General features: G+C 45.7%; 1 protein-coding gene across 1 annotated transcript; it reads right to left on the reverse strand.

Moving 5' to 3' along the window:
- Window positions 1–12,571: 12,571 nt before the first annotated feature.
- SREBF2 (sterol regulatory element binding transcription factor 2) lies at window positions 12,572–84,301 on the reverse strand. Its single transcript, XM_088468062.1, has 19 exons — window positions 84,026–84,301; window positions 70,805–71,167; window positions 70,348–70,556; window positions 69,287–69,433; window positions 60,599–60,820; window positions 60,247–60,361; window positions 59,325–59,506; window positions 55,008–55,200; window positions 49,443–49,627; window positions 47,443–47,704; window positions 47,191–47,360; window positions 40,267–40,438; window positions 39,894–40,005; window positions 35,037–35,149; window positions 20,482–20,611; window positions 20,001–20,166; window positions 17,179–17,364; window positions 16,980–17,091; window positions 12,572–13,473 (listed from the first exon to the last, which is right to left on the reverse strand). The coding sequence occupies exons 1-19, from the start codon at window positions 84,084–84,086 to the stop codon at window positions 13,253–13,255; spliced, it is 3,321 nt and encodes a 1,106-aa protein (XP_088324188.1). The 5' UTR covers window positions 84,087–84,301; the 3' UTR covers window positions 12,572–13,252.
- Between the last annotated feature and the right edge of the window lie 59,878 nt (window positions 84,302–144,179).

Genomic DNA, 144,179 nt, shown 5'->3' on the forward strand with positions numbered 1-144,179 from the left:
TACACTAAGCTTCAGTGAGCAGGGGGTTAGACAGGCTCCCAGATCAATCTCCATGTGTGCCTCACCAGCCATTGACCCTACCGCACGACACTGGTACGTATTGGGCAAGTTGTCGTCTAGCCAGTAGCATCATTCATGGTACGTATATAGTAAGATGTGACGACAGTAAACACACATTCAAGCAAATATTAAACATCTGCGCCCACTGTGGACTCTAAGCAGGAGAGTGAATTGTGTAAGTATGGTATTATAACAAACATTTGTTACCTGCATTCTTTGTTATGCGACTCAAAGCAGAGATTGATACATGTTTTTTTTTTTTAAATTCACATCTACTGCCATCAAACAATAGTATTTGTATAATAGGAGCAGACATTATTACTTACACATTAGTGCTAGCTAATAACTCAATGGAAATTTCATTAAAGCAGTAAAGTTAAAGGATTTGCTTTTTTAATTTGGGTACAAACACAGATCGAAATCAATGGTGGTTTATTCACATCTCTGGGGGTGATTCAAATGTTTCTTACGTCGCAGTAGGTTCATTCCACACCAGGTCACCCAAAATAAAAAATTAGAATGTCCACTAGCCATCTCAGATATTCACATTTTTTCTTTAGAAGATGTAAAAAAAACCAAACAAACAAAAAAAAAACCTTTCTGCCGAATATCTCGACTGTCTGACAGTTTCTGAAATTATACACCAAGCCAAATTTGGCTTTATAATAAGTGCCAGTCTAAACAAAGAAATAATTGAATGTATGTAAGAAGAATTATAATAATGAAGACAGATCAGCTGCACTCTCAAGGGCTCCTGTGATACCCTTAAATGTTCAATTTGCAAGAAAAGAAAGATTGGGGGGTTGCGCTGTCTTGTCATAATTATAGACAGAGTGAGCCATATTATGTTTATTAGACTTAACAATTTTTAAATTAATTCACTAAAAAGAAACCATATAAAATGAAACGCAACTACTGTATGATTACCAAGTGAGAAAGGTATGATTAGACACAAAGTTACTCTGAACACATCTAGTAACAATGTACTGTAAGTAGATATGTATCACATTACTCACAGCATTCACTCATTAAATATTCCACACCTCTAAACTAATTGTTCCAAAAAAAAAATAAAAAAAAAAGCGCATAAATAGATGAATCTTAATGTGTTTATTCAATGTCCAGTCCATATTATGGTAAGTGATGAATCCCAAAAAAGTGGTTATCCGGTTATAGTCATTATTCAGACTGAAACATTAAAAGGGACGAAATTGCTCACTTTTAGTTAGAGTCATATATATTGATGTTAATCCCGGGCATTAATTGGCCCCTTTTATAAGAGTTTACCGGTCTGCAGACCACCCCAACAGTCACTTTTTGCCACAATAATTATGTGGCTCAATAATCCATAATGGCAATATACTTTACTGATCACCCAAATGCTGATTTTTTTTTTTGTGATAGTTATGTATACCTTTGTTAAGCACCTAAAAAAAATTTGGGATATCTAATGTTGATTTAATCTAGCGTTTAATTCAGTTCCAAAAGCTTGCATATTTGCTGTATCTCAAAACTTAAGGCAGATAGTCATTTGGTTTGGGAGGAAGTGTTACCTTAGGGGTCCAAATTTCGTGGCGATTCATTAATAAACACCAGTGATACTTCAAATAAACCGCGATTAGTAGAGAGTTTAATAAATTGAAAAATCAGTATTTCAGAAACTAAAAATGGTCAGACAGTTGAGATATTTGGCAGAAAGTATTTTTACATCCTCTCTTATCTCAGATTTGTACAAAATGAATGGAAAGGAATGATCCAGTAATTAATGGGCACCCAATTTTGCAATTCAATTGTTTTGGTGCCCATTAATTATCGTGCTCTTCGTAAAGCAACTAAACCAGTCTAAAGTCCAGGTTAAGATGCAGGTTTTAGGCACCCAAAACAAGGACTTCACACATTTCTGCTCGCCTCCTCAGGAGGGAGCGAGCAGAAATGCCGACGGCTGTTCGCACCCTAACAAAGCAACAATTGAATTGATCCATTGCGCGTCCGGCACTACCAGCCGCAGGTGAAAACAATTGAATCGCCCCCTCTGATCCAGTCATCCACTGCAGTTCTATTCATACCCACACGATGTTAATGTAGCCTGCAGCTGTTCAGCTGCTGAAGTACAAGGATGTTCTGCTGCAAGATACTACTTGCTGGGACAACTAGTTCAACAGAAAAACATTTTCCACTGTCCTAATATCAGCTTCTGTAAAACACAAATATGCTCTACTCCACATCTTGAATGATCTCTATGCACGGATCTGGCCCTCCCTTATTCTATTGTCAAACTAGTTGGATTCATGAACCACGTTAATTGGATGACATCATAATCTACCTGCATCTGTTTTACAGACCCCTCACATCGCTATCCCGTGCTACTGGGAGGTGGGGGATCATGTTCTTCCACGATACAACCAAGTCTGCTTCGCTCCAATTCCCCTTCCATGAACCTGCTCAATAAATCACACGAGTAAACAACAGATTGCCTCTCACAAGATCAACACACATCTCTAGAAATTCTGTGCAGGCTTGAACATAATTGTTCTATTCCCCATCTACTTCAAAACTGGAAGCATTCAACAATAGAAGAGCATTGGATCAAAACAATGTGTACAGACTAATCAAGCAAACACTTAAGAACAACAAAAATAAAAAAAGATGAGAAAAATAAAGATACCATTGTACACAAGGCCTAATTCTGTTCCAAACTAAGCATAAAGAAGTAGTGTACTTCAAAATCAAGGAGCAGCTTGATACCGTGAGCGACAACTTAATGAATTAAGGGCCCCACACACGGAGCAATATAGCAGCCGATCAGACAGATTGGATCGATATCGCTGCTATATCACTGGCCAGTGCGCGGTCCCGTGGGATAGTCATCGCTCCTCCAGATCTTTCATGCTGCAACAGAGATCTGGCGAAGCGATGTACAATCCCATGCAGCGCTATGCGAGGGGGGGGGGGGGCGCCTGCATATCAGCAGCGGATCGCTCAGTGTATGGGGACCACCCGACATGTCGGCTTGGCCGTCGCCTCGCCGACTGCACATCGTACCGTGTGTAGCCAGCATTACACGTACTTGTGGTAAAAATTTATTTGTATAAAAACATTCGTTAAGAAGTTTAATATTTAAAATTATTATGATATAAGTGCTCAATAAATTTGACATTTCACTCAGCTTAATTTAGCAGGAGAAAAATTTGAAAGAAAAAATAATAAGTTATTCCACATATGCCAGATCATGAGAAATAAATAGTTCAAGATATACACATGCCTTACAAAAAAGGAACCTAGATGCATCATATATTGCAAAGAATTAAAAACCAAAAACACGCATTTACAGGTATGAGGCCTACTGGTATATAGTTAAACAAGTCCTTTTAAATTAAGCAATTTGAGTTTATTTTACAGTGTTCTATTTCATAACACTATACATATATAAAAAATAATTATTCTAAACACTCGGTCCTTTAGTTTATGGGAATAAGCAATAAACAAGCACATTAAATTGTGGCATATTTTAAGCATAATATTATAGGGGCACTGCTCATTAAAAATGTTAAATTGTTGCAACAGCAGTAAAAAAATAAAAAAAAAGTCTGCAAAATTATTTATTTAGTGAAACAATGGTGATGACTAAGTGAATTTAAACTCACTGTGGGTGTAAATAGAGAAACCTGGGCAAAATCTACATTAGCTGTAGGCCCTGTTTACGGCAACTTCTGATTTGAACGTGTGTTCCTAAACAGACTATTTTTGTTACTATAACAGATTCATATTTCAGGCGTTCCTTACATATACTGACTAAGTACTATATTTTATTACTGGAATTTTCAGCTAAATGTGTTTTGGAAGAAGGAATATTTTTCTGTATATTGCTTCCTAGAAGATTATGAGTATTTGAAAGATTTAAATTTATGAGATTTTCTTAAATATTTGGTAACCAATGTGTATCTTGTATCAATGTTAGCTTGATGACTACATAAAACTGTAGCAGCGTTGGTGGCTTTAATAAAAAAAAAAAAAAAGTTCTTGGTTTCAAATTTAAATTATAAAACTTGTCTTTAGATCACATTAAATATTTGATTATTTTCTTTTTCTTTTATAATTTAAATTCAGTAAAATATAAAAACTCACAATTAGTTTGGTCTCCCCTTAATAGGAACTTGTGCAAAGGTGCATAACCATGAAATCTTTCTGAATTTAACATTCATAACTCAGTGTCCATATTTATATATAGCCTGAATACTGATGGTGCTCCCTGCTTCACTCCTGAAAATGTACTAAAATATCCACACAGATAACATTAGGCACATATGTAAAGTAGATCAGGAAAACTCATGACCAAATGTAGAAGACAAAAAAAAAACCACCACCTTTGTATACTGCATATTACAGCCCCCATACAATAATCTATTTAAAAACCTTGAAGCTCCAGGCCTCACCTCAGAAACAGAATTGCAAGTAAATTACATCTGAATTATAAGTAATTGATAACTCAGCCTGTCAAGTCATATGACTATTTTAGAATCCTGTGTAATTTGTACATATTGCACAAATTTCCAAAACTTGAATCCAATAACCAGCGCCAAGATCTTGACTTCAAAACAAAGCAGAATGTAATGGAATGTGGAATGGACTATACCAGTGGCTCCCAAACTGTGCGTCGCTGCACCCTGGGGTGCCTCGGGACACTTGCAGGAATGCCTCAGGTTGGTGGTCCTGCACCAAATCAAATTATTTATGGTCAATGTAATGTAAATATGTGGACAAACAGAAGCGCAAACCTGTCCACCACCGCATCACTGGACCCAAGGATGACAGGCAAGTACAATTTACTTCAATTTACTACTTTTGTACATTTTTTTTTCTGAATTTCCCAACAAACAACTTTTGGCTTAGGGGTGCCGTGAAAACAATACTGATACTCCAGGGCGCCGTGGTTTGAAAAAGTTTGGGAACCACTGGACTATACAATCTCTAGGATGGTTAAAAAAAAAAAAAAAAGGGAAACACCATAATATTGACATATATAGTACATGAGGTTGAACTATACTGTTCTGCTTTGATGAATGTTCTAATTGATATACTGAGTGAAGACGACTTTTCGAAGTTGTTCATCAATGTCGCCCTGATGGTCTGTCCCACAATATTTGTGGATAGATATATAAACTGCTTCATATATATTCAAAAATGGTCTCTCTTGTGGAGTTTTAAGAAAAGAGTTTCCCCTTTCTGGGACAGTTACAGTTTGAACATGGCTAGAAAATGGATAGTGATCACTGAAGGGGAGGATAAATACATTTTGCAAACATATCTGCTTATATTAAATAAAATGATGAGAGGAAGACCCATACAGTCTGACATCACAGTAAGTCTCTTGCAATGCCAAAGAGGTCTGCTACAAAATAGACTGGAAGGATAACAGGTGCCTCGAGTTCATACTTGCAAAAAAACACCTAAGTTGGCAAAACATTGGAGCTGCTGGAGTTTTTCTGAAGGCACGTATCCACTAGCCGAGAAAAATGAGCGACTGAACGATAACTATTTCGTAGTTGTTCAATCACTCATTAATTGTGCAGAAAAAACAAGAGATATGGTAAGAACTTACCTTTGTTATCTCTGTTTCTACGAAGTCCATAGGGTCCACAGGGTTGACCTTGGGGTTATAGCTGGAACAGGATCCATGGGCACCACACAGTTAAGCTTTTAGCTCACAGGATGCACTTGGGTCCTCCTCTATACCCCGCCCCCGAGCCACAGGCACCTCAGTTGGTAAGCAGCCTAGGCCGGAGGAGAATATGGAACAGAGAGAAGGAAGAGTGGAACACACAAGAAACCATACTCACAGCAATAGGAGACGGAAAACCGGTGACCAGCCACACAGCCCATTTGAAGCCAGGTGCGTCAGGGCGGGCGCCCTGTGGACCCTATGGACTTCGTAGAAACAGAGATAACAAAGGTAAGTTCTTACCATATCTCTTGTTTTCTACTTCAGAGTCCATAGGGGGTCCACAGGGTTGACCTTGGGGATGTCCCAAAGCAGTTCAACTAAGGGCGGGGACGCTCCTGTGCTGAAAGGAGCACCCGGCGCCCAAAGGAAGCATCCTGAGAGGCGAAGGTGTCAAACGCATAGAACCTCAAAAACGTTTGAATAGAAGACCAAGTGGCCGCCTTACACAGCTGAACAGCAGAAGCGCCACGTCTAGCAGCCCAAGAGGGACCCACAGAACGAGTGGAATGAGCCTTAACAGAGGCTGGCACAGGTAAACCCTCTTGTGCATAAGCCTCACAAATAACGGAACGAAGCCAACGGGCTAACGTTTGTTTGTTGGCAGGCCAACCCCTCTTGTGAAAACCAAAGAGGATAAACAAGGAATCAGACTTCCTAACCGAAGCCGTCCGGTCTACATAAATTCTAAGCGCCCGGACCACATCTAAGGAAGTCTCACCAGCTGAAAGATCAGGGGACTGAAAAGCTGGCACAACAAGTTCCTGATTAATGTGGAACTTCGAGACCACTTTTGGCAAAAACTCAGGACGAGTGCAGAGCACCGCTCTGTCCTGGTGAAAAATCAGGAAAGGAGGACGACAGGAAAGCGCCCCCAATTCAGACACCTTCCTGGCCGAAGCAATTGCCAGGAGAAAAACCATCTTAAATGTCAGCCACTTGAGCTCCACCGCCTCAAGAGGCTCAAACGGAGGACCCTGCAGGACCCGTAGCACCACCGCCAAGTCCCAAGGAGCCACAGGAGGCACAAAGGGAGGCTGGATCCTGAGAACACCCTGGAAAAAGGTGTGAACGTCTGGTAGTATTGCAATCCGCCGTTGAAACCACACGGACAAGGCGGACACATGAACCTTCAGAGATGCAAGGCGTAAACCGAGATCCAATCCTGACTGAAGAAATTCCAAGATCCTAGAAACTCGGAACACCTGAGGATCATAATGTCTGGACTCACACCACTGAAAGTAAGTGTGCCACACTCTGATAAATCCGTGCTGAAGCAGGCTTGCGTGCCCTGAGCATGGTACCAATAACCGAACTGGAGAAGCCCCGAGACCTCAAGACGGCTGTCTCAAAAGCCACGCCGTCAAAGACAGCCGACCCAGATCCGGGTAAAGGCAGGGCCCCTGAGATAACAGGTCCCGACGCTGAGGAAGAAGGTACGGAGCGTCGATGGAGAGGCTCCTGAGTTCGGAGTACCAAGGACGTCTGGGCCACGCCGGAGCTACCAGCACGAGCATGCCGCCGTCCTGCTTGAATTTCCGCAGAACCCGAGGAAGCAGGGATAGCGGAGGAAACAGATACGCCAGGTGAAACGTCCATTTCACCGACAGCGCGTCCACCAGACTTGCGCCTGCGTCTCTTGTCCTTGACCCGTAAACGGGCAACTTGTGATTGTGACGGGAGGCCATCAAGTCCAGCTCCGGCAGTCCCCACCTGTCCACGAGTAGCTGAAACACCTCTGGGTGAAGCGACCATTCCCCGGGATGCACGTCGTGACGGCTGAGGAAGTCCGCCTCCCAATTGAGGACTCCGGGGATGAAGACCGCCGAGATCGCCGGAATGTGACCCTCCGCCCAAGTCAGGATACGAGACACCTCCGACATCGCTGCCTGACTGCGAGTTCCGCCTTGGTGGTTGATATACGCCACCGTGGTGGCGTTGTCGGACTGCACCTGTACCGCCCTTCCGTGAAGAGCGGGGCCGGACGACTGCAGGGCCCTGTATACTGCCCGCAGTTCCAGGATGTTGATGGGGAGAAGTGCTTCTTCCGCTGACCAACGACCCTGAAGCGACAAAGAGCCGGTCACTGCCCCCCAACCCCGGAGACTGGCATCCGTCGTGAGCAGGACCCAGTCCGGGATCCAAAATGGGCGCCCCTCGACCAGATGAGCTGTCTGAAGCCACCAAGCCAAAGATTGCCGAACGTCCGGAGACAACACCAGCACCTGAGAGCGGATCCGGTGAGGTAACCCGTTCCATTCTGATAGAATCAGCCCCTGCAGGGGCCGGGAATGGAACTGGGCAAATTCCACCATGTCGAATGTCGACACCATGGACCCCAGAACTCTCAGCCGAATGGACCGACAGGCGGCAACGGCTCAGGCAACTGTGTATCCGCAGCTGTAGGGAGGCGACCTTCTCCGAAGTCAGGAAGATCCTTTGCTGACGCGAATCCAGCAGGGCTCCCAAATGAACCATCCGCTGTGATGGAATCAGGGAGGACTTTTTCCAATTTATCAACCACCCGTGTGCTTGCAGGCAAGCGATCGTCAGGTGGAGATGTTGAAGCAGTACCTCCGGGGAGCTCGCCAGCAACAGGAGGTCGTCCAGATACGGCAGCAGCCGTACATTCTGGTTCCGAAGATGTGCGGCCATGACCGCCATAATCTTCGTGAACACCCTCGGTGCCGTGGAGAGACCAAAGGGTAGCGCCCGGAACTGATAGTGGTGTTGAAGGATAGCGAACCTCAGATACCGCTGGTGTGAAGATGCTATCGGAACATGGAGATAGGCGTCCTGGATGTCCAGGGACACCATGTAATCCCCCGGTTCCATCGCCAGAATGATGGAACGTAACGTTTCCATCCTGAACTTGGGAACTCTGAGGAATTTGTTCAGAGACTTCAAGTTGAGGATAGGGCGATGAGAACCATTGGGTTTCTGCACCAGAAACAGAGACGAATAATACCCCGTCCCTCGTTGTGATAGAGGAACGGGAACAATGACCCCTGCTTTCAGCAAGGACTCTATAGCCTCCTGAACCTGTAACGCCTTGGTCTTGTCCTGAGAAGGACTTGTGCAGAAAAACTGGTGGGGTGGTCTGTGCCGAAAAGAGAGGGCGTACCCCTGGGAGACCACTTCTCGAACCCAGGCATCCGTGGTGGTATTGTGCCAGCACTGGGCAAATAGAAGAAGTCGGCCTCCCACTCTGAGGTCCCCCAGAGGGAGGCCCGTCCCATCAGGCCGCAGGTTTATCTTCCTGCTTGGAAGAAGGGCGCCGAGCACTCCAGGCTTGCTTCTTGGGTTTAGAGGCAGTCTTACTCGCAGACTGTCTCGGGAAGGACTGACCTTTCGCCTTACCCTGAACCCGAAAGGAACGAAAAGCCGAACTCCGAACCTTAGCAGGCAGTGCTGCCGAAGGAAGGCCGACTTGGACAAAATAGTGGACACCCTGGCTAAATCCAAGTCCGGACCAAATAGTAATTCCCCATTGAAAGGTAAGGCCTCCAGACCCTTCTTTGAATCAGAGTCCGCTCTCCAGGACCGCAACCACAAGGATCGGCGGCCAGACACCGCTGCAGCCGATACCCGCGAGGTCAGCAGACTAGCATCTAAAGAAGCTTCACCAATGTAAGAAGCAGCGTCCCTCATTTGTCCCAACAACGCCCGCTGGACATCCGGAGCGTCGTCTGGGAAGGTATCTTCCAATGCATTGGCCCACCCCTCAATGGCCTTGGCCACCCAGGAGATGGCCATGGACGGTCGGGCCACCGCCCCGGAGAGGGAGTAAATAGACTTTAAGCAAGTCTCAACTTTCCTGTCCGTGGGATCCTTCAGCGAGGATATCGACGGTAATGGTAAGGTGGCGCCCCGAGTTAAACGGGTGACATGGGAATCCACCGCCGGTGGAGTTTCCCATTTTTTTACAATGTGCCTCAGGGAAGGGGTAATTAGAAGCCAACCGCTTCTGAGGAAGGAATCTCTTACTGGGCGCCTGCCAAGCTACCGCCATATGATCCGTCAACTGATCCGACAGGGGAAACACCGCAGAAGCCACCTTAGTTTTTTTTTAAACTAGGAAACTTCGACTTAGGAACCGGTGCCTCATCCTCTATAAGAATAATAGCTTGCACCGCGCTAACTAGTGCTCGCACATTAATGGACGACTTGGTATCCATTTCCTGGACCGAGGCGTCCGAGTCAGTGTCATCAGGGACCTCCCCATCATCTGAGGAACCCTCTGAGTCCGATACCTGAGCAGCCCGTGTCATGAGTGGGCGTTTTGAAATCCTAGAAGGCATGTCAGTCTGCAACATTGACTGAAAAGCCGAGGAAGCGGCCGCCAAATTTTGCACGGAGTTGGAGAGCACATCCACCCATGGTGGAGGAGTCGCCATAGGGGCCTGAAAAGGTACCACAGGCTGCTGCGGCACAGGGGAAGCCAGTATATACATAGGCAACCCCGCATAGGGACCTACTGATTGAGACCCAGGAGGACTCCGCAATAACTGCGGGACACCCGGGGAATGGGGGATGGTCGGCTGGGGCACCGCCCTAGTAGGGAGAGCAGTCGGGACCGACAGACGGTCCGCAATAGACACCAGCACTTGAGAAAACATCGCCCACGGTGGTTCCTGCGCCAGAGGTCTGGATGGGCCAGGAGCCACCTGGCATCGACTACACAGGCCATCCTGTGACAAATCCTCCCTATCTACTCCTGCAGAACAGCGTCCGCAGGAGGCCAACACCGGAGCCACTGAGCGCTCAACCTCCTCGTCTGACATGACAGAATATATTATATATCTGGCACCAGGGTAGAAGTAAAAAGCACTCACCGGTGTGCTGAACAACAGCCCACAATATGGCACTGAGTAGCACACAACTGTATGTGACGGACCTCACAAATACGTGATCTATATAAGTGAGGTCAGTAAAAACGCCCCTCCCCCACACACCTGTAGGGCTTGTAGGAGAAGTAAAGGGATAGGTATAAGCTGACAGTAAGTAGAAAATAAGCACAGACAGGCAGCACTAGCAAAAGTCACATACCATGCAGGAAGATATACTCACTGCACCTTTACACTACAATCAACCTGCCCAGATTCAGTGTCTGGGAGGGCTATAGTGCTGTGTACGCTGTCCTTAATCAGGGGAGAGGTACACAGGGGGACCGGTCCGCGTGCTCCCTGAGATCTGCGCTGCCACTGGGAAAATGGCCGCTGGAGACCTCAGAGGAGGAGTGGCCGTGTAACTGCAGCTCAGCGACGCCAGACTGCGTGCTGAAAGGCGCGCTGAGCTGAGGGGAGGAGCCGCTGACAGGGAAGGCTTCCTCCCCTGGCTGGCCATAACCCCAGGGATGCTGGCTTCCCGCTTGCCCCTTTATCCCTGGTGGTCTAGTGGTCCCACGGGTTATGGGGGGGGCCCGCCGCCACTGCCAGCAGCCTCCGGTCTGTCCCCAGGACCGGAGGCTAAAGGACTGCATTTAAAGCATTCCGCGCGCCGCCGCTAGCCAGCGACGCGCGGCTTACCTGAATCCCCAGCGACTCCGGCAGCAGTCCTGGGAGGAAGACAGAGTCCGGCTAGTACGGACTCTGCCCTCCCGCCGCGATCCCCAGATCAGTACTGGCGTCGCGGCGCCAGTCGGGGATCAGAGCGGCAGCGTGGGCATCTGTACAGACAGCCCTTCGCTGCCGTCTGTAGTAAAAAGAGATTAAAATAAATAAAATCTAACTTAAAATGAAAAGCTTCTGGGGGCTGCTCCTGCAGCCCCCCTGCGCGGTGACCGGCTCCGGCCGGGCACCAGCTTACACTGAGGTGCCTGTGGCTCGGGGGCGGGGTATAGAGGAGGACCCAAGTGCATCCTGGGAGCTAAAAGCTTAACTGTGTGGTGCCCATGGATCCTGTTCCAGCTATAACCCCAAGGTCAACCCTGTGGACCCCCTATGGACCCTGAAGTAGAAATGTCGGCAATGACCAGCGATGCATGTTCCCCCTGGTCGTTGTCAGCATCGCTCATCGGCTGAACAGGACTGTCAACCTGACAATATAGTCAGGTTGAACATGTTTGGGGATGAGGGAGGGTGCCTGCACTGAACGACATCCAGTGTGGTCACTGCACAGAATAATGAACGACTGAACGATAACTATATAGTTATCGTTCAGTCCTTAAATGTCGGCAAGTGGATATGAGTCTTTAGGCTGCATACACACAGTATGATCTGTACCACCAATGACTTGACAGAGATCTCTCAGTGCAGTCATCCTGCCACATCTCTGAACAGACAAAGTTGACAATATCGTGCAAGTTGGCCTGCATGTACGGATGATCATAGAGATAGTTATCGTTCATGTGGGAACACGCATCGTTGGTCGTTCACTGCATAAAGATGAACGATATGAATGATATATCATTGAACGATATCATTAATAGATATCGTACCATGTGTACTCATCTTAAGTGACTGAATTCCTAGAAAAGGAAATTAGGACCCTTGCTGTGTGTATCCCCTGGCTGCTGAAGGAGAAATTGATTACACCACATATCAATGTCCTGAGTAAAACTGCATTACACATCCTGAACATTTAGTTGCCGTAGGACTACTAACTTACAATCATTGACTTATAGAGAGTAATGTAATGACACACTGAGTACTATTGTAACCCAAAAAGGAAACACTGGTCCATACATAGTTTCTAGGAGAGACTCCTATGAGATATAGAGATGCTGTATCATTAAATAAATGCAAATATAGGAAAAACAAACATTGAGATTCCACCAAGGAGGAAACGTACTACTTAAAAAGTTTTTATTTTGCACCAAGTATTTTATATAGAAAGGGTGTTTTATTTTCTTTAAACAGTAAAGATTGTTTTCATTTCTGAACTTTCATCTCAGCTGCTGTATCTCTATTCTGCTTAATTGGACCTTAATAGTTTTCCTTTGAACAGTAAAATAATAATATGCCAACACTGGTGCAACATTCCCAGGTAGGGTGATACATTCACACTAGCTGGGGTGCAATACCCTGGTGCCTTTGTGGTTTCTCTTACATCAAAGCCAGAAAACAGAGGATGTGTGACTCTGTAGATAAAGGTGCGGCTTCTAATTGGTCCTCCAATGTATATGCCATCTCCACAGCCATTTTAAAGTTTACTTAATAAAGATTTTGCTGGATTAGGAGGTAATACAGCCAACAGATGTATCTAGATTATAAAAGCTGGGCACTATTCTGTTGTCAGAATACTGGAGCACACAAAAACTGCATGTACATGACGTACTATCCTTTAGGCTTATCTTCCCTTCTGATGACTGTCCCTTAACAGTAATATATTGAAATCATTGAAAGCTCTCAGCTCTATAGGATTTGATAATTAAAACTGATGACCGGGTTGACCTATGTTACCAAAACAGCCTGTGTTTATGTCTGGAAGAAGTTCACGATGTGAGGCCATACTGAAAAATAATAATGGGCCTCATGAAGCTGCCATAGCCGTGCCCCCACTAAGTTTAACCATCATCTGCTGGCAGTCAAGGTATGAGCGCCTGTCGCCCACCTTCTCCAAAGTTCGCGCTGCTTCAGCTAACATTACTGCTCTCTGCCCTGGGGAAGACAAAAATGACAAGGGCAAATGACGGCACGCCAAAAGGATTGCTGTGGCTCTCTCCCTCTGTCCAAGTAACGAGTCCAATTCACCTGGAAGAGATGAGGATACCAAATCAACCACAATTCTGGATTCTTTGGAAAATGAAATCACATTCTTATTTTAATTTTATCTCTTAACATTACAAATGTAATTAATATGTACAATTTGTAGTTTTTTTCTTTTGATAGGCTTGTTCTGTCCAGAACGTCTGCAGCAAACTGATCTCATTCTACCAGAGACTAGTTCATTTCTTTCTTTTTTTATCCCCTAGTACCAGAGATAACTATATGCCAACCCCAATCTATGATGTCCCGTACCCCGACATGGAACTGAACCACTGATCCCATAAAAGAAGTAGAGAGGCTGCCCACACAAATATTCCCAGTTTGACAGACTGCCTGTCATGTAGATTGTTTGCTCCTCTGCTGTCCTCCACACAGAGAATAGGACTGCCCTCATCAATTGACATTGTTGTTCCTGCAGTACAAAGGGATTGAAACAAGGCACCCCTAGCTTTTGGTACATTAACTGGCAAAAATCTTTACTCCCATGGCATGCTCCAGGCTATACAGATTACATGCCATGCTGTTTTTCTTGGGGCATGGAAGTAGGTTGCTTAGTTGACCAATGCCATTTTGATACTAGCACCAAAGACATCTGCGTCCAAAGCACTGACCCACAAATATATCAAACGCGTCATGGATGTGTTCATCCATTAGCAGCAATTCAGACCAGGGTCTTGCTAACTTTAAACCCTTCAAATCTGTTCTGACCACTTTTGAATATGTCCCGTAGTCTTGACTTGGGATAACAACAATCAGATGCGAAAGTCCCGTACTTTTCACATGCTGGACTTTGCCTACATCGCAGGTTTTCAATGCGAAAAAGTATCGTGCGCGTGTCCGCTATTTGACGTATTCAATTAGAAATCAGCGAAAATGGGAGCCGGCGAAACTAACATGTGAAAAATCCTGTCAGACTTGGGGAAATCAGCCCGACACCCCCAAAAGATGGACTGACATTGGGGATCACTCTAGATACCCCCCAATAGCCCTGCTGAAGGTATTTGGGGTACTTAAATGCTCTCAATAACTGAAATTTCGCTTCTTTGCAGAAGTGAAGATTAGCATTTACCAGGTTTTCTGGCTCAAAATAAGTAGTCCCAGCAAATTTGGGGTACCTGGTGCTAGCATATTTTTAAGTTGCTAAAGTGCACTTTTAAAAATCTTTAAAAATCCACCTGCCGCAAGCACCTGCAAACTTAAAAACACCTGCACAATACTTGGGGACCCCCCTGCAGTCTATTTAGCTAGTTTTTAAGCTTGTCCCCCAACTTTGATTTTTTTTAGCCCCCAAAATTAAAGTACTTTTTTGGGGTGATCTAAAGACTTTAAACTTTTTTTGACGCAGATTACCTTTGGGGAACTGTCCCAAGGGTGCAGGGTGGTGCCCGCAGCTTTGCACCCCAAAACCCCAATTCAGCATTTTTATTGCGACACCTATTCATAGGCGAATCTTTTTCGCAGGTCCCATTGCATTGAGTTTCCGCACCGGCGAGAAGTCTTTGGAATTGAACAGAGGAGATTTTTCGAATGGCAAAATGACGTCATTCGCGATACTTTTCCGCAGAAGCTGACTTATCGCGGCTAATTGAATACGGCCCTAAAATGGATCTGGTAGAAGTTCCCTCTACAGCATACAAATATAATTAAGGATGGTGTTGAGTTTTCTATTTTTGCTAACCCTATGGACAGCAGCATTTCTGATCGGAATAGTGCTTATCCTCAACAAGCATGCTATGGTGAGCCTGCACGTGACTAGGAACTTCTGCCATGATTAAGCCACACTTTACATACATAACCTATTATCTGTGGGGAAAAAGGGAAATTGCTGGGTTTTTTTTCTTCATTTTTAACACAAGTATTGTCAGACACCTTCCACTCATTACTCACTGTCTTTAATGTTTATCTCTTGCTGCACAGCCTGCACTAAATCATCTACACCTTGCCGCACTAGTGGAATCCTCAGAGTGAAGAATCTTCAGCGACTTCATCTTCCTTCTGGGAGGAGCACTTTACCCTCTAGGATTCAACGAGAGGGACTTTTGCCTTTCCATCTAGATCTCGGAAGTGTCAACTCTAGAAATCTCTCTAAAGAGGGGAAAACCTTAAGGCTTTGCTTCGTGCTCAAAACTACTCTTCTGGTGGAACTGCTACATAACCCATTAGGTAAAATAAATTAAAGATGTAATGTTGTTCACTAAGGTTTAAGTTGGGGCAGTGAAAGAGGTTACCATCAGTCAACCAGCATACAGTGAGCTGTTTGGGCTCAGCAATACATGAACTAGATCAAAGATTTAGCCCATGCTAGTTCTGCCAGATCAGTGGCTCCCCCTGCAGGTGTGCAAGGCAGTCAGCCTTCAGGCTTGCATGCTGCACATAAGGCAATTTGGAGTGACCTCTTCATCAAAGTACAAAACACTGACTCATACAGGCTTAGCTCTGGAATAATCTAAATATCAGGCATGAAAGATAAAGATGAGGCAAAGGACATCTGCAGTGCACAGAAGTGTAAATTAACCTGCAATAATGGACAACTAGCTCCAAAAGTGCAGGCGTACTAACTGACTGAAAAAAAAAAATACACCACTCACTTATATTTTTCTGCAGAAGACAATAAGCAAGAGGAGCAAGTCTGAGTGTCTGTCTAGTCTGGTGCCGAAGTAGTAGTGCTAGGCTGTCACTTCCACTGTTCTCAGCACATCCAAGGCCACTACCCTAGAAGACTGTCACAGAAGGTCAGACTGAGCTGAAAGTTGGGCTGTCATTACTGGAGGTGCCCACCTGACACTTCTTGCAAACATCGAAGTCTCTGCACTTTTGCACAGGGCCCGGTCAGTGGGAACTCGCTGTGACAGCAGGCTTCAGTCTCCATGCCGAAAGAGGAAGTCGCTCACGTGAGCCAGCACAGCAGAACTCAGTAACATGGTAGCAGTGGGAGGCCTCAAATGTACTACCTGCTGCAGCAATTACCTCTCCTCTGCTACAGAACAGGAGTCTGCAGGGGGAGGTACCAAAACAGCACCTCCTGGCATCCTGCAGCTATGATGATGACAGACAGATCAGGGGACTCAGAGGCAGCACAGTACCAAAGCATCCTACTCTTGTGAGCACTGAGCGATCTCTGTCACCTACAGGGTGGACATCTATACATTTGGCTTATATTTGTGTGCAGCAATTGAGCTACATATTTTTCTGCATACATTAAGTTAAGGCCGAATGTTAAGTAGATGTGAGACTTACAATAGATCATTTGCATATGTCAGAAAACAATTGAAGATGGAGAAATACGCAATTTTAAGAAAATTTTATGCCGCTTTTCTAGATCTGCCATCGGCTATGCAAATATGATCATTTAGGATAGATAAGATTAGATCACAAATCAAGCTCCTTTGGAGAAAGTTCGTAAAATCACGAGACGCTAACATGGTATCAACATCTAAATTACTTCTGTCAGGTCATGTTTGAAGAACGATTAGCAAATCTGCAGTACTTACCAGTCTTACTGGCATTTGGGGGCCGCTTCTGTAGACTGTGCTGCAGCAACTGATGTGTGCGGGTGGGACTTGCCCCAGCCATAAGTCGGACTGTAGCTTCATGCAGGAACAGCTAGGATGAAACATTTATTTCAGTTAATGCCTCTTCAAGGCAAAGTGCAACTGAATTTGTACTTCATTTTGCTGTACGCAGACATACCTTGCACTGTGCAGGTTTAAAGGTGAGCGCCAGCCTGCGTAGACTGCTGAGATCCCTATGAAATCCTGTCAGCACAGATGTGGAAGCATGAGCTGCCTCTCCGGATGCTGGGCTAGAACACGCCTGCTTCTGCCATAAGGACGTTCGCATAGATAACAGGAGGTCACAGATAAATAGCTGTACTACCTAGGAAAACAGGAGTAGAAGTTATGGTTTGCACCCTCTGAGGTAGTAAGTAAAGGCGATTGTGGCAAAATAGCTTGGTCTTTTCTTTACTTAAGATTTTTTAAGTACAAAAATGACTACCAATACTGGTTTAAAAAGGTAAAAAAATACAAACACCAGGCATAAGGTAGAACCGCAACAAGATTTAGTCATGGAGGTGTACAGTACATACAAAACTTCATGTCATTAGACATTCATAGATTCAAGTTTTACAGTGGCTGTAAAAACGTGAATGGATTAATTCTGTTAAAAAAAAAAATTCTGAATACACCTTGGGGATATAGAGGCAGCCAAATGCTAGACACTTGATTCAAAATCTGCACTGTTTGAAACTCCTCTCCATATGTAACCACTCTGCAGGAAACTTCTTTATTAACCAAGCCCCAATGAACAGAACTGAGAAGAATACAAGCAGAAGAAAAATTACTTAAAACATTGAAATTAAAACGTGAAAAACAAAAGTGCAAAGGGTGGATGCACTGCGTTTCCCAACGGGTTTAATGCAAGTATAATACTACCCTTTTCTCGATAATCCTATGTGAGGACGTACCACATCTGTCTCAATGAGTGGGTGAGCTGAGTAGATGCAGTGCAAAGGACCTTCAGCCCGAAACTAGAATCTTTGGATGTAAAAATAATGAAACCTATAAAACTGTTATGTTCTGTGCTGCGATCCCAGGAGGTGCTCACTGATGTACAGGAGTAGAATGTGCCACCACACTGTCAGGCAAGGTGCATCCACCCTAATAGAGGTGTCCACATACATCTAGCCTCCTTGTGCATTAAACAGCCTTTCTAGTTTCGCCAGGCCGTGACTTTGTATCGCCGAGCGTCTTTTCGTGTGACTTACCTTCAAATGAGTCTTACAGTGGTGCGAATAGGATGCAGAAGCAGCATCTACTGATTAACATATGTGGCATGCCTATATTCTGTGTGCAATTGCAGGTGTATCTGCATGTGAAACGTTACATTAGTGCCACAGCCGCTGACACTAACGTAGCATTTCGCATGCAGATACACCCGCAGTGTGCATAATAAAATCAAAATCAATAGCATTACTATCTGGCAAACTTGTAAATCTGATCGGAAGATGAGCTGTAATGGCCTGTGGTGTGGTCACTGTCTGATTGGTCTAATAGGTCCCAGAAAAGGAAGAAGATATTTGGTCGCTTGGCCCATTTGCCAAATGGTTAAATTGCATTCAATTCTGTCCCCACCATAGGTCGCCAAATTAGACAACTGTCTATGAGTTTTTAGACCAAGTAGTCGCCCAGATAAGGCCTGCGTAATATGTGTTGTGCAGAAGTGAAGCCCTTTTTCCTGATTTAGGGATTTGAGAAAGGGTGCTCTCATTTCTGTTAAAGTAACGTGTGGATGTGAAAACGACTAAATGGATTGTAATGCAAACCAAATGACATTATAAAATGCCAATATCTTTCAGGCACTGTACAAACGAACAATCCATAAAACTAATGCTGCGCACACACTAGACGATGTCTGTATGCGGCGATATAGTCAGCGGCAGGGGGGCAGACATTGGTAAGTGTGTATACACACCTACCAATGACAGCCACAACGAACGAATAGGCTTTGTGGACTATGGCTTACGACTGGCTTTATCCCCTGCACAAAAAACTGTTACTAAAACTACCTGGGAGCTGGTTGCACCCTATGGCTCAGAGGTGCACGTAACTGTACGCAATGCTGATGTGCACACAGTTGGAGGTTCTGTGCATACATCAGTCTCACAGCGCATGTACCACAATGGTTACCGCACTGAGACGCATAACAAATTTGGAGACAAAAGCTGTGAATTTCGCTGGGCATTCCTAGGGGGATAGCTAGCCAGACATGGGCGCTTCACTGAAGGCAGTTGCGTCTAAGGATGCAGCAGCGCTGGTAAAGGACGCCATGTTCAGATGGAGAAATTACACCTGGCGCCAGCTTCGATGCTATGACTGATGGTGTCTACAGGTGCAGTGAGATGGATTAGCTCAGCTGCCTGTCGGCATCACAGAAGGAACAGAAGTGGTTGCGGCATTAGCATGAAGATACAGAGCCGTCTGTGTGCCCCTGTGAATCAGACCTAATGTGCGCTACTGTTTGCAACCATTTGCCCCAGGAGATAGCAATCCGCCATTTCACACATAATAAGAAAGGAGAAGCATATATTTATTCCTTCCCATAAAAAATATGCATTGATTAGCAATAACTAAAAGACAACGCATAGAACAAATGCAATATTGTTAACATTTACGAGGGGTCTAAAAAGGTAATAGCCAACAGAATGACAACTGTGTGAACTTTCAGGTATAGGATGCAGCTGATGCCTCCATACTGCACTGAAGAAACATTGCACAGAGACCAAGGTGACATGCAATGCAACAACAATGCACCACAGTGACACCAATTCTACCTGAAGGACAAGAATACCAGATCCTACTCATGGCACCGCGATTCTGTAACATAAAACATTTTACCAAGTACAGTATTTTTAGAACTAGTTTTGCAAATTTGAGAACTTCAAAGAAAATGACAGTGCAATTAATATACAAATGGAAAGTTTTACAATGGCTGCAGCACCAGCTGGTAATCACCTTGTTGAGATCACTGTTGCAGGTGCTGCTCATATTCAGGCTATTCCACAAGAAGGAGCTAGCTTTCTCACACTGATAGAATGAGGTTTGTGTACCATCAGTCTTCCCCAACACAGACACTTGCACAGCTCTGCACAAGTGGATCACAGACTTCACTAAAGGGTTCCTGAATAACATGAACATCAGGCGTATTACAAGTTAGCAAAACACACTGAAAACAGACATTTAATAATTGCAATCATAATAAGAGTATATTTAAATATGTTACAACCAACTTTGCACACTTCAGTCTTTACGGATCAATCAATGCTAAATACAATATGTATAAAATTATATGCAAGTACCTTGTTGACTAAATGATTAAAGTGATAAAAAGGTACCTATATTTATGTATACTTTATTATATAATCTAGGTTTCTTCGAGCAAGGTATACGTGTATGGACATTTCAGTTGAGGTTTACTTAAAAAGAAAAGACTTACTCAGCATCTAGGAGCTTGGGTATCCTTTCTACATCCAAATAATGAAATTTGACAACACAATCATCCCCTTGCAGCCAGCCAATTGCCATTGAGGATACAGAATACCACCAGCGACAGATGGGATCCGCGCCTATAGGAGTTAGAATCATGAGTTAAAAAGTTCATTTGAATTTTCCTTTTAAAATGCAGGTCGAGTCTCCCATATCCAAATATTCCGAAATACGGAATATTTTTAGATTGACTGAGAAAACAGGATTTTGGTACTTACCGATAAATCCCTTTATCCGATTCCACAGGGGAACTGGAGTTCAAGACAGTGGGGTATAGACGGTGGTAGAATAGAGCCTGGCACTTTAAATAATTTAGAAGAAGAAGTGTGACTGGCTCCTCCCCCTCTATGCCCCATCAGCCCCAGTTTAAGAACTGAGCCCGAGAAGAGATGGAGGACAACAGGAAAACGAGAAGGAGAAGACCACAGAACGGAACAAGACCGACTGAAGGAGAACAGAGGAAACCACTGCAGGGAATCATGCAGTCACACAACCATAGAAGGAACCAAACAACTGGCAGGTATGCAGCGCTGGGCAGGTGTCCAGTGTCCCCTGTGGAATCGGAGAAAGGGATTTATCGGTAAGTACCAAAATCCTGTTTTCTCCTTCATCCACGAGGGGACACTGGAGTTCAAGACAATGGGGACGTCCCAAAGCCAAGCTCCCGGGTAGGAAGCGCGGAGAACACGCCAACCCTTTGGCCAAGAGAACAGGGAGAGCCAAGAACCAGAGGTTCAACGGAAAGGCAAGAGCTGAGGATCAAGTGTCGTGAGCCAGGAGACAATCAGAACTCCCTGCGGAACAGACTCAGAAATTCCACAACTTACAACGTAAATAGAATGGAATAAGCGGTTAGCGAGAAAACACCCTCAGGTGAGAAGCAACATAACGCCATAAACTCAGCTAAAAACAGACCAAGCCGGGCTGTTGGGAGCAGAGAACTCAAACCCGAATCCATATGAGAAGGGCAGTAACCAGAGAACAAAACTCGAGAAAATCGTACCAGATTCGGAAACGGAAAGCTGCAACAGTCGCAGATAGCAGAATACCAGCACTGTTGGATATAGTCATAAAGATACAAATATAACGATACCAATCTACAGACACAGAGCCGATCCTGTCCACAGACTCCTAACAAAGAGTATGCAGGGAAGTAAAAGTCAAGGCCGAACAGTCACCATGAACCATTCTGGAGGTCCAACTACTACAAAGTTGTAAACCAGCAGAAGGGAGAGACCATAGAAGTCTCCAACGAGTGGAGATCACACTGGGAATGAGGCCGAGGCAGCTTCAGGAGGATTGAGATTACAATACCTTTCAGAGGGTCAGACAGCAGAACAACCCATTCTGAAAACAGAGCAGAAAACCGTGACTGAACACCTGCAGCCGAAAAGAAAATCACAGCTACAAACTCCAAAACAACAGACAACTTCCAACACGATGGAAGTGCGTAGGCAGTACCAACAGCTGGCCTGAACATAGTATGAAACAACCAGGATACCCTAGTAGTTAAAGAGCACGGATGCAACAGCCACCCAGGGAGCTACCAATATAGGGAAGCACTCCATACCGCAAGGCTAGAGCACTAGGACAACCCTGAAGGTACCAGTCAGGTACCCGTCAATGTGATGAAAACATCCACAGAGACTGAACAGGAAATCCACCAGGCCCCCTGCGTAGGACATAGTGACTGTCACACTTTAATGTAAAGATGAGCACTAGACCATCGAAGCGCTTCAGTCCATAATCCCAACAGATCTAGTAGAATAGTGTCACTAATCTTAATGTTGAATCTATGCACCAGGGAAGCTCTAAAGTGTAGAGCCAACTGATTAAAAGAGCGGATGGCTGCTAGGACCGCAGTTAGGGTGCATAAGGGAGAATAACGGCTAATGCCCATCCTGTCATTGCATAGTGGGGTAAGCCCGCTTACCTGTGAGCGTCCAAAAGCCCTCTGGACGCTATGTAGAATGTCAGACCTTTTTCATCTCACAGCAACCTGCCCCGTAAGGTATAGGCGAGTATCTTCAGTGGGCTAAGACCAATGCTCTACAGAACGGACTTCAGTCTGGAGATGTTGCAGTAGAAAACACTGTATAAACTAGCAAAATGTTAGTGGAGACAGGAAGGTCGTACAACAGGACTCTATACCTGAGCTTGTTATATTAGGGATGTGTATCCATATAGAAATTATACCTATACCACAAAACGGTCTACTAGTGTTAGTATCAGTACATTAACACTTATAATGGAGAACTGTGTATTACGCCCATCAATCTAATACAATCCAGGCCTGACCCTGGCTATATCGGCGGGCGGCCCTAGGCCTTAATGTAATTTATCAAATTAATCTCTGAGTACGGAATAGAACCTGGATTCTCTATGTACAGATAGAATGTACCTAGGGGCCCTTTAGAGACTCATGTTATTGAGATATGTGACAAGACAATAATATGGAGTACCGGAATCCATACTGAGAAGGGTACCAGTACATAGACAGAGTGCATTAGTTATCCCAAGAAAGGAAGGGATATATCTGTAGTGATAACCCCAATAGGGTTAAAAAACAGGTTTTGCCAATTATTAGAAAATATGCATACAAGGAATGGGAATATATCAGTATATATACACCCGTACATACAGACAAACATAGTTGCATAAAAAGGCTCTCTCTTTGAAAGGAAGAGCAGTGCCAACACAGCAAGTTAACTTGTCAGACTCCTGAACCTGACAGCTTTGGTAATCCCAGGCGGCTTCCCATCCGTGGAAATATAGGTGTGTTCACACACCCACATACAAATCCTTAGGGAGAGATGGTGTAAAGCGGAGTTATTGTACCAACTACTGCATGAGGAGAGTCCAGCCTCCAATCGTAGAATCCTTCTTTTAAATATGCTAGGTACCAGACATAAAACTGGTAACAGATCCTACCTCTGCCTTATGGTAAGGAGAAGAAGCGATAGAGATTTTATTTATATAATTATATATATATATATATATATTAATATTAGGGGTGTGCATCGGCCACTTTTCGTGTTTTGTGTTTTGGTTTTGGATCTGGATCTTTCTTCGTGTTTTGGATCTGGATTGGTTTTGCCAAAACCACCCTTCCGTGTTTTGGGTTCTGGGTTTTGTGTTTTGGATCTGTATTTTTTTGAAAAAAAGCATAAAAACAGCTAAAATCACAGAATTTGTAGGTTTTTCTGCTCCTATGCTATTATTAACCTCAATAACCTTAATTTCCACTCATTTCGTCTATTCTGAACACCTCACAATAGTGTTTTTATGTCCAAAAGGTTGCACCGAGGTAGCTGGATGACTATGCTAAGCGACACGAGTGGGCGGCACAAACACGTGACCCATCTAGGCGTGAAACTGCAGTGGCAGACAGGATGGCAGTTTGAAAAACTAGGCCCCAAACAGTACATAATGCAAAGAAAAAAAAGAGGTGCAAGATGGAATTGTCCTTGGGCCCTCCCACCCACCCTTATGTTGTATAAACAGGACATGCACACTTTAACAAACCAATCATTTCAGCGCCAGGGTCTGCCACACAACTGTGGCTGAAATGATTGGTTCGTTTGGGCCCCCACAAAACAAGCTGGCAATTAATCTGTCCCTGCACAAACTGGCTCTACGGAGGCAAGATGTCGTCCTCATCCTCCTCATCCACCGATTCCTCACCCTCTTCAGTGTGTACATCCTCATCCTCACAGAGTATTAATTCATCCCCGCTGGAACCACAGGTCCCTCTGTACGTTCTGGAGGCTGGTCTCCCTGAAAGAGTTGATAATTCATTTTATGAACATCATCTTCTCCACATTTTGTGGAAGCAACCTCCTACGCCTTTCGCTGACAAGGTTCCCGGCTGCACTAAACACTCTTTCGGAGTACACACTGGAGGGGGGGCAACTCAGGTAAAATAGAGCCAGTTTGTACAGGGACCTCCAAATTGCTTCTTTTTCCTGCCAGTACAGGTACGGACTGTCTGACATGCCTACTTGGATGCTGTCACCGATGTAATCCTTTAACAGACAGACGCACGCTTGTCGCTGCTGCTTTGAGGATGCAAGTGCGGCTACAGCCCACACAATTTACAAAGACAGAAAAAAGAAGAATATTTTTATTGTTTGTGGAGCGTACTTTTAGGGTTACACCACCCTTTAACAGACAGACGCACGCTTGTCGCTGCTGCTTTAAGGATGCAGGTGCGGCTACAGCCCACACAATTCACAAAGACAGAAAAAAGAAGAATATTTTTATTGTTTGTGTAGCACACTTTGAGGGTGTCACCACCCTTTAACAGACAGACGCACGCTTGTCGCTGCTGCTTTGAGGATGCAGGTGGAATCTAGACGGGATTTGGAACCGGGGACATACTACCTCCATCAATTGTCTAAATCCCACTGCACTAATGGCGGATACCAGACGCACGTCTAACTCCAACATAGCAGTCAAGGCCTCAGTTATACGTTTTGCTTCAGGATGACTGCTGTCGTACTTCATCCTCATCGCTAGGGACTGTTGGAGGGTCAATTGTTTAGTAAAAGTAGTGATGTTCCTACTTCCTCTCTGGGATGATGAACAACTCCCAGCAGCAGCAATAGCACTAGGAGGAAGTGGTTCTTGATGTTTCCCCATTTTATTTTTAATCGGAGAAAGTTTGGTCCTCCATTTATGTTATATTGATATATACGTGCGGCTAAAGCGCACACAAACACAGAAAATATTTTTTTATTTTTGCTGGAGAGTAGTGCACTTTGTGGGTTACACCACCCTTTAAGAAATGAGCCAGCCGGCTCTTTACTTATGGGACATAGGCGCACGCTTGGCGCTGCTCCTTTGTTGATGCACGTGCAGCCACAGTGCACACAAGTCACAATCACAGAAAATATATATTTTTTTGGTTTGGAGTGTACTTTGGGGGTTACAGCACCCTTTAACGGTCAAGCCAGCCGGCCCTTTACTTATGACACAGGCGCACGCTTGGCACTACTTTGTTGATGCACATGCGGCTACTGCGCACACAATTCACAAACACAGAAAATATATTATTTTTTTTAGCACTTGGGGGGAGCACCCCTGATGGACAGAGCACCCCCTGGACAACACTACAGCACCCCTTTAGGACTGGGACACTGCACAGGACTTTGGAGTGGACACAGCCCCTATGGAGAACTGACTGCACAACACAGTCCAGCCAGCCCCTATGGACTTTGAAGTAGTGGACAACAGCAGCACTACACTACACAGCCCTAACTCCCACCCTCCCTCTTCACTGTCCACAGCCGAGTGAGAAAATGGCGCCGACGCGGGTACCTTATATAGGATCCAAAACCCGCGAGACTCGGAAGGCGGGATGATGACGTTTTGCCTCGATTTCAGATCCGAGTCAGGCGGGAAAAGTCGAGCCTGATTCGGATCGGACTCGGATCGGGGGGGTTCGGATTTCAGAAATCCGAACCCGCTCACCCCTAATTATATATATATATATATATTTATTTATTAATTAGAGAGATCTCCACATATGCGTACCTACATACAAGATTAGTAGGTGACGATAATATTTAAAATTAGAACATGAGCAATAGTTAGAGCCATGGAAGGAACTGAGGGCCTGATTCAGAGCCGCTCGTAAGGGGCCGCTCGTTCGCTATGAGCGATGTCCGCACAACTGCGCATGCGTATGGGTCGTAATGCGCAAACCAGTCATTGCGGTCGGAAATCGAGCGCTCGCAAAATAGCGAGGGGCTGCTAATTTGATTGACAGAAAGTACCGTTTGTGGGTGGTAACAGGGGAAGGTGCTTGAAAACGGGGGAGTGGAGATCCGAACGCAGGCGTGCCTAACGGTAAAAAGGGCGTTTAATGGGAGTGCATAATTAGTAAAGGAGCGTCATCGACCACGTCACTTGGTTGTCTTTTAGCCTGAACTGCTCGCAGTGAATGCGGTAGGAAAAACCTACCACAAGCACTGCGAGCAGTTCAGATGCCTTTCGGTGTACCCGATTAATCAAATAGATACCGGAGATGACGTGTGATGCGAACGGCAAAGGGGCGTCTTTACAAAATAGTGAGCGCATTTTTCGTTCGCTCAGACATAGAGGCGTCAACAAACCGCAATGAGCGAGCGCTCAATTTAAATAGCCGGCCCCTTTTTAGGAACGACCGTCCGCAAATAGCGTGCGGCTCTGAATCAGGCCCTGAGCCACAGGATTAACTCCAGCATGTATATGTTCTATAGCAGGGCTTTGTATAAACACATGTGGCTTACCTCAACGCAGGGAGACTGCTCAAGTGTCGTGTGTAGCAGTCAGCCTGCTACGGTGTAAGGGGCAGGATATTTTATCAGCGTGCTGTCCCAGACTGGTATTGATCCTGGGACCCTTCTGTTACTGGTGTGCTCGCCTTAAATCAGTTGAGCTATATATGTGTGCAGAAGAGTAACAATCCACATACTTAAGTGTTTACTGCCCCCAAAAAGTGAGCTGTGTACTAACAGAGTCTTCCCAACATATTAAAAGGGAGACCTGTCCCTTGGGGAAAACCACACCGCAATCCCCCCATCTATACAGGGCATAAAGGCCTGCTGTTGCGATTAACACAGCTAACGAAGTGGGCGTCCCAGCCTCTAATGCTGGGCCACAGGGATGGTAAGCCCAATATGGGTCTCGTTCCTGAGAATGGATGATTCGGGAGGACCTGACCCAAGGCCTGCTCCCTCAGCCAACGTTGGGTTGAGACCCAACTCAACGGAGAGTTCTCCTCACCCACAGATATCGTTCCAATATTTTTGTATATGTGCTGCCAAAGCGTGCACTGGAACGCTTGTCATCCTTGCGCAGTGTGCTAATTAACCTCTCTGGAATAAGGCTTGTCCATAGACTACCCGATTAGCAGAGTAGAAAAAAGGTATATTATATTATATATTGGGACATTGACAGAATTTTCATATTTTGGCCTCTATTCACCACCACAATGGCTTTGAAAGTCTGCAGTTAAATCACATCTGGTTTGTTTCATATCAGATTTAATTTGAGGGTAATTACATCCAAATCAGGTGAACGGTGTAGGAATTACAACAGTTTCTATATGTGCCTCCCACTTTTTAATCAACTCAAAAGCTATTTCATGGACAGGTGTGGGCTATTCCCTCGTTATTTCATTATGAATTAAGCAGGTAAAAGGTCTGGAGTTGATTCTAGGTGTGACATTTGCATTTGGAATCAGTTGCTGTTGACTCTCAATATGAGATCCAAAGAGCTGTCACTATCAGTGAAGCAAGCCATCATTAGGCTGAAAAATCAAAAGAAACCCATCAGAGAGAGAGCAAAAACATTAGGTGTGGCCAAATCAACTGTTTGGAACATTCTTAAAAAGAAAGAACGCACCGGAGAGCTCAGCAACACCAAAAGACCCGGAAGACCACGGAAAAAAAACTGTGGTGGATGACGGAAGAATTATTTCCCTGGTGAAGAAAAACCCCTTCACAACAGTTTGCCAAATCAAGAACACTCTCCAGGAGTTAGGTGTATATGTGTCAAAGTCAACAATCAAGAGAAGACTTCACAAGAGTGAATATAGAGGGTTCACCACAAGATGTAAACCATTGGTGAGCCACAAAAACAGGAAGACCAGATTAGAGTTTGCCAAACAACATCTAAAAAAGCCATTACAGTTCTGGAATAACATCCTATAGACAGATGAGACAAAGATCAACTTGTACCAGAGTGATGGGAAGAGAAGAGTATGGAGAAGGAAAGGAACTGCTCATGATCCAAAACATACCACCTCATCAGTGAAGCATGGTGGTGGTAGTGTCATGGCGTGGGCATGTATGGCTGCCAATGGAACTGGTTCCCTTGTATTTATTGATGATGTGACTGCTGACAAAAGCAGCAAAATGAATTGTGAAGTGTTTCGGGCAATATTATATGCTCATATTCAGTCAAATGCTTCAGAACTCATTGGACGGCACTTCACAGTGCAGATGGATAATGACCTGAAGCATACTGCAAAAGCAACCAAAGAGTTTTTTAAGTCTAAAAAGTGGAATGTTATGCAATGGCCAAGTCAATCCCCTGACCTGAATCCGATTGAGCATGCATTTCACTTGATGAAGACAAAACTGAAGGGAAAATGCCCCAAGAACAAGCAGGAACTGAAGACATTTGCAGTAGAGGCCTGGCAGAGCATCACCAGGGATGAAACCCAGCGTCTGGTGATGTCTATGCGTTCCAGACTTCAGGCTGCAATTGCCTGCAAAGGATTTGCAACAAAGTATTAAAAAGTGAAAGTTAGATTTAGGATTGTTTAGTTTGTCCCATTACTTTTGGTTCCTTAAAAAGTGGGAGGCACATACAGAAACCGTTGTAATTCCTACACCGTTCACCTGATTTGGATGTAATTACCCTCAAATTAAATCTGAAAAAGTCTGCAGTTAAATCACATCTTGTTTGTTTCATTTCAAAGTCATTGTGGTGGTGAATAGAGGCCAAAATATGAAAATTCTGTCAATGTCCCAATATTTATGCACCAGACTGTATATACATACATATATACATACACACACACTATATGGGATTACATATACATCTACATACACACACACAAACACGTACATATACATGTGTTGCAGAAGTGACAGATAAGACTTACACTGCGCTAGGGTAAAGTTATACCGCGCTGTGTGTGCAAAATGTCCATGCTAGCCTGGAAGAGTCCTGGCTAACATAAGCTGTCCCCTCAACAGAACCGCATAAAGCGGAGTCATAGTGCACGTGCCAAGCACGAGGTTGAGGGAGGGGCAGCAAAAAGCTAGACATATCAATCAGTGCAGCAGGTGTTAGGGCAATGAGCCATACTGCTGTGGAGGGCGCCAAAGCACACAAGTGCCCCGAAGTAGCTAGCGCCGGAGCTTATACATTAAAGCACCGCCTCAGCAGACTAACAGCTATGCTGTTATAAAACACACGCAAGCACAGGGAGAATATACAAACTCCACACAGGGTCATAGTGGGAAACGAACCCATGACCTCAGTGCTGTGAGGCAGTAATGCTAACCATTACACCATCTGTGCTGCCCTGTTAAATATATGCAGGCTGCCTCAGTGCTACTGGCGCTGTACCTACTGACAGCTCCAGCGCTTTTTTGTAAGTGACAGCACAGTCAGCCGTCTGTCACTTACCTGACATACAGTGAACGGAGCTTCAATACACATCTCCCCATTGTCGGGGGAGGGGCAGGAGACCCGGACTCAGCTGGCTACACCTAGCGGCGGGCCCCATACTTTCATTTTCTACCCCGAGCAGAAGTGAGTCAGCGCTGTCCTGCATGACGGAACCCTCTTAATAAAACAGGGAGTTGTTTATACTGTCCTTAAGAGGGAAGTAGGGCTCTCTTGCAGGCGCTGGTCCGCGCTGCATACATCACTGTGTAGGCGTTGGGACATGGGGAGCGATCACGAGTGCAAACTCAGCTCCTCACATCTTAAAAGAACACCTCTCCTGCTAAGCAGGAGAGGAGAGCATCAGCTGATGCCCACTGCTCCCATGAAATGACTGCCGGCTATGCTCCAAGTGCTGCTGCGGAGCAATAAGGGGGAGAACCCTTACAAATGGCGCCGCTGTTGCAGGACGCGCCATAAGTGCATGTTTAGGGCGGGTCTTGACGCCGGGTCCATGCGCTGATTAAGACAGCGGGACTTATTAGCCACGGCAGCCCACCTTTGTGAGAAGGGCAAACTCCATCACCGGAAACAGGCTGCAGTAGCCGTGGCGGTGCCCTTCCCGGCGGCTCCCACGTAGCAGGCAGGCAGACTGCCACAGCAAGCAGCCTGCCTGTCCTCAGTGTTAAATAAAAATTACAAAATATGAAAAAGGCTGGAGACAGCCTGATGTGCGACCAGCTCTCTCGGGCAATATTCTAAAAACTGGGGCTGATGGCGCATAGAGGGGGAGGAGCCAGTCACACTGTGCCAGGCTCTACTCTACCACCGTCTATACCCCACTGTCTTGAACTCCAGTGTCCACTAGTGGATGAAGGAGAAAGTGAAACCTTTGCTTTCTGATGGTTCACTGTACACAAACTTTGTTTAAAGCACACAATTATTAAAATACAGTTTAAAATAACCTTCAGGCTGTGTGTATAAGGTGTATATAGAACATAAATGAATTTCATGTATGTACACAAGTTTTTTTTGATGCACAAAATTATTAAAAATAGTATAAAATGGCCTGCAGGCTGTGTGTATAAGGTGTATTTAAAACAAATGCATTCTGTGTTTAGATTTGGGTCCCATTCCCAAGACATTTCATTATGGTATGCAAATATTACAAAATACGGAATATTCCGATATCCAAAATACCCCTGGTCCCAAGCATTTTGGATATGGGAGACTCAACCTGTAGTTTAAGAAAATCATAATAATCATGTGGAAGCTTCTATAAAATGTGTTACCAACTCTGCATTACATTTGCCTTGGTACTATTGCCCCATTTTTGCTTACTTTCTATGGGGGACGTAGAATGTTCTATAGAGGGACCATCTAGAAAGTCACTCCAATTAGGTGCTTGTGGAAGCTGTTTCCACAGAAAACTTGCACAGCAAAGTGCAGTTGCAATCTAATTCCAAGCTAATATTGTTTTGGTGTTTCAGAGGAAAAAAAAAAGTGTTTTTTGTGCGCACCCCATAAGAGAGTGAGAAATCTTTGGACAGTCCCCTTAACGACTAAATTAGGCATTTAAAAGTTTTCAATTAGCTTAATTGGCCCAATAGTTACATTAGCTCTAAATTGTTAGTTTAGCCTCTCCAATTGTAATTTTTTTTTTTTTTTGAAATGTAAAATAAAACAAGTGTTAAAAGTGGCCTCAAATTAACACAACATCACCTGTTTTTCTACTGTTAATGCATTTTTCAGTTAATTTGTTAAACAAAGAAAAAAAAAAAAAAAAAAAAAAAAACAACTGTGGATCCTGTTGCTCCTCCTGTGGTTGACTGGATTGTCTGCACCTCTTTGCCGTTGAGCTGGCGATTCTCAGCACTGCATGTCAGACAAAGCAGTTACCTGCTGCCTTCCTGACGCCCGCTTGTCAAAATTCCACTGCCAAGGACATCTTCCCTGGCTCCTTTTGTGGCAGACTGGTTCAAAGCTCACCTCGCTGACCTGCCGTCTCCTACCCTGTATTCTGCGTGGCGTCCGAGCTGCAGTCTCCTGTTGGCTCTTTTTACTCTGCTGGATGGACGGGTGGTTCCAGTGCCCTCCTTGGAAATACCTCCCACCCCCCTGCACATTAAAACCTGTCCATTGTCTATCAACTTTTTTCCCCCTCCCTTTCTTTGTTATGTCCTACCTGCAGGATGATCTGGGTATTTTTAGGATTTAACAAGCTCATCACTTAGGCCCAGAACATGAGGGTAGTACCACTCAGCCCCACCCAAGCATAGCCCGCTTCCTTAACGGAGTCTGTAAATGGACCATGGCATGGAAAAAAAAAAAAAGCCACAGCTGCTGCATTGTAGTATTTTGTATCCTGATCCAGAGACTCATATTGTTTGTCTGATGTAATTTTCCTCTTCCACAATATTCAGGAAAAATACTGTATTTGCAAAAGAATGAATAAGGGACCATAGTATACAATATAACAAATCACTCTTCAGGTAGATTTTTTATATTATACACTACACGTGAAGGGAGTGGTTTGTGATATTATATACTACACTATGGTCCCTTACTCTCTTTATTTTGCATATATTAAGCCTGAAAGTGTTGTACAGTTGCTGAATTAAGCACATATATTAATTAGAACAGATAATCTGCCTACCCAGAAGTGACTGGCGGGAGCAACATTAGATACTGGTCAGACAGGTATATATCAGATCTCATGTACTGTAGTTACTTTTTAGGTAATTTTTCACCACTGGCTTCCTAGTGACCTTCACTTGCGTTATTAATATCACTGATCTTTTCTTTGTCCAGCAACCAGATTGGTCCTTTTTATTATCTTTAAATCCTAAAACACCCGGCATCATGTGGACAGGTTTAAGATCAAATCTCTGAGGTCTATCATCAAAAGTATGGAGTAGAACAAGTTCATGGCTAAAAACACATAATTAAACATGGCCTTGCTTCGGGAAAATCATTAGCGCCTTCCCAAATTTGGGGTGTAGTCATTATCGCAGCTGTCTGGATGCCGGCGCTCAGAATGCCGACACCAGCATCACAACAGTGAGTGCTAGGGTTAGGCACTAGGGAGGGAGAGTTAGTTTTAGGTTGCTGGGGGAAGGGGGTTAGGTTTAAGCTGTGGGGAGGGAGGGTTAGGGTAATATACTTGCCTTCATCTGTTGGCATTGTGACCCAGTCGGGATGCCGGTGTCGGGATTCTGACCGCCGGGATCTCGAAGCCAACCCCTCAAATTTATGTTCATCACTTCTAACTTGAGGCACTATCGTTTGACAAGCCTTGTTGAGGACAAAAAAGGTAACTTGGAGAATTTGTTCAACAAGTCGAGGTCCTGACCTTGCTTCAGGCCCATGTACAAGACATAGGCCAGAGTCCCATGGACGCACCATCAACTATCTAAAATCCAACCCACTACCTGTCCAGACAGCCCACCAAATGGTCACCAAGAACACATTAGTCGCTCCTCTGATGGCAGAGGATCAAAAGCATCAACAAATGTCACCCCTTCTCCATTTGGGTCTGAACATTTGTGATAACACATGTCAGGCTCCATGGCTGGTGGGGCTGGTTGTTCTCAGTGCCTTTTGACTCAGGAGTTAAATCTTCAGATAAATGTGCTAGAACGAAGAGTGTTAAACGCTCTAATTAGAGGACATGTACAGTCCTGGGCAACAGCCATAAAAATTCACACAATGTTACAGCAGTGGAACATATCAACTGTTGGGGAGACACCAAGAACTCTATCGCAATGAGGGAGATCAGCAGAATAATGTGCTGTGCAGAACAAAATGTTCCTGTAATCTCAGTGGTGGTTCACACCAGGAGTGGAGAACTGGGAAACAGATTTTCTCAGCATGCATGCCCTACACCCATAAGAATGAACTCTACAGCTGTGTCCACATACATCTTACCTCCATTTGCTACAAGTCGTGTTAAACATAACGCGTGAGAACCGTGCGATAGCACAGAGAGTCTTTTCATTCGACTTTTTACCTTCAAATGAGTCTAAAGGACCATACACACTACACGATTTGCTCCAGTCCCCAGCAGGTGTGTGCTCAATGTAATTAATCGGGCACCCTCCCTCATCCCCGAGCATACAACAGACAGACAATATAATCAGGTTGGCCTGCATATTCGGGGAATGAACGACAAAGACCAACGACCTGCGGGAGCGCGCATCGTTGGTCATTCATCGTTTTTACATACAATTTGGCCGATTTAGTGATAACTATATCGTTCAGAATATCGGTAAGTGTGTACGCACCTTTATTCACAAAGTGATGTGAATAGGGCGCACAAGCAGCTACTGCCGATTAAAATGTGTGCGCAACTGCAGGTGTATCTGCATGCAAAATGCTACGTTACTTTGTCAGTGGCTGACGCTTTAACATAGCAGTTCGCGTGCAGATACACCCGCAGTCACACACAGAATATAAGCATGACGCATAACATTTTAATCAGCAGTGGCTGCTTGTGTATTCTATTCTCATCACTTTGCAAATAAGACGCACTGAAGGTAAAAAGTCGCACAAAAAAGCACTCCAGAAGCACAGCAAGGCATGGTGCAACTAGAAGGGTTGTTTAGTGTGCAAGGAAGTAAGATGAATAGGGACACACCTGTACATCAGGTGGTGTTTAAACAGGTTGTGGAAAAACAGATCCAGGCAGATGTCTAATACCCCTTTTACACCGCAGCTAAAACCCGGGTTTTTGAAGGGTTAACCCGGGCAGCTCCCTGGTGTAAAAGGGGAGAGGGGTGGATCTCCGGGTCGAGTGACCTGGCAATCCAACCCAGGTAATCAGCAGGGTTTAACACGGGCGTAGCCGGCACATTGGTCTGGTTTCAGTGGCGTTTGGACATGACATCATCTCCAAGCGTCCACTTTCACGCCGGGTCTATGCAGACCCGACTCCGGTGTGAGCGGCACTGACTCGGGAGTAACCCGAGTCAGCACCGGCAAAATTCCAGGTCTGATCTGGATAGGAACTTTGTTCCAACTCTGGGTCAGACCTGGAATTTAGGTGGAAAAAGGGGTATAAATGATCTGCATGCTTTTTTGTCAATCCATGAAATTGTCATCTAAATTTATTGGTTCCCTATGAAAAAGAGGTAAAAGTTGTTTGCAATAATTAGTGGACTATTGTGTCTACCTCTCTCTCCATTTCTTTCCTCCTGTGAAACTTGATTAGAAAAGAACAGCCTTTGCTACAAAGAAGGGAGGAGGAGTTCTAAAGTGACATGCCATGAAAGAAAGGAAAACTGCAGAGTATGCACTTGGGGACCTAGAGTCATCTAGCTGTATGCAATCACTGTTACTTACTGGCAGGGGACAAGATGCTGCAAGACCCTCCAATAGGAAGAGAGGTGACACCTCCTACTGAATCTGCAAATACATTCAAAAGCTTCAGGTACTCTTGAGCTTTGGTAAACTCGCTGCAAAACAAGATTAAACACATTAGATTTAAAAACGCACGCTCCCAGTAATAAAAATAAAAGAGGACTTATGTCTAACCTGGTTAAGTCCTCTTCGTCGAACTCCATAGGGGACACAGACTTAGACCATGGATATAGGTGGAGCAGGAGTCCAGGCACCAAATAGTTAAGCTTCTCCCAGCAACCCCTGCTCCTGCTATTCGCTATACCCTGCCCCCATGCAGGCCAGTTAAGTTAGCAAGTCCAAGGCAGCAGCGAGGAGGTGGAGAAGGTAGACTGACCTACACAATAGAAACACTAAAGGGTAGCCTGGAAGTAGCGTAAAACAAATAAAAATTAACTGCCAGCCCGGTGCGTCAGGCTGGGCTGCCTGTGTCGCCTATGGCGTTTGAAGAAAAGTAAAGTACTTAACCAGGTAAGACACAGGTCCTTTTCTCTTCTACACAATCTATAGGGGACACAGGCTTAGACCATGGGACATCCCAAAGCTATCCCATTACGGGAGGGAACACGCCGTAGGGGAGCTAAGAACCCCCTTCGGAAAAAAAAAAAGCGTCAGCGAAGGTGCCCAATGAACAGAATCAGAATAAAAGCATGAAGGGGAGGACCATAGCTGCTCAACCGAGGCACCACTGGCAAGCCACCCACAAAGTACAATCCGGTAAAAAAAAAAAAAAAAAAGAAAAATCGGACTGCAAAGACTGAATAGAAAGGACTGCCATCATGGAAGTGTGACAGAGAATAAAACGGCACAATCCAAAGAGGCCTCCTTTGGTTTCTGTGCTCAGGCATCTATTTTTCTACAAACAGTCCAGGTGACGAGAGACCGAAGGAAAGTAGCCTAAGCAAACTCAAAAGGACGTCCCGGTTCCAGCAAAAAAAACAAAACAAAAAAAAAACAAACAATGGGGCAGGATAGGACAACGCTCCCCAGAGAACACTCACCGGGAGCAGGAAAGCGGTCATCCATGTAAGCGAACGAATGTCAGCAGAGACCAAGGGCTCAAAGGGCGACGACAGAAGAGCTCGAAGCACCAAAGACAAAGTCCAAGAAGCTGAGGAACACCACCCAAGCAGTGACAAAGTCTTGTAGACGAGAACCCAGCAGTACTCAAGACTGAGTCAAAAGCAACGAGACGGGCCAGATTTGGATAGAAGCACGGGCCCTGAGACAGAAGATCCAGTCACAAGGCAGATACAGCAGAGCGTTGATATATCTGCATTCCAAGCTCACCAATGACCATAGGAGGCAGACAGGATTACCTTGCCTCCCTCCCCACTGTAGCCCGCGGAGGACCCACGGATGACCGAAATCAGAGGTAAGAAATACGAGAAAAGGATCCTGCCAGACCGGCGAGATGTCCACCTGAAGGGCTCCCAGAACCCTGGTACGTGGAGCAGTATCTCGATAGTCTGTGTTCGTGCCGAAATGCCACCAAGGCGATGTCCGGTCACTACCAGTGAAGGACTAGAAGCCAAAAAGGCATCCGGACAAAGCCCCCATTCGCCTGGGTAGATGCCCAGGTGGCTGAGGAAGCTCTCTTCCCCAAACCAGACTCTGGAGAGGAAGACTACCGATAGAGCCGAAAGTTGACACACTGCCCAGATGAGAACACTATTCACTTTCTTCAATGCGCCGTAACTGCGAGTGCCTCTGGTTCATGTAGGCGACGGATGTCACGTTCTCTGATTGAACCTGGACCTGGACCATGCTGTAGGAGCAGCCGAGCCAGGCAAAAAGCTCTGAAGATTGTTCAAAGATCCACAAAGTTGATCGCACCCGGCTCACGGAAGTTGTTCACTGACCCTGTAAGGTTGTCGACATCGATGGTGAGGAAAATAATTTGTGGAATCCTGAAGGGGGTGGCCCCTGTCTAATCAGGACGCCTGCATCACAAGAGGCAGACCCTAACATCCCAGGAAAGTGAGCCATTGGTGGGACCTGTTCCACAAGGACTATCCTTCCATTGTGAATTCTGGCCTATAAATCTCAAGCTTTCCTGGTAAGAGGAAAACCCACCGAACCTTGTAATCCAGCAAAGCTCCCAGAAGCTACATCTCCTGTGATCGAGTCCAGGTGGAATACATCCCATTTATGAGCTTTCCGTGGGACTGAAGAGACCGATGTGTTCCTTGAGAACAGCCGGAGACCGGGCAAGGATCAGAAGGTTGTTTAGAGAAGGCAGAAACCTGACGTCCCTGCAGCGTAAATGATTTACCATGACTTTCGTTAAAAGTTGATGGGCTCTGGAGAGACCAAATAGCAATGTCTGAAAAGGAAATGCTCCTCTCAGACCGCAAGCCAGAGGAAACACTGGTGAATGGGCTGGACAGGAAACTGCAAATAGGCCTACTGGAAATCCAAAGAGGCCCTGAGATCCCCCACAGACAGTGCCAGAATGATGGTTAGAGACTCCATGGCTCACCAAAAAGAATGTTGAGGAATTACAGGTGAACAAAGCAGAGAGACTGGCAAAAAGTCCCACTCAGGAGGCCAGCAGGGCGTGAACAGCATAGTTGGAAAAAATAGGAACTAAGGACATTCCTGAAAGGCTACAGCATAGCCCCAGGAGAGAAAACCTCACCATCACATGTCCTACGCAGTCGTCATCCAGGTGATGGAAACTGCAAAAGTCGTCCTCATACGCTGGGACCCGCCCTAGGTGGAGATCTGCCTAGTGAAACGCAAGCCTGTCAGCAGGCCTGGAGGTAGGATAACTAGTAGACCTGGGTAATCCGGAGCCCTGAGAAAGGTTGGCCCTTAGTATTTCCCTCCAAGGTAAGGAGCGAAAATTAGAAGATTGCGACCTAAGTCACAGAAGGGAGGAAGGTCGTCCTGGACGCAGTCATTGTGGCTAGCATCCTGTCAAAAACAGATCCCAGCGATTGACTTGAGTCAGCGCGCCAGAAATTAAGCCAGAAAGCTCGCCTAATAGCCACCAAGTATGCAGACAGCTGAAGTCAGGACACCAGTAGCTATTGTTGCCTCTTGTATATAAGAGGCCACCCTTAGATGTTCTCACATGATGCAGCTCGTTCCAGGAAACTGAGCGGAGGTCTAAAAGAGGATCCATCCAACCTCAAAAGGCTATAGCTACACAAGCAAAAGTCAGGACTGGATGCACAATAGAGTCTGCAGAATATAAGTCGCTTTTAAAGGAAAGTTCCATTGTCCTGTCCGACGGATCCCAAGGGATGCCATATTTGGACTCGGAAGGGCAGCGTTCTTGACTAGGCAGGCCATGTGAGCATCCACTGAGGAGGAGGCTCATTATGCCCTTTCCACAGTAGGTAGAGAATTGAATGATGCAAGGACTTAAAAACCTGGAGCTGCCTATTAGGGTGAATCCTTCGTAGAAGATCCACATGCTACGCAAAAAAGACAGGAATGCCGAACCAGATACCGATCGAAGCGGGTTTGTAGTCTACTACCCCTGGTATTCCCAGGTGGTCCAAGTACTATCCAAGGCCTGACCCTGTTTAGTTTCTGAGATCAGACGACATAGGGAATATTCAGGATGCAGTGGCCGTAGGCCTCAGCAACCTTGAAGCCTAGAACAGCTCTTATGCCATAAAAATCAGGTGACTATATTTAGCTGCGGTATGGGATAGACAAAGGTCTGAAATATTAGACAGTGTCCCAGTGAGCTGAGGAATTTCCGTACCAGACAGGAACGCAACACTATCTAGACTGGTGCTTGCTTGGGTTTCCTCCGGGTACTCACATTACTATGTGCCTGAAGTGCAATTCATGTCCTGCATCAGCTGGATAGACGCAGACACCAGCTCTTAAAGCGAGAAGGGCTGCATTCATAGCTCCTATGACAGAAGGCTATAAGGTACCCAGCTAGGCCCCAGTAGGGATATTAGAAGAGGAAGCGACCCCTGGGTTTGCCAGTCTGTGTAACGGACAAACTGACAGTGCAGAGGACGTGCACTAGACCTTAGCCAACTGCAACCTTACCTATAAGAGGTAGCCCAGGACGGTTCCAGGTGGAAGTCATGGCTAACCGACACTCTGGCTGAGAACCTGTGAAACACCGGAGTAGAGCCCAGAGTGGTACGGAGGATAAAAGGAACAATACCTGCAGTTACACAACACTGGGTGCTTTGCCCTTGGAAAACCTGGTAAGCAATCCAGGGCAGTCCCCACACACCAGTTAGGTAAGCTACTGTGTGCAATAAAAGGGTGAGTGCAAGGAATGTGAACTCACCCCACAATAAGCGGGGCTTTACAGACTAGGAATTTACTAAACTCCTCCTGTTCCACCTACACACATGGTATAGTCTAATGCCGCACATCCACTACCAGACCCCGGGTAGCCAGTATGATTATGACATCGTAATCGTACAGTCATTCCCCATCCCCTGCAGTGCCTACACTGAACGGTCAGTCGTTCAGTGTAGGCCCCCTCCATCATCCCCAAACATGGTCAATCTGTCGTTATCGGCAGATTGACCAGCATGTTCGGGCGATTATTGATGTCGGAAATGACCAGCGGGAGTGCGCATCGCTGGTCGTTTCAGATATTTGCATGCCCAATTTGTGCCAGATTAAAAAAGCAATTGAACGATAACGTTATCGTTCAGTCACTCTGTTTAATCAGGTAGTGGATACCCACCTTAAGTGTGTGCCCCCTATAGATTGTGCAGAAGGAAAAAAAAAAAAAAAAAAATTATATTTTTTTAATGCTTAGATTACATTACTACACATTTATAAAAGATATCAGCAAAATGTTCATACCAGCTTTCTTCTTCCGGTGTTACTTTACTAATTTCTGGCTTTGCAAGAGAGTATAATGCTTTCTCCAGCAAGAATTCACAAAAGGCTTGATGGATCTGGGCAATGGGATCAACTGTATTTGAAATAAGATATTACATCTGGTGAATATGGGTAAGTGAATAGAACTTATAAGGGTTTGTCTTAAAATAAAACAAACATGCAAGGATTGGACTTGATTTGCTGTACTAGAAGAATAAAAAAACCCATAACACTAACACTACACAATGCTACGCAGTTATTATTATAAACTCCAAACAGCAATCAGCATTGTTTAGCACTGGAACTTTAACCTGCAAGGTCATGGTATAGAGTCTGTTGTATGCTCTTCTCTTACCTGGATTTCTTGAAGAGCTGTATAGACACTCTTTAGCCGCACTCTTCACTGTCCAATTGGAAGTGATGAAGAAGTGTTTTCCTAGTGGATGTGAGAGCCACCGTAAGGACTCTGGGAGAGAATCAGTGTCAGTGGTAGAGCCGGTGCTCTGTGCACATCCAAGGAAATATGCCTGAATAAAGGAAACCATGCAAAAAGGGAGCATTTAGCTTTATGACAAAAGGCTGATTCAGTTCAGTAGCTGTGAATACTAATTCTTTGTATTTGACAATTAGAACCATATGCAATGTAAAACGCAGAATTTATTTTGTTTTCTATAACTGTTCCAAAGACCCACACAAGATAGGACATGTATCTACAAATCACTAGTAGAAGCTACTTCCTGAGTAGTACTAGAAATATCAGTAATGAAATTAAGTTATTACACACACTGCACGTGGCCATTTTGTGAATTGAAAAAATATGAGATATGGTAAGAACTTACCCTTGTTATCTCTATTTCTACGAAGTCCATAGGGTTCCACAGGATACCTTGGGTATAGGTGTGACGTCAGTCGCAGGGCACCAAAGAGTTAAGCTTTCAGCCTCCCAGGATGCACTAGGTCCCCCTCCTATACCCCGCCCCCGGGCCAAGGCACCTCAGTTAGTTACCAAGCCATAGGCCGGAGGAGGAGAAGGAAGAGAGAGAACAAAGATCTGGACACATACAAGAATCACATTCTCACCAGAGGGAGACGGAAAACCGGTGACCAGAGCAAAGCCCATCTGCAGCACAGGTGCGACAGGGCGGGAGTCCTGTGGAACCCTATGGACTTCGTAGAAATAGAGATAACAAGGGTAAGTTCTTACCATATCTCATATTTTCTACTTCAGGGTCCATAGGGTATCCACAGGATACCTTGGGGATGTCCCAAAGCAGTATCCTTTAAGGGTGGGGACGCTCCTGTGCAGAAAGGAGAATCCGCCGCCCGAAGGAAGCATCCTGAGAGGCGAAGGTGTCAAACCTGTAATACCTCACGAAGGTATGGACAGAAGACCACGTAGCAGCCTTGCAGATCTGAACTGCCGAGGCACCACGTCGAGCTGCCCACGAAGGACCCACAGACCTAGTGGAATGAGCCTTCAGAGAAGGAGGGACCGGTAGGCCTTCATGAAGATAAGCTTCAGAAATAGCCATACGGATCCAGGCTGCCAAAGTTTGCTTTGAAGCAGGCCAACCCTTTTTACAGAAGCCATAGAGGACAACAAAGCGTCCGACTTCCTAAACGAAGAAGTGCGGTCCACATAAGTCCTTAAGGCCCGCACAACATCCAAAGAGGCCTCACCCACGGAAAGACCCGGTGAGTTAAAGGCCGGAACAACTATTTACTCGTTAACATGAAACTGGGAAACAACTTTCGGAAGAAACTCGGGCCGAGTGCGGAGCACTGCCCTGTTCCCATGAAAAACCAAGAAAGGGGGTCTACAAGAAAGAGCCCCTAACTCAGAAACACGTCTGGCTGAAGCAACGGCCAGAAGGAAAACAGTCTTAGCTGTTAGCCATTTAATATCCACTGAGCCCAGTGGTTCAAACGGCGGTCCTTGGAGAGCCCTCAGGACCACAGCCAAATCCCAAGGCGCCACAGGTGGAACAAAGGGCGGCTGAATACGGAGAACACCTTGCATAAAGGTGCGCACATCCGGGATTGTAGCAATCCTACGGTGAAACCAGACAGATAGGGCCGAAACCTGTACCTTCAAAGAAGCAAGGCGAAGCCCATGATCTAGTCCCGCTTGCAGGAAGGCGAGAATCCGAGACAGACGAAACTCCCGCGGTGCATAACCTCTCGGTCGACACCACTGGAAGAACGTATGCCACACGCGATGGTATATCCTCGCGGAAGACGGTTTCCGAGCTCGTAACATGGTACGCACCACAGAGCTGGCAAACCCCCAGGACCTCAGCATGGCCGTCTCAACAGCCACGCCGCCAAAGACAGCCGAGTCAGGTCCGGGTGAAGACAAGGACCCTGAGACAGAAGGTCCGGTCGTAGCGGCAACCGCAGAGGACTGTCCACGGACAGACCCTGAAGGTCTGAGAACCAGTGCCGTCTGGGCCACGCGGGAGCTATCAACAGGAGCGTCCCTCCTTCCTGTTTGAATTTCCGGATTACCCGTGGAAGAAGGGAGACCGGAGGGAACAGGTATGCGAACCTGAACGTCCACCGGACGGACAGAGCATCCACCAGAGACGCCCCTTCGTCTCTTGTGCGAGACCCGTACACCGGCAACTTGTTGTTGTGCCGGGACGCCATGAGGTCGATTTCTGGAAGACCCCACCTGTCCACCAGTAGTTGAAAAACGTCCGGGTGCAGGGACCATTCCCCTGATGAACGTCCTGGCGACTTAGAAAGTCCGCCTCCCAATTTAGCACTCCCGGGATGAAGACCGCTGATATGGCCGGAAGATTGCGCTCCGCCCAAACCAGGATCCGAGAGACCTCTACGAGAGCCGCCCGACTGCGAGTTCCTCCTTGCCTGTTTATGTAGGCCACGGTGGTAGCATTGTCCGACTGGACCTGCACCGGGTGACCCTGGAGAAACCGCTGTGCCTGCAGGAGAGCATTGAAGACCGCACGGAGTTCCAAGATATTTATTGGAAGCTCCGCTTCTGTCGGTGTCCACCTGCCCTGGAACAAGTGTGGACCCGAAACTGCTCCCCAGCCCCGAAGACTGGCGTCCGTTGTCAACAGGACCCAATTTGGAACCCAGAACGGACGTCCCTTGTTGAGGTGGGTCGTCTTTAACCACCACGCAAGGGACAGGCGAACCTCCGGGGTGAGCACAATCGTCTGGAACTTCAGAGACTGAGGCAGCCCGTTCCACTTGGACAGGATCAGGTGCTGCAGAGGTCTAGAGTGAAACTGGGCGTATTCCACCATGTCGAACACCGACACCATGGAGCCCAGTAACCTCATCGCCGAGTGTAAGGACACCCGGCGGCTGTGCAGACAACTGCGCACCCTTGACTGTAAAGCAGAGATCTTGTCCTCCGTCACGAAGATCCTTTGCTGTCCCGAGTCCAATAAGGCTCCAAGATGCAGAATCCTCCGAGACGGGATTAGAGTGGACTTCTGCCAGTTGATTAGCCAGCCGTGCCGTTGCAGCAGTGCAATGGTCAGGTCCAAGTGGTGTAACAGGAGCTCTGGAGATCCTGCCACCAATAACAGGTCGTCCAAGTACGGCAACATGCGGACTCCTTGCAGCCGCAGAGAAGCCGCCATGACCGCCATAGCGTCCTGTATGTCCAATGACACCATGTAGTCCCCAGGTTCCAGCGCCAGAATGATGGACCGTAGGGTCTCCATCCGAAACTTCGGGACCCGCAAAGACTTGTTGAGTGCTTTGAGGTTGAGAATCGGACGATATGACCCATTGGGTTTCTGTACCAAAAATAGATTTGAATAGAAACCCTGGCCCCTCTGGGAGAATGGAACAGGCACTATAACTCCAGCCTGGAGCATAGTGTGCAATACCTTCCGCAGCTCCGTAGCCTTGTTCCGGTCTGATGGTAGACCCGTGGTGAAGAATCGAGCCGGGGGTCTGTGCCGGAAGGAGAGGGCGTACCCGTGAGAGACCACCTCCAGAACCCAAGTGTCTGTCGTAATGAACGACCAACACCGGGAGAACTGCAGCATGCGGCCTCCCACCCTGGGATCCCCCAAGGGGAGACCCGGACCGTCAGGCCGCAGGCTTGTCATCTGGCTTGGGGGCCGGACGTCTGGTACTCCATGCCTGTTTCCGGGGCTTGACCGATTTCTTAGGGCCAGCCTGTCGAGGAAACGACTGTGGTTTGGGCCTGCCCTGGGCCCTAGATGACCGAAAGGACGATGGTCCAGAACCAGAAGGAGCAGCGGCCGACGGGAGACAAGCAGATTTGGCTGCCGCCAGCGTGGCCACAATCTTATCCAGATCCGGACCCTCTGGCAACCCAGCAAATGGCCATAGCCGGCCGTGCTGCCCCCCCTGCAAGGGAATAAGCGGACTTCAGGCAGATTTCTACCTTGCGGTCCGTAGCATCCTTAAGGGAGGACATGGATGGCATCGGCAATGTGGCACTACGGACAAGACGGGTCACGTGAGAATCCACCTGTGGAGGGGATTCACACTTAGCAAAATAATTATCCGCGAACGGATAAGCCACCGCCAGGCGTCTCTGCGGCTGGTATCTTTTGCCAGGTTGTTTCCACGCCTCCTCTAAATGGTCCACCAACTGACCCGAAAGAGGAAAGACTGGCATCGCCCTTCACATCTTTGAAAAAGGCATACTTAGATTTAGCCGCTGGGGGAACTTCGTCCTCAATCACCAAGGCTGTGCGGACCGCCCGAATAAGTCCAGGAATATATACTTTGGACTTAGCATCAGCGTCCTTAGTATGGAAAGGTTCCTGATCGTAAGGATCCAGAATCTCCCCATCATCAGACGTCCCTTCGTCATCCTCATAAGGAGCGGACAGAGACGCCACCGGCCTTTTATGAGGCCGCATCACAGACTCCCCTTGCAACACATCCGACAAGTGCTGTAAAGAACTCGTCAGGGAGTTAACCCACGCTGGCTCCTGAGAACCCGGGAGCGGGGAAATAGGGAGACTGTGGGGTACCACCAATTGTCGTGGGAACCCCTGCATGGGTGACGACACCACAGACTGCTGGGACAAACCCATCGGAGTAAACGCGGGCTGCGGAGCTAACTGGCCCACTAAAGCTGTTAACGCCTGAGCGAAACAAGTCCAGGGCGGCTCCTGTACCGGTGCTGTAACCGTAATAGGCCGCGCCATGGACAAACACTGCCGGCAAAGGCCCTCCGCGCTACCCTCCCCCTCCGCTAACGGTACTTTGCACGTGGTACACTGTAGCCGGAGGGGAAAATCACTTTCAGACATGATGGCACCACGTATGTGACCTCTCTCACCAATTAAGTATTAAATAGGCGAGAGACCACCCTGCAGCACCGCACCGCAAGGGCTTTAGCAGAAAGAACAGGGACAGTAATAAAGCTGACAGTTTAGAGAAGAATAGTTACAGGCAGCGCTAGCACAGTCACATACAATGCAGAGAAATAACAATTCCTGCACTAACAGCGCTGATCACTCAACTACACAGACACAGGGCCTGGTAGGACACAGCGCTGCATACACAGACCTGAGCCACAGCGGAGGAGAGGTATGCGGGGGGACCCAGACCACGATGCTTCCTTCCAGACTTCCAGCAGCGTTCACCATGCGTTGCAGAGAAGATGGCCGCCGAGGAGCAGAGAGAAGCTGGCCTGGGGGAGGAGCGCTGACACAGGACCAGTCAGCACAGTGCAGAGAGGGCTGTGTGCAGCGGGGGAGGCGCCGGCTGTGAGACAGGGAAGGCGCGCTCCCCTGGCATGCATTTAACCCCTGGGACGCCGCAGCGCTACCGCTCTGCTGCGGTCCGCTGTCCCAGGGGGTAGTGGAAGCGCAGGTTGGTCGCCTGGCTCCACGCTGCAGCCAGTCCCCAGGGAGCCCCCTGCCTGGGGACTTAGGACCATGTGATCAGCGGGGACCCACCGCGGGACCCCGCTGCTTACCTCTGTCCCCCTTGAATCCGGCCATGGTCCGGAGCATCTGGGGTCACCGCTAGCTGTGACCCCAGACGCCCACCAGCATCCCCGGATCAGTACCGGCGTTCTGGTACCGGCGGGGTGTAGGGAAGACAGCATGGACGTCAGGACTGACTGTCCATGCTGTTCATCCAGATGTGCAGCCACAGCTGCATGAGAAAAGCTTCAGGGGCTCTTCTAGCCCCCACTCCAACAGGTGCACCCGACTCCGGCCGGGCACCAAACTAAACTGAGGTGCCTTGGCCCGGGGGCGGGGTATAGGAGGGGGACCTAGTGCATCCTGGGAGGCTGAAAGCTTAACTCTTTGGTGCCCTGCGACTGACGTCACACCTATACCCCCAAGGTATCCTGTGGATACCCTATGGACCCTGAAGTAGAAATATACATTTATGTGCACCTAAAAGATGTCAATTGTTCTAGTGAAGTGCAAAGCACCATTCTCGTAATTGTTCAGTTAATTGTTAACAAACTGGCTGCCTTCATTAATTACTAATTTACATACAATTTAATTCCATATAACCTGTTCACCAAGAAAGTGCATGTAATCAGCTGCTTAAATTAACACTATTTGCTGAGGGGGCATTAACAGATATATGACAAAACAGTCAGTGCTGATCGACATTTTCTTGATGTGGATTTAATGGAATAAAACTAAAATGGAGAATAATAGACTAACACTGATCTTTCTTCACCAGTGTCAAGATTAGTCACCTTCTCTTACGCTGGGCATACACGTCCAGATAAAATGCCTGTCAGACAGACATTTTTATCTGGCAGCCTGCCAGCCGCAGATGTCCACAGCATACACTGCGATGTCTCACAGTGTATTAGCCCGACATCTGCGCTACGCCCCCGGGGGAGGAGACATTTCCCTGAAGGAACACAGGAAATGTCTGTCTGTCGGCCGCGGCTGGGCATACACTGCCCGATGCGGCAGACAGTTTACCTGTTAAATATCACATCGGACGGGCATGCTGGACAATCCAGCACGCCCAACCGAGCAATATTTAACCCTCGGTCGCCAGCAAACACGCTACAATTATCGGGGCGATCCAGCCCAATAATTGTAGCGTGTATGTCCAGTTTTAGTTATACCATTTATGTTCCCTGTCTGCTTCCAAGCACTGAAATGTGCTATTTGACATGTGAATGAACACTTCTGCAATAGCATAAAACCAAAACATATAATTATAAAAATCGACAAAACAAAAAAATTTACAAGGTTTTAAAATATTGCTATAACAAAATACAGAGGTGGTGAAACTAAGGGGAATTTCTAGCAAAACATTATACACTTACAGACAAGAAGGAGAGTCTCCTTGAGAAGGTGGTCTTCATCTGTACAGCTGTGGTAAGGTGGATTTCTGACAATAAACTCTGTGGTATCTTGTCACCAGCGCACTCAGCTAGGTTTACCGCACACAGTGATAGGTTAAGACCGGAGCAGTGCCAATTTGATGGCAACTTCCCTAAAAATTAGAAAAGGGTGAAATGTATAAAAGCAAGCCTATTTAAGTATGCGACAGAGCTATCCAGCCAGTGAGCTCTTACCTGTCAGATGCAGCTGGTGCATTTTGTGATAGACAAGAGCAGCATCTCGAGCGCTGGTTGTGGCCTCATCCTGAAACTCTGCCTTCTTACAGTGGCCAGGGGTACGTTTCAGCAGCCAACGTACCAGGCTGATTTTCTGCAGGCTACACCGTATTATGTTCCATGATAGGCTGCATGCAAGATCGAAACGGGAAGCAGGAAGTGAGCGACCCAGTACACATAGGCAGGTCTGTAGGTTTATTGCTGCTGCTCCAAAATCTCCCTATGCATAAAACAAATACAAATTAGAAAAGATCCTTTTCTGTGTTACAGTTTTCAAAACGGTCCTAATTTTATTAAGATTTCCCGAACCTGACATCCACTGACAAAGATGCACGTGACGAAGGATCTAGTGTTGCCAAACATTACAAAATTGTTCTCTATTCATTTGTCTCTACAAATGATGCCACTGTGAGCCCCCCAAAAAAGTTAAGATTGAGAACCCTTGCTCAGATTTAGTTTAAACACTGCTTCAGATTACAATCTGAACATTTACATTTATCCTGAAGCCTTTTTACAAGAATATGTTTCTGTCATGGCTGGGATTGTAACTAAAAATAAATAAAATGGGATTTTTTTTTTATATTTCTGTTAAATAAATTGGTTTGGAGTCCATTAAAGAACATTGGATTGTGGTTGATAGAGACTATTACACTTTTGGCACTTGGGGAAAAAAAAAAAGGCGCAAGAAAAAAAACAAACCAATAATCCTGTTTTCTCATTCATTTACTTGGAGTGAACAATGAAAAATGGAGACAACTTAAAACTGGGAGCTTGGACACAGATTAAAAATGCACAGCACTTTCAGGCCAAAACAGTCGTCCTTAGATAAAAAAAAAAAAAAACCACAACAACAGTAGTGAACAGGTTTGTAGAAGTATACACTGATGATCATGTGGCAGCCAGACACAGCAGAAAGAATACACCTTTATATTGAAAGGAGTAGCTTTCCCCACCATTGTAGTTACATAACCCATCTAGCCATTTTCCCATACCTACCAGCCATCCCAATTTCAGCTGGACAGTCCTGCTTTTCAGGCACGGTCCCGCTGTCCCACATTGAACAAAGTTTGCCTTCTATTGAGGACCACAAACCCCGAAACCAGCATTGAAGAAAAAAAAAACACGTGCCATATGGCCTCAAAAGAGCAGCAATGATCACTGTAATCTTAATGAATACCAAGAAGCCGTTCAGAAAATAAAAGGCAGAGTGCAGAACTAGCGATGATGGGACCAAATGGCAAATCTAGGAAGACATTGGTGATCCTAGGTTGTAAGATGCAAGTATGCATTCTTTAAACGACTGGATACTGTAATCTTGTCCATTCCATGCAGTCCATGACAGATGTTAATGTCTCCCATCTTGAGTCTGTCCACCCAAACAAAGCATTTGAGGTCCAAAAACCTGAACCAAAAAGACGTTTGTATAAAATCCTATCCCGCCATGATTTGGTTATTACAACTGGGGGGAATAATGTCCCCATGGCCTCCTGCAGTGTTTTGTCCTTTACCCAGCCCTCAGGAAAGCTGGCTGTGAAGAAACATATGGATGGCACTCTCAGAAGACAGAATATGTACACCAGGGGTTCCCAACCACGGTCCTCAAGGCACACTAACAGTCCAGGTTTTAAGGATAACCCGTACTTAAGCACAGCTGACGTAATTAGTACCTCAGTTATTTTGATTTAACCATCTGTGCTCAACCATGGATATCACTAAAACCAGGACTGTTAGTGTGCCTTGAGGACCGAGGTTGGGAATCACTGATTTACACACACACACATATTATATATATATATATATATATATATATATATATATATATATATATATATAAAGGAAAAAACTACTAACAATTTCTTGTAAAAAATAGGAGAGACTTTGGTGTTTCAAAGACAGAGAGGACATGTTCAAGGTATATATTTTTACATGTGTCCTCCAAGCTGAAACAAACCATTTACCCGGGCAAGATCCAAGTCCGCTTGTTTGCGGTGTCTCCAGAACTTCACAGATGAACGAGAGTGCAACCGCGTTACTGGTTCTCCATGGATCAACAGTTTCATGAAGACACTGAGAACAATCACTCCATTTACCACCCAGAGTATTAACGTGGGGATAAGCCAGTCGAGCCAGCTCCCAGAAAGACCTGAAACAATAAAAAACACACTTTACAAATGCATTAGCCTATACTGGTGTCTGCATTAAAGATGGGGAGACAGAAAGAATAAGAAAAAAAAAAAAAAAGGCAAGGGAGCATGTAGACAATAACACACTTCACTTTACAAACAACCATACTACTGTGTTTCTTGCTTTCCAAAACAAAGAGGGATATGTACAGTAGAAAGCCTTTTAAACAGTGGACAATTGGATACATTTCTAGTGGCAACTAATCAGCTTCTACACATTTTATAGAATGTACTAGTTAGAAGAGGATTGGTTACTATTGCCAACTCTTTAGAAAGCTTGATACGTGTCCCCCATAATGTCTTTAAACTTCTGAGTCACTCATGGCCCCCTTACCCTTTTATTTATATACAAGAAAAAAAAAAAAAGGACACACAGAAAGAGAATCTTAAGGGAAGTAGAATTGGATACATTAAGTCCAATACAGAGATGAACACAAGCCCGTTTCGCAGATGGATCTTGCGTGGCAATGCAAGACAGGTACATGTGGCAAACTGTGTGAGCAGCAGACTGGACCAAAGTTTAACGTGTGTGTGTGTGTGTGTGTGTGTGTGTGTGTGTGTGTGTGTTGGGATAGCAGTATGTAAAAGGTAATGGTTGGTGACATCACCAAACTGATGTCTTGGAAATGCCCAAACCTGCATCAGTTGTAACCAAACATATGAGGCAGTTTGAACACCGGCTAGGCTGCTCATGGAAAGGCAACATAACTTATCAGAGTTCGAACAGGACATAATATAGTGGGTGCTCGACGGATGTGACATTCCATTTACAAATTTGTTTGGCCATTCAACATTCCTCCATCTACGTTGTAATATGTGTACCGGGAATACCTCATGGAAGGCATTAACCACCCACTGCGGACAGTACAATGGCCAACCAGGATCGTAACCACCGGCATCTGGCCAGCAAGTATCCGTGGCAGCAAACAAGCAACACTGGCTCATATCACATCTACATTCAATGCAGACGCATATCCAGCAGGTCAGTGCAGTGCTCTTTAGCTTCCATGGGATATGGGAGCAAAACACCCATCAGAGTGCCCCTATTAACACTACGACACTGAACACAACACCTCACTTGGGCTCGTAACGTCACTAATTGGATCCTGGACTGGCAAACTGGTGTGGCCCAAACGTAACGGTTCCAGTTTCAGGCTGATGGTAGGGTTGGGGTGTGACACAGACCCCAAGGACCCTAGTTGTCAACAAGGCAACATGCAGGTTGGTGGTGGTTACATAACGGCGTGTTCACGTGCTATGGGTTGGGTCCACCTGAACAAGTCATTGACTGGTAACAGCTACATTACATGGCTCGATTACTATTTGTAGCCCTTCATGGACTTCATGTACCCCCACAACAATGAAATATTCCAGCAGGATAATGCACCATGTCATCAGTCCCAAGTTGTCCAGAAATGATTTGAGGAGCATTCTGGAGAGTTCCAACAAATGGTGTGGCCACCCTGTTCGCCAGTCATTAACCCATTCGAGCATTTATGGAATGTGGTGGAGAGGTCCATTTGTACCCAAGATCCTGCACCTACAAATATCAGGGAGCTGTGGAAAGCTATCCAGTCAGCATTGGTCAACATCTCTCCAGTGGTCTGTTCACTTGTGGAATCGATGCTACATCAAGTTGCTGCACTTTGCTGAGCTAGAGGGGGTCCTACACAATACTAAGTATCTAACCCATGACTTCTGGCGCGAGCGAAAGAGAACAATTTAAAAGCATCACCATCTGCCAGTTTATTAATTCTATTTATAATTAGTATAATCAACTCTACTACAGAAGTACTGTTAGTTTATTTATATGTCAAAGCAATATCATGGTGGTAGTAGAGAGGATGTTGACCACCTATAGTCTAATCATTTTGAATAAAGATACAATGCATAACACACACATATGGTGTAACTTAACTGGTGACTAACAAGCTAATGATATTAAAAGCACAAACCAATATTACAAATATTGTCTAGATTAAATGTAGCGTATCACCTCACCGTGTCCAGCAATATTTCGAATGCAGATGGTGCAGCATATATTTAATTTGTTAGTTGTATGAAGAAACAGTGCCCAAATAGATGTCATTTAGTGAAAGAGTCTGACACTCTAAGACCCGTTCTCTGATTTGTGCAGTGAGGAATGTTACTATAATGAGGATAAGCCAACAACAGGATCCAACACCCTGCAACCTCAACTCAGATGGACCAATGCTACACCAGTGTATCTGATCTATTTCATGACTAACTAAACCCTCGCAGGCTAAGCCCACCACATTCTTCTTACGATCTAAGCTATATGCACTACATAGATAAAAGTGAATGGACACTGACAGCACATAGATCAATGACATTTTATGGACGTCAGTACTTTGCAGTAATCACTGCACATGGAGGGACCTGCAGACACCCTTCTTGGCAAACTGTCCACAAGTTCCTGGACAACAGCAGGCAGTATGTTTTGCCATTCCGCCTTAAGTACAGTGACCCACTGTGACACTGAAGGTCGAGTCAACCTAGAACGCACCCATCACTCCAACACGTTGCAGAGGTTCTCAAAAGGTTTAAGATATGAACTCTGACCTAGCGAGTCCATCAGGGTTACCGAATTTTCAGTATACCAGTCCAGCATCGACCTGGAACATGACAGGTGGCATTGTCTTCCTGATAAAAACATTTGTTGTTTCCGTAGAACTGCAAGTGTATGGTTCTCCCTACGAAGTGTTCTTGTCGAAACACCCACATTAGTGGCCATTTGGAACTGATATGCAATGGTATGCATTTTGCTTGCGCAAGGGGGTCCAATCACTTATCTACATAGTGTAGTAGTCTTTCGCATGCAAGGAAAACATGTCGCTGTGTACAACTTGTGCGTTGGCATTCACTGCTGTGCACAGTACAATGTTCTTCTTAGCCTGCAAGGGTTCAATCGGTGTCAATTTGTCCGCTTTTGAGACTGGTAGTCATCTGGTGTTGATCCACTTTTGTATCAATTTCACGGCGACCTAGACTGGAACTTCTGGTTCTTCGCGCCTTGATTCCTGCTGTGGGTGAATTCCAGTTTGTATTTGAGGTTGCCAGTAGTAGCGGGACATATTTACCCTACCGGCAGCTTTGGATCATCCCAAAGTCATGGCAGTGTCCTTCAGATAGGATGTCTTAAATTTGATTTAATGGTAAATACCAAAAATCCTCTTCTCTCTGAATCCATCTGGGTGACATTGTACTCCCTCCTTTTCAACTGTTTCTTCTTCCTCTACTAGGGGGCACAGGGATGACTCTGGGGTATAGCCTAGAGAGGAGAGTCTTGGCACCAAACTGTTAATAAAATTTACCCACAAGCCCAGGCTCTGTTCTTCTATAACCTGCCCCCAACCACGGGATCTCGGTTTTGAATATGGTGCCAAGGCAAGAGCAGGGCACCATTTTCAGAGCGGAAGAATGTTAGATGCCCCCCCATATTTTATATTAATTTTATTTTAATAGTTTTTCTACTACAGTGGGCAGGATAAGGAGTCATGTAAGACCACCACACCGGTGGCTGCAGCACTGCCAACTGGGTCAGTGACTTCGGCCATTGTCTCCTTCACACCTCGAGCCGCAGCTCCCCAAGGAGAGGAGTAAGGCGGCTCCCTGAATGCAGGGAGCTACGGAATCACAGATTTCACCACCCGAACAGGAGACCTTCGGTGGTGCTGACAGTGGGGGCTCCCGGTCTGAACACGCTGCCCATTAGACCAAGGGAATATTAAATGGGCAGGGGCTGCTTAATAGCAGCGGCAGCCATTTTCCTTGGGTTATATCAGTTGGGGGAGACGGTCGCTTCCCTGTGGCCTCTTCCCCCAACCCTGGGACATGCTCTTCCTCCGCGGCCAGCAAGCCGCAGACAGATCCTCTCTCCTCAACGACACTGAGCGGTCATTTTACCACAATGCTTGCCTAGGCGCTGGAAAGAAGTGCGCTCCAGTCTCCTAGCCTGCTCCCAGTAGCTAGCTAGTTAAATTGCTTCTTCCTGCTACTTGGGTTAGTGAAGATCAACAAACCAGCCACATATTCTGCATTCAGTGGTCTGTGTGTTTGTAAGTAAGTGTACCTTGTCTGTGACCCTGTACCTGCTGTGGTTACTGGTCACTGAGGGAACATCCCTGGCAGGGGTGAGTACAGAAAAAAAAAAAAAAATTATAATGCAAGCCATAGATTCAAGAATTTTAACTTCTAAAATTTTGCCTTCTGCAATTGCAGCCAGAAGAGCACTTTGGCTGTGCACTGGGACGGCAGACACGGAATCCAAATAGGCCCTGAAAGTCCTTCCCTATTTGGGCGACGTCCTGTTCGCTGCAGAATTGGATCAGTTGAAACACCGTCCTAGGACTTCTGTCTCGTTTTTCTTTCATCCACAAGGCAAAGCCAGAGGTCAGTCTTTTCACAGAAGCCAGGGTTCGACCACTGAAAGTTCCAAGCCAAGTAGTAAGCAACACTGGTCCACTAAACGTCCGTCTGCTAAGCCAGTGTACAAGCCTGCCGCATGATAGGCCGGGCCTCCTCCCGAGGGTCTTCACAGTGAGAGGCAGGCTTCTTCGGTTTTTGGCAGTATGGATGCAAACCACAACAGACAGTTGGGTCAGAGGTGTCCTGTCCCAGCGCTCTCACCTTTGGACAGAGTCTGCCTTCCAGGTTTTTTCCCAACAACCTTCCTCCACAGCCAGAAAAGGCGGAAAGCTCTTGAGGAGTCTCTTTGCTCTCTCTTGGCCTCAGAAGTCACTATTACCGTTCCCCCGTTAGGCTTTTACACCAGTCTATTTCTGGTTCAATTGCCAGACGGCTCCTTTCAACCCATTCTTAATTTGAAACACCCAAACAAAATTTCTTCCCGCATGGAGTCCCTTCATTCTAGCATTGGTACCTGGGCACTTTATGACATTGTTGGATATACAGGATGATTATTTGCAGGGGATGGAGAAAGCAATACAATCCAATTTTTTGGATAATTTGTCTGCTGCTATTGGTCATCCTCTACATCACAAGGCATGTCAGATGGATTCAGAGAAATGGATTTAAAATGTCAAGTACCTAAGAGACTATTTTGAAAAAGCACTCTACTATTCATGGCACTCAGAAGAAAAATTAGAGTGCTTAACCACTGCCTGGATTTTCTACACCCCATCATTTGTGTTCCCCCACAGCATATAAGAGAAAGGTCCATTGCTGATGCATCCACTTTTAAACAGGTTTAAAGTAGTACAAAACTTAAAAATATTTTAATAAAAGATAAGCTCATCTATGGTGAATTTATTTGCAGATAAAAATGCTTATAACAAACAAATGAAATGCTAACTTTACCTGACACTTCGATACCCAGCATAGTTCTACTTGTCCCATGTTGCATGGCTCTGTCTGAATGCTGGCTACTTTCCGAGTGAAGTAAGGATGTCAGAGGATTAAAGGTCAAGCAAAGAAATGTCATAGCACAGAGGAGCATTCGTGAACGATCCATCATGCCCAGTCCAGTGGGAGAGTCTGGTTCATCCTTAACCTTCAACACAAAAAGTAGACTTGAGAAATGGCATTAAGATTTTTCAAATACGGGCATGCTATGGCACTTTGTTTTAGAATATTCTAAATCATTCTTGCACTTATAATTAGCACTGTGTGTGTCAATGGTAACAATGCATGCAAAACACACTTTAAATTCAATTATCTATTAAAACAATTTAACATGCATTTAACCTCTTTACAATAAATTTTTTTCCCCCAATTCGATTGAGCAACACTTCAATCTAGGAGTGAGGAAGATACAGGAGTTCGGTACTTCGGCCCTGATTCAGCTGTGCACGTAGGTGCACTGCTAAATGCAGGCGCCGGTACCTCAGGACCCGTACTGCGCATGTGCAGTACGGGTCCTGAGGGATTGGACACAGATCAGCAGCAGACCAACAGTCCACTGCCATTAGTAGGCAGGGAGGGGGCGGCGACTGCTTCAGTTTCTATGGGGGACCAGTGCATCCTGGGAGGAAAGAAATTAACTGCATGGTGCCCGATGCCTACGTTATACACCTATTCCTATACCCCCAAGGTTACCTGTGGACCCTAAGGAACCTGAAGTAGAAATGGAGGCATGTTGCCGCCATTGGGGGGGGGGGGGGGGGAAGCGTATAGATTTCCTGGTCTCTTTGTTGTATCTGATCTGTGGCGGCCGGCTTGCATGACCCCATGGGGTCACTCAGCAGGCTGATGTTCCCGCAGACTATCCAATGCTGCATTACATGTCAGCAGCTGCGTTAGCTCCTGTGCCCTCTGCTGAACACCACCTTAATTTGAGCCTTCAAAAACTTTGAAGATTCTTCCCTTTCTATATCACCTCCCATCAGGGAGCAGAGTTATTAACTAACCAAGCTCCAGGAGGACAGGACGGAAAACTAATTAGAATTTACATTTCCCAAAACCTATAAAAATCTAAATATTAAAAAACAATTATAAAGAGGAGGAATGCGGAGTTGCCTCAAAGGAATAAAAGGAAAGGATATATTGCAAATATAAAGTTAGGGTCTCTCTTTTTTCCAATAAGCACACTGCAACCTTGAGAAAAGCTGACCGCAGTAGTGGGTATGCACTGAAGTTGTTGTGCGCAAAACCAGCTCTTCAAATCTAGCCTCTGGATGGAAACAAACTGGTAGAAAAAGGACTCCTTGAATGAGGCACAACCCAGATTAAAATGGAAAAAAAAAGGGAGAAGATAGAGAAGAAATACAATAATTGATGTATTAAAACATACCTTTAATAAATTATATTAAAAAGATTTTGCCTAACATAGACCAAAAAACTTAAATCAATAGCTCAAAAATGTAAAACAAATATTGTCAAGACAGCATTAAACAAATTATATATAATGGAGGGCACAAAGAACTACTGACAAATCCCAAGGAACCACTGGAGGACCAAAGGAAGGTTGAATCCGGTGGACACCCTAGAGGAAGGTGTGGATATCCATTAGTGGAACAAGTCCGTGCTGGAACCAAATGGACAGAGCAAAGACATGCACTTTCAGCGAGGCCAGGAGGAGCCCTAGGTCCAACCCAGCTTGAAGGAAGGCCAGGACTCTGGAAATCCTAAATACCTGGTGGCCTCTGGTACTACACCATTGGAAAAATGTATGCCACACACTGTGGTAGATACGAGCAGAGGCTGCCTTAAGCACAAGTCCGCAATAGTGGCCAGAACCTGAGAAAATGAAGACCAGGGGGCTCTTTTGTACAGGCGCTGGGTTGCCTGATGTATATTACTAAATAACCCATCTGAAATCCTCCTCACTTAAGTCTGCAGCTCAAAATTTGTCTGCAGTCTGGGTGCAGATGCCTGTTTGTTACGCTTGCCTTTGCTAGACATAGCTGCAGAGTAATATGGCACACAATATGGTACTGGGTATAAAGCAACCACCGTGTATGTAGGATAGGGTTCGGTATGATTTACCGCATTGTCGGCGGTTCAATTCTTGACAGCGGCTGCCCGGCAGGGCTGAAAATCCTGATCATCCAAGGTAAGTGTTTCCTAACCCTATTCTACCCCCTAACCCTCACTTAGAGGGGGGGGGGCTAGGGTTAGGCACTTGAGGGGGGAGGTTAGGCACCCCTAAGTGACTAAACGTAACCCCGCCTTCCCCGCAGCCTAACCCTAACCCCCCCCCCCCTTCCCCGCAGCCTAACCCCCCCTTTCTCGGGTGCCTAACCCCAAGTCCCTCCCGGGAGCCCTAAACCTATCCCCTTCCCCGCGGCTGTCCGCACCCAGCTTACCTTCGATCAGTAAGACGGGTGTCGGGCTCGGCGTAGGTAAAATGACAGGCGTCAGGATTTCGCCGCCTGTCATTTAACCTACGCCGGGATTAGACAGTCAAGAAGCCGGCGGTCGGGATTCCGTCCGTCGGCTTTCCGCCCACTTCCTGTGGATACTAGTAGGAAAGCAATATACTGGTCCAGTCTTATGCTTGGGTAAGCTGCAGGAACAAGTAGCTCAAATATGGCACACTTCAATGACCAACTGTATGCGACAAACCTCACAAATACTTAGTTCTATATATATATGAGGAAAACCCCTGAATACACCTGTATGTTAGGGCAAAGCCAGAAAAAAAAAAAAAAAAAAAAAAAAGGGAAAGATATATGCTGACAGTAGAATAGAAAACAGACAGGCAGCATTAGTCACATACAATCACATACTACAAATCAACCACACGGACTCAGTGTCTTGGTAGGCAATAGTGCTACATACGCGGACCCTGAGGAGAGGTATGAAGGGGACCACAAGTTGTCCTGGGAGAGCTGATACTGCACCATGAAGAAAATGGCCGCCATGATCTGAGGGGGCGTGGCCGGAGAAGGCGAAGCCAGACCGCAGTGGAAAGGTGCACTGAGCTGAGGGGAGGAGCCGCTTATTAACCCCTGGGACACTGGTTTCCCGCACCAAATTGTCCCTGGTGGTCCAGTCAGTGGAGCGCGATGGCCAGAGCCTGCATCCACACTCAGCCACCTCCGGTCTCAGGGGAAAGACATAACGGACGGCCCATCGTGAGCGGCGACCCGCCTTACCCGGCCCCTGATTTCCGGGTGCTAGCGCTGACCCCCGGAACGCCCGCCGAGATCCCCAGACCAGTACTGGCGTCGCAGCACTGGAGGGGTGACTCAGCGGCAGCGCAGACGCCCCACGGACAATCTGCTGCTGCACGCTCTTGTAAAAATAATTGAGAAATTCATAAAAAGAAATAAGCTTTAGGGGCTGCCTAAACAGCACCCTCTGTGAAATAGTGACCCGACTCCGGCTGGGCACTAACAAAACAGAGTTTCCATCATCTACACCCCAAGGTCTCCCTTTGGAGCCTATGGACCCTGAATAAGAAATTAAGTTAACAAGGGGTGCAGCCCTAAGAGACTATGCCCTCTTCCTGAAGGTACCAAGAAAAACTGGCTTCAGGCGGGGTATAGGGGAGGAGGAGCCTGTGCTGCTGCAAAAGTTAACTCTTTGGTGCCCAGGTTCCGGCATCTTACCCTACACCCACAGTCCCAGTGTCCCCCATTGAAATTAATTTGACATGTACGTTATTCTCTCTTTGCATAATTCACATAGTATTTAATATAAAGCAGATGCTACTTTTGAATAAAATAGTTTTAACTACTTGCTTGGCAAGTTCGCATTATATGCAACCACACCAGGCAGTGCCTTAATATACAGTCGCAAACGATTCAACCTGTTAGTAACGCACAGTGGGCGGCTGCTGGAAGAGTATCTTCCAGCAGACGCCACTGGCAAAGTGACCTCCCAGCTTATCTGCATTACTACACCCTCGTCCAATGTCTGCCAATCATTGTTAAGTGGTCAACACAGCAGGACCCACCACCCGGCGACTGCAGAGAGGAGCAGCCGCATGGGAAATGTAAATTAGCCACCCCCCAATGTGTACTGGCTGCCTCTCAGAGGAGCAGCCACTTGACAAATTAAAGTTGCGATGGTCGCGACGTTCCGAACATCGATGACCAATATTAAAAAAATAAAAAAAAGACAGTTAATATTTTAGTTAAATAATATAGTGTTGGATTGCCAGTTAAGTGGTTAAAGGAGCTGTTAAAACAGATGACATAGTACAGGGGTTCTCTGTGATAAGGACATCACCTTTTCATCATCTAGAAGTGGACTCCCTGGCTCTGAATCAACAGAATAAGGAGAGAAGACTGCAGGTGATCCAGAGTCAGATGCTGGTGGAGACATCATTAAAATGTTTTGGTTGAACTCATCCATCTTCATATCCATGCTGGTGTCCACCAAGCTGCTCAAATCAATGCCTTTCAAATATTCTGTAGAATAAAGCACTGCATTACAAAACAGCAGTGTACATATTTTAGGATGATCTTTAATATGTTGTCTTGTTGAGTGACTAAAGTGTAATTTTAAATAAAATCTAAAAACTGAAAGCACATACTGCAACCTGCTGCACCGTGTTTTATTGGTTGTCAGCAACAAGTCATCAGCACATACTCTTGCTAGTGTCAGCTGTGCAATAACATGGTGCCCCATTTGTAGGATGGCATCGCTGTACCCATCACCAGGCTCCATCACCTGGTACTGCTTATTTGTTATGTGTTTAGCTTCTGCAGCACATCACTGAATTCTGGCAGAATATAACCTGGCTGCTTACTATGGGTCAGGATTGCTGGGTAGCTTGCAGAGCACAGACAGAAATGTCAAAATAAAAAGATTGATAAACATGTAGTGTCTCTAGTCACACAAGATGTATAAATGTCATAACATCAAGTATAAGGTTTTGAACATATCCAAAATGAGATTATTCCTGGTTAGTGAGAAATGCCATGTTTTATAAAAATTTTATACAATAAACTAATGCAACCAATAGGTCTTCTGCTTTTAACCAGTTAAACTAAACTAGTTTATGGTCATCTATCCTTATTTTTTTTTAACTGGATCTGCTATACCTTTGTGTACAGATACATGCATGTAACAAATTATTATCTGGGGATAAACGCAATAGTCACATGTAAGGCACCTTATGCTACACACATTGCAGCACAAAACTTACTGTTTTTCTGATTGGCCAGCTTGAGGGCCATATTTTCTTGACGTAGTTTCTGGTTGGATTGCTGCAGGTATTTAATGTAATCAATGGCTTTCTTCAATACCCCAGATTTGTGCAACTGAAACGTACAGTAAATGCACTTAATACAAGCAAAATAAGACTGCACATCTTAGAAATCTTAGTAGAATTAGTGAGTATGTATATATTTCAACTTTAGTCGCTTTTCATAGCTTTGACCAAACGGCCTCAAACTGAAAAAATAATTTTACATTTTTTTTTTATATACATACATATTTTATTTTAATTCACGAACTCTATAAATCTGTACATCTTTCTACACAAATGTGATGCTCACCTTTGCATCAGTTCCCATAACCAAGTCTTTCAGCTCAATTATTTTGTCATTGATTGATGATCTGTACCTCTTCTCAATTATGTTGTGTGTTGTTCTCCTCTCACCCTCCTTTGGCACCTCTAGCTGTTTCATAGTGCCAGGTACCTGCTTGATTGGCATCTTTTCTTGTCCCATCATGAGTGGCATAGTTGTCAAAATAGTTCCACTGCCACCCATTATTGTCTAGAACAAGTTAGGTTAAGATTTCATAGAGACATAATAGAATCTGCATTACATACAAGATCAAAGTTCATGGTTTACAACCAGCCATAATAAGAATAAGGACCAACAGTTTACCGTCTGCTGCGACTTGGAAGGTAATGTACCAATTTAGATCTACTTTTGCAGTTCCTTATGAGGCAGTAATGGTTTAGGTTTGTCTGTGTGCCCTTGAATCTTAATTGAGCTAAAAGAACAACTGCACTGGATTTATAACTATTATTGATGAAATGATCATCCCTCCGAAAGTAGTGGAACTGTGCATACAGAGTGCACACATACATATCCAATATGATGTGACCGCAGTATAATGTGATCCTCCCTCCCAAGTGGTGGAACTGTAGACGCAGAGTGCACACATACATAGCCAATATAATGTGACCGTAGTATAATGGGCGTGGACGCTCCTGTGCTGAAAGGAGTACCCGGTGCCCAAAGGATGCATCCTGAGAGGCGAAGGTGTCAAACGCATAAAACCTCAAAAACATCTGAATTGAAGACCAAGTAGCCGCCTTACACAGCCGAACAGCGGAGGCGCCACGTCTAGCAGCCCAAGAGGGACCCACATAACGAGTGGAATGAGCCTTAACAGAGGCTGGCACAGGTAAACCCTCCTGTGCATAAGCCTCACAAATAACGGAACGAAGCAAACGGGCTAACGTTTGCTTGTTGGCAGGCCAACCCCTCTTGTGAAAACCGAAGAGGACAAACAAAGAATCAGACTTCCTAACCGAAGCAGTCAGGTCCACGTAGATTAAGTGCCCGGACTACATCTAAGGAAGCCTCACCAGCGGAAAGATCAGGTGACTGAAAAGCTGGCACAACAAGTTCCTGATTAATGTGGAACTTTGAGACCACTTTGGGCAAAAACTCAGGACGAGTGCGGAGCACCGCCCTGTCCTGGTGAAAAATCAGAAAAGGGGAGCAACAGGAAAGCGCCCCCAATTCTGAAACCCTCCTGGCAGAAGCAATTGCCAAGAGAAAAATGGTCTTAAACGTCAGCCACTTGAGCTCCACCGACTCAAGCGGCTCAAAAGGAGGACCCTGCAAGACCCGCAGTACCACCGCCAAGTCCCACGGAGCCACGAAGGGAGGCTGGATCCTGAGAACACCTTGGAAAAAGGTGTGAACGTCTGGCAGAGTAGCAATCCGTCGCTGAAACCACACGGACAAAGCAGACACATGAACCTTCAGAGAGGCCAGGCGTAAGCCGAGGTCCAAACCCGATTGAAGAAACTCCAAGATTCTGGAAACCCGGAACACCTGCGGATCATAGTTTCTGGATTCACACCACAGAAAATAAGTGCGCCACACCCTGTGGTAAATCTGCGTGGAAGCAGGCTTGCGTGCCCTAAGCATGGTACCAATGACCGAACTGGAGAAACCCCTAGACCTCAAGACGGCTGTCTCAAGAGCCACGCCGTCAAAGACAGCCGACCCAGATCCGGGTAAAGGCAGGGCCCTTGAGACAACAGGTCCCGACGCTGAGGAAGAAGGTACGGAGCGTCGATGGAGAGGCACCTCAGATCGGAGTACCAAGGACGTCTGGGCCACGCCGGAGCCACCAGCACGAGCGTGCCGCCGTCCTGCTTGAATTTCCGCAGAAATATATATATATATATATATATATATATATATATATATATATATATATATATATATATATATATATATATATATATATATATTTATTTTCATACTTTAGACTAATTCTCAAGACTTGCTACTTTAACAGCTCTACACTCCTTTTTTGGTTATAATTTACTATTGTAGTTGTGCCTTTACATCTTCCAGCACTGTTCTTTTTTTTATCTGATTTTGACCTTTGGACCTGTACTGCTCCCTCATCTCAAACTCATTACTACTACTGACTTTTTCACCCCCAACCGCCTCATCTACACGATGTCTCTTTTATTCTACTCCACCCTCACTCAGCCGCTACATTATTTTCTCCTCTACCACCAGTTTTCACCTCTTTTCTCCATCCATAGTCCCCTCCACGTTCTCCCCCTCCTCTGTCTCTCTTCATCACATATAAGTCTCTCAACTGCATCTCCCACAACTCCAGTATTATTCACTTCTCTTCCACCATGGCCCTGCTGCACCACCACTAAACCCTGCACCCTCTTTTCTCCAAGTTACCTATCCTCTCCCCCTCCCACACCACACTAAACCTCCACCTGACCCACCACCTGCTGTCACCCTTCCTCATTCAGAAGCCAGCCACATAACCCCACACTCCTTATTCCCCTTCTCTAGACCAGTATCACCTCCACACTGCATCAACCCTAATAATCTCATTCTCCTCTCACCTCTTAACTCTGTCCGTCTCTCCTGTTCCCTCTGGAAAGCCAGTTTTGTCTATAATAAACTGGTCTCCGTTCATGAGCACTTCATCTGCAATGCCTTGATTCTCCTAGACATCACCAAACCCTGGATTTACCCCTCTGACACCACTGCTCCTGCAAAATTCCTCCATCACTTGGCTTCCTGGCTCTTAATCTTCAAATGGGCCATCATGACCCATTTCTTCCTCAATGCTTTCCAGCGCTCATCCTAACCCACTACTCTATGCTCCTTCCTCACTATCTAGCCCATCTGTGTCACCCGTTTGTCTGACCCTCCCCTCAGAATGTAAGCTCTCGCGAGCAGGGCCCTCTTTCCTCACGTGCTTCTTCTTGCCATACTTTTACTTTCATTCACAATGGCACCTAAAACTGCTTACTGACACCCTGCTGCTTATTTAGGTGTTATGCAGCATTGTTTATAAATCATGTACTTGCACTGCATTGTCTGTACTGTTAATAGCTGTTGTCTTGTGTGCTCATTTGTTTCTGTACTTTGTAAGGCGCTGCGGAACCCTTGTGGCGCCATATAAATAAAGGATAATAATAATAATAATAACCCGAGGAAGCAGGGATATCGGAGGAAACAGATACGCCAGGTGAAACGTCCATTTCACCGACAGAGCGTCTACCAGACAGGCGCCTGCGTCTCTTGTCCTTGACCCGTAAACGGGCAACTTGTGATTGTGACGGGAGGCCATCAAGTCCAGCTCCGGCAGCCCCCACCTGTCCACGAGTAGCTGAAACACCTCTGGGTGAAGCGACCATTCCCCGGGATGCACGTCGTGACGGCTGAGGAAGTCCGCCTCCCAATTGAGGACTCCGGGGATGAAGACCGCCGAGATCGCCGGAATGTGACCCTCCGCCCAAGCAAGAATGCGAGACACCTCCGACATTGCTGCCCGACTGCGAGTTCCCCCTTGGTGGTTGATGTACGCCACCGTGGTGGCGTTGTCGGACTGCACCTGAACCGCCCTTCCGTGAAGAGCGGGGCCGGACGACTGCAGGGCCCTGTACACAGCCCGCAGTTCCAGGATGTTGATGGGGAGAAGTGCTTCTTCCGCGGACCAACGACCCTGAAGCGATAATGAGCCGGTCACTGCCCCCCAACCCCGAAGACTGGCATCCGTCGTGAGCAGGACCCAGTCCGGGATCCAAAAGGGGCGCCCCTCGACCAGATGCGCCGTCTGAAGCCACCAAGCCAAAGACTGCCGAACCTCCGGGGACAACACCAGCATCTGAGAGCGGATCCGGTGAGGTAACCCGTTCCATTCCGATAGAATCAGCCCCTGCAGGGGCCGGGAATGGAACTGGGCAAATTCCACCATGTCGAATGTCGACAACATGGACCCCAGAACTCTCATAGCTGAATGGACCGACAGGCGGCAACTGCTCAGGCAACTGTGTATCCGCAGCTGCAGGGAGGAGACCTTCTCCGGAGTCAGGAAAATCCGTTGCCGACGAGAATCCAGCGGGGCTCCCAAATGAACCATCCGCTGTGATGGAATCAGGGAGGACTTCTTCCAGTTTATCAACCACCCGTGTGCTTGAAGACAAGCAATGGTCAGCTGGAGATGTCGAAGAAGCACCTCCGGGGAGCTCGCCAGCAGCAGAAGATCGTCCAGGTACGGCAACAGACGTAGACCCTGACCCCGAAGGTGGGCAGCCATAACCGCCATCACCTTGGTGAACACCCTCGGAGCCGTGGAAAGGCCAAAAGGCAACGCCCGAAATTGGTAGTGATGGTTCAGGATAGCAAACCTCAGATACCGCTGATGTGCCGGTGCTATGGGCACATGGAGATAGGCGTCCTGGATATCGAGGGAGACCATATAATCCCCGGGTTCCATCGCCAGAATGATGGAACGTAACGTTTCCATCCTGAACCTGGGAACTCTGAGGTATCTGTTCAGAGACTTCAAATTCAGGATAGGGCGATGAGAACCATTGGGTTTCTGTACCAGAAACAGAGTAGAATAGTACCCCGTCCCGCGCTGAGACTGCGGAACGGGAACAATGACCCCTGCTTGTAGCAAGGATTCTATAGCTACCTGAATCTGACCAGCTTTGGTCTTGTCCAGAGAAGGACTCGTACAGAAAAACTGGTGGGGCGGCCTGAACCGAAAAGACAGGGCGTACCCCTGAGAGACTACTTCTCGAACCCAGGCATCCGTGGTGGTATTGTACCAACACTGGGCGAATTGGAGAAGTCGGCCTCCCACTCTGGGGTCCCCCAGAGAGAGGCCCGTCCCATCAGGCAGCAGGCTTATCCTCCTGCTTGGAAGAAGGGCGCCGGGCACTCCATGCCTGCTTCTTGGGCTTGGGTGCGGCCTTGGTCGCCGAATGTCTCGGTAAGGACTGGCCCTTGGCCTTACCCTGAACCCGAAAGGACCGAAAGGCAGAGCTCCTCACTTTAGCCGGCGCAGAGGCCGAAGGGAGAAAAGCCGACTTGAACTTAGCCAAAGTATCCACTATTTTGTCCAAATCCGGACCAAATAGTAAATCACCATTAAAAGGCAAGGTCTCCAGACCCTTTTTTGAATCTGCATCAGCCCTCCAGGACCTCAGCCACAGGGAGCGTCGAGCAGACACCGCTGCAGCCGACACCCTAGAAGTGAGCAGGCTGGCATCCAAAGACGCTTCCCCAATATAGGAAGCTGCATCCCGCATCTGTCCCACTAACGCTCTCTGGATATCCGGAGCCTCATCAGGAAAGGTATCCTCCAAGGCATTGGCCCATGCCTCAATGGCTTTAGCCACCCAGGAGACAGCCATGGACGGGCGAGCCACCGCCCCGGAAAGAGAATAAAGGGACTTTAAACAAGTCTCCACCTTCCTGTCCGTGGGATCCTTCAAAGAGGAGATAGACGGCAATGGCAGCGTCGCGCTTTTGATCAAGCGGGTAACGTGGGAATCCACCGCCGGCGGAGTTTCCCATTTCCTGCAATGAGCTTCAGGAAAAGGATAGTTCGCCGCCAACCTCTTCTGTGGATGGAACCTCTTACTGGGTAATTGCCAGGCCGCCGCCATATGATCCGATAATTGATCAGACAGGGGGAACACAGTTGAAGTCACCTTGGCCTTTTTAAAATTAGGAAACTTCGACCTAGGAGCCGGCGCATCATCCTCAACATGTAGGATAGCCCGCACCGCCCTAACTAAGGCTGGAACATTAATGGAGGACTTAGCTTCCACCTCCTGCCCCATGACATCAGAGTCAGAGTCCTCATGGATTTCTCCATCATCTGAGGACACTTCCGAGTCCGACAACTGCGCAGCTAGTGAACTCACAACCGGACGTTTAGACGCCCTTGGTGGCACATCACCTTGCAACATGGACTGAAACGCCGAGGATGAAGCCGCCAGACTCTGTACGGAGCTGGATAGAACATCCACCCAAGGCGGAGGAGCCGTCGGAGCAAAACTCTGCAAAGGCACTACAGACTGACGCGTCCCTGGGGAAGACTGCACATACACAGGCAGTCCCGAGTAAGGACCCACAGTCTGGGCCCCGGGGGGAGACCGCAACATTTGTGGAACCCCCGGGGAATGGAGGATGGTGGGCTGCAGCAACGCCCTAGAAGGGACCGCTGATGGGACCGATAACCGGTCCGCAATAGACGCCAGCACCTGTGAAAACATCGCCCAAGGAGGGTCCTGTGACACAGGGGGGTTGGAGGGGCCCGGTACCAGCTGGCACCGCCCGCACAGACCATCCTGAGATAAGTCCTCCCCATCAACTCCAGCAGCACAGCGTCTGCAGGAAAATAACACAGGAGCCACAGAGCGCTCAGTCTCCTCATCAGACATGATACCGTAAATCACAAGAAATAGGTATCACCAGAGGAATTACGGTTTTAAACACCCGCGCACTCACCAGTATGCGACACAACAGCCCAGATATGGTACTGTGTAGCACACAACAGTATGTGACTGACCCCACAAATACGTGTTTTATATAAGTGAGAGTCTCAGAAAAACGCCCTTCCCCCACACACCTGCCGGGCCGTAGGAGAAGGAAAGGGATAGTTATAAGCTGACAGCAAGGGGAATAAGTCACAGACAGGCAGCACTAGCAATAGTCACATACAATGCAGAAAAGTTAGTACTCACTGCACCTTCCGCTACAATCAACCGCCCAGATTCAGTGTCTGGGAGGGCTATAGCGCTGTGTACACTGTCCTTTAGCAGGGGAGAGGTACACAGGGGGACCGGTCCACTTGATACCGCCTGGGAGTCTGCGATGTGCCAGTAAAGATGGCTGCCGGAGACCTCAGAGGAGGAGTGGCCGTAAGATAAGAGCAGCTCAGCGACGCCAGACTGCTAGTTGAAAGGCGCGCTGAGCTGAGGGGAGGAGCCGCTAGACAGGGCAGGCTGCCTCCCCAGGCTAGCAATTAACCCCCGGGTTGCCGGTCCCGCTACCAGCCTGTTACCCTGGTGGTCTAGCGGACACGCGGGGTATTCCTCAATTGAGGGGGAGCCCGCCGCCGCCGCTAGCACCTCCGGTCTGTCCCCAGAGACCGGAGGCTTCTGACTGCATGTAAAGTATCCGCGGGCCGCCGCACGCGGCGACCCGCGGCTTACCTGATCCCCGTCGCTTCCGGCAGCAGTCAAGGGAGTCCCCAGAGCCGGGCTAGTACAGGCTCTGGGGTCCCGCCGCGATCCCCAGAGGTGTACTGGCGTCGCGGCGCCAGCGGGGAGAAGGACAGTCTGATGCTGCCGCTCTAAAAGTGTAAAAAAAGTAGAAAAAAATTAAAAATTTCTCTTTTAAAATAAAGCTGCGACAGGGTGACCCGACTCCGGCCGGGCACCAACTAAAACTGAGGTGCCTGTGGCCGGGGGCGGGGTTTAGAGGAGGATGGACCCAAGTGCATCCTGGGAGCAGCAAAGCTTTAACTGCGTGGTGCCCGTGGATCCAGATCCAGCTATACCCCAAGGTCAACCCTGTGGAACCCGAAGTAGAAAGAGATGTATATAAGTCTGAACAACATCGTTCATAGACATATCCGATCTGCTATGCAGCACAGCAGATGGCCGATATATCTGAAAGATATGTTTGCCATCTGCAGGTGTGTACGGGTAGACCTGCCGATCGCCCATACACATGCTGCGGGACCCAACGGTGATTGATAGTTTAAGTGGATTTAAATGCTTGCCCATTTGAGCTGTCAAGCATGGCACATCAGGCAGACGAATTGATAAGTGTGTATACACTTAAGCTGGGTTTTACACCTAGCAGATGTATCTGCAGATCACTAACTGAAGATATTTGTTCATACACACTGAACCACCATCATCTGTGTACTGTGTGTTGGAGGGGGGCAGGTACCGCTGGCAAGGGGCGTCGTGCCCTCCTTCCCGCGGCTGCAAATGTACGGCAGTCGGCTGACTGTACATATACAGCACAATGCCCCAATCTACCGCAGATATATTGGGCATCGGCTGTGCAGCACATATCACTGGTACACACTGGCCGATGGGCACCCGATATATTAGCCGATTAATTGATAAGCCAATGTATCTGCCAGTGTGTACCCAGCATTACCAATCATCATATAGGTCAGCGGGTCAGCCTAGTGTGTACCCAGCTTAAGAAGAAATGTCTGTAAAACTATAGTATCTTTGCTGGATGCACATTATCTACACTTATGCTTATTTATTGCATCCAAATGCTACATTAGTAGTAAATGGCACCTTGACCTGTAATGTTATGATAAGGTTTCAAGGTATTTCCATCAATCATTACATTCTATGGCTAACCAGGACAGTAACTGATGTGTGCACAATAGGACGAGGCAGAGTAAAGAAACTTATGTGCACTAGGAAAGCAAGAAAGAAAATAAAAAAGGTCACCACAAACATGCACTAAATAACTATAAAAATTGAAGAATGAGAAAAATAATCAGAGAAATATTAAAAACAATGCTCAGCTGTGATACAATAAGTGTTTAAATGTAGAAAAACACAAATGTTGTAGCGATAGCTTTATTATTTGGACACCTATGACATTCTGTATGTATAAGCATAGTCTGCAACTATTACTGCAGCACAACGTCACATATTAAGCACATTAGAAAAGACTTACAGGTACTTGTAGAGCAGTGGTCTGTAGAGGAGCAGTAAGCGTGGTGATTGCAGGATTCTGAACAGCAGTCATCATTGGGCTACCATCTGCCTTCAATGCTGTCAACACCAGGGACTCCGTTTTAATTATCTGAGGTTGTACCAGAACCTAGATGCACATAGTAATGATTTTAGAGTCAAGGTCACTTGCAACCATAGAAAAAGCTCATTGTGTGAAGGGGCATATGAATAAAGGTGCCCCATCCACTAGCAGACATTAAAACGACTGCACGATTACAACATTGCAATCGTGCAGTCTTTGTTAGTTTGTGATGAGCCTGCACTGAACGAGCAGTCGGTCAGTGCAGGCTCATCAATCATCTGCAAACATGCTCAACCTGACATTATCATCAGGTTTGTCCAGCATGTTTGCACGATGATAGATGTCTAAACAACCAGCAGGCACGCGCATCACTGGTCGTTTTAGACATTTATGCAAACTATTTATGAACAATCGTTACCGTTCAACTTAATCGTCTAGTGGATGGGCACCTTTAGAATGATCTTATGTTTTCTATATAGTTATAGAGTGTGAACAAGGGGCCCTTCAGTTTTTTTTTGGTTTGTTTGTTTTTAATGCACCATATGGCTCCATACTAGCTCTAACCACTCTTTCTGAACAGAAGAGCCACTGATAAACTCGATGCATCTCTACAGGGCTAGCTACTGCATGTTGATACACATGCATTCGATTCAATTTTGTGATTATTAACAAAATGATATTGTTTGCACATCATCTCAAGCCAGAGTTTTTTAAATGATTAACACATTTCCTAGATCAATTTCTATATTTACCATCATTAAAGTACAGAACCCTATGGTAAAGCAAAGCCTATAAAGTCCGTTCCTAATGGTGGTAACAAAGGATCAGAACCCTTTGTGCTGAAAAGCTGTGTCAAGACATATTCCCCACAACTGGATAGTTTAAAAAAAAAAAAAAAATAAAGTGTGGACACAAATATAATTTAGTGCATAGTATGTAACTGTGTGAACAATCTTACACTACTGAGAAGACAAACTTACAGGAACTTGCTGGACTTGTGGTGCAACAGCTTGCACAGTAGCTGGAGTCAGTGTATGGATTGTGCTCTGTGTCGCTGGGCTCAGTGTTTGGATGGTTCCATTAGTTGTTTGCGTTAGTAGTCTCTGACCTTGGACAGTCTGCACCTGCTGCTGGATAGTGACAGGCTGCACCTGTGTTGCCATCACACTATGAACTTGTGGCTGCAGCACTAAAATCATCAACCCAACAGTTAGCATTCAGCAATTAATCTATAATGCAAGTTGACAGATCAATACTACAGTATTTAAAACAACTTGACGTCTATATGATGCAAATTATACACAGCGAAACCCAAAATCTACATTTTTACTTAAATATATTGTATGGATATCAGTGCTTTCTGTGGGATGGACAACATTTTTGTTAAATGCACTAGATCAGTATCACTTGGTTAGATGAAACATTCATACATCTCACCTTGAAAGCTTGTGGTACCAGCATTCTGGTAGATGAGTGGCTGCTGTATAAAGCGAGTGTGGTGGGCTGTGCTAAACGTCGGAGTCAGCATCACAGTCTGCTGCTGCAGTTGTGGTGGGGACTGGAGCAAAGGTCGGGGCTGGAGAAACGGGGTGGTTCTTTGTGGGGTTGCCTGGGCAGGAACTTTGACAGACACGACTTGAGGCTGCGGTGTTGCAGTCTGGTAATTCGGTTGCTGGACCTGGTTATAAGTCTTCGGCAAACTTGACTCTATCGCAGCAATGCCTTGGTAGTTTGGACATAACTGATCCTCAAATATGTCAGGAAAATCTCCGACCTGATTGCTAACAAACTGAAGCATTTCTAAAAATATAAAAAATAAGGGGAAAAAAAAAAAAACATTACTTAGCATTCTGTAAGTTAATAGAATTACAGAAGCACACTCTATAAAACAAATACACCTATAATGTATTTGTTTTATAGTTATTCCTACAGGCCAGACAATATAACATTACAGTATAATAGAGGTTGCAGATATATCCATTTATTAGCAACTCGCCAAACACCGTATTATTCTATTTTTATTAAGTGAAATTTCTCATAAATTTTAACCTCATTTTAAACATACTATACTTGAAAACAAAAAGTAATGCAAATAAGCCAACCATTACATATTCTTTATATTCTAGTAGTAAAATAAACCACAGGCCATGCCCTCTCCTCCCCCCTGTAATTCTCATCTGTCCAGGGCAGGGTTCTCCTCAGCTGGAATAGCCCTTTTTTGTCGTGGCTGTGACAGCTTAGTGGGGAGGAGAAGGGGAGCACGTGTCGCAGCTCAAAATGGCTGTGTCCATTTCAGGACATGACATTCTGCGTTAATATTTTATACTTGTAAAAGGGAGACCGGTCGCCTCAGTCCGTCCACTGCTCCCCCTGTCCTTCTCCACTTCCCGACGCAGAGTGGTGAGGTCCTCCGGCTAAGGTCTATACCGTCGCAGTGCTCCCACTGCGCGTGGATATAGGAGCCAGGACAGACCTTACCAGATTAGAATATAGATGGCTACAATCAAATGTATGTGGAATTAAGTAAAAGAGGTAAACACGTGAAGAGGAATGTTTCCTGCTCCATGTATTAACTTCATTCTTTTTACTATTCTTTCCTCATCCTACCTGTGGAGACAGTGCTGCCTGGGGGCAACAGCAACCTTGGAGCTGCTTGAGGGAGGAGGAGCCGGTACGTTTGGACGCAGTGTCCCGCGGGTGGAGAAATGTGCGGTGACCCGGTCACCGCCGGAGAATAGACGCCGGGCACATGCGCCCGGCATCTATTCTCCCTGTCTGCAGCGCTTGAGGGCTGCCCGGTGTGTCCGTAAGTGCCGGGCACGCCCCCAAGTATGCCGAAAAAGGGGACGCGTCTTATAGACACGCCCCCTTTTCGGGCGCGCGCACAAAGTTGCCCTCTCTAGCTCTGCCTGCCACCGGAGCTAGAGTGAACACTACTATATTATACAGTTTCATAACAATGATCCTGTCACGTCACTGGGGTTTTGTTGATTCGGATCAGGACACCCTTGGGCTAGCTAAAAATGCAGAAAAGTAACAAAGCAAGATGGCCTGACAATGCTTCACCTCATGCAGACCACTGCGCTAGGAAGAAACTTAGGGGTAAATTTACGGGTTTTTAGAAGTGGTGATGTTGCCCACAGCAACCAGATTCTAGCCAATATCTTCTATAAGGTGCTAGATAAATGTTAAATAGAATCTGATTGGTTGCTATGGGCAACATCTCCACTTCTAAAAGCCTGCACTTTAGTAAATTTACCCCTTAAGGTGGGCACACACTGCAAAAATATATCTGCAGATCGAGTGATCTGCAAATATATCTGTGTATGATGGTCGTTCATATACACTGAACGGCCATCATCTATCCGCCAGCCGCGGGGCCGCCAGAGTACACTGCCAAACCCGGTAACTTGGTCCCCGATGCATAGTATCCTGAAGCATAAGAATACTCAGTTACCCAACAAGCTCAGACTCCATGCCCAGGTGTTTCACACAGCACTCCACACTTCCATGTGGGAGTGTACATTGTAGGTTAGGAAGTGGTGGTACCATTGTGGAGCTCACTTGTATCCTCATTCCCCAAGGGTCGGGTTCACACCACAGAAGACTTTTCTGCACTGAATGAAACTGCCACAGCATTTTCAAGATGACCACTAACAGATGCATAACACCCCAATCATCCTTCTGTTCTTAGGGTACATCATTCCCTTTTATTTTGGTCAGGCAACACTGTTCTTTAAGGTGGATGCCGTAGGAGCAGGGGAGCCAACTAGGACCCGTCTTTTGAACAGAAGAGTCCCACTGGCTTGGAAGACACTCCCTGCAGGTGATTAATCCTCCTTAAGCAGGTTTTCTTTCAGTGAAACACCGGAAGTTGGTTTTGGAAAATCCATTTATAAGGCCTGCTGGAGCAGCATTTAGGCCTAAGCCAATAGTAGCAACTCCTTCTGAATGGTTTGGGAGGCTTTGGGGTTTTTTCACCCCTCGAAAGGTGCACGCACCATACCTGGTGGCAAACTAAGCCTGATCCGCTTCCCGATTGGCCCACCACCTATAATTCCCCAAAACTTGATAGTCCTATGGTTTCATGCCATCGATATTAAGCACCAGTAGCACATCTGATGGTTAACCCACAGATGGCGATTACTACTTTCACCTATGCAACCTTGACATATGCACTCATGAAAAATATGCCTTTTTAAAATTCCTTTTAGTGTCTTCATGGACCACATAAATATTGTATAATACCAACATAAAAGTAACAAATTATTCACTCTAAAAAGGCATTTTCAGGGTAACTAGTCTTCTAGTTTGAGCTCAGAAATTCATCGGTGCTATTTATAGACATATGTTGTATCCTGTGAACAGAATTATTTCTCCTGGCCATGACACACACTCCCCCATGCAAAACAAATATTCTAATGTCACCGCTTAAAATTTAAAGACAGAATCTCTAAAAACACATTGCAAAAAACACATTGAACATTTGTTTGACTAGCATCACATGGCATTAGCAGATATGTCCCTAAACAAGTGTTCTTGAAGCACAACTGACATTCTGAGGGGAATTCAATTAGAGGCGAAAAGCCATATTCGCCTGTTTTTGTGAGAAAAATTTGCCTAAAAAAAAAAAATTTGCCAAATTCAATTCCAGGACAATTTCACCTAAGTGGAAACAATTCTCAAAAAATGATTCTCCAATCAATAGCTGGTGAAAAGAAATGCAAAATCTTTATTTTGGGGTGCAAACGTGGGGAAACAACTCAGACCCCTTGGAACAGCCCCCCAAAAAAACAAATCTGCAAAAAAAAAAAAAAAAAAAAACAGAAACAAAAATCTAAGAACACCCCAAAAAAGACATGTCATTTTTTGTGGTGAAAATTTAAAAAGTGGGGGATAAACATAAAAGTAGCGAAATAGACTTCTTGGGGGTCCCCAAGTATGGGTCAGGTGTTTTTGGGATTGCAGGTGCATGCAGCAGGTGGATTTTTCACGTTTTTTAAAAGTTCACTTTAGAGACATAAAAACATGCTAGCACCCATTTTCAAGCACCCCAAATTTGACAGGAATACTTATTTTCACCCAAAAATACAGCTTTATGCCATTCTTCACCACTTTTACAAAGACGCTAATAGCAAGCAATTTACACAACTTAAGTACCCCAAATAGTCTTATTAGGGCTATTAGTATACATCTATATTGATTCCCAAGGTTAATATATCTTTTTCTGGGGTACAGACTGACTTCCCCAGTTCTTTCAGTACATTTCGCCTGTTCCGCATTCGCCTATTTCCGTTTTCACCTGTTTTGCAATTGAATTAGGCGAAAAGCGGGGGCGAGGACGGAAGAAATTCGCCTCTGAAACAGGCGAATGAAGCGAACAGTCGGACAGGTGAAAACTTTGCCTCTAATTGAATATGGCTCACTGTTTCATTAGTGGTATGCTTAGTTAAATAGGTTAGATCTTAATCCAGCAGTTCCCATCGATATTAAGCACCAGTGGCACATTTGACGGTTAACCCACATATGGCAATTCTTCTTTCACCTAAGCAACATGTACATATGCACTCATTAATCTGAATTTTAAAGGCAAATTATTCATGACTTCATGTAGTGTTCATTCTAGCACCCTGCACCTGTCACAACCCGTGCAGTTCCTCTAAATGGCCTTTTCCGGGTACCTTTAGTTAAATCACGGCGCCCTAGAGTATCAGCATTTTTTTTCAGGGCACCCCTAGGCCCTAAGTTTCTTATTGAAAAATTCTGCTTACCTGTCATCATTAATTTCACTTATGTGATGGTGGACAGTGTTGTGCTTTGGTTTCTCCATATATTTTATAATAATTGGTAGCCACCAGCACTAGTTTTGCACATCACATTGACTAAAATTAATTTGATTTGGTATTGGACCACCAACTGATGACACCCCTGCAATTGTCCCGAGGCACAGAGCTTGGGAACCATTGTATTACACTATTTGAAATTACATCTTCATTGACAATAACTGCTTCAGATTTTATACATTAGGGGTGTGTGCGCGCGTGTAAAAACTCTTAACGGACGATTTAATTAGCAGGGCATTTTTTAACCCTCAGTGTCCATAGGCTCCCAAAATAAAATAACTTCCCACCCCCTATAGGCAATACACCCCCCCCCCCCCATCACAACCCATTAATAGTAATAAAATGTCCTGCCTTCTAAACCAACCCTCCCACCCCCCTGTAAAAAGACCCTTTCTTTACCCCTCCTCCTCACCTGTGAGCAGTATAATTGATCATTCCCCCTCCAGAGTCATATTAAGGCCCCCATACATCAGCGATTGCAAATTGCACGATTGCTGCAATCGATTGGAAAAGGGAAAGATTTTTATACACAATCAATTGCAGATATGCCACAATCGATTGAAAAAGGGAAAGATTTTTATACACAATCAATTGCAAATTGCATGATTGCTGCAATCAATTGCTGATGTATGGGGGCCTTTACTCTTTATTAGCCCCCCCTCATCCCCAATGATGTTAGACCCCTCCCTCAGTTACCCTCCTTGGGCATACAGCCCCTCCCTTATGCAGAGTGTGTGTCAGGAGAGACTACTGATCAGTCCTCCCTGCTGAAGCTGATCTCTGCACTTGATCAGCCAAAGTGTTTGGAGGAGAACCAAGATCCCCTCCTCGCACTGCGATCCCCGGCACATGCATCCCGGAGCGATTCCAGAAGGGATATCGGCGGTCACAGACCACCGCATCACTTACCAGGGAGTCCGGGGAGTCTGAGGAGAATGGATTCTCCTCTGCAAAACCCAGGGGCAGCGCAGTCTGAAGCACTGTTGCCTTCGGTGGCATCACATGCAGTTAAATGTAGCATCAATTCTTTGTTTTTATAGTCCCCAAGCTGCCACAATTCTTAACCAAATCCAAAAATCTGCAAGTAGGTAGCAAGATCGGGCCGCAAGGGGTGAGTTAAGGTGCGGTGTCAGTGTTCTCACACCGCATATAAATTCTCAGTAAAGTTGTTAAATAACAGTCACTGACACTAAACTATAGGTGCGACATCAGCCTAATATGAGCAGCTTAGAAACTGAATGGTGCTAAATGTTTTGTTCAGCTTTAACTCACAGCTACGTGCTCTTAATGGACAGTCACACACACTGCACCAGAGAGTAAAGTGTAAAGCCGCGTATCCACTTGCCAATTAAACAGAGCGATTGAACGATAACGAGTTATCGTTCAATCGCTCATTAGTCGTGCACAAAATCGGGCATGAAAAGGTTGAAAACGACAAGCGATGCGCACTCCCGCTGGTCGTTTCCGACATCATTCATCGCCTGAACATGCCAGTCAATCTGCCGATAACGACAGATTGGGCATGTTTGGGGATGAGGGAGGGTGCCTGCACTGAACAACATATCGTTCAATGTAGGCACTTACAGGATGAGGAACGACTGTACGATTACAAAGTTGTAATCGTACTGTCGTTCCAAGATCTGCAAGTGGACATGCACCAATAGGCCCCCATACATTAGCAATCTGAGACCCACAATTGAACAATTTGAAGATTTGTTGACAGATTTTAGGATTTCCCAATCTAGCAATCTGTGCCCATACATTACAGATCTTTTTCAGTGATTTGCAGATAGAATGCACCAAACACAGATCTGCCAATCTTGAAAGTCCCATCATTTTACTAGTAACGGTCTGCAAATCTGCTGATCATCTCCATACACTATAAATCTACAGCCCCAATCGATCTGTGAAATCCAACATGTTGGACAATCTGATTTAACAATTCCAAATCACTTTTGGGTTGCAATCTGCGATGTCCATATACTGCAGATTTTTATACACAATCGATTGCTGATGTACGGAGGCCTTTAAGAAATTAATCACACAGATTACAGAGGACATTGATATTGGAAGACTGCAGAGCAATTTAAAGGGATACCAATGAATATACACACCTGTCATCATTGGTCAGGCAAATCAGTGTTTTTATTTGCATGCATATATATTGCACCTACATAATATGCAGCAATTTGCACAGAATATCATTCATACTATTATAGTTACCCCCAAAATATTTGCATATACACAAAATAAGTTTTAGAAAATAGACAACTGTTTATGCTTGTGAAATACTGTATTTTATCTTACTTCAGCCCGTAGCACGTGGAAGCATAGATGGTCCGCAACTAAAACGCCATCACCCCAATGTCATTCAGTACATGAACAGTATCCCATACTTGTGAAAGTAACAGCTCAGTAGAATACAGATGTGTCCACATATACCTAAACTCAAATCACACCAAATAACCCCGTTTAGCGCCCCATGGACTTTGCGACTTAGTCACGCCAAAATACTAATCGTAAGTACCTAGTACACTATAAAGCAAACCAAGATGCAAAATTGAAGAAAAAAAATTAGCATAGTGGAAGAAAAAGTACAGTGTTTAGGGCAAATAACGAAGAAAAACAGGTCCAATACTAATGATCTGTGCCATGCATTGTTATACTTTATGTGCGACTTTATACTAATGTCTTTGCAACAAAAATACTAATCCGAAGCACCTTGTACACTAAGGCAAATAAGATGGGAACAGTTGAGTAAAGTATGCAGTCGATGTACTGTAAATAGGCAAAAAATAGGTTCAATAGAAGTGACCTGCGCCAAGCATCTTTATGTTTTATCTGCGACTTTAGTCATTTTTGTTTAGTGCAGAGAAGAAGAATACACTATGGGCCTGATTCAGAGACGGGTCCACGCTGATGCGATCGCAATTGGGTTTTCGAAACAGAACGGGCGCTCGACACAAGCACTATTGTCTCCTGAGGAAGCCGCCGATACTGCTACAGGCAGAGAAACGCGTAGACATCTATTCTTGGAAGTTCAGACCGGTGATTATTGATATCACCCTCTTTGACTGCATACAAGCGGGAGCAGCAGATCCGGAATGGCGGCGGTGAGATATAGACATCCAACCACCCTACCACTACATATTAGCCCTACTCAACTGTTTAGAAGATATCCTGAAAGAGCAGGCAAGCTGTTTAATATATTGCATGTCTGGAGCGGCGTCAGTGAGTTTTAGTGAACACTACAACAGGATCTCTGCGCAATGGGACCCTGGATGGAATAATCCATTTATATTTTCTTATATCATGCCAGCATATTCTGTTGTGATTTAAGACACAAAACTGTTAAGCCTGCCTTACATTTGGGGTTCAATTCAATTAGGAGCGAGCTTGCAAAGGCGGATTTTGTGCATGACTTCTCTATAAAAAAGCGACCCGATAGCAGTGCATAGAAAAATTGGGGAAACCATCCTGGACCCTAAAAAAAAAGGCAACGGAGAATAGCGGGACCATATAGAAGGCTGTCAGTGGTCATGGAGGAAAATACTGGAGGTTCTTAAGAGGTATCAAGTGGCTAATTTTCACACTTTTTATTAAATGGAAAAATAATAATCAAGTGTTTCTCCTCAAATTAAAAAGTCTTTCCAGCATTTTGGGGTACAAAAAAAATGTCTATTGTAATTTTTCAGTGATTTAATACAAGTTTGTAAGAAGTTGGGGGGGGGGGGGGGGGTTAAGGGTTTTTGGAAAAAGAAAAAAAAAAACACTTCAGCTCCCATCCACATATTCTAAAACCCCTCTCTCATCAATACATCTTTACATACCTGTCCCACATCATTTAATCCATTATTAAGCTTTTTAGATAAATACATCTGAAAAATGACATGTCTTTATTGGCCAAATTATGCTATTTAAACCCCTTCAAGTGCAACATTCATTGGAAGGGGTGTACCAGAGGTTCTGCCCGGTGTCCTGACATTTGTACCTTAAAATAAAGATTTTTTTTTACTTTCACCTGCGCACTTAAAAAAAAAAAAAGGTTTCTGCATCATTTTATGTATCCTGGCTATGTACTATCAGTCAAATGCAGGAGATTTTCTCTCTCAATTTTTAATTCGTAATAGAATGTCAACCATTTAGCACATTGGGGGGAATTTTATAGTTTTATTGGCCATCTATCAGAGTAATTCAATTATTGCTCCGATCAGACACCCATTAGCCGTGGCAGTCACACTTTAGACTGGGTTAACCACTTTTCGCATCTAAACCCTGTCCTTTTGGGCGTGTAAAATACTAATAGACGGCCATTTGTTAGACGCCCAGCGCTAACAATTGAATCCCCCCCCCCTTAATTTTATGATGGAGAAAGGCAAACTAATGAAAATGTGAAATATTTTCTGATAAGTATACACTTGATGTTGTTGCTAAACAGCAATAGGATTAAAGGGAGACAGGAAGAACTGGCTTAAACACAAACTGATCATGTGTTCACTGTCACCAGTAGAAATGTTGGCCAAGCTCCTGAGATTTGGCCAGTCCTACAGTGAGTATAATTCTAATTCTAGCGGAAAAAGTTAAAAACTGTTTGCTAGAAAGTTAAGTAAAAAATAAAATGCAAACAACTTAGTAAAGAGTTATATAAAATATGAGATGTATGCTCAAAACTCTGGATTTTGCTAACTTGGTCCACCCACACTTCTCAAAATAACCACAAACTAATGTTTGTCTGCTACTAGAGGCCAAGTAATGCTTGCTCTGGTTCCCATGCATTCTGATCCATTGGCAACAGTGATGCTACCGTACCCAGAGGTCAAAAGTAACAGACTCCTGCAACAGCAAAAAATCCTCTGCTAAATAACTTTTAGACATTGATACTTAGGGCTGTATTCAATTAGAAGCGAAAAGCAGAGATCCGCAAAAATGTACCGCCGATTGCGACTTTTCACCTGTCGGAAACTTATCTCCGTATTCAATTCCATCCACTGTGTACGCAGAAAGTCAATGCAATGTAATAGGTGAAAAAGATCTGCCTCAGAATAGCAGGAGAAAAGTGCAAATTATTTATTTTTAGGGTGCAAAGGTGGGGAAACCACTCAGAACCACAGCCCCCAAAGGACAACTTCGTCAAAAAAATTCCAGGTAAAAAACTTATGAACACCCCAAAGAAGTACTTTGAATTTGGGTGCAAAAAAGCACAAAGTGGGGGGACAAGTTCTCAACTAACGAAATAAGGTTCTGGGGGTGCTATAAGAAGGGGTCAAGTGTTTTGTGATTGCAGGTGCTTTTATGAGGGAGGAATTTCACTTTTATTAAAACTACACTTTAGAGACATTAAAAGATGCTAGCACCCATTTTCAGGTACCCCAAATTTGACAGGACTACTTATTTTCTCCAAAAAATACCACTTTATGCCATTCTTCACCACTTGTGCAAAGACGCTAATTAGAGGTAATTGTGCGAACTTAAGTTCCCCAAACAGATCTATTAGGACTAATCGGGCACTACTACATTGATCCCCAAAGTTAGTGCATCTTTTTTGTGTGTGGGGAGGGGGGAGGGGGGGTTTCAGGCTGATTTCCATGATTCTGACACCACTTTTCGCCTGTTCTGACTCTGCGTGTCGCCGAATTCGCATCTTTTGGAATTGATTAGGGCAAATAGCGGGTACAATAAAAGTTTCCGCGGCTAATATACACGATGTAGGCGAAAAGTCCGGCATGCAAAACTTTATTGCGGGTGCGAAACTAATTGAATACGGCCCTTAGCATGTTTTGCATTCAGAAATTTAGTGTAGTGCTTAGGAATATTATAAAATATTTTGTGATCTAATAAAACTAATAGCACTAATGAGAGTTATGATCAAATCACATTAAACTAAATTTTTTTTTGCACCAGCTTATTAGACAATTGTACAAACTAATAGACAAATTTAATTATGCTCCTTGCAATGAGCAGTTAATAAAAAAGAAAAAAAAAAAAAAAAAACAATGCTTGACAGCAGGGATGCACTGTTACCATATTTTAGGCTGTCAAAAATTTTCAATATCAAAAACTATTTGGATATTAAAATCAAGAAGGAGAGGTTAAACTGTCATGTGCACTCAGCAAATTAACCCATGGTAGCCACTACTCTATCATATATGTTAAAGTCAAAACCAAAATCTTTCTAGAAACCAATTTGGACTTCTATCATAGTTTTCTTTACTATAATTCAGTACATTATATACCAGAGTGCAGAGTATTGAAGACACACTGACAAACACAATGGAGTAATTTCAAATGTACATTTTGCTTTTAATTCTAACAGATATTTCAATGAAGTCATGTCTTTACAGGCAAATCTTGACAAATCGTCTAAATTGGCCTGCATGTATGGTCGATCATAGATATCGTTAATGTGGGAAAGTGCATAGTTGGTCATTCGTTGAACACTACACTTGCGCATCAGTAATATAATGTTCGCAAAAACTCTAATTCATGGAGTTTAAATTATGTGGTGTTGGTTACCAGCGCATTGCGGCCAAAAATGACCCCATCCCCTTCAAATAAATATTAGACGCTGACGTTTCAAGCTGCTTTTTTTTTTTTTTTTTTTTATAGGATTTTATTAAATTATTCACAAGAGTAAACCATCAAAAAAAGTAACAGCAGTCAATCTCACAAACAAGCAGTCGGACCACAAGCAGCAATCTTATTGATACCCTCATCATAACACCACTATGAAAGCTGCCAGGAACATGACAGTGGACTCCAATCTATTATTAGATCTAAAACCTATAATATTTTTCAGATGTCCGTTTTTTTGCCCACTGAACATTTAAAGCACAGAAGGTACAAATTTCAGTCCTTTTTCTGGCTTACAAAAATAATAAGTGGCTAGACCCGGTCTATTTGGGCGCGACATGTAAAAACCTGCAACAATTGAATATTGTACCATCTGTTTAGATGGACGATTGGGGAATCCAATTGTTTTTGCCTGCCCAATGAGGATGCATATAATTACCACGATTGGTACCAAGCATAGATCTAGGCAGAAATACAATTGCCTGCGAGATGTTGGCTGCAGTAAGATTTTGGTGGTATAGCCACTAGATTAAAAGCAGCAATTTGTTTTAAGGCAAAAACAACCTAAGTTGCATCTTAAAAGGTGCCTACACAGACATAGGGCCTGATTCAGAGTTAGAAATAGAGAGAGATCTCTCTCTCAACTGATCATCTTGGTGAAACCATGCTGCACTGCAGGTGGGGCAGATTTAAAATGTGCAGAGAGATTTAGATTTGGGAGGGACATGTCCAAACTGACATCTAAAGTGCAGTGTAATAATGAAGCTGTGCAGTATTTGTGAGCTACATGCAAAAGCAGACAGTATTTTCACTACATGCAAAAAAAATTGTGTATTTACACCCCTTGCATTGAAACATGGTTTGTCCAGGTACACAGTTAAGTGCTATTTCTCGCTCTATTCCCAACTCTGAATCAGGCCCATAGTGTACGATTTCCCTTGAACTTCTCCCCGGCAGTACTGCACATGATTTGGTGTAAAAATGTGTCCAATGTGACTAACGATCTATTGTACATCCTTCTTTTTCCACTGCATGGTGTCCCAGATTGGCAGATCTGAAGATGCGATGTACGACCAGCAGGGACGCCCACTCACGGGACTTCTTAAACCATAAAATAATCCACTGCTTATCACAGGCTTGAACTCCAACGTTTCAGATTATTTTAATCTTTTTTCAAGGATACAGAACTACTGTATCCTTGAAAAGTTTAAAATAATCTGAAACGGAGTTCAAGACTGTGATAAGCAGTGGATAATTTTCTGGTTTAAGAAGTCCCGTGAGTGCTGCCGTACTTTTGGATCTATATTGGACACATATGCTGTGTGTGAAGGGCACCTGGGCGAGTACCAATTTTATTGTAAGTGCTGGACAATAAGATTATATATATACACACATATATACACACACAGCTAAGTGTGTAGGAGTCTTTAGTCTAGATTAGAAACATGCTGCTGCCCGCAAGCTATTACATTCAGGCACTTATAATGACCGCACCACTTTTATCTCGCACACTTTATCACTGGCCATAGTTACTCACTTGTTAAATAAATTTACGCATATATTTCTGTCCCCAAAATGTACTACTGACAGATTCCTATGCCTGACCCAGGCTAACCACTTTACCCAACCCCAATGAGTCAGACTCACACCTTATGAATGATGCCTCTGACAAACTTCCATATGAACCATCATTATCCCCATCAGGAAAAATGACACCGTCCTACCTCTAACATAGCGCAATACTCTCCTCATACAGGAACGTAAAGCTAAGCTTCCATATTGCACACAAATTCATTTGCTACTAGGATAACAGATTTCCCTGTAAGAACAAATATCTAAGAAAGCACCACTTACACTGCACATATTATGGTTACTGAGGGCTTGTCTGTATAAAGCTCCTCAAAGTCAAGTTTTGAGTTAAATACCAGGACGTCCGCGAAGAAACACCAAACCAGTATGACATTGTGGGGGACATGTATCCCCCATAAAGTGGAAAGACGCCCAAAGGAACCCTGACACACCTCCCAATATAGATTACCCCAGCACCCCTACACCCTGGGGCCCCGAAGGGTGCACGCGTCCTACAGTACGTACATCAGTAATGTGCAATCACTGACTTACACACAATATGACGCAAACTCTGACCTAGCAACCAACCCCAATAACATGTACACCACAAGTAATGGGACCACATTCACTGTAATAGCCAGCCACCATCGTGTCCTGCTCTGTACACTATTCTCACCATCAATATCTCCCAGGGTAAGCTCGTCGCCCAGCTCGGTCAGGGTATCCATGTTCTCCATGCTCAGCTCGGCTGCTCCGTTAGCTGAGAGAGACGCTTCGGTGGAACTCCCCACTCGGGAGCTGGCGCCTGCTTGTCCCGGCTTCTGTCAGTCTCTCCACCTCAGAGAGCTGTCACAGGCGAAGCCAACGCCATGTTCGCCCAACGCCCCCTCCCTCCACACTGCTGTGACGCCGCTACTTTGCGCACCAAGCCTCGTTGCGGGCAGCAGGAGCTAATAGGAACTAATGCGATGAAAACGAGGCTTGGCTCCCCCTCCCTCAACCCAGATCTCCGCCCACCCACTATTTTCGTAATAAAGCGTGCAGATTGTTTTGTTGTCAATGAGACCAGAGGCCATTGACCAATGGGAGAGCTTGGCATGCTGTGGGGTGATACTACGTCAGTGATCAGGGGATGTTCATTTGCATATTGGGCTGGACTCTTTAGAAAGCCCCTTAACGACAGCAAGCAACTCCCTCATGGATCACACACTGACTGTGATCTCATCTTTAACCTCTTACGTGCGAGCTCAAATAAATGGCTACTAGAACAAAAATAACACGTAAAATCATGTCATTTTCTTTTAGTACATCAAATTAAATTATGTCTCCATTTACCACGAGAGTGTCAGTCTTGGGGTCATCCGGCTTGCCAGCATTACAATTTAATAAGCAGAGATATTTGGGGAGAAGTTTGCAATGTACCTACAGTAAAACAGTGATGTTCAAAATCGGTCCTCAGGACAGGGGGCCTCATTCAGAGGCGGTCGTAGGATTCAAGCAGTCGCTCAGAAACTGGGCGGCCACTTACATCCTGACCGCCCGCCTCTGTTGCGGTCGTTAGGCTGTGGGTTAACACCCACAGCTCTAACGACCTCTCGGGTGATGGTCGCCATGGTCATAGACCATGGCGACCATCGGGGCTTACGACGAGACCCTAGGGTAGGGTCTCACTTGTCGTAAGCCCCGGAGAGCTTCTGGCTCTGTCAGAGCCGGAAGCTCTCCACTGACATCACTAGTGATGTCAGTGGGGCCTCCCCCAAACGGCAGGTGTTCCCATGGGAACGCCTCCGTTTGGGCTGCCACCCCCCCGGCCCGCCTTCCAAACGGGGCGAGCTGTCAATCAACATCGACAGCTCGCCCCCTTTGGAAAGAGACCCGCTACGACCGGCGCTGTTGGTCGTAGCGGATCTCACGCATGCGCACGAAGGAGCCGGCTCCCTCGTGCGCATGCGCACTGGCAAAACATCGAGGCGACCGTACGGCCGCCTCTGAATAAGGTCCAGGATCCCTCACAGGTCACATTTTTCAGGTCACATACAGCAGGTGCAGAGGTGTAGTCATTATTCACTTGACACATTTTAAAAGATCCACAGGTAAAGATACAGTAATTATTTCACTCGTGAGTCTGTGAGGAGACCTGGAAAACATGCACCGTTTGGGGTTCTGTGGACAGAGGGCCTGATTCAGCTTGGATCACAGTTGTTAATATGCACGCAATCGGACGATTGCGTACTGCGTATGTATCGCAGTGCACGAACTAGCTATGGGGATCGGGTCTGCAATCGCAGTGATTATGAAGACCCATCGCAGAGTGATTGACAGTAAGTGCCATTTGTGGGTGGTGACGAGGGGGTGGTCGGGGAAACGCAGACGTGCCAGTCCGTTTGAACGCCGTTGCATGGGCGTGCAGAAATTATCCACTGTGATGCCATACTCAGCCTGATAGCGTGCGATGAAGTTAGCAATTTCTGAGTAAGGTCAGAGCTTGTGCAAGTGTGTGTGAGGCTGCGATGGTACTCGATAGTACCAATGTTTTCGCAGTCTTACTAAACATTACGGATGTGTGTAAGGTAAAGTGGGCGTCCTTATGTAGTGCTGCGGCGGCATAGTGATCTCAATGGATTAGCATACTATCGCAGTTGAACTGCGTGCGTAATCGTAGCTGTAGCGATCCAAGCTGAATCAGGCCCAGCGTTTGAGAACCACTGACCTAAGATATTAGCCTTTTTGGGGAAAAAAAATCATCTGCCACAACTAAAATACGTTCTAGGAAGAACACGGTGAGACGTGGTTAGTCTCACATGTGAATAATGTTGTACAAGTGTGTATTATGTCCAAAGGCCCTCATTCAGAGCCGCTCGTTAGCGGCAGTACGCTCGTTCCGAGCGATGTTTGCACATCTGCGCATGCGTACGCTTTTTAGTACGCATGCGCGAACCAGTCAGTGCGGTCGAAAATCCTTCGTACGCAATATAGCGAGTGCCTGCTATTTTGAGTGACAGAATGAGGCGTATGTGGGTGGTAACAGGGGAAGGTGCTTGAAAATGGGGAGTGGAGATCCGAACGCAGGCGTGCTTAAAGGTCAAAACGGGCGTTTTATGGGTGTGTATATTTAAAACAGCAGCGTCATTGACCACGTCACTGGGTTATTTTATAGCCAGAACTGCACGCAAATTTGTGGTAGCAAACACCAACCACAAGAATAGCGAGCAGTTCATACGCTGGTCGATGTACTCGATTAATCTAATAAATAGCGGACATGACGTAGGATGTGTGCGGCCAGGGGGCGTTTTTAACAAATAAACGAGCGTATGTTTTGCTCGTTCGTTCAGACTTAGAGGTGTGAACAGACTGCAATGTGCGTACGGATCATTTGAATAGCCACCCCTTGTTTTTAAACGAACGACCGCAAATAGCGTACGGCTCTGAATGAGGGCCAAAGTTAGCTAGATACATTTCAGACATATGTTAATAGAAAACTCCCTTTAAGCTCCAGCTTGTGCATTCTTGGTTGAGGATACAGTCAGAAATACATTTTCGAAGATTTAGGGGTCTATTTACTAAGCAGTGTTAGGAGACAGTGAAAAGTGATAATGTGCCAGCCAATCAGCTCTTAACTGCCATCTCACAGGCTGTTTGAAAATGACAGTTGGGAGCTGATTGGCTGGTACCTTATCACTTTCTTATCACTTTTCACTCTGTCTCCTAACACTGCTTAGTAAATAGACCCCTAAGATTGAGTTTTCGAAGATTAACAAAAGCTGTGATTCTTCATTGCAGAATTCACGCAAAGTACATAAATTTATATAAGATCCCCATTGAATAACCCTATAATGTTCTGTATTATTCAATCTATAACATGTAATTTATTTGTTTGCAATTACAATTATACTGACATTTCTAACCTTACTAGTAGCTATTTTTGTCTCTTTTTTTTGTTTTGTCCATCATAGACCCGTCAGCCATAATACTAAAACCACCGGCCTAATAATGTGTAGGTCCCCCTCGTGCTGGTATCTGGCACCAAGATGTTAGCAGCAGATCCTTTAAGTCAAGGATGGGGAACCTCAGGCCCGGGGGCCATATAAGGCCCTCGGAATCATTTGGTCTGGCCCTCAGAGCTTTTTTCTGCTAGCCTCATCTGGCTAGTAGGGAGCCTAGAATGGCACACTGCAGCCAGAATCTATACAGCAGTGCCGCTTGGAGCGTCCTTAGGATGCTTCAGATGGTCACACCGCTGCCCTTACAGGCATTGCTGTAATCACTGGTGATTGCGGTATCGCCCCCGTGTGACATAACACGGAGGGGGCGTGGCCTGCATCGGGCCCGCAAATAATGTTATATAATCAAAATGATCCTTGGCAGAAAAAAGGTTCCCCACCCCTGCTTTAAGTCCTGCAAATTGGAAGGTGGCGCCTCCATGGCTCGTACTTCTTTTTCCAGCACATCCCACACATGCTCGATCGGATTGAGATCTGTGGGATCTGGAGGCCAAGTCAATACCTTGAATTCTTTGTCATTTTTCTCAGACTATTCCTGAACAATTTCTGCAGTGTGGCAGTACATCTTATTCCACAAAGGTGTCACTGCTGTCTAAGAATACTGTTGCCATGAAGAGGTGTTGAGGTAGGTGGTACGTGTTAAAGTAACATTTACATGAATGCTAGAACCCAAGGTTTCTTTCTTTTGGCTTGCCTTATTCCTATAGTGCATCCTGGTGCCATCTATTATAGGAAACTGTGCACCATTATTAATTAAGAAGTACTAATAATAACCGAAGGCACTCAGTATGAGAGAATACAATTAGTGGACCATCACTCTGTTATAAATAATTCTGCATATATGGAACCATAATATTTTGGACCATGACTTCCCACATACAAGTGCAGTTAACATTTTGCTGTCAAATAACGGAGAACAACCAAAATATTTTATTGTCTACCGTATCCCTTACAACTGCAACTTAAGATTGATAGGACAACATGACCAGACAAATATTTTCATATGCAGTTCTGTCTCTCTACTGAATTAAATGAGTACACACTAAATAAAGGGCAAATATATTTATATTCTTATAAAAAAACTGAAGAGAGCTGTACTTACAATCTCTGAGAACAGACCTCACATGCAAGAGAGGTTTAATTGTAAACTATTGTGTTATAGAGTTAGATGGTATAACTTGTATTAGCAATATCAACAATATGACAAGCTCCGATTATTATTCATTCATTTAATATAATAAGGAAGAATACTCCGTAAACTTAAAATAAACACCCATTAGAATGAAGATTTATCTGAAAGTTGACATGCAAGGGCGTATCTATAATGGGTGCAGGGTGTGCAATGCACACTGGCCCCTGGGTCCAGGGGGGGCCCGCATAGCACACCCTGCACCCATATTATCTAATACTTACCTCTCCAAGGTCCCGCGTCAGGTGTCTCAGTCCTGCAGAAAATCTGGAAAATGGCCGTTGTGGCCATTTTTCCGGCATTTTGCGCATGCGCAGTGAAGAAATCGCTGGGAAAATGGCGGGTGTGCCATTTTCCTGGAGACCTGCGCATGCGCAGTAGACTGTGGGCACACGCTAGTGCCCAGAGTCTACTGATGCTGCAGTCGGCAGTCAGACGCGCCAGTCTGCAGCCGGCCACCAGGGAGAGAGGAGGGGGTCCCGGACGGGAAATGAACACGGGCCCCCTCCTCTCTTAATATGCCCCTGGTGACATGATTACATGGGTGTAAGGAATATACTTAATAGGTGTTGAATAAAAACAGACACACAATAAGACATTGTGGACAACAACACACAATCTTTATTCAATGTCATATAAATTATACATTTTTTAAATGTTTGTTATATATTTCGCTTGCTTTCTACATTTAAGGATTTAATAAAAGTTATATTTTAATTACAAATTTTTTACTGTTGATCTCCAGATCAAAACTAGACTTGTAACTTGTAATTATATACTCTAGTCCTGTTAGTGCCCCTGAATAGGAATACTGTTTCTGCTTTTTCTTTTTGTATCTTTCTATCATAGCCAGCATTAACTTTTTCAGCAATTTGTGCTACAGTAGCTCTTCTGTAGGATGAGGCCAGATGGTCTGGCCTTCTCTCCTGGTGCTTTGGGCACCCATGACACAGTCGCTGGTTGTCCTTCCTTAGACCACTTTTGGTAGGTACTAACCACTGCATACCAAGAACATCCCACAAGACCTACCGTTTTGGAGATGCTCTGACCCAGATGTCTAGCCATCACAATTTGGCTGTCACGTCTGAGACTAGAGTAGAGGACGTGGTGGGCCTAAGTTGGGGAAAGAAGCGGAGACGAGGGGCCTGGATGTACGTTCTCCTCATCCACAGGTCTTGAGTGTTGGCGAGACCTGGGCAAAGGTGCGGAGTCTAACCCACAGGATGGTGTTCGCCAGTGACCCCCCCAATTGGGATATAGGCTTAGCTGCACCCCGTGAGCAGGTCGCGGTCCTTTGACCAGGTACCCAAGCCCTGCAGGGATAGAGACACTACACCCGTGGCCCAGCGAGGATATGCCTGCAAGGCACCAAACAGTCCCTTAAAACACTGTATAGAAAAACACCTTGACACGAGGATCAAATGTCAATAAGGATTTCAAGTGGGCAGCAACTCACGGTTACTTGAGACGTCACCAGAGATAGAAGGCACACGGGTAGAGGTGGTATACGTTGTAGCACGGATGTTCACTGGAGACGTAAGGCACACAGGTGGGGATGGCACGGGTATTCACCAGAGACGTATAGGCACACAGGTAAAGGTGGTAACACTGCTGCACGGGTATTCACCAGAGACGGGAGGCACACAGGTAGAGATGGTATACACTGCTGCACGGATGTTACAGAGACTTAAGGCACACAGGTAGAGATGATAACACTGCTGCACGGATATTCACCAGAGACGGGAGGCACACAGGTGGAGATGGTATACACTGCTGCACGGATGTTACAGAGACGGAATGCACACAGGTAGAGATGATAACACTGCTGCTACAAGGAAGGTTAGGAACCTGGACCGGGAACTCACTATAGCACGCTAGGAGACAACCGTTGTTCAGGCAATTTCCTGGAACCTGTGGAACAGTTTTATACCCAGGGGAACCCTTAGACAGGTGCACAGCATCAGCTGATCACGGACCTATCAGGGAGAAGGATACAGTCACATGGGCCGACTGTCATGGCGGCGCCCATGTCCGGACTTGCGATGCCGGACACCAGCCCACCAGGAAGCCACTGCATGCGGGGAGAATACTCAGCTTCTCCCCCGCCGTCGCGCAAGCTGCCTGACCACCCAGGATGACAGGGGAAGCCGGCGGCGCGGTAAGCGGGAGCCGATCCCCGGCTGAGCCCTGACATTGGCCCTTGTCAGAGTCGCTCATTTCCTTACACTTGCCCATTTTTCCTGCTTCCAACTAAGGATACTGCCTTTGAACCTCTATATACCCCTGCCTATACCTTCTAATATCCTTCCTATAAACCTCTAAGGATGACGCTAATTTGCATACGCAGTCATCCAGTAAATAAAGACTCCAGACTTAGAACATGTGGTTCCAAAGCACAAAGTATTATTCAAGTAAAGTACAGCAGTTACACGCTATGATCCTCATATAATCTTAGCGCAAAGAGATTATACAGACCCAATTACAATTATACATACGCAGCGCTCTCTGGTCCAGATGTTAGGCATCAGCAAGAAACTCCTCGTCAATCAGCATTCAGCACAAAGACCAGGAACCCAGGGTCAGCACACATATTTATACCCCCCAGAAATAAACAACCTAAAGGAGAGGGCATATGTTACAAGGCATTTAACAGGTTGATTCAAATAGACACAACCCAGCCTCTAACAACTGGGGGTCTCTGGTTTCCTGACTCATGCAATCATCCTAACAGTTGTTCATATTATGTACATTTTGTTGCTTGAAGTCTCTGCGGTCCATAAGTTGAGAATGCATGATGCGATCTCCACACCGATGGTACCGGAATACTGTTGAAAGAGTATGCATCAGTACAATACCAATCACGACTTACTTATCATGTATAAAACCTTAGTTACCAAATAATCTTTATTTCACAGCATTTATAGTAAATGAACAAACTTAAATCTTATACTTTAAAGCTTATTAAACCTTTTATGTGAATATGTAATGTGTAAGTATGGGGGGTGTGATGTAAAGACGCTAGTTAACTTGGGGCAGATGCGTGCGCATGAAGCTAATAAACAGCGTTTTCATACAGGATCTTATGCATTCGCTAATATGCAATTGTGCGTATTAATGTGTGTATGAGAAATGGTGCACTTAAATCTCACTTAAACTAAGTGAACACCTAGCAGTGTGGAATGCTGAGCATTATAGTTCCACACGCCCCCCCCCCCTCTCTCAGCAGCCCCCACCCTTCCCAGGCTCAAAAGCACAGTCCTTTGTTCTCCCAGGTTCTTGTGTAAATGCAAATTAGCACAGCTACAAGACCCAAACCTCAGATAACACTCTTGGCTTTGAAGGTATTTTATTGCAGCAAGCCTGCTGATGTAAGGTGCTACAAACAACTCTCTTGCTGTATTCGAGCAGGGCCACCTGGAGTGAGAGCAGACGATATGTCCAGGAAGCTTATCTACACAGGCTAGTTGTCACGTGGCCATTTGTTCTGTTCAGCTAATGCAATCCAATTTTGAAAATATATCCTTTAGGGGAATTATAATAATATACACTTTATCCAGAGCACCCAAACTACGTAAAGTCATGAAATAGGCTTCTGGTGAATTGCCGTAACTTATGGCGATGGTCACAGATGCAATCGCATGATGCTAATAGTAATATCGCCACATGTACTAAAGTGTGAGTTTATCTAAAATGGCGCTTAGGCGGCCATTCGCAAAATGGCGTCTTGCGATCTCATTTCCAAGATGGCGTCTTGCGGCCAGTCGCAAGATGGTGTCACTGCGATTCAATTTTAAACTGATCTTATCTCAGCCAATAATCCAGCTTCGACACAACGCATCAACTTTAAGAACTGAGTGTTCACTTACGGCCTAATATATCACACCCCTTGACAGGTGTCATAGTATCAACATAATCAATGTTATTCACTTCACCTCTCAGTAATTTTAATGTTATGGCTGATGGGTGAATATTCCTGTTGTCAGGTCACTGGGGTTTTGTTGACCCAGGTCAGGAACCCTATTGCTGGCTTCTGTATTAGAAGAGTAATTGAAGCTAGGCAGCACAATAAAGCTCCTCTTGATGCAGGTTGGTGGTAGCGTGGATTAGAAGCAGAATGTGGAGCAGGCTGGTGAGCTGCCTTGCGGCCTGGATTACTGAAACAACTGGAACAGTCTACTAGTGGAGAACAGATAGAAACATGAAGCAAATAGCACGTGCGGAGGGGGAAGTGGACCCGGACTGGGTGCAGGGATGTCCTTGCGAGCAGTTTCCTGATATTGGAATGAGACTAGACGAAGGGGGCACTTGTTGATGAATATCTCTGCCTTTGCAGGATAATTCGGAGGACAGAGATCCAAGGACAGAAGGAAAAGCTTAACCCCACCGGTTATTCAGAGCACAACTCCGGAGAGGCTGAGATATGGGTACCTAGTACCGGTGCCGACTGGGGACGCTGATGAAGGAGGCTCTGTAACGTAGTGCAGGTAGCAGTTAAATTACCGGAACTGAGACAGGCCGAACACTTTCAGTGGCACTATGAATAGAGCAGGCAGCAAACAAATTCTCCAATAGGTACTGCAACTGGAACACTGGAGGCAAATGAAACAAAGGAGCACAGAGAACTAGCACACAGACTAGCTGTGAAAGACGTTGCCCTGGCAACCTGAGGACTCCCAGGGAGCCCTTAAGTATCCCAGGTTGTAGCTGGATTAGCTGTCAGAGTTGGTTCCTTACTGTCATGTGACCAGCACCTCGCAGCGTTACCACAGACTCCCGGCCACAGCAGCTCCAAGATGCTACAGACCCAGCGTTGCCTCTCAGGGACCTGCCAGCACACCGCACTAACCACCAGCAGCCTGCACCCCCGCCAGAGTGCCCAGACAGGTATGCCCAGAGTGCCACGGCAGTGGCAAATGCAGGATTTCTAGAGGGGGGTTTCCAAATTCATGAAGAAGGCATAATTAGCACTTCTCCAGCTTTAATATGCATCAGAGTGTATTGTGTATCATAATTCCAACATATACAGGACCAGCGATCACAGTAAGCCATTAAATGTGTAGGACCTGTCTGAGCTGAATGTTTTTTTATGTCAGATGTGGGCACCATTCCATTGAAGCAAGTCCGGGAGTCTGGGGGATCAGCAGAAGGACCTAGAACTGCCCTGGGCATATATGTACATATTGGTCTCCTTATGCACTGGATAGTGTATTATTATACAGTATTAATAATTTATCCTATTGATGGTCTATAGCAGTGCACCCCTATCAGTGCATGTTTTCCAGATCTCCTAGTTGGTGTACAGGTGTAGTTATTATGAAACATGTTAAAAGATCCACAGGTGGTGATATTTATTTCATTTGTGATACTGAGAAGAACATGCAGTGCTAGTAAAATTCTATTATATTACTGTTTCTATTGTGGTCATGGTGTTGGCTGAGAAGGAGGGTTTCCAAGCATCTGGAAACCCCCCTGTGTTTGCCTTTACACGGACCTCCAGAGCGGCCTTTGACAGCACTGACTAGATCAGACTAATAAGGTTGGTGAGTCTTGGCAAGTATTATGCGCAGCTGAAACAGATCGGAGATATAGTTGGATCTTGTGCACAACTTAGAATTTCTTCTTCAGGATCCATAGGGCTCCACAGGGAGACATAGGGGTGTAGGTGGTGGATGAGACTGGACACCAAACAGTTAAGCTTTTGGACTCCCAGAATGCTCCGGTCCTTCCCCCCTATTCCCCGCCCCTGAGCCTGAGGCAAATCAGTTTGCTTGGTGTCCGGCAGGAGCCAGGTCACTATTAGAACAGTGGGCTGCATTAAGCAGCCCAAGCTTTTGTTTTATGATTTAATTTTATTTCTTTTTTTACTACTATAGAGCGAGCAGCATTAGACTGTCTTCCGGATGTCTATGCTGCCACTCCTTCACCCCTCCGCGGCGCTGTGACTCCAGCCCTCAACTTGGTACTCTCGGCGGGGCTCCCAGGGACCTTGCTGGCGGGCCCTGCGGGTGGGCCCCAGACTGCAGCCGGGACTTCAGGGGACAGGTAAGGCAGGTTACCGCTCGCGCTAACCCGCATTCTGGCAATCTTGCCTCCGGTCTCAGGGGACAGACCTGAGGTGCCAAGTGTGGATACAGGGACTGGCCGTGGGCTCCACTAGACCACCAGGGTACATTTTGGAGTGGGAGTCCAGCGTCCCGGTGGTTAAAAATTAGCCAGGGGAGGTGAGCTCTCCATTTATGCGGCTCCTCCCCCAGCTCAGGGCAAGTCCTACTCCTCCCACGCCCCCTCAGAGACCTTCGGTGCCCATTTTCTACAGGCACAGCCACAGCTCTCTCAGGAAACGCTGGGTCCGATCCCCTCACATACCTCTCCTTGGAGTCAGGTTATGTAGTGCTATATCTTACTAGACACTGTGGGCCTGATTCAGACCCGCTTGCAAGCGAGTCGATGGGCGGGCAGTGCGCACGCGTGAGCCCCGGAGCGAGCGAGAAATAACTCGCTTCGGGGCTCGCAGCAAAACGGGGCGGCTGTCGATGTTGATCGACAGCTCGCCCCGTACGTATTGTAGGCGGAGAGGGGGGGTGGCTGGCCAAACGGAGGCGTTCCTGAAGGAACGCCTGCCGTTTGAGGGCGGCCCTACTGACATCACCAGTGATGTCAGTAGTGAGCTTCCGGCTCTTTTAGAGCCGGAAGCTCACTGGGGCTTGCGGCAGACGAGACCCTACCGCAACAGCGGTGGGTGGTTGCCCACAGCTTAGTGAGCGGCCAGGAGGCCGGTTTTAAAAAAAAACAAAAAACGCCGCCCTGATTCAGAGCGAGCGCTCACTTTTTGCGAGTAATTGAGTGTAGTGCCCTCTGCAGCAATATTGTTTCTGCATTGTATGAGACTTATGCTAGCGCTGTCTGTCTGTGTAATTTCACTTTTCTGTCAGATAATACCTTTCCCTTTTTTCTCACTATAACCCTAACATACTGGTGTATAGAGGGTCCACTGTACTTCACATCTACTTGTATTTGTGAAGGCTGCCGCATACTGTGTTATTGCACTCTGATCAGTGCCAGTTTGTGTGCTGTGTTCCCCTGCAGGTGTATCTAAACTAAGGCAAGGTCACTGTATTACATAACCATTTGTATTTGTGAACAGCTGTCACATAATTGGTGGTTGCACATTGCTCAGTGCCATACTGCGTGCTTTACTACCCTGCAACTATGTCTAGCAGAGGCACGGGTAGCAAGCAAGCTACTGCACCTGTACTGCTCTCTTGCAAATCCTGTGCAGCAAACTTAAATGAGGAGGATTTAATTCAGGATGGGCTATGTGCAACGTGTTATAAGACACCAGGCCATTCAGCCCCTCCAGACCCTGCTCAGGAACCCCCCATGGCTTCCTTCACACAGGTGTTCGCTACTATAGCAAACCGCCTAGCAGCCCCGGCACTAATTCCTCCTATAGGGTTGCCACAACAGGTACAGATGATACAAGTACCTCCTATACCTCCTACATGTGTAGACATACTCTCTAACTCAGGGCCTGATTCAGACCTGCTCGCGAGCGCTGAGCGCTCGCGAGCGGGTCGATGTTGCCTAAGTGCGCATGCGCACGACGGAGGCAGCTCCGTCGTGCGCATGCGCGAGACCCGAATAACGAAGGCCAAGCCGTCGTTAAGGGTCTAGCACCAAAGAGGGCGTGCTGTCGATGGTGATTGACAGCACGCCCCCTTTGGTGGGCGTGTCGGGGGCGTGGCTGCCAGACAGAGGCGTTCCCTACCGTCTGGGGCTGGCCCCACTGACATCACTAGTGATGTCAGTGGGAGTGCTTTTGGCTCTGATAAAGCCAAAAGCACTCCAGGGCTTGCTGCAGCGAGACCCTACCGCAAGGGTCTCGTCGCAAGCACGATGGTCGTGATGGTCTTGACCATCGCGACTATCATTTTGGCCGCTCGCTATAGCGGTGTGTGGTCACCCACAGCTATGCGAGCGGCCAGGAGGCCACTCCAAAAAGTAGGAGGGACGGCCCTGATTCAGAGCGAGCGCTCTGTCAGAGCGTCCGGCTCTGAATCAAGGTCACAGTTCAGAGTCTAGAAGCTACCTCCACGGCCTTTCAAAATATGTTGCAAGGTGAGAAGCCACTACCCACTAAAACTACTAAGCGTACTGTGCTATCCTCACAGTCTACGCAACTCTCAGATTCTGAGGTGTCATCTGAGGAGGCAGAAGATGCAGATCTCTCTCTCACCGAGTCTCCCTCTGGGGAGGAAGAGCCTCAACCGAAAATAAATGTCCCTGCTTTAGTGCGGGCGGCCAAATCAATTCTCCTGTTAGAGAATGATGAGCCCGCTCCCAAACCTAAACAGCCACTATTTAAAAGACAGAAAGTGGTTTTAGTTGAATTTCCTCACTCAGATCAGCTTTCTGAGCTCATGGATGAAGCATGGAAGACCCCCAGTAAAAGTTTTTAGCTTCCAAAACACCTGATTGCTTTTTACCCTATTCCGGTAGCTGATAGCGCTAAAAGGGAAGCTACCCCAGCTGTAGATTCCCATGTCACACATCTCATTAAGAGCTCTACATTACCTATCCCTATGGCTTCCTCCTTAAAGGATGAGATGGATAGAAAAATTGAAGCTTGTCTCAAGGCTGTGTTGTCACGGCCAGGGTATTTCAGCATGGCGCTAGGCGGGTGTTACCTGTGAGGTCGTTGTGGCGCGGGCTGTCTGGTGACGGAGCTGGTGTCTGGCGGGGGGCTTTGGCTGCGCGCGTTGTTGTGCGGCCCTGTTGTCACTCTGCGCTGGTGAGGCCTGGCGGCGTCTCCGTTCCGTTTGGCATGGGCGCCGCCATCTTGCCTTCTGGCCATGTGATGAGGCTGGCCAATCCTGGTGAGTCACATGTTCCCTCCGGCCAGTAACAGCACGGCATGGGGTATTTAGGAAGGGTCAGTGCCTTCCTTCTTTGCCACTGCAACGTGTATCTCAACCTAGCTGAGAGGGAGTTCTCTGTGCTTTCCTGTTCCTGTGAATTCGCTGTCTGCCAGTCTGCCTGTCAGCTCCTAGTTCCCACTGGACTACCCCGCTACCTCCATCACCCTTGCCCATACCTGAGTGCCTGAGCCTGTTGACATCCTGCGCTTCAGTTCACTATCTGCAAACCTGGCTTGATTATTTTCAGTTCACTACCTGCAAACCTGGCTTGATTATTTTCAGTTTCACTACCTGCACACCTGGACTGCTCTAATTGTTTCTACCTGGACATTAACCCTTTTGCTCCCATCACAGAACTCTTGTGCACATTTATATTTTCCTGGACTTTTATTTACTGCCACTTTATATGTCTACTCAAGCACTTATTAAAATCCTAGTTTTATTTTCAAATCTGCTTCTGTGATCGCTCCTGCTACCACCCCGGGTCCACAAGCAACCCAGAACATAACAGTTTGCACTGGCCCCATGGAGCCGGCCACGGATCAGGAGTCAGGAGTGGATTTGTTCAGGTGCATTTCTGGTCGTTTAGAAAATCTGGAAAACATGCAGCATCAGATGGCTAAATTTCTGCAAGTGATGTCCAAGCGACAGGATAGTTTGCAAACTTCCTTTTCTACCCCTGAAGTACCAGCATCTACATCCGCATCAGCGTCTGGGAATACAGGAGGCAGATCATCTCCCCGCTTACGTCTTCCTTTACCAAATAAATTTGACGGCAATCCTAAACTCTGCCGAGGTTTCCTAAATCAGTGTGACATACATTTTACCCTGCAGCCTGACAACTTTCTAACTGCAAGAACTAAAGTGGCTTAATAGTCTCTCTGTTATCCGGCCAGGCCTTGGAATGGGCTTCCCCACTCCTCTGGGAGCGCTCAGATCCGCTGTTGGATAATTACGCAGGCTTTGTGTCATCTTTCAGGAGGATTTTCGATGAACCTGGGCGTACTGTATAACATCATCAAACATCATGACACTGAGACAAGGGGTCCGTCCTGTCAGTCAATATGCCGTGCAATTTCAAATTTTAGCATCAGAGCTCAAATGGAATGAGGAAGCCCTCACCTCGACCTTCTGGCATGGGTTGTCAGACCGACTAAAGGATGATCTAGTCACTCGAGAGCTTCCTACTAATTTGAACGACATGATTTCGTTGTGTATCAAAGTTGACCTACGCTTCAGGGAACGTCAGGCTGAAAAAAACAGAACTGACCGGCAAAAGTCATTTACCCCCTCCATTTCTACCCGTCCCATTCCTTCCCCTAATGAAGAGGAGCCTATGCAGGTGAATCATACACACCTCTCTAAAGAAGAACGTCAGAGAAGAATGCAAAAGAACCTCTGTCTGTACTGCGGAGAGTCCGGTCACCTGCTGATCTCCTGCCCCCGTAAACCGGGAAATGCCAAATCCTAACTGACCCTGGAGACATCAAGTTAGGAGTTATGAACTCGTCTCCAAAAATTAAAGATTTCACGATTACCCTAGCCTTGGATCTTAAACCCAAACCTGTCTTTGCTACTGCTCTACTCGACTCGGGAGCAGCCGGAAATTTCATAACGTCTAGTTTCATAGATAAATTTCAGATTCCTTGTTTGTCTCTCAACCATGCCATCTCTCTGACCTCTATAGACGGATGCCCTCTAACTAACGGGATAGTCACCAAAGAGACTCAACCAGTATTGGTCCGAATTGGGGCACTTCACTCTGAGTCCTTAAAATTCCTGGTGATATCAGAGGCCTCTCAAGAAATTGTTCTTGGTCTACCCTGGTTACGTCAACATAATCCCAGGATTGATTGGAGTCCTATGCAGATTCTGTCATGGGGTATGGACTGTCAGAAATCCTGTCTTCCAAAAATTCGACCTGTGAGAAAGACAGTTCCATTAGTTTCTTCTGCCATTCCCAAGGAATATCAGATGTTTGCCGACGTTTTCTCTGAACAACAAGCAAATATCTTACCCCCTCATAGGGAATGGGACTGTCCAATTGAATTGATACCTGATAAGATACCACCTCGTGGTCGTACCTATCCGCTGTCCTTGCCTGAGACTCAAGCCATGACCGAATACATCCGGGACAACCTGGCAAAGGGGTTCATTTACCCCTCTACTTCACCTGCCGGAGCTGGGTTTTTCTTCGTTGGCAAGAAGGACGGTGGTCTAAGACCATGTATCGATTATCGAGGCCTTAATGACATTACTGTAAAGAATCGATACCCTCTTCCCCTGATTACTGAGTTGTTTGATAGGGTCAAGGGCTCTGTCATTTTTTCGAAATTAGATCTAAGAGGGGCTTACAACCTCATTCGTATCCGAGCTGGCGATGAATGGAAGACCGCTTTTAATACCAGAGATGGACATTTCGAGTATTTAGTAATGCCTTTTGGATTGTGTAACACCCCTGCTGTCTTTCAAAGTTTCATTAATGAGATTTTCCGGGATCTGTTATATGTTTCGGTTGTTGTCTATCTGGATGACATACTGATTTTTTCACCCTCTGTGGCTAAACATCAAGAACATGTTAAAGAAGTTTTGACCCGTTTGAGAGAAAACCACCTTTACTGCAAACTGGAGAAGTGCGTCTTTGGAGTGCCCAGTGTACCTTTTCTTGGCTATGTAATATCTGGCTCCAGTTTAGAAATGGACCCCAAGAAGGTACAGGCAATTCTGGATTGGACCCAACCTCAGACACTGAAGGCCATCCAGAGATTGTTGGGCTTCGCAAATTATTATAGACGCTTCATCAAGGGATTTTCTACACTGCTGGCTCCCATTACAGCCTTGACCCGCAAAGGTGCTAATCCTGCCCAATGGTCACCTGAGGCAGAGTCTGCCTTTCATCTTCTAAAACAGGCCTTTATCTCAGCACTAGTTCTTCGACAACCTGATCTGGACAGGCCTTTTTTGTTGGAAGTAGACGCATCATCTGAAGCTGTGGGAGCAGTCTTGTCTCAACGTTATGAGGACAACCTCCATGCATGTGGGTTATTTTCTAAAAAATTCTCTCCTGCCGAAAGGAACTACGCCATAGGTGAGCAAGAACTACTAGCTGTAAAGTTGGCGTTGAAGGAATGGAGATATTTGCTAGAAGGCGCCAAGTTTCCATTTACTGTATTTACGGACCATAGAAATCTCCTATTTCTCAAAAACCTAAAATGTGTGAGTCCTCATTTGGCCCGCTGGGCAATATTCTTTGCCAGGTTTCAGTTCACCCTGACCTTCCGGTCTGGAGCACTTAATCAGAAGGCTGATGCCCTATCGAGATCTCTCCTCTGTGATGATCAATCTGAAAATCAAAGCAATACCCCTGTCTTGGAATCAAGAGTTTTCACCGCATTGCAACTTCAGCCTCCTACGGGAAAATCATTTGTGGCCCCGGAATTAAGGAAGCAGCTTCTCACCTGGGCACATTCCTCTCGCTTCGCAGGGCACTCAGGCACTCGGAAGACCTTGGAGTTCCTGAAAATACACAATTGGTGGCCTTCTATGAAGGCAGATATAATGGAGTTTATCTCTTCCTGCTCCTCCTGTGCCCAGCATAAATCATCACGACAAGCTCCAGCTGGGGAATTGCTTCCATTACCTACTCCATCTCGTCCATGGACGCATCTCTCCATGGATTTCGTCACAGACCTGCCAGTCTCTCAAGGTTTCAACACTATCTGGGTTGTAATAGACCGATTTTCTAAGATGGTCCACTATATACCGTTGAAGAAGTTACCTTCTGCCCCTGACCTGGCACAGTTGTTTGTCCAACACATATTTCGTCTACATGGCCTTCCTGCTGAAATTGTCTCTGACCGTGGTGTGCAGTTTACTGCAAAATTCTGGAGGGCTTTGTGTTCTGTTCTTCAAGTGAAGTTAAACTTTTCCACGGCCTACCATCCGCAAAGCAATGGCTCCACCGAGAGAGTTAATCAAGATCTAGAGACTTTCTTAAGAATTTTTATGTCATCTTTCCAGGACAATTGGGCTGCCTTGCTGCCGTGGGCTGAGTTTGCACATAATGCTTCCTACCACTCGTCAACTAACCAAACGCCATTTCAGGTTGTATATGGACTTCATCCTCATGTTCCCGAATTCCGAAGCCTGCCTGTTTTTAATGTTCCGGCCGTGGAGGACACGGTGCGGAATTTTGCTGCCATCTGGACTCAAGTACGGTCTGATTTGTTGAAGGCATCCTCTCGCTATAAGACCCAGGCCGATAAGAAGCGTAGAATAGTTCCACGCATGCAAGTAGGAAACCAGGTCTGGTTGTCTACTCGGAACCTTCGTCTAAGAGTTCCGTCTATGAAATTCGCACCCCGCTTCATCGGTCCCTTCACCATAACAGAAGTCATTAATCCAGTGGCCTACCGTTTACAGTTACCCCATACCTAAAAATTCCCAATTCCTTCCATGTTTCCTTATTAAAGCCCCTAGTCCTGAATAAGTTCCATAATGCTCTACCTGCTTCTCCTCGAGTCCAGACGGAGAGAGGAGTTGAGTTTGAAGTCGCCCAGATCTTGGACTCTCGTCTGCGCAGAGGTCATCTTCAGTATTTGTTGGACTGGAAAGGTTACGGTCCAGAGGAACGTTGCTGGACCGATGGTCGTGATGTCCACGCTCCCACGCTCATCAGGAGATTCCATTCTGCCCATCCGGAGAAGCCTGGTGAGTGTCCTGAGGCCACCCCAAAAGTGGGGGGTACTGTCACGGCCAGGGTATTTCAGCATGGCGCTAAGCTGGTGTTACCTGTGAGGTCGTTGTGGCGCGGGCTGTCTGGTGGCGGAGCTGGTGTCTGGTGGGGGGCTTTGGCTGCGCGCGTTGTTGTGCGGCCCTGTTGTCACTCTGCGCTGGTGAGGCCTGGCGGCGTCTCCGTTCCGTTTGGCATGGGCGCCGCCATCTTGCCTTCTGGCCATGTGATGAGGCTGGCCAATCCTGGTGAGTCACATGTTCCCTCCGGCCAGTAACAGCAGGGCATGGGGTATTTAGGAAGGGTCAGTGCCTTCCTTCTTTGCCAGTGCAACGTGTATCTCAGCCTAGCTGAGAGGGAGTTCTCTGTGCTTTCCTGTTCCTGTGAATTCGCTGTCTGCCAGTCTGCCTGTCCGCTCCTAGTTCCCACTGGACTACCCCGCTACCTCCATCACCCTTGCCCATACGTGGCTCTTGACACATCCCTCCTAAAGTCCAGGAGATTTTCTCACTCTGTGGTCAGACCATGCTCAGGGTGCGTAAGCCGGCCTCCGCCCTGATCCATCACCGAGTATGGCATACATAATTCCAGTGGTGTGCTACCAGAAGCCTTTACCCTCTGGTTTTTAGGGTCTCTAGAATCCTTGCCTTCCTTCAGGCTGGATTGGATTTTGGACTTCGCCTGGCTTCTCTAAAAGTGCATGTTTCTGCTCTGTCCATCTGGTTCCAGCACAGAATTGCTCCACTGCCGGATGTTCGCACCTTCCTTAAGGGTGTCTGTCCTTTGTATTTAACCTCCCTTTGTCCCTCCAGTGGCTCCATGGGATTTTTCAATGGTTTTCCAAGCACTTCAAGACCCTCAGGGCCTGATTCAGAGTGGACGCTATTTGCACTCGCTCGTCCAGAAAAAGGGTCTGGCTATTTAAATTAACCGTTCGCTCTTTGCGGTCTGTTCATGCCTCTATGTCTGAACGAGCGAACAAAACATGCGAACGTAATTTTGAAAAAAAACGCTCCCTGGCCGCTCGCATCATTCGTCATGTCCGGAAAAATATTAACTATTTTTTTTTACTATTAACTCCGTATCTACCACCCATGTATGAGGGCTGGTTATCTCTCGGGAAGGGGGGGAACATTCGAGGAATTCCAGCCCTGCGCTGACGAGTTTGGAGCTGGTTGTCATTATGGCAGGGTGACCCCATACTGTGTTTCTCCCTGCTATAGCATCAGCCCCCCTGCTGGTTCAGCCTGGTGTTGGTAATGGAAAAGAGGGATAACACACCTCCATTGTTTTCCCCCTATTTTCCAATACCAGACTAGACTCAAAGATCCAGGGCTGCTTATTGATTTCAGGGTGACCCCACTTTATTTTTTTATTATTTAACTAATTTGCTGCTACCAGCAGCATCTAAACTAGAGGCTTTGGAAAAATGTGTTGGTGATATATTATATTTTTAATAGGCTTGTACTTTTAGGATATTAGTTCTTGACATTCCACTATGTTTCATAGATGTGTTATATTCCTTAAAACTGGCAAGTGTTTGTGCCGCTGCTCAATCGCTTAGATTAGCCACCCAGCTCACTGCAGCCTTTGGCCAATATTGGTGAAAACAATATTGTGAGCGGTCATCTGGTCAAAATTTGCTGAAAATTAATGTTATTAATGTTAATATTAATTTAGAAACAAAAACAGGTCCAAATTACTTGATTTTAGCTGTTTTTATCATTTTTTTTAAGAAATTCAGATCCAAAACAAAAACATTTGAGGGTGGTTTTGCCAAAACCAAAACATGATGAAGATTTAGAAACAAAACATGGAGGTCTGCTCACATCTCTACTGTGCCAACAAGTTTTCAGTATTGGACTACACTTCAGAGCTCTGTAACTGGATTGTTGAGTCTGCCTGGAATGAAGCTACTCATCTTCATTATTATGGCTAAGGCTTACCAGATTAAAAATAAGTTTACCTGTATTGACCCTCCTAATATGCTTAGTTTAGTCGAAATCCTCACTGTTCGGGCTTCCGGCGTCAGTATTTGGTTCGCCGGGAATAGATCCGGTGCAATTACATACAGATTCCAGTTTAACTGTTCTCCTGATGTTTCAGCTTGTTCTAGCTTCACCCCTTTGAATTCCTATACAGCAAGCTTACCTATTCAGGTCTTCCTTGCCAGATTATTGTGCTCCTGCCAGTAATCTAGTTTCTGTTGCTGCATCCTATTATCTACTATTCATGTACTGTACACGGCTTGCCCTCGAATACACCTCTGCCTGAACCCTTTGCGTTATTTGCTTCTCTATGTACTAGATATGGCTGATAGCCTTCCTTTATTGCACTATCCTTTAGTGCAGTGGTTCTCAAACTCGGTCCTCAGGAACGTCACAGTTTTCAGATCACCCAGCAGGTGCACAGGTGTATTCATTACTCACCGACACATTTTAAAAGATCCACAGGTGAAGCTAATTATTTCACTTGTGATTCTATGAGGAGACATGGAAAACATGCACTGTTTGTGGTCCTGAGGACTGAGGCCCTCATTCAGAGCCACTCGCTAGCGGCAGTACGCTCGTTCCGAGCGATGTTCGCATATCTGCGCATGCGTACGGATCGTTATACGCATGCGCGAACCAGTCAGTGCGGCCGAAATTCATGTGCTCGCAATATAGCGAATGCCTGCTATTTTGAGTGACAGAATGAGGCGTATGTGGGTGGTAACAGGGGAAGGTGCTTGAAAATGGGGAGTGGAGATCCGAACGCAGGCGTGCTTAAAGGTCAAAACGGGCGTTTTATGGGTGTGCATAATTAATACAGCAGCGTCATTGACCACGTCACTGGGTTATTTTATAGTCAGAACTGCACGCAAGAATGTGGTAGCAAAAACCAACCACAAGAATAGCGAGCAGTTCATACGCTGGTCGATGTACTCGATTAATCTAATAAATAGCGGACATGACGTATGGTGCAAGCGGCCAGGGGGTGTTTTTAACAAATAAACGAGCGTATGTTTTGCTCGCTCGTTCAGACTTAGAGGTGTGAACAGACTGCAATTTGCGAACGGATCATTTGAATAGCCACCCCTTGTTTTTGAACGAACGACCGCAAATAGCGAACGGCTCTGAATCAGGCCCTGAGTTTGAGAACCTGTGCTCTAGGGTCCCGCCTTTCTTCCTGCCACTGGACTCCAATTCAGTCTCCGGACCGTTATAAACTTGAGTCTGCAGGAGGAGCTATGCTAAATACTCTAAAGAACAAGAGTTTGCTTGCATTTATCAGATTAAAATCAGGAAACTAGAGACTCTTGTTAACACTCAGCAAGCATAAATAGCTAAATTGCAGAAGGATTTTAAAAATAATGATGCTGTTGCTGCACAAATTTTGTGTCCACCATAGCCTTCAAAATTCAGTGGTGATTATCATTTATACAGAGGTTTCCTAAATCAGTGCCACCTTTATTTTCAGATGGAACCTGCACAGTTCAATAATGATAAGATGAAGATCTTCATAATTAATCTTTTTACTGAGGAACACCTTGCCTGGGTATCCCCTTGAGTTGAGCACGACAGTGATATCCTGCAAGATATAGACTCTTTTCTTCTGCTATGGGTTAAGTTTTTGATGATGCAAACCGACGTGCTGCCGCTGAAGCTAATCTCCGTGGACTGCTCCAAGACCACGTTCTGTGGCAGAGTATACTGCTGAATTCCGATGTTCAGTTGCAGACACCATGTGGAATGTTTCTGCCCTAAAAAGCTTTTTTTGTGGTCTTTAGAGCAAGTAAAAAATTAACTGGCCAGAGTGGACACCCCTAATGCATTTATCCAACTATGCATTCGGGTTAATCTAAGACTAAGGGCCAAATGCAACAGGGTGAGAGTTTAGAAAGTGTAAGAGTAAACTCATACTTTTTAAACTCGGCCAATGTAATAGAGTCCGAGAACATGCAAACTTGCATGTTTTTTCACTCAAAAAACTCTCACAAGTTAAAGTCTCCTCCAGATGTTTTCCCATTTTGAAAACACAACTCGACCAATTTAATAATGTGAGAGTTTAAATTCTCAAATTTTCTAAACTCTCACCCTATTACACAAACAAGAATGTACAGTGGACAGCTGCGCAAAAAGAGGCTGCTAAGTGGAAATTGACCGTGGGAGGATCACCAACCCCCAATGAATAATATACAAATGACAAAAAAATGGGCAACTCCAAACTCTGCGCACCCTATATAACCACAAATTTCAACAAGATACTAATACATTACTGTGATGTTATCTTGCTGTAGAGGGAATGAGGTTTCAGTTCTTCTTGTATGTGATCTTGCAGATGGCGGGAAAAAAAAGAGAAAAATAAACAAGAAAAAATATATAGTGTAGTAGTTTATGAAAAAAGTCTTTCAAACAGCACAGAAAGATGAGATTCTTACACTACATGCATATCACGTGTAGATATGCCCATAAAGGTATCTTTCAACTTCAATGTTTCTTACTCCTCTGTAGTTGGTATCTGGTTTCAACCATGGATCTCCAACCACTTCTGGTAACTGAGCCTTTATAGTGGAGAGAATGTGTTGCTGTTCAGGAGCTGTGTGGGGGACTCCGTATGTTCACCCAAGTCGACTCTACATGATGCAGAGCCGACTTGGGTGAACATACGGAGTCCCCCACACAGCTCCTGAACAGCAGATACCAAATACAGAGGAGTAACAAACATTGAAGTTGAAAGATACCTTTATGGGCATATCTACACGTGAGAAGTGTAAGTTGGGGTACGTCTGTCGTTTTACTGTATCACATTGCATGGGTGAGGTCCTCTATTAGACTGTTTTCACATTGGTGACAGGATCTTCTGGCTAAAAAGATACCCTTATATGAGGAATCCACTACCCTCGAACGTGAGTGCGGTATGACCATCTATACTATTTACCTTTAGGAGAAGAATCTCATCTTTCTGTGCTGTTTGAAAGACTTTTTTCATAAACTACTATTTATATATTTTTTCTTGTTTATTTTTCTCGCCATCTGCAAGATCACATACAAGAAGAACTGAAACCTCATTCCCTCTACAGCAAGATAACATCACAGTAATGTATTAGTATCTTTTAGTATCTTTGGTTATATAGGGTGCGCAGACTTTGGAGTTGCCCATTTTTTTGTCATTTGTATATTATTCACCGGGACAAGGAGAACCAGCAGGAGCGATACTACATATTGGGTAAGTACAATCCATTTCTTACCTACCTGCATCAATTGTGTTCACCATGATCCCTGATACTGTGCCCATGTATTATATTTGAGGTGGAATGCGGATTAAGAGGTGTATGTTACCATCAAGCACAATATAAGAACATCCATCCTACAGACATCACGAAATTAACTCGTTAAGAGCTACATATTTTCTGAGACTATCCAAAGATCCTACTCCATAAGAGACACTAGGATTTTTTGTTGTACACATTCCCGGTCAGGGACTAGGAACGCATGCCATTATTCAGTTGTCTAAATAATTCTAAGAACAAACTGTCTACAGATTCAAGTCAGGACTTTATGTTGAGACATTAGCTGGACATTTTCCTTTCTTTTAAAATAATTTTTTTCCTTCATTTTTTTTCCTTCATTTTTTTCCTTCATTTTTTTCGGGCCCATTATCCACATATCACAATTGCCCCAGAGCGCACCACTATTAATCATTTATTTAGACTTTGGAGTTGCCCATTTTTTTGTCTCACCCTATTACATTTGGCCCTAAGTGAGAGGAAATAAAATAGAGATTAATAGCTTTTGGAGTGGGCAATAATATGTGCCAGTTTTATAGTCCTACAGTAATTAAGGCCCCACCATTACACAGTTCTTCAGTCTCACCTATACCAATGCAAGTTGATGTCATTAGGAAACCACTCAGCTTTAATGAAAAACAGAGATGTCGTGATGAGAATCTTTGTTTATTTTGCAGGGGTCAAGGACATTATGTATTCTGTTGACTGTATACAAGTGGATTCCAAGCCCGAAATTAGTCTTTTAAATTCCATCTCACAACCACTAAATCCCCTGGCTCACAGGAAAAAAGACCTGCTGCCTCAACAATCTCATGTTATTTTACCAATAATACTTTCTTCTGGGTTTCTTTTAATTGCCAGTCTGGCAATGCTCGATTCTGGTGCTGGTGGCAATTTCATGGATATCATGAGGGCAACACTCTGGTTTTCTCCTACAAGCCAAAAATATACAGGTCGGTTAATTGGCTCACAACAATAAAAAAAAACATAGTGTGTGTGCATGTGGTATGGAACATAAGTACTGATTCAGAGCGCTCGCTCTGAATCAGGGCGGATTTTTATTTAAAAAATCCGCCTTCAGGTCGCTCGCATAGCTGTGGGTGACCACCCACAGCTTGTGCGGGCGGCCTGGCGATGGTCGCGATTATCGCGACCATTGGCTTGCGACGAGACCCTTGTGGTAGGGTCCCGTCCATCGCAAGCCCCAGTGAACTTCCTGCTCTAATAGAGCAGGAAGTTCACTACTGATATCACGTGTGATGTCACTAGGGCCGCCTACAAATGGCAGGCGTTCCTTCGGGAACGCCTCCGTTTGTGCAGCCACCCGAGCTGTCGATCAACATCAACAGCCGCCCCGTTTTGCTGCGAGCCCCGAGCAAGTGAAGTTCTCACTCACTCCGGGGCTCACGCGTGCGCACTGCCCGACCATCGACCCGCTTGCGAGCGCTATGCGCTCGCGAGCAGGTCTGAATCAGGCCCATAGATTGTAAGTGTAAACTTTATAGGGGTGGGCCACGCTTCTAGTTGTGGTGATAGGATGGGGTCCTATGTGTCAGGGAAAGGGGTGGGGGTGGGGTGTCTAGGGTGGATAGGTGCTGCAACGTAGGGCAAGAGTACCAATTCCTTCTAGGTTGATGCGACAGATAGAATGGGTATACGTGCGCTCCTAGGTATGAAGGGATGAGGTCGTGGGTGGGGAATGGAGGGGTGTAGGGGGGGGAGGGGTGCGGGGGGACGATGTGGTGATATGTAGGTGGGTGTTAGTAAGAAAGAAATACTGACAAGTGGTGTGGGATCCAAACCTATTTATTGGGTAGACACAATGCTCCCTAGGTTGTTCCGTTGGTGGATTCAAGTATAGTGGATGGTGGTGATAGTCTCGATGTAGCCCATGGTTGGGGGGGTGGGTGGACCCTTTTAGGGGGCTCCTTTGGCGTGCGGTCCTCACTCCTGCACGTCCCCCTGCTGGTCCTATGGTCGAACAGACTTACGGCAACCGGGGTGTGGTATTGTTGTTGTAACCAGGGTATCTTACAGTTGGCGGCGTCCCGCACTGATTATGTGGATATGCTTACCTACCGGTAGGTGGGGAGTGGTCCACGGTGTGGAGCAGTTGTTGCAGTGATCCCGATGGTTGGCCAGGCAGTGTTCGTAGCCTCCGCGGGGTTGCCTGGTGGACGGGCACCCGTGAGGGCCAACTGATACAGTCACTGGATGGTGATGGGGTGATGCGGAGGTCCGCATGCTTGGACAATCCCATGAGCCCGTGGGATCAGCGTGTGTGTGTCGAGTGGGACAGGTAGAAGTTGGGTGGAGAGTAGACTGCAGTGGTTCAATTGGTGGGAATACTTGGTGCTGATCGTGGTGGTCTCCAACGCGTTTCGGCTTGCGTGCCTTTATCAAGAACTCCATCCAGCTCCAAATGGCTATAGAACGAGGACATCTTGAAACTATAAGTTTATATTTCATCGCTTCACCTAAATTTCCCATAAGTTTTGGAAGCCCTTGGCTGTCTACTCATAATCTGTTTGTCAAATGGAATACTCACACTTTATGCTTCTCCTCTTAGCATTGTAAATTAAACAGGTCATTGAACTTTCTCCTGAAGATTTGGAAAAATTGGGACTACAATACAGTGAATTTTGGGATGTATATGATAAAAAGAATGCAGATATCTTATCTCCCCATCACTCCTATAGTTGCCTATTCACTAGACGATTAAAATGAGTGATTGAACGATACTGATATCGATATAGTTTGAAAATCGTTTGCAGATTGTTTAAAAAATTGGTCTTTTAGACATCGATCATCAGGCAAACATGCTGGACAACCCGACGATAACGTCAGGTTCAGCATGTTTGCAGATGATTGATTGTGCCTACACTGAAAGACTGCTTGTTCAGTGTAGGCACATCACAGACTGACAAACGACTGCACGATTACAATGTCGTAATCGTGCAGTCTTTTGACTGTCTTCTAGTGGATAGGCACCTTATGACTGTACTATTGATCTGTTACCGGGCTCATCAATACCTTTTGGGTGGATTTACACTCTATCCGAACCAGTGTTAAAAGTCCTGCAGGAATTTTTGGTTGAAAACTTAAAAAAGGGCTTAATTTGACATTCTACTTCTGCTGGTGCAGCTTTATTCTTTATTGAAAAGACCTTACTCATATCCCCCATCTATGCCCCTGTATTGACTATAGGGAACTGAAAAAGATAATGATAAAGAACAGTTATCCACTCCCCTCAATTGTTGGAGAGGCACAGAAGGCGAAATGTTTTTTTTACAATGCTTGATTTGAGGCATACAATATTGTTCATATTCGACCTGGGAATGAGTGGAAGACCACCTTTAGGGCAAGGTATGCACATTTTGAGTCTATAGTCATGCCTTTAAGGCTATGTAATTCCCCTGCTACATTCCAGCATTTCATGAATGACGTCTTATGAGATCTACTAAATCAAATCTTTGTCGCCTATCTGGATGACATTTTTATAATTTCTGGAGGAACATCGCAAACAGGTCTATAATATACTTGAGAGACTTCGGAAAAACCAACTGTATATTAAATTGGAACAGTATGAATTTGAACAAGCTCAAATCCAATTCTTAGGATATATAGGGCCTCATTCAGAGGCGGTCAGAGGATGCAAGCGGTCGCTCAGAAACTGGGCGGCCACTTGCATCCTGACCGCCCGCCTCTGTTGCGGTCGTTAGGCTGTGGGTTAACACCCCAGCTCTAACGACCGCTCCGGTGATGGTCGCAATGGTCAGAGACCATCGCGACCATCGGGGCTTACGACGAGACCCTAGGGTAGGGTCTCCCTTGTCGTAAGCCCCGGAGAGCTTCTGGCTCTGACTGAGCCGGAAGCTCTCCACTGACATCACTAGTGATGTCAGTGGGGCTGCCCCCAAACGGTAGGCGTTCCCATGGGAACGCCTCCGTTTGGGCTGCCACCCCCCCGGCCCGCCTTCGAAACGTCAACATCGACAGCTCGCCCCCTTTGGATCGAGACCCGCTACGACTGGCGCTGTCGGTCGTAGCGGGTCTCACGCATGCGCACGACGGCGCCAGCGCCGTCGTGCGCATGCTTTGTGGGGGGCCATCGACCCGGTCCGAACGCATCGGCGCTAACGACCGGGTCTGAATGACCCCTGTAATTTCCAATGATGGTCTGAGCATAGATCCCAGTAAGATTGATGCAGTTGTTAATTGGCCGATACCAAAGAATGAAAAAGACATACAGCGGTTTATTGACTTTGCAAATTTTATATTGTAAATTCATATGAAACTTTTCTGGAGTAATTTCTCCTATTACGCAACTTACCGTAAAAGGCGTAGCTTTTGAATTGTCACCCGAACACAAACGGCTTCTACCAGATTTAAGATTCTTTTTCAGGGCTGTTACTAGGGGGGTGTGCGATCTGCCATCGAACAGGGTGCAGGGCCCTGGGATTGCCACCGTGGCTGCCCCATGGCAACTGCATGTGGCTTGCAGGGTACCTGGAACAGTGCTACTGCAGAGCCACCCATAGCTTCCTAACAACACTCAGGACAGGCGCCCTGCAGAGCTGCCTGGAGTGTCCTTACAATGCTCAGGGCAGTGCTCTACTTCCCAGAGACGGTGACTCTGCCCCCTAGGCGTGGTGTGATGATGTTGCATGTTTAGGGGGGTGGGCCGGCACAAGGTACCCTGCCGCCCTGTTAATACTCTGCTCTTTTCACATCAGCACCAATTTTGAATCGTCCAAGTCCTGAACTACCCTTGGTTGTCAAAGTTGATGCCTCTGATTCCACATTGGAAACATATTTAAAACAAGGAATTACTGGCCATCAAGTGTGCTTTCTAGGAATGGCGACACCTTCTGGAGGGTGCTGTCCATCCAGTGACAAATCTCACCAAACACAGAAATTTTTAATTTTTACACACTAATAAACAATTGTCCCCTAGATAGGCCTGATGGACTTTATTCTTCTATCATTTTAACTTCATAATTTTTTACTGACCTGGATCCAGAAATGCATCAAAGCAGATGATTCTACCTGAGTACAACGTGTTAGGGGCCATGGTTTCTACAAATTTACTCTTTCTTTTGTAAAATGGTTATGACACTCACTGACCCTTGTCCTTCTACAGTTGTTACTTTAATATTTCATAATGGCTATTAGACTCAACTGCATCGCCTTTATGTACCAGAGTCAGTACAAGTAAAAGTATTAAAATTAGTCCATAATTCCAAACCTGCTGGACATTTAGAAATATATACGACTCAAGAATTGTTAGCAAATTCCTTCTGCTGGCCAAATATGGTTCATCATTCCTGATATGTGCCCAAAACAAGACTCCACGCAGCTCACCACTAGGTTTACTCCAACCTCTCCCTATTCCATCTCGTCCCTGGGGTTCTATCTATATGGATTTCATAGTTGATCTTACTCCTTCAAAAGGGATGACAAAAATCCTAGTTCTAGTGGATCATCTTACTAAGATGGATAATTTTGTCCCTGCAAAATGTCTACCAACTGCTGAACAGACTGCAGGAAATATTTAGGCTTCATGGCATCACAGATGATATAGTTTCAGATTGAGATATTTAATTCACTTCTAATGCTGGCCATACACTAGAACTAGATGGCTGGTAGGAATGATAATCGTCCAGTGTGTGGGAGCAAACGATAATCATTTGATCAGAATTAGAGTGTAGTGACACTATCGCAACTGGTACAATTAATCACAACTTTCTCCAGTGATCAGTAGCAGACTGACTATTGCAAAGAAGATCTTAATTACACAAAACGAATGTGATAAAAAAATGGATAAAAAAGATTATATACGATTGAAAATAGCATTAAACACAGGAGCTCATTCAGACCCGCTCTCTAGATGCGTTCGCTTGCAACCTGCTTATGCAAATCTAGCGCATGCCCAGTAAGGCAGGCAAGGCATTAGCACGCTCACTATGTCTTGGCGTGCGATCACTTAGTGTATGCAGACACCCATCAGCCATCCATAAGACGCCCACTTGTGCACGTCATCTCCGTGAAGTGGATGAAAACAGTGGTACATCGAGCACCATCGGATGCGAACGCAGTGCTTGAGGTTGACTATACCCTTCCACAAGCACTGCGATCACTTCAGTGTGAAATACAACCCAGTGACATGCGCTATGATGCTGCCTTTTAATTATGCACGCCTCTGAAACGGCGTTGAAACACTCAGGCACGCCTGCGTTCGCACCTTCACTCCCCCGTTTCTAGTGGACTGCCCGTCGCCACTCACAAATGGCTTCTCCTGTCACTCACTCTTCTGGGCTGTCTACGCGCAGCGAGTGATTGCTTCCCAAGCATTTGCACTGGTTCGCGCACGCGCTTTGTGATGTATACGCATGCGCAGGTTGCAAATATCGGCCAGCTACAAGCAATCGCATCCTAGCGAGAGGGTCTGAATCAGCTCCACAGTTATTTAAAGTGCATATTATTTAGCAGCAAAAATAATAACCGTGCATTTAGCACTGAATACAAATAGCTATAGACATAGTGACATGAAAAAAGTGCATATATAGATAAACTTCAAAGTGCATAAGGTGTAGCAGTAGATACAATTACCATGGCTGCAGTGGCATCACAAGGGGGGTGCGGGCCACCCCGGGTGTCACCCTTCAAGGGTGTGACATCAAAAGCTGCACACTCCTGCCCGCAACCCCTGCATGCGCAGCCCGCCGCCACCACACTAATGCAGCTGTCTGCATGCGCCAGTCTGCTCCCCGCTACTGGGCTCGGACAGAGGGGGCCCGCAGAGTAATGGCCCAGCGGCGGCCAGTATCCCAATGCATGCCATCAGTGAGGATCCGCAGAGCCGGGCAGCAGCAGCCTGTCACTGTCACTTATTGTATCAATACTTCCTGGCGGCTGGCCCATCCCCTGGACCAGCCACCTTACCATGAGCTCAGAGCAGCCAAGAGCAGTACATGCCTGAGCTGAGCTCCCTTCTTCCCTTCTAGCGGCTCTGCTGCTCTGACTCTTTACCCTTGCTGCATCAGTCTTTAGTAAGGGCACCACAGAGCACTTAGACAGAGTTAAGGGGGGAAATGAGGGAAGAGGGGGGGCACAGAACGACAGAGGGGTATGTGTATGTGTGTGTGTGGAGGGGGCTCACTCTCAGAGGGCAGTGTGTGTGGGGTGAGAAGGGGGCTCAGTGACAGAGAGGAATGTGTGGGGGAGCTCACTGGCTGAGGGGAATGTATGTGTGTGTGTGTGTGTGTGTGTGTGTGTGTGTGTGTGTGTGTACGTGGAGAGGGGGGCTCACTGACTGAGGGAAATGTGTGTGTGTGAAGAGGGGGGCTCACTCACGGAGGGGAAAGTGTGTGTGTGTGTGTGTGTGTGAAGAGGGGGGCTCACTCACGGAGGGGAATGTGTGTGTGTGTGTGTATGTGTGTGTGTGGAGAGGGGGGCTCATTTACAAAGGGTAATGAGTGTGGAAAGGGGGTTCACTGACTGAAGGAAATATGTGTTTGTGGGGAGGTGCTTACTGACTGAGGGAAATGTGTGTATGTGGGGACAGGAGGGCTTACTGAGGGGATTGAGTGTGGGGAGGGGGGCTCACTGAGGGGAATCTGTGTGTGTGTGGGGGGGACTCATTGACAGAGAGGAATGTGGGGGGGAGTTCACTGAGGGGTATGTGTTTGTGTGGGGAGGGGTCTTACTCACAGAGGGGAATGTGTGTGTGTGGAGAGGGGGCTTACTCACGGAGTGGAATGTGTGTGTGTGTGTGTGTGTGTGTGTGTGTGGTGGGAGGCTCACTGACTGAGGGGAATGTATGTATGTATGTGGGGACAGGGGTTCAATCATGGAGGGGAATGTGTGTGGGGAGGGGGGCTCACTGACTGAGGGGAATGTGTTTGGAGAGGGGGGCTCACTGATGTGTGTGTGGGGAGGGAAGCTCACTGACTGAGGGGAATGTGTGTGTCAGGGAGGTGCTTACTGACAGAGGGGAATGTGTGTGTGTATGTGGGAACGGGGGCTCACTCATGGAGGGGAATGTGTGCGTGTGTGTGGAGGGGGCCTCACTGACAGAGGGGAATGAGTATTAGGAGAGGGCTCATTCACGGAGGGGAATGTGTGTGTGTGGGGTGGGGGGCATACTGACAGAGAGGAATGTGTATGAAGATCACAAATATTTAATTTGCAGTGGAACTACAGGTACCAATGGGCCCGTAATGCCCTGCATGCTGGTATGTATGGTTAACCAGCTTGCGGGGCACACTTGCTGGGACCTGTAGTTCTCCTGCAAAAGACAGTATTATTTAATCTTTCTAACTATACACTATCAACGCTGCATCCATCACTCCAGGAGTGCCAGGTATAGCCCCGGGCTATCAGCCTAGGCCTGGGGTGCCCTGGAGAGGGGAACCCCTTTATTGGGGGGATCCCCACCTCCCAGGGATCCCCGGCCTGGGCTGACTAGCGGTCAGGGATAATGCTTTGGCCTGGGGACCCGGTGAAAGGGTTCTTCTGGCTGTGGCATAACCCCCCCTGTTAGAAAGGGTCCAGTGCTGGTTATGGTTAATTCAGGGGACCCCTACACTTTTTGTCTCCTGTATTTCCAAAAACCAGGACCGGCTCAGCTGAGCCCAGTGCTGGTTGCGCTAAATACAGGGGACCCCTACGTCTTTTTTCCCTTGTAGTTTGGCAACCAGGACTGGCTCTAAAAAGCCCGGTGCTGGTTGTGCTAAATACATGGGACCTCTATGTCATTTGTCCCCAGAAACGGCTGTAAAAATCCCGGAGCTAGTTGTGCTCTAGGGAGGAGGGGGGGGGAAACACGGCATTTTTTTTTTTTTAACACAGATGCCTGCATCACAGATCTCACTGATTTGTGCATGCAGTCAGCTATCTTTAAATCTAAAATGTGCTGTTTAGGCACCATATTGTGTCCTGGAGTGCTGAGTAGTGTTCAAGGGAAATAGTTCACGATATCGCATCGTGAGCACATCGTTCTGTGTGTAGGGGCCTTAAGAAGCAGTTCAGAGCTGAGACCATCAGTGCCAGTGAGTCCCTTTGTCCCCCGTTGCTGCCCCTGTGCACTGCCCCGCTGTTGCCACTACTCCGCACCCCCGCTGCTGCCCCTGTGCACTGCCCCACATACCTGCAACCTGCCACCCGCAGCCGTCTCTCACTCTGCACCCCCGAAACACCTGTGTGCTGTCCCCTCCACCACCAGTGCTGGTGTACCATTTTGTTGCCCTTCTCCCCTGCAGATGGCCCAATTTGCTGCAATGAAATTCCATAGACAAAAAAACCTTACGGTTTCACATGTCCCATTAAGGCTTCTTAGACATGATCTGAAATTTCACAAAACCTACTGAATTTCTGAAACTCAAACTCATCCTCACCACTGTTTTCCACCCATCAGCATCACTTTGCCCCCCCATCCGCACCACTGTTTTCCATCCACATGAATCATTTTGGTTTCCCCATCTCTACTGCTTAATCTTCCCCCTCTCCACGCCTTTCTGTCTCCCCCATCTACACCACTCTTATCCCATCTGCGCAGCTCTACCTTCCGCTCAGACCTCAATTACATGTGTGTATTTCAATGAGTACACATTTCTGTGAATTAGCAGCTCCACCATTTTGTGAGTGACAGCAATCTCACTCTGTGAGAGTTCTGAATCTGCAGTTAACCATAGGGTGTGATGGCACACCATATCTGTATTGCGCATGGAACACGTCCATTAAGGAGTCAGCGTTAATAATCGTAATTTCGTTGCTTTTTTTTGTTTGAGTTGACAGAAATTCAGTAGGTTTTGTGAAATTTCAGATTGTAACATCTTGTTGGAAACATTTAATGCAAGCAGAATTCACAGTCATTTGGTATTAACTGCTTTTACATTTTAATAAATATTTTTTTAAATATTAATGATGGCCTCTTGGCCTATTTTTTCTGGGTGATTTTCTAGTGTGAGGGTGTATTTCAGTCTCTATTCAAGGAAAATTTGGTGATTCGGAGAGTTGCAATATTGCCATCCGTCTAATATTGGTAATCCATTCATCCATTGAAATATTTCAAACAAAAACTCCAAGAAATGACATTATAAGAAGATCTAATATTTACCTCTATCATCCATCCATCCAGGGCTGATCCATCATAAAAAAAGTGTTTGTCTTAAGGACTGAATAACCTTTCATTGTGTTTATTTTTTGGTAACAAATGTGTTATACAATAAGTTAAATTTTAGTACTAATAATATATATATATTGTGATCTAGTCAGGGTAGGGGGTCCCTCTCCTGGGGTAGATGGACACCTCCTTACACACAGCAGCCAGGAAACAGCACACCAGTCTAGGGTTTTCATGCAAGCTGGTCGGAACCAGTTTTATTGTGCAATATAAACAACAAAATAAACAAAACATGAAAATAAATCCTAGCCCATCTGGGCACTAACTAGACAGGTTATTCCCTCTCTACAAGTGGCAGGGCCTACTGCCTTACCACAAACACAGCACTTCCAAATAACACAGTGTCTCTGAACAAACCTCAGTGTCTGTTCTCCCCAGGGTATGTGAGACACTGAACCAAAACCTAACACAGCTTATCTGAACCACTTCCAGGTGCAACTACTAATCAGCCTGCTCTCAGACTGAAAGGCCCAACACCTGGAATGGCCTGTGGATGGAGCCCTCCCTCTCTTCTCACATCCACACCCCTAGGACCCATTATCCGGCCTTTACCAAAAAGCGACACTTCTGGTCTGTTTGGCATAACAGACTTTTCCTTGGGTTTTTAAAACATATAAGATAGGAATCTGGGACACACATATATGCCATCCCAGTCTTCTCCAGTGCTTCTACCACATATCCCCCCCCTTTGTTTTGACCTGTGGGGCGGAACAACTGCAGTCCCCAAACAATGAATACGCGACAAAGCACCTGCATTGGCCAGATGGCTTCCTGGCCTGTGTTCGACTGTAAACTTAAAGTTCTGCAGTGCCAAGAACCATGTTGCTATTCTCCCATTGCTCACTTTTTTCTCTGACATCCATTTCAAAGGGCATGGTCAGTGATCAGCCTGAACTTCCTTCCCATCAAAGTAGTGCCTGAGAGTTCCTAATGCCCACTTTATGGCCAACGCTTCTTTCTTGACCGTAGTATAGCTTCTCTCATGTACATTCAATTTCCTGCTTAAGCAACAAATAGGGTGTTCTTCACCTTCTTTGCTCTAGGACAGGATCACTCCTACGCCTACACCTGATGCATTAGTTTGCACAACAAACTCCCTGTCAAAATCAGGAGTCATCAGAACTGGTTGGGTACACAATGCAATTTTTAAACCCTGAAAAGCCTTCTCTGCTTCAGGACTCCATTTAACCATGACTTCCTGTTTGCCTTTGGTAAGGTCAGTTAGTGGGACTGCAATGGTGGCAAAATTGGGTATAAATGTCCTATAATATTCAGTAATCCCTAAGAAGGCTCTCACCTGCTTCTTATTCAGGGGTCGTGGCCAGTTTTGTATTGCCTCAATTTTATTAAGCTGTGGCTTTATCAAACATCCGCCAATGGTGTATCCAAGATACTTTATGTCTTCCATCCCTAGGCAACACCCTTTTGGGTTGGCTGTCAATCCTGCCCTATAGATGGAGTCCAACGCTGCTTGCACTCTGGGCAAGTGAGACTGCCAAACAGGACTATGAATGACCACACCATCTAGTTAAGCAGCAGCATACTGTCTATGGGGCCTTAGAATTCTATCCATCAACCTTTGAATGGTAGCCGGTGCCCCATGTAACCCAAAGGGCAACATCTTGTATTGGAACAACCCTTCTGGTGCAGAAAAGGCTGTCTTTTCTTTGACATTCTCAGTTAACGGCACTTGCCAATAGCCTTTGGTTAAGTCTAGAGTGGTTAAATACCTGGCTGTTCCTAGTTTTTCAATTAGTTCATCCACCATAGGCATAGGGTAGGCATCGAACTTTGACACACTGTTCAACTTCCGGAAATCGTTGCAGAAATGCACACTCCCGTCAGGCTTTCGAATAAGCACAATGGGACTTGACCACTCACTATGCGATTCTTCAATTACACCCAAATCCAAATTTTTTTTTAATTTCTTTAGATACTGATTCTCTTTGGGCTTCTGGTAACCTATAGGGCTTTTGGTTAATCTTAACCCCTGGGTCGGTGATTATGTCATCATGTTTAATGACTGTGGTTTTGCCCAGTTTATCTGAAAACAAAACCCTATTTCTGCTAAGAAATTCCTTAATTTCCTGTTGTTAAACTGCAGAAAGGGTTTTAGCTACTGTCATTTCGGGAACCAAGAGCCCTGGGTTTACTGGAGGGGTTTGGACGGCTGACAGAGCTGCTCTATCCTTCTAAGGTTTAATAAGATTTACATGGTATATCAGTTCTGGCTTTCTTTTGCCAGGCTGGTAAACTTTATAATTAACCTCCCCCACTTTTTCCCTGGCTTTTACCAGAGTAGGGTCATTTAACTGCTCCACGGCAAAGACCTTTTTTCTGACTTCAAGATCAGGCAGACGACTAACTGGCTCAATAATGTTTCCCATCTCAGTAGGAGGCACATCACTTGGTGAGCCGCCATCATTCTCAGACACTGAAGAAACTCCCTCTGCTACTGCATCAGTAATCTTCTCAAATGGTTCGGCGTTATTTACTATAACCAAATTGGCTTTCCCACAACTTCCAGAAGTGAGCAAAGTCTCTCTCCCCAATATTGCATCATACATTAAGCCATGCACCAAACCCACAGAGACTATCGCGGAACCACATTGTGTTTCTATGTTCACCTCTGCAGTAACATAATAGCGAGTATCCCCATGTATGCTGGTCACACCAACAGTTTTTCCCTTACGCTTCAAGGGGTTCACCAGTTCAGCTTTCACCAGTGTAACCAGGCTACCAGAATCTAACAGAGCCTCTACTCGGTTGCCTTCTACAGTAACTATACACATTTGCTTATCTGTCCCAGCCTGTCGATCAGCAGTACAGGCTGGCTGTGCAAAGAAAGACATTCTGCAATTGACGTAAGCAGTATCACATTGCATAGGTTCAAAGGTAAGTGAACAATTAGCAGATATATAGCCCAAATCACCACATCAGAAAAATTGAATCATACTATTACTAAGTCTATTACAGGGTAGGAACCTTCCTGGCCTATCTCCAGGTTCCAAACCCTCAGTCTTAAGTACATTCCACCCAGCACCCTTCTCTCCTGGAATAGTCTTACCAGTGATCACGGGAGATCGCCATTGCAGAATCGGGGCTCGGTGGGGCCCACTAAACAGTTCCTCAGCCGCAACATACCTCGCCACCCATTCAACGAATTGGTCTGCTGTGTTAGGGTCTGCATGGCTCACCCACTTGCGCACAGTTGCAGGTAGAGACCACAGATACCGATCCATAACGACCCTTTCCACGATCTGTGGTCCCGTTAAGAGTCTCTGGCTGCAGCTATTTTGTAGTAAGATGGACGAGGTCATGCATTTGCGAGCGTGGAGGCTTTCCTGTTTGGAACTCCCAGCGGTGGACTCGTTGGGCGCAAACAAATACTGTGACTGCCAATCGAGTTAAGATTTCCTGTTTCAATTTAACAGTCTTTCGCATCAGCCAGGCACAAGTCATAGTATGCTTTCTGTGGTTCTCCAGACAAGAGGGGTCCCACAAGACTTGCCCACTGCTCTTTAGGCCAATTCTCTCTTTCAAAGGCCATAAGATATGCCTCCACATGATCATTCTGGGTCATCTTTTGCAGGTGGGTTTCCTCTATGGCGACTTGTTGCCTCTGGGCAGTCTCCATGGCCAATAATTGCACATTGGTGGATTCCTGCTGAGCTCTGGTACTTTCCTGCTGAGCTCCATTTGTTACCTACTGAGCTCTGGTAGCTTCTTGCTGAGCCCTGGTAGCTTCTTGCTGAGCTTTGTTAGTTTCCTGCTGAGTTTTGTTAGCTTGGAGCAAGGCCTTAACGATGTCCTCCATGTTGTCTTTAGGTTTAGGATGGAAGTGGAGTTTTGCTTCTCTAAGCATCTACCAACGCCACCTTCATGGATTCAACCAAACACAGGTTCACATCCAAACAACAAGTTGGTGTCTGTCTCTTTAATTTTTCAATGCAAAACTTTCCTCTTGCTGTAGTTTTCCGTGTGTTTGCCCACATTCTCCACCACTTGTGATAAATTCGGGGTAGGGGGTCCCTCTCCTGGGGTAGATGGACTCCTCCTTACACACAGCAGCCAGGAAACAGCACACCAGTCTAGGGTTTTCGTGCAAGCTGGTCAGAACCTGTTTTATTGTGCAATATAAACAAAACAATCAAAACATGAAAATAAATCCTAGCCCTTCTGGGCACTAACTAGACAGGTTATTCCCTCTCTACAAGTGGCAGGGCCTACTGCCTTACCACAAACACAGCACTTCCAAATAACACAGTGTCTCTGAACAAACCTCAGTGTCTGTTCTCCCCCAGGGTATGTGAGACACTGAACCAAAACCTAACACAGCTTATCTGAACCACTTCCAGGTGCAACTACTAAACAGCCTGCTCTCAAACTGAAAGGCCCAACACCTGTAGGCCCGTGGATGCAGTGGATTTCCCTCATGAGAAAAGTGAAGAGGGACTTTGCAATGAGAATGCCTCATCCCATGTAGCTGAACCCAAGCTGGGGAGGGGGATATGTGGCAGTATCACCAGAGGTGGCACTGGTGAGCAGCAGATTCTGTGTGGGGCAGGGGAGATCCACCCACAAAGACAAGAAAAGCATTGTGGGAAGATGCCTAATTGCTGCCTTGTGGATAGAGCTCAGGTTTGGGCTGATGAGAAGGCAGACCAGTCCGGCTGCTGTGGGAAACAATCTATGTGGGATTGTGGCAGCCAGAGAGCCCAGTGAAGCTAAGCGAGCCATTGGGTACCAGGAGGCCTGTGTCTGGACCTTGCAGGAGGCAAGGGGGACCACAAACTCTCGGACAGTGGGACGTTGGAGCAGTAAAGCTGCAGGCTGAGGAAGCCAGGGCCTATATCTGTATGATACAGGGAAGGCCATCAGAACTGTTATTGGCAGACTAGCTGCACCATTGATAGAGAGGGTTCAAGTAGTGAGCTAGTGCCCTAAGAGAGGGCTAGGTTGTTTTTTTTATTTTCTATTGTTGTTTCCTGATTATTGTGCTGAAGTAAAGCACTGTTTCCTTTATTTTACTGGAATGCAGTGTGTGGACCCATTAAGCACCTAAACACTGCACCAATCAACCTTCTGCCGAGCTAATTAACCCCAAGCCATTACATTTGGTGGAGAATGTGGGCATAAATAATCTATGCATACAGATTCTATGCAAAAAGATCTGCACAGAAAGTGGATTACAGCAGCTAATGGAAATGTGGATGTTTACTGCACATGCATAGTGGACTCAACAGTGCCATGCTCATCAGGCTGGTGAGTGAAGATAAGTCTGTTTAAACAAAAAAATTGTCTGGAAATGTGCACTATTGCTGCAAGTATATTGTCTGTGAAGAGAAGTGTGTACTTCCTTAACAATGAAGTGTTAACATTGAAAGGATTAAAAGAAATTGTGTGGTTTATCCTGATGAAATGCTCATGCTCGTTAAATAAGAAAGCAGAGGTTCCTATTGAGACTGCTTGATACATGCTGGTAATTGTAGTGCCACATGAAGAAAAATGTTTTACTGTGTTAAAAATACTTGTGAAGACAAAGTGTGATACAGTGAAAACAAAAACAAGTTGTTCCTGTGTATTTTTTCTGCCAAGATTCATGGGAAACAAAAATAAATATTCAAAAAAGTTTCATTCTCAATCTAGAGAGATGGAAAACACGGGCTGGAGTTTACAGTCTGAATATAAAGATTAACAATATTGGATCAGAACCTCTATGTACCCCTGCCTGTACCTTCTAAAATCCTTCCTATAAACCTCTAAGGATGACGCTAATTTGCGTACGCAGTCACACCATAAATAAAGACTTAGACATAGAACCTGTGGTTCCAAAGCACAAGTGATATTCAGGTAAAAGTTCAGACAGTTACACGCAATTGATCAAGACACAATTTAGGCGCAAAAGTAAATCATATAGACCACAAGTACAGTATACGTACGCAGGCGCTTCTGGACCCAGAGATAGGCTTCAGCAAGAGACCCCTCGTCATTCAGCATTCAGCACAAAGACTCCCAAATAGTGTCCGTGCACCCATACTTATACCCCCCCAGTATAAACAAGACAAAAGGTATGTCTGTTGCTGATGTCATTGGTTCTCAGAGGTGAAGCATCTGTTACAGTGCATCTAACAGGCTGGTTTAAACAGACTTTCCCTGCCTCTAACAGCTAGGGGTCTTCCTCCTCATGCCTTCTTTAGCATCCTAACAGTTGAATCTAAAATATACATTTTGGTTGCTTGTAGGTTCTGTGGTCCATAACTCGAGAATGCATAATGCAATCTCCTCACCGATAGCACCGGGAAACTGTGGAAAGAGTACGCATCAGAACAACTCCAAGAATTACGTGTTTATCTTGTATAATTCCTTAGTTAACAAATATCCTTATTTCTTAGCATTTAAACTAACTGAACCTTCTTGAATCATACACTTTAAAGCTTATTGAACCTTATGTATGAATATGAAATGTGTGGGTATTCAGGGTTTGGTATAAATACATATTTAATGTGTGTATGAGAATGCATTTGTCTCTAACTGAGTGAACATTTTAGCAGTGTGGCATGCTGGGTTAGATAGTCCTACCAGCAGCCCCCCCCCACCTTTCCTGTGTTCAAAGGGAAAATACCTCTGTCGGTCTCTTGTGTGAAAATGCAAACTACAAGAGAAATTCTAGCCAGACCACCCGTAGTGAGCAAACACTATGCAGGAAACTTATCTACACAAGCCAGTTGTCACCTGGCAACTTGCTTATCAATACTATAAAGCCATTTCTGGAATATATCCTTTATAATACGTAAAGTAATGAAATAGGCTTTTAGTGAATCACCGTCACATATGATAATGGTCACAGATGCATTCATATGATGCTAATGGTATTATCGCCACATGTACTAAAATGTGAGTTTATCTAAAATGGCTCTTAGGCAGCCATTTCACAAAATGGCGTCTTGCGGCCAGTCGCAAGATGGTGTCGCTGCAATTCAATTTTAAACTGAACTTGTCTCAGCCAATTATTCAGCTTCGACAGTATGTAGGTGTGTATGGTCAGTGTATGGTGCAAGGTCGGTCCAATGAGGGCTATATCAGCCTGGAAGAATTTGACAATATGCATAAAGTTTTGAATGAAGGTAATGTGTATTTTGCTGGGAAGGTTGATGACTTAATGGAGCAATTAGCTAATGAGAGAAATGTTCATGAACAAGCTGAAAAGAAATTACGGAGTGACTTGTCCACTTTGAAAATGGCATTTGAGCAGCAAGAAATAAAAAAAAGTGAAGTTCTTAATTTTAAACTGAACTTATCTCAGCCAATTATTCAGCTTCGACAGTCCACACTTTGATAGCAAACAACATGCTATCACAATCAGCTATTAAAATTTAATTTAGGCTTACATTTACATATTATTTAGTGTTATTATGGGATGGCACAAGGTGGTTCTTAATCCATCAATAATGTGTCTCTAGGTGGGGACATAAAACTACTATTATACGCACACCGCGGATCTTGGAAGATCATGTGAAAGGTGTGGGGATGCACCAGTCTTATAACAGCAGTCTTGAAGGGGAATTGAGACTTTACAGTGTCTGAGGTGTTCTATAAATAACATTTCAACAATATCTTCTATGCATGTCTAAATATTATACATTTAAATGATGGTACTTCCTAGGTCAGGGTTGTAATGCAGTTCTGTATCTACCTCAGTATACATTTAATTTCTGACCACCATCATAGTTTGATTCTTTCATTTTACTCTGTTTTTACATTTTCCACACTTCAACACAATAGGAACACACCGGACGCATATGCCAATCATTATGATGACCATCAGTATAAGGATTAAGAATTTGCCTATGCTGGCGATCACTTCCTGGACCCATTCCCCTAGTCCTGAGAACCATTTCACTGGGTTCAGCCATGACACCCATCCCTCTATCTTTTCCCCTGCTTCAGCCACTGATGCGTTATGGTTCTTACGAAATTCCCACTTTAGCTGCAGAATCTCATCCATCTTCTGGTCTATCACCTCTTTAGGGTCGCTGGTATCATTGGTGACATAAGTGCAACATTTTACTCCAAATTGGGTGGCTAACGTTACGCAATACCCTCCAGTAACAGCAGTTAAATAATTCAACATTAGCCTGTGTTGCACTAGTTCTTTCTTGTACGCTTGCAATTCTCTCCCTGTGTACCTGAATGTGTCATCGTACATCTCGGTGATATTATCTATTAATTTAGCAAGTTCCTGGATATATCTAAAATTGAATGTACCCTTAGCAATCCTGGTGGGATCCAGTGCGACTAAAACTTGGAAGCCAGTTGTCTCACTGATTAACTGAGCGGCTTTATGCATATCACCAGGTATCATATTTCTCTTGCCTCTGTGTTCATATTGTGTGTGAAGATAGGGTGACGGTGTATTTTTATTTATACCCAGCATTTCAACATGTGTGAGGGTCATAACTTTTGGAAGTATTTTTCCCAAATAACAACAATTACAATACTAAAATTGGTCAGAAACTTACCTGATTGGCATTGCACTTCTCCTCCTGACTCCACTCCATCAGCTCCGCCATCAGCTCACATCTCCTTTATCGGTCCCCCATCACAGACACTGAGTATCCCCAAACAGATCATCATGACAAAAACTCTGGAAAGAAAAAGAACTAGGATGACCACAGCAGACCACTCCATTGCTGGAAGCACTGATCTACACATTTCTTTAGCTCAGATATCTCACCATCACCTTTTTAATCCTTCTGGCACAAGCTCGCAATCGACAGGTCCACGTTATCGGCCTTGTCTCTGCCTTGTATCTCCACCGGTTGGTTAACCTCCCTATAGTGAGTGGAATGGACCCACGTATCTTCCCCGGCCAATCTTTGAGGATGCTGTATCGTCAGATACGGACCTTTCCACCGATCAGTCAAACAACCTGAGCTAAAAAAAATTTTTGGGATCATAACAAATTCTTCTAGATTTGACGTCATGACAGGTTGCATTAGACATGTTAGTTAATAACACTTTCAATTTCGGTTATTCTCATTCATCTTCGTGAGACCCTGCACAGTAACCTCATTATCAATTTTTCACATGAGGCTGCCTGTTTGGACAGTATCTCAAAGGGGGGCAAATAAAGGAAAATACAGACTGGGATAATCTTAGTGTTGTTACCCATCATCTTACACATGTTCTTGAAAATGTCACCTGTAAAATAAGTCCCCCTATCATTTTCAATAATTCTAGGGATATAGTATCTGTATACAGGTTCCTGCAATTAAATTTTGTTATTAATAGCTACTGCTCTAAATAATGCCTGTGCCACTGGGTTGGATAATATTCCGAGTAGTTGACCTTAGCCTGGCATGGCTGCGGTTTATCCTTAGCAACCTTGTGTCCTGTGAGTGGGAGACAAAGCACAACAGTTTAATATCATTTAAACATGACCTAAAATACAACAATAAATCCACATTTTACATTAGAACAGATACATTGGCAGGTTGAAAAGATTGTAAACAGTCATGTAAGGCCTGGGAGAAGATACTGGGGTTATCTATGAACCCATGGGAAACTCGTGTTCCTGTGTGGTGTTCTTCACTTTGCAGTACTTACTTATGTGTCCCACTTGGTGACAGTTAAAACATAATTTTGAACGGGGTGGATGAAAAGATTGTTGTGGGATTTGAGCAAGAGGGAAAGGTGGTGGGCATGGGTAAGGATAGGGAGGGTAAGGATATTGTGGGGGATATGAGTATGGGACCTGTGGTTGTGTATGATATGTGGGGTAAGGATGTGTTTGCTGTGGTGTGGGATTGGTGAGGATGTGTAATTGTTCAGGTGCAGGTGTGTGTGTGGGTGCAGGTGTGTCGGTTGGCTGTGATGTTATTGTCATTCCTTCCAGAGCTTGTATACTGACAGCCATTAGTTTCTCGCTCTGGGCTTCTCTCTTTTTGGAGATGTTTTTATCATGTTCTATGGCAGACTCTATGAGGTTATCTATTGTAAGTCCCCTTCAGCCAGGTTGTGAGGTCTGAACCCGAATCTTTAAATCGTCTTTCAGACCGTCCATGAGTACCGTGACTATCATTCCCCTGTGGTGAGTGCTATCTTTAATATCTTCTATCCCAGTGTACTGGGTGATAGCCTGCAGAGCCCGATCACAGTAATCTTCTGCAGACTCACTCTCTTTCTGTTTGATTGTGAAGATTTTGTTCCAGTTAACTACTACTGGAAAATATATACCCAATTGAGTTACAATGCGGGAAATGTTACCTTGGTTTACTTGGTCTGTTAAGGGAACGTCGCCATCCAATACACAGTCCGTGATAAATTTTGTCACGCCGGTATTGCGTGGTAGACAGGTCCTTAACACCACACGCCAATCTTTATTAGTGGGCTCATGAGAACTACCCAAATTTCTCAAAAATCTTTGACATTTGGCTAGTTCCTTTTTGGGATTGGGGAAATCATTTATGATGGAATTTAGTTCTGCTCTTGTCCATGGACAATGCATTACTACTTCCCTCGTGGGCACTACACAGTTTGCATCCGCATTTCCATTCGGAACAGTTATTTTCCGAATGGGATGCAGACCGGCAGCGTTGCTACCTCTGACCTGGTTACCTGGCTGGGGGTTTAATCTGCTGCTGCTACGTATGGTATTAACAACTTCCTCTGTGGGTGCAGAGTGTGTTAACACTTCCCTTGCTGTTACCGATGGAGATGGCGGCACCACCCTTGATTGTGGTGATGGAGCATCTATCATTTGCACAGCATGGAAAATGGCAGACATTACAATAGGCTCATCATCCGTATCATGAACATTTTCTTTATAAGTGTTTAAGAGAGGGTAGAAGTTGCTTGTTCCATTTTTATGGGTTTTTTTTGTTACTGTACTTACACATCCATCCACATAGGGCGGGGGAGGTGCGCGTGAACTGCTGGAAATACTCTCCACGACGCTACCTTGCCGCACATGCGTGCCAATTTGCGGCTCGCCCGTATTGCAACTCAGCGTCGCGGATGTATTTTCTGGCTATGCGCTCGCAACGCTAGTTTGCCTCGTTTGCACATTTTTAAGCCAAGCATCCCCTTCATGCTGCCATAGTTTTAAACATTCAAAATACTTAATCTTTTTCTCTCTGGATCGCACCATACTGATGTAATCCTGGACATTGTCTAACACATTTTTATCAAAACTACCAATTCTGGGAAACGGTCTAACACTCTTCCTCGTCATATTAAACCATAAATCACAATACCTTATTGCATAAGTACCGCACTTAGTATGCATAATACGACGAGCTGATCCAATTGGAGCCTCCATTAGCAGCACATCATTGCCTAACATTTCTACTGTTTGCGTGGCTCCCATTCTGAGACAACTCCTATGCTTTTCAATAAAAATTTAAACTGGTGAAAGACAATCAAGATACTTTCACTTACCTACGGACGAAATTTCTAGATGCGCCCGCTCACCTATGGACGAAATTTCTAGATGCGCCCACTTACCTACGGAAGAAATTCTAGATGCCCCGCTCACCTACGGAAGAAATTCTAGATGCTCCCCGCTCACCTTTTATCTCTCAGCTCACAATCACACCTAGTGCGGCTCAACTACAATGCTCAAATATTATTGAACACTGCAGTCACACTGAGAGCCGGTCCCTAACAAAAATAACAAACCATACACCTGCTCTGTGTACTGAACGGTAAGCTGCTTACCGAGCGGCTAGATTAACCCTTGCACCTAGCCTTTAAGGATCATACGATACCCTTAACTGTCCAACACATACTCACTGTTACACACTTTTTCCTGCGCAGAAAAATACACGTTAAGCCAGATATTGATAATATAAAAATAAATAAAAAATAAAAAATAAAAAAAATTTAAACCTCAATGGCTTTGTTCAAACACGTGGCAGCACAACCGGAAGTACGTATATGCTATTGTGCAACCAGTCGCATACACAATAATGCGACTACCACACAACCGTATAATGGCTTTTTAACTGCGTATGCAAAAGTGCGTCTTTTCTGTGCACAAAACTGCGACTTAGCCGCATACTCAATACTACGGCACCCCTTTTAAACGCTAGGTTCTACCAACAAAGGAAAACAAACTTTGTCCTTTCTTGTCCCTGGATTCTAGTCAACTTCCTTTGCTCACACGAAAACGGATAGCGACTTTTCAGCACAAAGCGGTTGCAGGAAAACCCTGCATGTGGCCATTCCACCCTTTGCTGAGATATCACTAGACGTATGTGCCGTGTGAGTAGGTAAGTGACTTCACTCGATGAGCCCCCATCTAACAATATTGGATCAGAACCTCTATGTACCCCTGCCTGTACCTTCTAAAATCCTTCCTATAAACCTCTAAGGATGACGCTAATTTGTGTACGCAGTCACACCATAAATAATGACTTAGACATAGAACCTGTGGTTCCAAAGCACAAGTGATATTCAGGTAAAGGTTCAGACAGTTACACGCAATTGATCAAGACACAATTTAGGCGCAAAAGTAAATCATACAGACCACAAGTACAGTATACGTACGCAGGCGCTTAGGGACCCAGAGATAGGCTTCAGCAAGAGACCCCTCGTCATTCAGCATTCAGCACAAAGACTCCCAAATAGTGTCCGTGCATTCATACTTATACCCCCCCAGTATACACAAGACAAAAGGTATGTCTGTTGCTGATGTCATTGGTTCTCAGAGGTGAAGCATCTGTTACAGTGCATCTAACAGGCTGGTTTAAACAGACTTTCCCTGCTTCTAACAGCTAGGGGTCTTCCTCCTCACGCCTTCTTCAGCATCCTAACAGTTGAATCTAAAATATACATTTTGGTTGCTTGTAGGTTCTGCGGTCCATAATTCGAGAATGCATAATGTGATCTCCTCACCGATAGCACCGAGAAACTGTGGAAAGAGTACGCATCAGAACAACTCCAAGAATTATGTGTTTATCTTGTATAATTCCTTAGTTAACAAATATCTTTATTTCTTAGCATTTAAACTAACTGAACCTTCTTGAATCATACACTTTAAAGCTTATTGAACCTTATGTATGAATATGAAATGTGTGGGTATTCAGGGTTTGGTATAAAGACATATTTAATGTGTGTATGAAAATGCATTTGTCTCTAACTGAGTGAACATTTTAGCAGTGTGGCATGCTGGGTTAGATAGTTCTACATGTCCTGTCAGCAGCCCCCCCCCACCTTTCCTGTGTTCAAAGGGAAAATACCTCTGTCGGTCTCTTGTGTGAAAATGCAAACTACAAGAGACATTCTAGCCAGACCACCCGTAGTGAGCAAACACTATGCAGGAAACTTATCTACACAAGCCAGTTGTCACCTGGCCACTTGCTTATCAATACTATAAAGCCATTTCTGGAATATATCCTTTATAATACGTAAAGTAATGAAATAGGCTTTTAGTGAATCACCGTAACATATGATAATGGTCACAGATGCATTCATATGATGCTAATGGTATTATCGCCACATGTACTAAAATGTGAGTTTATCTAAAATGGCGCTTGGGCAGCCATTTCGCAAAATGGCGTCTTGCGGCCAGTCGCAAGATGGTGTCGCTGCGATTCAATTTTAAACTGAACTTGTCTCAGCCAATTATTCAGCTTCGACAGTATGTAGGTGTGTATGGTCAGTGTATGGTGCAAGGTCGGTCCAATGAGGGCTATATCAGCCTGGAAGAATTTGACAAAATGCGTAAAGTTTTGAATGAAGGTATTTTGCTGGGAAGGTTGATGACTTAATGGAGCAATTAGCTAATGAGAGAAATGTTCATGAACAAGCTGAAAAGAAATTACGGAGTGACTTGTCCACTTTGAAAATGGCATTTGAGCAGCAAGAAATAAAAAAAGTGAAGTTCTTAAAGAGACAGACCTCAAATTGGCAGCTATATCTGAACGCCTTGAGGAAGCTAAACTTTTCAAATGTGTTACAAAGTATGAGAATGATGTGCTCCTAGCAAATAATGACTTATTAGAGCAAGATGTTGTTGAGTTGCAGTAAAAGTCTTTGGTACTTCAGCAGGAAGTGGAAGAATTGAAAGAAGGTGTTCAGAGACATCGGAGTGATGCAGAGCACACGCAAGTGAAAATTGCGGATCTGACTCTGCTGTTAAAGGAAAAAGACTCTTTAATTGTCTCCACTCAAGTAAAGCTTAAAGATTGTGAATTGGAGAAAAATTCTCTCGCAGGAAAGCTTTGTGAAGTAAAACAGAAGTATCTCCAGATGCTGCAGACACGCTCAGTGGGAAACTGACCGTGAAGGAAAATAGATGGAGATGGTCTGTCTTAAAGTCAGCTGTAAGGAGAAAGTACAAGCTCTCCACTCCAAATTAGCTGCAGCTAGAGCAGTTTCAGAATGTCTGACGGAAAGAAATGTATTCCTGGAGAAAAGGCTATATAAAGCGAATCTTTGGAGAGAGCGCTTAACCTTGCTCATCACAGGGCTTGGGAGTTGCAAGTGAATTAAACGTGGTAGAGTCTGAAATAGCTGTACAAAAGTTGAGAATTGCGGAACATGAAGTTGTGGAGCGAAATCTGCTGCAATCTGAGAGCAAGTTGAAAAGCGCCCTGGTGAAAATTGCCTAGTTGGAAGAACAGCTGTCTATGGCTCAGAAAAAGTACCACATGGTAGTGGGAAAATGACAAAAGGAAGTGAAGTGGTCTCAAATTACAAAGCTTGAAGCAAGATGTCCAGCTAAAGTGAATTGGAAAATAAAGACCTCTGTGGAGAGTGAACTTCAGCCTGTGCTGGTGGAACATGTTGAGATTGTTCATCAGATTTGCAAGGCTCAAAAATCGGGAGCACAAGAAAGTCCAACAGATCTATGCCTTAATGAAGTGGCAGATAGCCATCAAAGCTGTGAGATAAATTATGTGGATCAATGGAGTAAATATTCAAGTATCCTATGTGGACACGGAGGTCCGGAATCTGAGGGTGACTGTGCCGGTACGTTGTCTGTTGACATAAAGCCAAGGTCCAGAAGTTGTGAAGCTGGTGACTCTCAGGATAATGTTAGCTCCTCTTCTTTCAAAGGGCCATCAGTGAAGTATGCCAGTAGCCAATACAGGGCTTTAAGGCCGAAGATTAAAGATGTGACAAGTAGAAGTTGACCAACAGAGGTGCCTTTAATAGGTTTAAGGCTGAAGAGTAAAGATGAAGTATGTCGCTTTGGGAAAAGTAACTTCAAGTTCTTGATGCCTGACGTGGTACCCAGGGATGACCCTCAAGTACTGCATAAAGAAAGCAAGAAGTACCATTGCTACCATAAAGTGAGGAAAAAGTTCAGAGGAAAATAAATTCTGGAATCTGGAGGATGAGACCCCCAGAGATCGCAAGAGTCTGTAGGCTTGTTGATGCAGTGGATTTCCCTCATGAGGAGAGTGAAGAGGGACTTCGCAATGAGAATGCCTCGTCCCATGTAGCTGAACCCAGGGGTTTCAAGCTAGGGAGGGGGATATATGTGGCAGTATCACCAGAGGTGGCACTGGTGAGCAGCAGATTCTGTGTGGGGCAGGGGAGATCCACCCACACAGACCAGAAAAGCATTGTGTGAAGATGCCTAATTGCTGCCTTGTGGATAGAGCTCAGGTGTGGGCTGATGAGAAGGCAGACCAGTCAGGCTGCTGTGGGAAACAATCTATGTGGGATTGTGGCAGCCAAGAGAGCCCAGTGAAGCTAAGCGAGCCACTGGGGGCCAGGAGGCCTGTGTCTGGACCGTGCAGAAGACAAGGGGGGGCCACAAACTCTCGGACTGTGTGACGTTGGAGCAGTAAAGCTGCAGGCTGAGGAAGCCAGGGCCTATATCTGTATGATACAGGGAAGGCCACCAGGACTGCTATTGGCAGACTAGCTGTACCATTGATAGAGAGGGTTCAAGAAGTGAGCTAGTGCCCTAAGAGAGTGCTAGGTTGTTTTTTAATTTTCTATTCTTGTTTCCTGATTATCGTGCTGAAGTATAGCACCGTTTCCTTTATTTTACTGGAATGCAGTCTGTGGACCCTCATTAAGCACCTAAACACTGCACCAATCCACCCTCTGCCGAGCTAATTAAACCCAAGCCATTACAATATATATATATTTATTTTGTCACAGCCCTCTCTGGGAGACCTCAGCCACAGGACCACACTGCTTACCTGTCCGGACACTGTGCTGTGGAGTTCTGGGTCCCCGGCGGTCTGCTGATGCTGCCTCCGTCTCAGCTGCTCCAGCGCGAACAGTTGCTCTCTCTGCTCCCCTCCAGTGCTTGCACTCCGTCTGCATCGGCAGGTCCGGTGTTCCACGTGTTCGTTCAGCCACGTTCCTGGGTGTATGGGCGTGGCCATCTTTGGTCACTCTCTGCCTCTTCGACCATCCTTGCTTGTTTGGACAAATTCTCCAGCCTGGAGTCCAGTTCATCCTCTGGTACCAGCCCGGAGTCCAGTTTGCCCTCCGGTACCAGCCCGGAATCCATTTCGCCCTCCGGTACCAACCCGGAGTCCAGTTCACCCTCCGGCACCAGCCTGGAATTCAGTTCTTCCTCCAGTACCAGCCCAGAATTCAGTCTGTCCTCCAGTACCAACATGGCGTCCAGACCACGACCCCCGATACCAACCCAGAGTCTAGCAGTTTCCACTTCAGTACCTAGCTTCTCTTCTCAGACACCTTAAGACCCTCGTCTATGGAGTTACTGTATGCACAGGAATTACATCAAACCCCCAAGCTTCCTGCATTTAACTGCAACAAGTGCACTAGATCCAGACGCCAGTTCGGGAACAAAAACTCAATCTCCTGAGACCATAACAGTTTGCCCTGGTCTGAAGGACTGGGCAAGTGGTCATGGTTCAGGAGTCATCTCCTCACACGACATTCTGACTTGTCTGGAAAGACAGGAGTCTTCGCAAATGCAGCTTATGCAGTGTATCCACTCGTTTGGACAGTATTCAGGCTCTAGTCTCTGGGACTTCTTCTGTCAATCCTCAGCCTGCCTCCACCACTACAATGTCAGTTCCTCCGCCAGCACTGCCTGTATCTCGATTCCAACTCTCGCCTTCAAGTAAATTCGACGGCAACCCTAAGCAGTGTTGAGGCTTTTTGAACCAATGCGAAATTCACGTCGAGTTGCAAGCTGCAAACTTCCCCATGGCAAGAACTCTAGCTTATATTATCACTCTTTTTTCTGGTCAAGCTCTCGATTCGGCCTCTCCGCTATGGGAAAAATCTGACACAATTCTTTCCAAATAGAATAGAGAACATGCCTTGGGGAGAAGCAGATATGATCGGGGAAAATCATGCCCAGCTCCATGTTTAGTTTCTCCTCCACCAACTGGCGAAGAGCCTATGCAGATCAACAGCTCTCGTTTGACAACAGAGGAGCAGCAAAAAAGATGCCAGGAGAATCTTGCCATGTATTGTGGGTCTGCTCAACACTTATGGGGTATGAAAAATAATAAAAAAATAATAATAAAAAAAAAAACTTATGGGGCCTATCCATAACATGACTTTGTGAACAATCTGATCAAAACTAGGAGGTTTTGGTTGCATTGTTCCCAAAGTCATATATTGGATAGCCGGCAAGGACCAGCAATGCGCGTGCACGCTGGGTCCTTGCCAGCCCCGACTACCTACTGAACATGCCCGTCAACCTGACGCTCGTCAGGTTTGGTATGTTCAGAGATAGGAGGTCGGTCTCCTGCAGTGAATGACGTTCAGTGAACGCCATTCAGTGCAGGCACCACACCATGGCGATCTAAAGGTCTGAACGCTAAACGTTCAGTCTTTCAGGTCGTCTAGTGGATAGGCCCCTTTAGTCAGATTCTGTCCTCTTCATCCGGGAATAGCTTCTAACTTATCACAGAGATGTTAAGTTAGGAGTCACTACCAAGTCACTCTAGGAAGTCTGAGTCAACCATCAATGCCCTGTTAGAGCTCACTTGAGGTTCCAAAAGTGTGCTAGTGCTCCTGGATTCAGGAGCGACGGGGAATTTTGTAACTGCTGGCTTTGTTCAAAGACATCAAATCCCACTGAAGCTTTGTCCCGTATGGTCACCTTAACCACCACAGATGGTAGTGCCATCTCTGATGAAGTAATTACGCACCGCACTCAACCTCTCAAACTCAGGATAGGTTACTTCACTCTGAAAACTTATCCTTCCTAGGGAGTCCCAAAGCCTCTCACATACTAATTCTGGGATTGCCTTGGTTACAAAGACATAGGGCCTGATTCAGACCCTCACGTAAGCGGCCGCTTGCACGTACGCGGCCGATGTTATGCATTTGCGCATGCGTATGAATCGCAGTGCACGTGCGCGAACTAGTTCGAGCGATCAGGAAGCACTTGCTCACCCAGCAAAGACAGCCCAGTGGAATGTGTGACAGGAGAGGCCGTTTGTGGGTGGTAACAGGAGCAGGGCAGTAGTAACGGTGGAGTGGAGTTGCGAACGCAGTCATGCCTGAGTGTTTCAATGCCAATTCAGAGGCGTGCATAATTAACAGGCAGCGTCAGAGTACAAGTCACCTGGCTGGTTTTTACACTGAAATGCTCGCAGTGCTTGTGGTAGAGTAAAGGCAACCGCAAGTGCTGCAGTTAGATCCGATGTAACCCGATCTACCGATGGTTGTATATACTTCCTGGAGCTGACGTGCGCTAGTGGGCGGCTAAAGATAGGCTGGTGGGTGTCTATAAACACAAAGTGATTGCTCGCCAAGACATAGTGGGCGTGCTTATGCCTTGCAATCGCCAGCCTTGACGTCACTTAGCTGAATTTGCATACACTGGGAGCGAGCGGGCACATCAAGTGAGTGGGTCTGAATCAGGTCCATAGTCCACAAGTGAATTGGGCAACATTACAGATCACTAATTAGAGTCCTTTCTGTTTCAAGAACAGCTTACAATGTGTAGTTCCTCTGTGGACCTATGGGCTCAGTCGAAAATGAAGGCCTGCCGCAACCTTATCAAGAGTACAAAGATGTTTTTACCTCCCCATCATGAGTAGGGTTGCGCTATCGATTTGATCTCGTGGAAAGCCCCTCCAAGAGGACACACATACCCGAAACTCAGGCAAATGTCGGAGTATAGTAAGGAGAATTTGGAGAAAGGGTTGGTAATACCTTCCACATCTCCGACTGGAGACGGATTTTTCTTTGTAAAGAAGAATTACCTCAGTTAATTCTTTCTTCGAGGTCCATAGGGTTCACAGGATCTACCTTGGGGTATGTAGCTGGAATGATCCATTGCACCAAACAGCTTACAGCTTTGAAGCTCCCAGCATGCACAGGTTCTCCTCCCTATATATCTCGCCCCCAGCCACAGGCATTCAGTTTGTAAACAAGCCTAAACGGCAAGAGACGGAAAGTGGAGAAGGAAGTACAATGTACCAAAGAAACAATCTCAAAACATGATTAGGGATTCAGTGATACAAAAAGAAAGGACAGATCCCAACTGAGGCCAGGTATGTCAGGGAGGGTGCCCTGTGGACCTCGAAGAGTTAACTGAGGTATGTTATACCATAACTCTAATTTTCTTCTTCAGGGTCCATAGGGTCCACAGGATCTATCTTGGGGATGTCCTAAAGCAGTTCCCTTAAGGAGGGAGATGCTCCTGAGCAGAGAGGAAAATCCGCCACCCGAAGAAAGCATCCTGAGAGGCAAAAGTATCAAATGCATAGAATTTGATAAAGGTATAGACAGAAGACCAAGTGGCCGCCTTGCACAGCTGTTCAGCTGAGGCACCATGTCTCACTGCCGACGATGGTCCCACAGACCGAGTAGAATGTGCTATCACCTTATTCGGGACAGGGAGATCAGCCTGTGTATAGACCTGAGAAATGGTCATACGCAACCAGCAAGCCAAAGTGTTTGTTAGCTGGCCAACCTCATTTGTGAAACCCATATAATACAGAGCGCATATGATTTCCCGATGGAGCTGGTACAATCCACGTAGATACGTAGGGCACAAACCACATCCAGGGAAGCTTCACTCTTAGAAAGGTCTGAAGACTGAAAGGCCGGGACTACAATTTCTTTATTAATATGAAAACGGAATACCACCTTTAGAAGGTAACACGCTCTAGTACGGGGGACAGCTCTATTTTGATGAAAAATCTAATATGGGGAGCGACATCACAGTGTTGCCAAATCAGAAATTCTGCAAGCTCAGGAAATAGAGAGGAAAAAAATATAAATCTCACGGTGCCACCGGAGGGACAAATGGGAGTTGCAGATGGAAAACCCCTTGCAAAAATGTTCTAACATCTGGCAGGGGAGCAATTCTGCGCTGGAACCAAACTGACAATGCAGAAACCTGAACTCTCAAGGTAGCCAGGGGAAGACCTAAGTCTAATCCCACCAGAAAAGAAGCAATCACTTGCGAGACCCTAAAAACTTTAGGGTCATATTTTCTGTGGGAACACCAAAGAAAAAATGAATGCCAAATCCTGTGATAGATGTGGGCTGAAGCAGGCTTCCTTGCCCTCAGCATCGTCTGGATCACAGAAATAGAGAAGACGGAAGACTCAAGAACAATGCGTTCAAAGCCAGCCGAGGTAAATCTGGATAGAGGCAGGAACCCTGCACTAACAAATCTGGTCATAGAGCCAGTGGACTGTCTAGGGATAGACATGTCAGATCGTTGAACCAATGTCTCCTGGGCCAGGCAGGAGCTATTAGTGTTATTCTGCGGCCCTCCTGCTTGAACTTTCCGACGAACCTTGGGGAGGTGGGAGATTGGAGGAAACAGGTATGCCAACCTGAAGTCCCATCTCATCGCCAGAGCGTCCATGAAGGTGGCTGAGGGGTCCCTTGTTCTGGACCCGTACCTGGGACCTTGTGGTTGTGGCTTGACGCCATGAGGTCCTCGTCTGGTAGTCCCCACTTGTCCACCAGGAGTTGAAAGACATCCGGATGAAGAGCCCATTCTCCGGTATTGTATGTCTTGATGACTTAGAAGGTCTGCTTCCCAGTTGATGACTCCTGGGAATAATATTGCAGAGATTGCTGGAAGATGGTATTCTGCCCACAGCAGAATGATTGTCACTTCCCTCATGGCTGACAGACTTTGTTTACCTCCTTAATGAATGATATACTGTAGGCCACCGCAGTCGCGTTGTTGGGCTGAATCTGGACAGGGTGATGTGACCCTGAAGTAGGTCCTGCACCAGAATGAGCGCAGTGTGCACTGCACGACGCTCCAAAACATTTATCTATGACTTTTCTGATCCGTCCGCCTTCCCTGAAAGGTGTGAAGACATGTCACCACTCCCCATCCTTGCATCCGTGGTGAGGAGTACCCAATCTGGGACCCATAACGGGTGACCCTCATCTAGATGAGTCGCCTGCAGCCACCAGGCAAGGGAAAGCCGAACTTCTGGTGAGATGTGGATCATCTGAGACTTTATCCGATGATACCGACCATCCCAATGAGACAGAATCCTTTGCTGCAGGGACCTGGAGTGGAACTGGGCATAAGCCACCATGTCGAATGTGGACACCATGGAACTCAGCACCTGCATTGCCAAGTGAACTGATACTTCCTGCTTGCAAACTAGACTGTGCACACGAGATTGTAGTGCTGCAATCTTGTCCTCTGGTAGAAGAATCCTCTGTCCCAGAGATTCCAGTAGTATCCCTAAGTGCACCATCTGCTGAGTTGGAGAAAGAGAAGACTTTTTCCAATTGATTATCCAGCCGTGCTCTTGTAGGCAGTCAATGGTCATCTGGAGATGACATTGTAACATCTCCTGAGATTAAACTAATATCAGGAGACCTTGAAATCTCCAGGCTCCACTGACAGCATAATTGACCGTAGAGTTGCCATACGGAATTTGGGCACATTGATGAATCTGTTGAGAGACTTCAGATTCAGGATAGGGTGATGTGACCCATTTGGTTTCTGAATCAAAAACAAATTTGAATAATAAGCCCTTCCCTGTTGCTTCACAGGAACGGGGATTATGACTCCCAACCTCAGGAGGGCCCTGATAGCCTCCTGGAAGGCCAAAGATCTACTGGAAGAGTTGTACCAATAAACCTCTAGTTATCAAGTTTTCTATCTGTAACCTCTTTCAATGAGGATGCTACAGGAATGGGTACTGTAGAGTTCTTGATCAATCTATTTACATGAGCATCTACCGATGGAGGAACTTCCCATTTGTTACACTCACCAAGTGCAAATGGGTATCAAGAGGTTAAATTCCTTGTAAAAAGAAAATGCTTATTTGGAGTACACCATGCTTCAGAAATGAGATTCGTCAGTTTTTCAGACTGAGGAAAATAATCTTTAGCCACCCAGGGTGGCTAAAGACCAAGAGGCCACCCAGGGTAGTTCTTGTGCTGGTGCAGGTGTACAAGATAGAAAAGGTGGCTGTTTACAACAGACACTACACAACCCATCTTGCACAAAACCCTGCTCAGACAGGCCTACAAAACAGGATTTACATGATTTCAGCACAGGAAGCTCATCCTTCTCTCCTTTACCTTTAGACATGGCAATGTGTAACAGGTATAAGGTATAGAGTATAAATGCAATGTGACTTTAAATGAATAACCCCACACACCTTCAGAGGGATGAGGAAAAACACAGTGATAGAAGCACTAAGAAATTGAGACATGGGAAGATACTGAGGTGAAACTGTCCGATAAAGGCGGAAATGTGGTTTTGTGGAAAAAAGAGATGTACCTTGAGCAAATAATGAGGCAACTTAACAACAAATAATGCTATCAGCAATATAATTTAATCCTACGGCAAACTTTATGATAAAATATCAGAATATGATTGAAAGAAACTTTAAAGAAGATGTAATCACAAGGAGAGAAAGGGATGATCTATGGGTTGAACACCCCAAAATACCCACATTTTATGCATTACCCAAGATACATAAAAACAAAGAGTGTCCCTCAGGGAGACCTATAGTGTCAGGTATAGGAGGAATTACTGAGAAAGCAAGTATATTTGTAGAGAAACAACTACAAGGATTTGTCCTCCAATTATCCTCTTATACCAGGGATACTCTTGACATTTTGGGAAAACTTGAGAATATGGTACTGGCACCTAACACCTGGTTGTGTACATGTGATATTGTGTCCCTTTACACCAGTATAGATCACACCAATGGAATGAAAGCTGTGGGAATATTTTCTTAAGATGAAAGGTATAAACGCTTTTGATACATTATCCTCCAATTGTTAGACTTTGTACTAACTAAAAATTACTTTGTATTCAATGAGAAAAACTACCTACAGAACCGAGGTACAGCGATGTGCAGCACGTGTGCGCCCACATATACCAACCTGTACCTCGGGTGGTGGGAAAAGCAATATACACTGCTCAAAAAAATAAAGGCAAGACTAAAATAACACATCCTAGATCTGAATGAATGAAATATTCGTATTAAATACTTTGTTCTTTACATAGTTGAATGTGCTGACAACAAAATCACACAAAAATTATCATTGGAAATCAAATTTATTAACCCATGGAGGTCTGGTTTTGGAGCCACACTCAAAATTAAAGTGGAAAAACACACTACAGGCTGCTCCAACTTTGATGTAATGTCCTTAAAACAAGTCAAACTGAGGCTCAGTAGTGTGTGTGGCCTCCACGTGCCTGTATGACCTCCCTACAATGCCTGGGCATGCTCCTGATGAGGTGGCGGATGGACTCCTGAGGGATCTCCTCCCAGACCTGGACTAAAGCATCTGCCAACTCCTGGACAGTCTGTGGTGCAACGTGGCGTTGGTGGATGGAGCGAGCACATGACGTCCCAGATGTGCTCAATTGGATTCAGGTCTGGGGAACAGGCGGGCCAGTCCATAGCATCAATGCCTTCATCTTGCAGGAACTGCTCACACACTCGAGCCACATGAGGTCTAGCATTGTCTTGCATTAGGAGGAACCCAGGGCCAACCGCACCAGCATATGGTCTCACAAGGGGTCTGAGGATCTTATCTCCGGTACCTAATGGCAGTCAGGCTACCTCTAGCGAGCACATGGAGGGCTGTGCGGCCCCCCAAAGAAATGCCACCCCACACTATTACTGACCCACTGCCAAACCGGTCATGCTGGGGGATGTTGCAGGCAGCAGAACGTTCTCCTTGACGTCTCCAGACTCTGTCACGTCTGTCACATGTGTTCAGTGTGAACCTGCTTTCATCTGTGAAGAGCACAGGGCGCCAGTGGCGAATTTGCCAATCTTGGTGTTCTCTGGAAAATGCCAAACGTCCTGCACGGTGTTGGGCTGTAAGCACAACCCCCACCTGTGGACGTCGGGCCCTCATACCACCCTCATGGAGTCTGTTTCTGACTGCTTGAGCAGACACATGCACATTTGTGGCCTGCTGGAGGTCCTTAGACAATGGCGGAGGTAGTGGTCCTGCTGCTGGGTTGTTTCCCTCCTACAGCCTCCTCCACGTCTCCTGATGTACTGGCCTGCCTCTTGGTAGTGCCTCCATGCTCTGGACACTACGCTGACAGACACAGCAAACCTTCTTGCCATAGCTCCCATTGATGTGCCATCCTGGATGAGTTGCACTACCTGAGCCACTTGTGTGGGTTGTAGACTCCGTCTCATGCTACCACTACAGTGAAAGCACCGCCAGCATTCAAAAGTGACCAAAACATCAGCCAAAAAGCATAGGAACTGAGAAGTGGTCTGTGGTCACCACCTGCAGAACCACTCCTTTATTGGGGGTGTCTTGCTGATTGCCTATAATTTCCACCTGTTGTCTATTCCATTTGCACAACAGCATGTGAAATTGATTGTCAATCAATGTTGCTTCCTAAGTGGACAGTTTGATTTCACAGAAGTGTGAATGACTTGGAGTTACATTGTGTTGTTTAAGTGTTCCCTGTATTTTTATGAGCAGTGTATTTTCTCTGAAGAGAACGAGTGTTACACTAAGAACATATTGAGCTGGTTCAGATACATTGACAATGTATTGATTATATGGGAAGGAGGATTGGAAACACTGAAAAACTTCCTGACTATCCTCAATGACAATGGCCTAAACCTAAAATTGACATCTGAAATGAGCCAGATTTCTGTAACATTTTTAGACCTGACTATAGAGGTGGATGAGGATGAAAATATCACCACAGACCTCTTCAGTAAGTCCACTGCTACCAACAGCATCCTCCACTCAGAGAGTGCTGATTTACCAGCTACTATAAGAGGGTTCCCTAAAGGGCAAATTCACCGCCTTAGGCGGAATTGTTCAAGCGAAGAAAGATTTGAGCAAAGAGCGAAAGAATTAACACAAAGGCTTGAACAAAGAGGGTATAGTAGGAGGATAATTAAACAAGGGTATAGAGCCGCAGCCAACAGAAAAATAGAAACCATAATCAATAAAAAGAATACTCATAAGAACACTGCAGAAAAAGCAAGATTTGTGGGTACTTATTGTGCTGAATGGAAGGAGATACAGAACACACTTCAAAAGCATTAGAATGTGTGACAACAGACAATGATTTGATGGAGACACTGGGAAACAGAGTATACACTAGTTAGAGAATATCATCCAAAATAAGAAGCACACTAGTACATAGTCACTTCCTTATGAATAAGAAAAAAGAAGAAAAGTTTGCAGGATGCCACACATGTGGACACTGCAGCACTTGTAAATATATCAAGCCCATGAAAGAATTTCAAGATCGATATGACAAAATCCACACAATCCAAAGCTACATTAATTGTAGATCTATAGGAGTTGTCTATTGTTTGTCTTGTCCCTGTGAAAAACTGTACATTGGCATGACCAGCAGAGCCATGAGAATAAGGGTTATGGAGCACCTTAGAAGCATTAAGAATGCTAAAATGGACCAGGAAAAATGTAAGACCCTGACAAGCGTTGCCAAATAAACACTTCTTGAGAATCCATGGGGGTAACCCTGAAATGCTGACTGCATTTGGGATGGAGAAAATTAATTTAGGGATTAGAGGAGGAAATACAAACCAGAAATTATTAAAAAAAGCAGACTAGGGGGGCGTGGCTTGGTGGCCTAAGATTGTGGATGCTTTTCACAGAGCTCCACATCCAGCATCCCTAAGAAGATTCCCCTGCTGATTTGGGGGGACAAATCCACCAACCTCTACTGCCCAGACACAGGGGTCCTATTGAGTACATCTGTGGGGCTCCCTGATGGCGTCTCAACCCGCTACCCCACACCAGAGGCCTGCCCTAGGAGCTTCCCGATGCCATTACCCCGTGCACATCAGCCTCCTCACCTGACCTGGAGCGGCATCCGGTATCTGAACCTGCGCCGCCGCCGAGGTGACCGGCTTCCCTGCTCGCAGCCACGGCTGGACGCCGCAGGAGCTCACAGCCACGTCACCATCCTCCCTCCTCGCCGAGTGCTGCAGCCGGCGCCTGACGCCTTCGCACCCTGCGCTCTGGAACTCCCACTGCCCGCTCCTGGCTGCCTCCGGCTGAGTCGCTGTGGTTAGCGGGCACTTCACCTCCTGCCCCACTGCAGATTCTCCCGCCAGCGGCCCTCACCTCTGGTGGCCCGGGCTCCCTGCTGGGCCAGCTGAC

This window comes from Taudactylus pleione, unplaced genomic scaffold (assembly GCF_031769625.1).
Source record: "Taudactylus pleione unplaced genomic scaffold, aTauple2 ptg000080l, whole genome shotgun sequence".
Classification (NCBI taxonomy): Eukaryota; Metazoa; Chordata; class Amphibia; order Anura; family Myobatrachidae; genus Taudactylus; species Taudactylus pleione.

Excerpts from the sequence above, each read along its gene's own strand:
- SREBF2 (XM_088468062.1), bottom strand. The coding sequence starts at position 84,086 with ATGGAGAACATGGATACCCTGACCGAGCTGGGCGACGAGCTTACCCTG. Across the intron at positions 71,168-84,025 it reads TACCCTGGGAGATATTGATG|AAATGCTTCAGTTTGTTAGC; the intron begins GTGAGAATAGTG and ends TTATATTTTTAG. Across the intron at positions 60,821-69,286 it reads CCACTGCTCTACAAGTACCT|ACAATAATGGGTGGCAGTGG; the intron begins GTAAGTCTTTTC and ends AACTTGTTCTAG.